Here is a 107,500-nt window from a genome sequence, read left to right on the forward strand (position 1 = left end):
GATTTTTGAGGGGGAAATGGGGGATCCAGGAACCCTGCTTGACATCATCTTAACATTCATTATAAAGGAAAGGAATAGAACCAAATGCGATTGCTGGTTGGGTGGATAAGTACGCATAACTGAACAGGGCCCTCTAAGGAAATGGCCTCTGTTTGGTTCATGATAAAAAGCAATTTAGGGGAGAAAGAGGTTAATTTAAGCTCACAACCCCAGGGCATAGGTCATCATTATGTAGAAATCATGGTAGAAACTTGAGACAGCTAGTCATAACACATCCATGGCCAAGAGCAGAGAGAAGCGAATACACTTATGCTGGCTTGCCTGATCGTGTGTCCTCAGCTTTACTTCCCCACCTTGATACAGTTCCGACCCTCCTGTCTAGGTAATGGTGCCATCTACAGTGGCCTGGGCCTTTCTACATTAATTAACTTAATTAAGTCAATGTTCCATAGACATGCACAGTCCATCCCCACGGATACCCTTTCCAGGTGATTCGAGATTGTCGGTTAAAGATCGCCATTGCAGCTCCGTGTGCGTTCCTGAAAGACTGAGTAGCCACCACTGGGTCAAGGCAAGTGGAAGCATAGGACAAGGAAGACTAGCTTTCTGAGCCATCAACCTGTTTTGTCCCCATCCTTGGATTTCTGGGCTGTGTCTGTCGTCATGGAAACCTAGCCTCAGCTCTACCTATTTCAGGGATGAGGACAGTTTGAGATAGCTGGTGGCTTTTCTTTCTGTGCCTGAATTGCATCAACTTCACCTCGGTGACCTTTGCCATCTAAGGTTCATGACCCTAGCTTTGAAAATTTGCAACTCAGCCCCCGATGGCTAAGGTCAGTTCATCCTTCCTGGCTCCACCGTGGCCCTCCTGTGCACTGCCCTGAAGCTAGAGAAATTCTCAGAGAATATTCACCTCTTTCCTCAGGATGCCCCATTTCTCTCTGATAAAGACAGCTCCTTATCACAGCCAGGAGAGCTGTTTGGCCCGCCACTGCTCTCCTCCCACCTTATCTGGGCTCACATGCCTTACTATGCCTTCAGTGTTGGAGGCTGGGGCTTCATTCTGATTATTATTTCAATGTCCATCATCTGTCCCATCACACGGTTTTGGTACACACGGCAATCCTTATGTTTTGCTTTTGGCTTTCTGTAATATTCCCAACTAGGCCAACTGCCTATGTGTCTTAGTTAGGGTTTCTATTGCTGGGATGAAACATCATATAAGGCAGCTTGTAAATGAAAGAGTTTAATTTGGCTTATAACTCCAGAAGGCTAGAGTCCATGACAGTGGATTGAAAGTGTGATGAAAGGGGCTGGAGATGCGGTTGAACGCTCACATCTTCATCCACAAGCAGGGGCCAGAGAGAGATCACACAGGGCATGGCATGAGTATTTCAAACTCCAGAGCCCCAAGTGACACACGTCCTCCAGCAAGATCACAAAACTCCAGAGCCCCAAGTGACACACGTCCTCCAACAAGATCACAGCTCCTAATCCTTCCCAAACAGTTCCACCAACTGGGGAACAAACGCTCAAACATGTGTGCCTATGGGACCATTCTCATTCACACCACCACATCAAAAATAATGTCACCCACACACATGTCTTTGCCTGTGTATTATAACCACACAGCTGTTTCTGTGACTGAGTACCACATGACTCAACTCCAAGGCCCATTGAGTCAGGCTAGGGCTGTGGTTGCTACTCACTGGATCTCATTGCCTAACACTGGGGCAGCAGCCTTCTTCTGTAACGGCAAAATGAGGAATAGCTTAGGTGGTGTGGGTCAGATGTCTCTGCTTAGGTGGTGTGGGTCAGATGTCTCTGCTGCAATTATTCGACTCTGTATTTTAACAAATCAGCTACAAGTGATGACCCTATTGATGCAAGTGTGGAGGCTGGGATTGGCTCATGGGATGCAGATTCCCAGTCCCTGGTCTAGCACAGTGCCTGGTCTAGCACAGATGAATAACAAATGTTGACAAATGTCACCAAATGCTGAGCACTTAGCACGTGTGGAATGAGTGGTTGTGGTGTTTGAAAGCTATGCCATCCTAATTCTTGTGTGGCCCAGCAGCCATAGGTGGATCTGAGGGTGATTCCAGTGAGGCCTTTTGCTGTGGTGATCACCATAGTTGTTATTTATACTGTTTATATTTTTTCAGTGTATACAAAAGTAACATATGCTCATTATCAAATTTTATTTTGAGATTTGTTTTATTTTGAGTATTCAAAAGAAATGGTTCCCATTTCTCAGAGATAACCAATCATAGATTGTGCATGTGTAGATAAGTGTAGGTAAACAGTCCAGAAATTTCTATCCCATTTAAAGATGCATGCACCGTTTCATACTCTCCATTTTAGCAAACAAAGTTCTCACAAACATGTCTCACAAACATGCCTGCCACACGGTCATCACAAACATGCCTGTCACATGGTCATCACAAACAAGCTTCTTACACGGTCATCACAAACATGCCTCTCACCCGGGGACAAGAAATAGCTCCACCCTCTTTCCCTTCCCCATGCTTCTGCAAATAGATGTATTGCCGGTTGACTTATAGAAGAGGAGAGAGAGTCACCATTGCTCAAAGTTGCTCAGCCTGTAAGGTAGATGTCCGTGTTTCTTCTCGGTTTCTGTTTCCGTCCCATGCTCCTTTCCTTTGTTTCTGTGCTAGGGTGGAAGCCAGAGCTTCATATATGTTAGGCAAGGTCTTACTGGTTTGGGCTCTGCATCGTCATCATCATAATAATAATCTATGGAGATGCCTTCCATATAAACTTTCCCAGTTTGTGATATGAGTGGCTTGTGACCGAATTGACAGCAGCATCCCTCAGGTGTGGTTCTATTGGCCCGGCTCCTTGCTGCTGTCCCCAGAGCTGCCGCTCTGATCTCCCGGCTGCAAGGACTAATGCAACATATCTCTAAACTTTTCCCAGTTTCAGTCCTGGCATCTGGAAGCTTACATTGTCTACAAGGTCCCTGTCCTTTATCGGTCCTGGGCTACTGGGTTCTCACAGTGAGAGGAACCCCAATATTTAGCCCGACTGATGTAAGAGCTGTAGACTTATCTACTTTGGGTCAGATGTGGGTGTGTGGGTGTGGCATGAGAACACACTAGAAGACTCACAGACACCGGGAAAGAGACAAACTACTCAAGTTTCAAAGGAACCAGGGCCAGGAAACTTCTGGAAATCAGATGACTGCAATCCTTAACCTTGTTTTCACCTTCCTTCTGTGTGTGTTTGTGTGTATGTTTGGTGGGTGTGGGTGTTGGCGTGTACCTGCCACGGTGTGCATGTCACAATATGCATGTGGCAGTTAGAGGAACTTTGGGATATCAGGTTCTCTTCTTCCACAGAGGGCTCTGTGGATTAAACACAGAAATCTGCCTTTTAGCAAGGACCAATGGGTTTGTGATATAAACTGAATTTGAGGAACTAATGACTTAAGGAGGCGTCACTGGTTTCCTTTGGTGGCTGTGGAGGCAGGGCTTAATTCCGCCAGAGACTTGCTTGATAGCGACCCAGTGTGGAACTGCACTGGAATCAGCTGGCCAGCTAAAGGCATCCAAAGGAGGGTTTCTCTGCCCTCCCTCCGTCATCCTGCATAGCAGGCCTGGGCAAGGCTCAAGGAACCGTCTTTGCGTCTGGTATTTTGATGTGCAGTCCGTCCTGAGATTTCAGTGTCTGAATTCAGAAGGTGGGAAATTAGAAATGGGGATCTTCCCTTTAGCTGATACTCTGAGTTCGGTGCCACATGTGAATGCCAAACGCAGCCGCTCTGCAAAAGAAAACAGTGCCCAGTGGAAAAGAGACCGTCATGGGGAAGGAAACCCTAGACAACTGGGTTTGTAACCTGACAGGGTTCCACAACCTGGAAAGGCCTGAGAAGAATCCAGGAGGTCGAATGGGGACCTCAGTAAGAGCAGGGGCAGCCAGAGTAGTCCCCGAAAGCTGGCTTGCCCAGTCTCCTCTTGGGGCTTCCTTTTCAACACTTCCTGACAACTTGGAATTGGTGTCTTCTGTTTTAATTTCTTTTTTTACTTTGATTTCTTTTTAAAGAAAAAGTCAGAAGTGGAAGGGACTGCTTCCCCCACCTAGTTCTAACTCAGTGGATGAGACGGAGAACCTTGCACGCCTGCAGGTCAGGCAGCACTTACTCGTGGGTGTGCCCAGCCTGGCTGGGTGTTGGAAGCCAGAGCAGGAAGGTGCGTGTGGGGCCTGGGAGGCTAGAGGAAGGTGATTCACTAGAAGGCAAGCCAGGGGCCCTTCAGCCAGACACCACTCAGAACAGGAAATGGAGACCTCTGCATTTTTTTTTTAGACCCAAAGGTCTAAAAAAAGCCAAAGAAAGAACGTTAGCATCCTTCTAATTCCTCTGCAGCTGCTTCTATCCTCAGGGGGATATGGAACTGCAGATGCCTAATAGGGAGTTAGGCTCGTGTCTTTATGGGTGGGTCAGTAATTTCTTTTCTTCTGAGAGCTAGACAGTTCCTGTCTATCCCACCCCCAGTGTCCTAAAACTGCTGTTTTGTCTCCCTGGATCTCCTTTGTTGGTGGTTTTAGGTTTTGTTGTTGTTTTGTTATTGTTGTAAGGCGGCTCCTTGTTGTCCATGGTGAGACGTTTTGAGGGACACTTAATTCTAGTGTGTGATCACAAGGGACCTTTCTGCTCCAGACCACCCTGATAAGATCATCTGACTGGTCTAGCTCAAGGTTCTTACCTTTTCTGATAAAAGAGGGACTTCATCCCAGTGGCAATGGGTCTCTCTCTCTCTCTCTCTCTCTCTGTCTGTATACATCATACATCATCCTCACTCTGCAGAAGCAAATTCAGAACACATACCATTCAGCCTGTTCTATTATTTAAATCTTCTAAAAAAATAAAAAATAAAACAAGTCGTAGAAAGACTCTGGCTCCAGTTCAACTGATGCTCACTGGGCCATCTCCCAGCTGACTGACTCATCCCCGTGAGTGGTTATCTAGTTGTGGCTTAAAATTCTCCAGGGGAAGGAAACCCCACCCTGGCCATGGCAACCCCTGCCAAGTTTAATAACCGCTTTGATGGCTCTTCATCATCACTGTGTTTTCCTTGTGGAAGTCTGTGAGGCTGCAATAAGAAAGGACAGTCTGTTCTTTCTCCAGCATCTTTTACACATCGTGAGGAGTCCTGGATGTATCCTACGGGCAGGCTGCTGTGCCAGGTGTGGAGCAGAGGCAGGCACAAGCCTGGACCCTTCAGTTCAGCAGGACAGACAGATTCAGCCCAGCGGCTGGCGTCATTGCAAGAACCACAGTGCTCTCTCTCTCACACCCTCTCTATATTTTTTATGGATTTTCGAGACAGGGTTTCTCTGTGTAGTTCTGGCTATCCTGGAACTCTCTCTGTAGACCTGGCTGGCTTTGAATTCAGAGATCCGCCTGCCTCTGCCTCCCAAGTGCTAGAACTAAAGGCATGCACCACCATGCCTGGCTCACAGCTCTCATCTTAAAGGGAATAAGAGTTAGTTTATTCTAGAGCCGTTCTGAGTGACCATGGCCTGAGAACACAGATTTTAGGTTACTCAAAATTCCGTGTTCCAACCTAGAGCATTCTCACAGGGTTTACAGTTCCAGAGGACAAAAAAAGTCATGAATCAAGGCAAGTTTAAAATAATTGCTGGGTCCACCGAAGAGGCAGGCGCATCAAGATGAAGGAAGCTTTTCTCCAGACCCAAGATGCTGTCTGACGACATGTTTAGTTCTTTGATTGGTGGAAGCTAGTGTTCTGCTATTATAATATCTTCTAAGAGGTTTTTATTTCTTATCATGAGATGTTAGTTCAGATACAGAGCGGGACAAGGAATGGCTGTTTTAGGAGGCTAGCACAAGTCCAAGATAAAGTAATTGGCCTCTGAACCTAAAAAAATCCAATCTTTACACAGAAAAGAAACTACAATTTGTCTATCAGTCTCTCCAGACACAGAAACTCTTTCCAGAAGGTTGTTTCTCTTGTTTGTTGTTTTTTGTGCTTATTTTTTTTGTTGTTCTTCATCGCCAGACACAGCTTCTTTTCATTTACAGTAAATGAATGCTAAAGCTGCCCAGCCTTGTATTGTGTGCCCCTGATATCGGCCGTCACGCATGCCAGCTTCCATCACAGTGGACCGTGCTTGCCTCTGCCACCTGAGACGGGTACAGCCTTTCTCCCCCAGGCCAATGACCTGAAGTTCTCCTCATGCTCTGTCCTGGGTGTGGCGGTGCTGATGCTGACACCCCCCATGGGCCATCCACCTCCTCCCTCCTCTCAGGAGAGCTTTCCCTCAGCCTGGGCTGGCTCCTCATACCACCCACTTGGTTCTTCATTCCTTTTGTTGCCTCAATACCACATGATCTCCTGCTCCCCTGGACCTGCTATACAGAAAGACTCTTCATGAAGACGTCGACAGACAAAAGTTAGAGAGTAGACCAAGCAACCAGCGTGTAAAAATGCCAGGCCCAACGCCCAGGAGCCAACTCTCAGCTCCCCTCTCTGACTTTCTTCTTGACTTTCAAATGCCCTGGTGTGCATGTATGTGCATGTACCCATGTGTACGGGGCAGAGGAATGTGCACACCTGTGTGTGTACATGTGTGTGTAGCGTGAGTGTGTACATATGCATGTGTATGCACTGCCCATGCTCTTTGAAGCTGATCCTAGTAACACATTAAAAGCTGTCGCCCTTCCCTCTCTCAGCGACCCCTAGCACTCTGCACAGCTCATTTGGGTACAGAATGTCACCCTCTTCTGACTGTAAGGACTGCTCTCATTTCTTTGTCTTCAGGTACAGTCCCTTGGCTGGTTTGGGAAGGCTTAGCTGGGCACCTGGCTCCATGGAGACCTTTGTGCCTGCTTCATGTCTGAGCCATGCAAGGCATCATGGGCCCATCTGTAAGATGAGCAGGAGAATACAGGAGTGGAGCTGGCTGGAGAGCACTGTCACCGATTCGAGCCCCACGGCTCTGCCATCTGCTCCTAAGGCTCACCCTACCAGAGGGCAGCTCCCTTCCCTGACCCCCTGAGTGACCCTCTGTGTGCTAACTCTACATGGCTCCGACCCTAGAGGTTTGCATGGATTTTGAAGCCTACTGATTCTTAGCGTCTAAGCTATATAAACTCAACGTTCCTTGCTCGTTGCTCTCTGGCTGTTCGGGACCAGCCCTAAGATGGGACCCAAGTGGCTCTAACCTCCCAATTTCGCTTGTCCTGGGGCAGAAGTCCACCTTCGCCTGCCCCTTTAGGAAACCCTCATCCTACCATTTGATGACACCCTTCTAGCCTTGACTTACAGGGTCCTCAGACTGAAGTCAGCGTCCGTAGTCCCTCTCACCTGTATTCTCCCCCCCCCCCCCGTCCTCATTCCTGAGCCCTCAGGACTGATCTCCAGTCACTGTGGCCCTTCCCCCCCCCATATCTTCCTGCTTTCACACTGGTTCTCACCCAGGCCTAGCTTCCCCTTTCTTTGCTTTGGACATGACACTTGGTAACTGATTCTCCTTACAGCTCTGTCTCTGCCTTCCAAGTGAATCTTGCCCCTTCTTGTCTTCACAGAGGTTGCACTGTGGCTCTCAGAATTTCCTTCCTTGCCTGAAAGGTTTGGAGCCGCTCCTGGCATGCCATTGGGAGCATTGGAGCTGGGTAAACTGGGCTTGGTCCTTGGCTTGTCCACATTCCGATTGAATGACTTTGTACCTGCCACTCTCGGGGTTTCAGTTTTCCCAGCTATCACCGTGCCTACCTCAGAGTGCTGGGGAGAGAATGGCAGCATCCGTGTTCCCCAGATTCTTCTGATTCCCGTTCCCTCCTTCTAATAAGCTTTGTACTTTTTCCTCCTCAGAATTCGGTTCCCAGGCTGCTTGTTTTTGCCCCAAACTCTTAGTAAGGAAATTGTACCAAGTCTTTGTTGACCTTTGGTTTCACTGGTTTGTGGTCCTGTGTCTCCAACTCCTACTTTATATTTTGTTTCTGCTAAAAAAACAAAACAAAACAAAAAACAGTCTTCCTGCTTTCAGGCCTTGCCTCCTTGATTACTCTCTGTCTGTCTCCCTCTTGTCTAGCATCTGTTACAAACTGTGCGGCTCTGTTTTCTCTGGACTCTCTTAAGGCTGCAAGCATCTGTATCTCCTCTCCTTAAATAGATCTGACATCCCTCTGGGAGGACTATTGGGAGGCCTAGAAAGTAGAGAGTGGGAACTTGGGCTCTGGGGCGGGACTTCCCAAGGTCACACCCTGATCCCCCGCCTCACCCCACCCCCACACATACCAACTGTACTATCAATCTTGGACAATCTTCTCTCTCACCAACACCTCAGATGTTTCCATCAAAAGATGATAAAAGTTAACACGTAGCTGTGATTTAGGTGAGGGACTTATCGATTTACTACATGAAAGCTCTTAGAATAGTCTAAAACACTCTTACAGGTCAGTGAGTCATGACTATAATCATTATCCCCAGTGGCAATGTCCCTTCTACAGTGGCTTACACACAGTGCAGCCCTGATAAGCCCTGATTATTTAACAGACAGGTGCCATCCTCCCCCACCCTTTGTTTTTCTAACATGAATATATCACAAATTGGTATACTATTTAATCCTGAAACAAAGAAGACATACCACAGGTTTAAATAGCTTTTACTATCTGTTAAGGGAAGACTTCTGCTTGCTGAGAGAAGTGTTCTTTTCTCTTGTACTAAATTTGATAAAAAATGGACAATGGCACGGGGTTTTGTTCCTACTTCATGTTCTGGCTTTGTGGGAGCCTAGCCAGTTTGGATGTTCACCTTCCTAGACATGGACGGAGGGGGACGGACCTTGGACTTTCCACAGGGCAGGGAACCCTGACTGCTCTATGGACTGGAGAGGGAGGGGGAGAGGAGTTTGGGGGAGGGGGAGAAGGGTGGGAGGAGGGGGAGGGAAATGGGAGGCTGGGAGGAGGGGGATACTTTTTTTTCCTTTTCTCAATAAAAAAATGTATTATACGGTTATGAGGCAGAGACTAGTAAAATGGAGACAGCTTCTTCTTCTAAAACCTATTTAATATGTCTATCTTAGGGAAAAACATTCCATTAAATACAGGCACAGCATCAAATTACATCAGCAGTCCAGAGGGGTAAGGTCAGTTGGGAGGCAGATTAGCCAGGGAGGTTTTTATGTTCCGCTCCCTACAGAGATGCCCCCAGGGAACCAGAGTGAACCTGGGGTGAGTCAGGCGGTGGGTGTAACCTGGAAACCAGCCCTAATCCGAAACTGCCTCTTACGTCATAGGTCTAGCCTTGTCTTCAGGGAGCTATGTTGTCATCCATTTCCTGCACTTGCAGTAAGCAGATCATTAAACTCTCCGTAGAGGTGGAAAATACGTCTGCCCTTCGGGTGACAGCAGGCCAGAGAATTTATTAAGAATGTTTGAATCAGTCTGAACTATTTTTAATTTTGAGTAATAGCTAATGCAAAAGAATTAGTAGAAAAACAAACACGTGTTTCCAAAACTGCCCAGTGTGACTTGGGAAAGATCTGGAGTTCCCATACCCCTCTGTTGGTGATGGTGTCCTCCTTCGCCCCAGTCATCAGAGAGGAGAAACCTCAGCTGAGGAACTGCCTGAATAGGTTGGCCTAGGCATGTCTGTGGGGTTGTCTTGACAGGAGGGCCCAGCCCACTGTAGGTGGCGCCATCCCTGGACTATTCAGGAATCCTGAGTAGTCTGGAGCTGGAATTAGTAAGCAGCCTTCCTCCCTGGCTTCCGTCTCAACTCCTGCCTCATATTCCTGTCCTGACTTTCGTCCAGGACAAGCTGAGACTTGGCAGTGTTGGATTAAATCAGCCTTTTCTTCCCCCAAGTTGCTTTAGGCCACAGTGTTTGTGACAGCAACAGAAAGCAAATTAGAACCAGTGGGTTTCCACCTGTGTCCCTCCACACCTTCAGAGAAGGAGCTCATACTCCTTCCAGACTGCCAAGGAGTCTGGTGTGAGATTAGAGCTTTAAGCCAAACAGTTACTTCTCACTGCTTTTATACAGCGTCTCCTTAGGTAGCTCTGACTTGGAAATCATTTTGCAGACTAGACTAGCCTTGGACTTAGAGATCTGCCTGCCTCTGCCTCTGAGTGCTGGGATTAAAGGTGTGACCCTCCACACCCAGCTCAGATACATTTGGGGATGTTGGAAGCCCAGCAAAATAGGAAGAGACAAAGGCCAGCATGGATTTCTCCTACTGAAAACACATATAAACTTTGCATAAGATGCATAATTTAAAAAATTTAAATTCATATTTTAGCCAAAAAAAAAATGAAGTTCTTAGGTGTCAAAAATACGTTAAAGGTGGAGAAAGTGACGCACAGGAAGCCACTGGTGCCACTGGGGACAGGAGAGGAAGGCCTATGTGCTGGAGACCTGGAAGCAGAACAGGGCTCTCCGGGGACAACGGGGAGCTGAGAGGGAGCTGCTGTCCTGCTAAGTCCAGCAAGACTGGAGGTGCCAAGGGGAGGCTGTGCGAGGAATGGCCCAGGAGGTTGGGAGAGGCCCAGAGAGGAGCAGACTCCTGAGGGAGCAGCCTAGAGCCAACACCCTTCCTTTCCAGCAACTTCGTTGTTCTCCTTTCTTCATGAGACACCCAGAACTGAGGAAATCATCACAAAGCTAGTCCAGGGTCAGTGAAGTCTGTAGGGTCCTGGCAAAGGCGACTAGGTGTTGATTTTACTGCTTACCATAAACCCACTGGGCCCGTAGACCCATCCACCCGTCGATGCTACAAAGCACTTGGGTTTACCTACCATCTAAAGTCAATTAGCAGAAACGAACGACTAGGGGCTGCGGGAATCGCTCAGTGGTAAGCATGTAGCCTGTCAGCACAAGGACCTGTACCTCTCTACTCTTCATCCTCCTCTCCCCTCTCTTTAACCTCTTTCTTCTTCATCATCTAAGAAGCCCACTTCTCTGGGCATGTCCTAGGCCTGAGGTCTATCCCTGGCTGGCTCTTGCATTGACGACACCAGCATGCTGTCTGTGGTCTGCCAACGGGTAACCAGGAGTCATCTCCAGACTTCCCCTTACGCTAAAGATACGGCAGAACGTCAGTGCGGATGGGACGTCCCAGAGAATGAGTACAGGAAGGCATCTTAAAGTCTGTGGCCTTCCACCCAGCCCCAGAGAGCCTGGCTTGGCTGTGCCTTGATCTCCTGATTCAGCAGCGAAGCTACTGTTTCCTGGGGTATATCTTTCAGCTGTAAGAAAATGGAGACAAAGGCCTTGCAAAATGAATGAGTTCCTTATCTTCTTCCTACCAGGGATGGGGTGGGGGGTGAGCATCTAGACGCATTGCTTCTTAGGCTAGGGGAGGATGGAGTGACATGGTAGGGTCAGCATACAGAGAGCTGCAGGAGGCTCCATCAGATCTACCTGCTTCTTGCCAGCCTGATTGGTCCTCACCATCAGTTGCCCCGTGCGAACACACACATCTGAAGGCCACGCTGTGAAAGGCCACAGCAGAGCTGGCCAAACACACATCAGCTTGACCTAGATGGGAGGGAAACCAAGGTCCCTGGCCTTGACTGTACTAGAGGTTTGAGGGTGGTTTAGGAGGTCGACTCCAATATTAGGGTGTCAGTTAGCAAGGAAAAATTTGTTTTGATTTGTGGGTAGGGGTGATAGAAGGAGCTGTCAACTCTCCAGGAACCAAAGAACTGGGGCTGAGGACACATACTTTGTTCCAAAATGTTTTGGATATGTTTTGGAGTGGGTAGTTTTGTGCTTTTAAGCAAAATTATGACTTTTTAAATTTTATTTATTCTTTTTTTGTGTATGTAAGAGTGTTTTTCTGCATGTATCTATGTGTACCACGTGCATGCCTGGTGCACTCAGAGTTCAGAAGAAGGCATGGGATCCCCTGGAGTTACGGATGGACTGAGCCAACACGTGGGTGCCGGGAGCTAAGTGTCTGCAGAGGAGCCTTTGCTGCACGCTCAGCCGTCTCTCTAGCCTGACCTTTGCCTTTGCTTTCACTACCACAGCACGTGCTTCCACACCACAAACTCCAAGAGCTGCAAGCTCTTTTCAAAGGGTTTGAGATGTTTAAGGGATATATTATCATTTACTTTACATTTTCAATTTTTGTTCAAGCTCCCATTGTTATAAGCACTGTCACTATGATATTCTCTGGGCCTAAAGGTAAGCAAAAAGTCCACAAGACCTTGGGCTGGGTCTTCCAACAAAAGCACAGTCTACTTTGGGCAAGAAAAATGTATTCCTTAACCCAGCATTCTTTTGTCCTTTGGATTAGCAAAGTGACTATTGTCTGTCTATCTATGTATCTATCTATCTATCTATCTATCTATCTATCTATCTATCTATCTATCATCTTTGTATCTGTCATCTATCTGTATGTATATGTGTTCACTATGTGTGTATATATTATCCTGTTGAACTACAAAAGCATTTTGTATAAGAAGAAAAGATACAACTATATATTGTAATTGATCACATATATTGATTGGCTTGTTAATCATAGTAAGCTTTGTGGAACAGTTACTTCAAAGATCAGTTAACCTGAAAGTGGAAGGAATTAAAAAAGAATAACACAGGATAGGAGTTGAAAGGACCCATGGTTGATCTTTTGGGCTCAATCTCGGCAAATGTAAAACAGAAAGAAAAGTCAGGTCTGGGGAGATGACCGAGCTAGAACTGTGCAGAATGAGTACAAGGACCCGAATTTGATCCCCAAGCCCATATAAAAGATACCAGGTGTGACAGCTTGGCCTGAGGGTCACAGAGCAAGGGAGATGGGGACAAGCAAAGTCCCGCAGCTCAATGGCCAGTCAGCCTAGCGTGAAGTGAACTCCAGGTTAACGAGTAGCCATGACTCAAAAAAACCAAGGTTTACTGGAGGGGTCACTCAGTGGTTAGAGCACTTGCTTCTTTTCCCGAGAGCCCTCTAATGGGCACAGAACAGCTCCCTGGAAATTCGGCTCCAGGAGTCTGAAGGGAGATCTGATGCCTTCCTCTGGCCTTTGTTCATCTGCACACACCTGCACACACCTGCACACAGCTTCCCACAAAACACACACCATGCAATCAATTGTTTTGTTTAAGTTTTTAAAAACCAAACCAACCAACCAATAAAACCCAGGCCTGGAAGAGGAACAGCAAAACCAAATTTTGTTTGAAAAATGCCACAATGAAACCGAATTCTTTGTAAGTGAATAACTTTTCTTTAAAGGCAGATGGCTCTTTAGGAAGGTTGTTCTCTGATGTCACATGCACGTGAATGCATGCATGTGAATGCTTGTGCATACCTCCCCATGTGTGCCTGCATGCATTGAGAGAAGCCATCACGACTGTGTAAGGAGCAAGGGTAGAACATGAGCAGGACGTATCCTATTTGAGGATGCCTTCAAATACCAGCATGGAGGGATCTGAGAACGAAGTGTGTGTGTGTGTGTGTGTGTGTGTGTGTGTGTGTGTGTGTGTGTGTGTGTGAAGAACCATGTCATAAGTGAGAACTCAAGGGCTGGACACGGCAGAGGGTAGGATCTCCCTGGAGCTTCGGCAAGTGGCTCAGGTACTGTGAGCAGGGACCCATCTCAGCACTGTTGTCTTCTTCTTTCAGATTGATGACCCCGACAGCTCCCTTGAGGAGGTCATTGAAGAGGCTGATGCTGTCACCTCCGTGAACAATCTGGGAAGCAAGCAAGCCTTGAATGCAGACTATCTTGACTCTGACTATGAAATCGGACAGCTGTACCCATTCTTCCTTAGCAGTGACCTCAAGATGTCCACATTCCCACTCACAAATTCAGTCCCAATGACCCAGTCTTTCCGGGAACGGTGGCACATGAATCTTGACAGCCTCATGGACCGAGCCTTGATCCCACACTGTGGTGATGGCAAAGACCTGTACATCATCACAGGTGCTGTCCCCTCAGACTACAGAGTTAAGGGCAGAGTGACTATCCCAGAATTCGTCTGGCTGGCAGCCTGCTGTGACAACCCTGGAGGAGGCTGGGCCATGGGCTTCACCAAGCACACCCAGGCTAGTAATATCATAGAAGATATTATGGTGAGAGACCTTGAGAAGCTGCTTCCTCAAAAACCTCAGCTGTTCCGGGACAACTGTGGGGAGATGGAGCAAGACACAGAGAAGATGAAGAAGATTCTGGAAGTGGTCAACCAAGTCCAAGATGAGGAGCGGTCTCTGCAGTCTCAAGAGAGCACGAGTCCCCTCGCCAGTGCCCGAAGCCAGAGGTCTGCCCTGCCGTCCCCAGAAGCACCAGAGGGAGGAGGCAGCTTTCTGGGGAAAGTTCTTGGTTTCCTTTTGACCCCATTCATCAAACTTTTCCAGTTAATTTATTACCTCGTGATGACAGTCTTAAGGAATGTACTCCATCTCCTTTGGTTTGTGGCCAAGCAGGTGATCAATGGCATTGAGAGTTGTCTGTACCGTCTGGGCTCAGCCACCGCGTCCTATCTTGTGACCATTGGACAAGAGTTGGTGGGCATTCCCTGGAAAGTGCTCAAGGTGGTGGCCAAAGTCATCAGGGCCCTTCTGCGGATCCTCTGCTGTCTGCTGAAGACTGTCTGCCGAGCTCTGAGCATCCCTCTCCGAGTGCTCGTGGATGTGGCCACTTTCCCTGTGTACACTGTGGGGGCCATTCCTGTCGTGTGCAGAGACATTGCTGTGGGCCTGGGTGGCATTCTCTCCCTCCTCTTTGGCACTGCTTTTGGCACCATGGGTGGCCTGTTCCAGGTTGTTTTTAGTATCTTCAAGCGGGTTGGCTACAAGGTTACTTTTGACAGTTCTGGGGAGTTTTATAATCCAAACACAGCCTAGTGTCCCTTGTGGTGAATTTCATTATTTTTCCATAGGGAGCTAGACTGCTCTGTTTTACAGCGGGTTTCCCTTCTGTCAGCTATGGTGTTATGTTCACCTGGGGGGATGGGTTGTCTTTTTCTGCAAAGGAGTTTGGCACAATTTAATTTTGATCTAAGGGCAGGTTCGGGGTCATGGTCCACTGCACACTGCAATTATTCATGCAAGCGTTCCCTGAACATGCTAACTTCAGCCCTGTGCTCTGACTCAGTTCAACACCTGGGCTCACCCAGGCTTGTTAGGAAACTAAACACAAGCGGGGAAAAGTTATGAGAAGTGGGGAAAGAATCTTGTGCCTCCAAATGCTCTTAGAGATTTAAGGCAAATGATCCGAACATTGTTGTCCAGTCTCTTTGCATTTCCTTCTCTTCCTCCCCGACCCAACCAACCCCGGCCATGCGCCGGTGACTGCTCTGCTGAAACCCCTCCCTACAGACGCAGCCTCTGCTGCGAGTTTGACCTTTACTTGATCTCGAGGGCTTGTTTGATTTTCATTTTCTCCCAAAGTTGAGTTCTGCTAAATCACAATTCTTATGCCTAATATGGCATAATAAAATTTGAATACAACCCTGATTAGGCTAAGTCAGGTCTCTCCAGGTGTAGAATGGAAAGGAGACAGCAGTAAGTAGGCGCTGTGTCCAAGGGCATTCTTAGGGAGGCTTCATCGACTTACATTAAATTTCTGGTTCACAATGTTAAACACAAAGATTTGCATGTTAATCTAATAATATGAAACTTCATATTTTGTGACATCTAATGCATCAAATGAGTACTCGATACCATAAAGCACTCTAAAATGATTGTTACAGCTATCTAGGTAATAGGCAAGATGAAAAATATTCTGGCCACCTCGGGCAGAACTATATTGTATGTACATATTTAAAAATCATTGTCTCTTAGACCACTATTTTTATAGTGTATTTGAGGCTAAAAAAATATAAAAATTAATGCTAGCTAAATTTGAGAGCTTATTCCCGATTTGATCAATCACTTGTAATTTTAAATCTTGGCTAAAAATTATAACAAAGGGAACTAAACCGGCTTTGTGGGAATTCCATGGTGGGAATGAATTGTCTAGTATTTTCCTGAGTGTTCCAGAGAGTTGTTGTGAAGAAGAAAAGGGCCGAGTGTGGACTTAACTGGGGGATGTACCGGTTGGCCGGAAGTTAGATGTAAGGGCTAGGAGTCTAGAAAGAAAGCAAAAGGGAACAGTAGTACATCAGCTGTCCCCAGCAAGCAGTGGCATATGAGAACCTGGGTGTAGCAAGAACCAAGTTTTGCAGATGATTTGAGTCGTGCCAGAGAGGACTAGCAGCCTGCAAACTTCATGCGACCGTAATTTGGAGTCTGGACCACGGACCTCGCTTGGGTAGATGCCCACTGTTGAAAGACTCAGAGCAGCATTTGCCAGGAGTTTTCTCTGTGTAAATGGGAGTGTGAGGGCTTGTGTTGGCACTGGTGGGGGTCAAAAAAGGGACTCTCAGAAGTTGCCAGAGAAGCAATCTGGATAAACCCTCATTGGTTTTTTTTTTTTTTTTTTTTAGTTCTCAGAGGCACAAGGAGACTGTAGGCTTGGTTTTGTTAGCAGGGTCAGCTGGAAGCAGGTTGTGATGAGCTAAGACGCCCCATCACACAGGTGTGCCCCCTGAGTGTAAGTAGGATTTCATCACCTGCCAAAGACTCCAGGCTCTGTATCATCAGTCGAATTTGGCAGGTTAATGGAATGCCAGGAATCCACACGAGACTGCATCTCATGTGGCCCTCTTTCCCTTTTAGTGAATATTTGCATTCTGAGAGGCGCTAGCAGGGCACCCATGGCATCTGAGCCCCTTTCAGGGAACCAATGGAACTGCCCCCTCCCAGTATTCAGATGTCTGGTTATTTATTTTTGTGTGGCTTTTTTTTTTTTTAATATGGGAAAGGATAAGAAGACAAACATATATCTTTCAGGTTAGAGGACTGAGACTCTTCATTCTGCAGTTTCTTGTTGGTAGGGCCTGGGAGTTACTGGAACAAGCTGCACGTGGCTCTGAAGTCCTCCAAGTCACTGGGCTTCTGGTTCATTCCCAGGAGGTTACGTGGGGCTCTGGGGTGGGAGTTTAGGAGGCTGAGCCCTGCCTTCAGTTTGGAGCTTTGGCTGTGGCTTCATTCTGTTCTCAGGCCCTTGGGGGATGGTGGCTGACTCTCGCTCACGGAGCTGTACTTCTGTCTGTGCCGGCCGTGTTCTCGGATGCACCCTCTGCCTTTGTGCCTTCTCCACCCAGTGCAAACTTGGGAGTAGAAGGATCCTTGGTCTTCATTCACCCAGCCACCTAGCAAACGTGCATTTGGTCATCAAGGTTGCAGGGGTGGAAAAAGCTCCATCCACAAGCAGTTTCCAGGATGGTGGGGACAACAGGTGGTACAGCCCATGCTGTGACCTATCACAACAAGCACCATGCTGAGGATATTTGCCCTGATCCCTGGAGCACAGGAAGAAAACCTGCAGGATGGGGAATGAAGGACGCTGTTGCAGAGGGTTTGGCCACATCAAGCTATGTACAATGCTCTGCGCCCTGTAGATGCTCAATAAAGTCATTGTTGACAGCGCAGTGGTTCCGTGGGGTTCATGGAGGGCATCTGAATGCTCGGGATGAGGTTTGGGGTTCTCTGGGATTACCTCTTTCACTCCCTTTTCCTCTGTGAGGCCAGAGAGTAAACCAAGCTCATGCGAGGAGAGTGCCCTGCTACTGAGTTACACCCCGTGCTCATTTCCTTCTCTGTATCTGGTGTGTACACGCGTGTACATGTGTGGAGGCCTGAGGTTGAGGCCAGGTGCCTTCCTCTTGCTCTCCGCCTTGTTTTATTGAGTCGGTGAGTTCAGTCTCTCACGGAACCTGGAGCTCACTGGCAAGTCTAGCTCTGGTGTTACAGGTGTGTGGGGTGCTGGGGATCTGAACTCAAGTCCTCCAGCTTTTGCAGCAGGCACTCTGCCATCTTCCTGGGCCCTTTATTTTCTTCTCCTTCATATCAACTCAAGCGATTTTCCGTTTGCTTTTGTTCATTAAAAATTTTGAGTTGTGTGTGAGAAATCAGAAGCTCGGCTGAGTGAAACGGTGTCCAGCCACCGCTTATCTCCCTCATCAGTGCACACCGAAGGCCTGTTTGCCTCCAGAATCTGAGTCACACAGAAAATTATAGAAATGATCCCATTTGTTTATTCATCAGGAAACTCACACAGTTCAGAACAGACAGTCTGGAGAGAGAGTGGTGGGCCTCGGTGGCGCCCCCTACAGTGAGAGGGCAGAACTTCATGTGTGCCCTGTGCTGAGTGTCTTGTCACTTTGGCATACCTCACACGTTTTACACAAGGCTGCACTCTGAGCGTGGAGTGGGGCTGTTGGCCTCTAGTGTGAGTTCTCTGAGTTCTCATTGGCTGTCTGTGTTGGCGTCCCCCAAGATCATCATTTGATGTCTAAGGGACACAATGCAAACCAAGGAAGCGCTCATGACCCCTGTGTCAGTCCCCTGGAGGTGAGGAGGTGGCTCCTGGAGGCCAGTATTGCTCTTTAGTCCAGATGACAAAGTCCAAGTGCCTAACTTACCTCTACTTCTCTCTGGAAGACGGGGCTAACTGAGGATTCACCTGGCCAGGCTACCACAGACACCTTAGAGAAAGTAGGTAATGAACAAAGTATCTATCACTACGCTCGCTGTGCAGCAAATGCCAGCTGTGCAGCTGTTGTTGGCACCGTGCCCACACATTCTGGGTGAACTTGACTTTCTATAAAGATCATGATGTTTCCAGATCAAAGCCGAAAGATCCAAAGTCAAAGTATAGGACAGCAGTCAGTGTCATGAATAAAATCAAAAAGTTAAAGGGCGATATAGGTGTCAGTGTCATGAATGAAAGCCAAAGTCAAAGGACAGTATAGGCGTCAGTGTCAGAATAAAAGTCAAAAGACAGGATAGGCGTCAGTGTCAGAATAAAAGTCAAAGGAGAGTATAGGCATCAGTGTCAGAATAAAAGTCAAAGGACAGTATAGGCGTCAGTGTCAGAATAAAAGTCAAAGGAGAGTATAGGCATCAGTGTCAGAATAAAAGTCAAAGGACAGTATAGGCGTCAGTGTCAGAATAAAAGTCAAAGGACAGGGCTGGAGAGATGGCTCAGTGGTTAAGAGCATTGCCTGCTCTTCCAAAGGTCCTGAGTTCAATTCCCGGCAACCACATGGTGGCTCACAACCATCTGTAATGAGGTCTGGTGCCCTCTTCTGGCCTGCAGGCATATATACAGACAGAATATTGTATACATAATAAATCAGTAAATAAAAAAAAAAAAGTCAAAGGACAGTATAGGCGTCAGTGTCAGAATAAAAGTCAAAAGACAGTATAGGCGTCAGTGTCAGAATAAAAGTCAAAAGACAGGATAGGCATCATGGTCAGAATAAAAGTCAAAAGACAGTATAGGTGTCAGTGTCATGGATGAAAACCAAGAAAACCAGAGGGCCTCCTTGGTGTCCATGAATCTGAAAGACAGGGCAGGAGTCTGTAAAAGCATGAGATAAAACCGGACTCTCTGAACATAGCGGACAATGAGGACTACTGAGAACTCAAGAACAATGGCACTGGGTTTTTGATCCTATTTCACGTACTGGCTTTGGGGGAGCCTAGGCAGTTTGGATGCTCACCTTACTAGACCTGAATGGAGGTGGGTGGTCCTTGGGCTTCCCACAGGTCAGGGAACCCTGATTGCTCTTCGAGCTGATGAGGGAGGGGGACTTGATGGGGGAGGGGGAGGGAAATGGGAAGCGGTGGCGGGGAGGAGGCAGAAATCCTTAATAAATAAATTTTTAAAAAAAGAAAGAAAATAATAAAAAAATGTTTAAGGAAACAGAAACCTGTTTAGGAGGGGACACATGAAGCTTTCTGGTCTCTGACTTAGACAGATATTTTCCCTCAAGCCTCTGTCTCATGGGGTCCGTATTTTGACAGATGTGGCTTCTCCGAATTTTACTTAGGTGAGAGGGAACCATGCAGATGGCAGCATCTTTGCTTCCAGAAAGTGGTGGTCCTCACTGTACATAGACACTCTGTATTTGTCAGCCTCTTAGATAAGATACTATGAACAGGCTGCTTGGCCTGGGGAAACAATGAGGTAGACTTTCCGAACCTCCACAGCCGAACTCTGGAGGCAAGTGTCTTTCTCCCTCTGAGCCACCTCTCTGGCCCTATGTCCTTATTTCATGAAACCCAATGCATTTTGCCTCTGGAGTAGAATATCTCACACACTCAGGACCCATTTGCTTTCTGGGTAAGTCAGCTGAATCCCTGGGATAACAGAAATGGACGTAAAGATATCGTGAATCATCTAACAGGAAGAGGTGCATGGGAAGCAAGTGCCCGAGCCTGAGGAGCCACAGGGGAGAAGAGAGAAGGGGCCTCATGCCTGGCAGCAGTCAAACCCTGGACCAGCCGGGGCAGTTCTGAGCACTAGACAGTAGCTCCTGGTGGCGTTGCTGGAGGACCCCAGAACGCGTTGTCAGATTGTAGATCCCCAGGTGTCAACTGTCATTGCATCCAGAAGAGAAGCAGAGTTGGGAGCATGCTACCGGGCCCCCAGCTTGAGTTTCCTAGTGAGTAACTGCCTTCTGCAGGGATTGCTGCTGCTGTGTCTGCAAACCAGAAGACAGGGTTAAGCAGCAGAGCTCCGCAGCCACACGGTTGCCATTTTCTCTGCAGATTTGTGGAGTAAAGGTTAGCCTGAAGGTGTGTCAGAAACTGCTCATGCTCTTGTTCCCAGATAACACGCTGGCAGTTTGCAGCATTTTGGGAAATCTCACTACTTGGCTCTTCCTCTAAGTTACAAAAGCAAACAGTCCAAGGAGAGCTAAACGGCGTGTCCATACCAACAGAAACCTTGTGAAATCTTCCCCCAAGCTGAAAACAGTTTCCCCACACAAGGAGATGTCTGTTCAGTGGGTAAAAGGTTTTCGGGGATGTGTTCCTGAGAGTTGGGAGGCACCTACCTTAAGCCAGCATCCTATGAACCCAGAGCCTTTCTGACTCAAGGAAAAACCCTTGGTTATGAGAGCTGGACAAAGTGAGAGGCCTTCTAAGACCAGGAAATCTGTCTCTAAGTGTGAGTATAAGAACATTCCATGCTGGGTACACCGGAGAGAAACCAGGTTGGCGGATAGAGTGCTGTCACACCCAGCGGTGCTAATACACGCTGCACACCTGGCCTCCTGGGGCCAGGGAAGAGTTCCTTGACTTGATGTTTGCTGATTTCTAAGGGTTTTCACTGCTAGTGTGATCCTCTGAAAGCAGCTTTGGGCAGAAGTAGTCACACCCTCAACTTACTTCACCCCAGCCTGCTCTGTGCTTCCAAGCGGATGTGTTGTTACTGGGACGGAGAGCTGGCTCCCCACACCACTCTGCTATATTCTATGTGGGCATAAGATACACAACCAAGATCTATAGCAGAAAAGGGAGCTGAAATGCCACAGGGAGGCCAGGGCATGCTGTGCAGGACCAAGGAAGTCTGGGGAATTTGCTTGACTATTTACAGATCTGCATGTAGTTATCTTAGCCCAGAGCCACCAAATCGTGATTTATCCCCTGTCCCTTACCTAGTCTGTATCAACTATCCTCCCAGTCTCCATCTGGCTTCCTCTACTACTCTGTCTCTGGGAACTGAGAAGTTTCCAAACCTCCTTGAGGATGCTCTCCTGGGGTGGAACGGAAGGAAGTAATTGCAATAATTTCTGCTTTCTCCATGACGAGAGGGCACAAGGTACTCAGATGCGGATGCTGTCTTGGTCTGTGGGCAGTTCTGATTCTCGATTTAAAAGACGGAAATAGCATCCGGTGAACCTTTTCTGTGTTCAGTGTGAACCTTCCTCTGATCAGTCCCCCTTTCTCCCAGGATCTCGCTAGGGCCCACAGTTGGTTTCTCAGATCTGGAGAAAGCTGTGTCAAAATCAACATAGAGCACCACACAGTCACGCTCACTCTCTCTGAGACACCCTCCTCTGAGTTAGGGCTCAGTTTCCAGTAACATCTGTCTGGGACTCAGAAGCCATGCTGGGTGAGGATGAAGTTATGCTCTCTGAAGATGCCAAAATGCAGTCTCTAGAGAGGGGTTTGTTGTCTCCACACCTAGGCAGTCCCATAAGGTTACTGATGAGATGAGCAGCAGCCAGTGGTCACCGAGCTCTGGGGAGTAAGGTGTGTTCCTGTTGGACTCTGCTTTTATGAAGGAGGACACTGGGATTGTGTTCCCTTTAGTGAGATCATAAACCCTACCCAAGGCCACACAGGAAGTAAACGGACTGGGTTCTTGATGTCCAGCCCCTCTCCAGCACTCACGCTGAAAGCCGCCCAAGTGTTCTCTCGCCGATCTCACCCCAGGTAGGAAGCCACTAAGGAGCCAAGTTCGCCTTGGTGAACCGATGAGTTTATTGGAATGCTTGCAGGGGTGTTGGAGAGGGGATACTCACAGGAGCGGAATGGCTCAAATGTATCTGTACCACTGAAAAGATTCCGCATTTGATAAACAACCGCGTGAGTTCATAGCAAATGCAAGCTCATAAGAAGGAAGGAAAAGCCCCCAAACCATGTTGTTCCAAAGATAAGCTATTGGATCCTTGGCAAAGTCAAGATGAAGACAAAAACTACATGCAAAACCTGGTCCTTGGGTCCTAGGGCAATGATGCAAAGAAATCTGGAGATGCCCTGCAGAGCCCGTCTCTCCTACGTGGTCCACCGGAAATGGATAAGGTCACCATGTATGCTATTGTCTTGTTTATGCTGAGGTTGAGAGAGTCGAAACCCTAGCTAGGCCTTCAAGGAGCTGAGTAGAGGCTTAGGGGAGCTGGAGTCACAGTATAAGGGTTCCCTCACTACTGTTTAAGAAGGAGGAGCCCCTTGCAGACACGCAGAATTCATGCTCACCAAGGCATGGCTTTCCCCTCTGGGTAGTGCCTTCATAAACTTTCCACCACTCCTCCAGGTGATTCTTACATCCTGAGCCTCCTGGCCAGCTCCGCTGCTCCTGCCGCCCCTGGCATCTAAAGTCTCCTCTACCTAGGATCTACTTTTACCCTCTGAGGATAATGTCCTGGATATTCCCATCCACACACGTGCTCAGCTCTGCATTCACCGACTGCTCGCTGCCCAGACTACAAAAGTCCCTCTCTTCTGGGGTTTTCTGTACCTCATCCTTCCTGCCCCAAAGCACACACTGATTCCTATTTCTGCAAGAGTTGTGGGTATTTCTAAGGCAAATATTCACCTCTAAATTCTTAGCCCCTCCCCTACATTCCCAAGGAAATGCTCTGTGCTCTCCCCACAGTTGTCTTCCTAATTCTACCTTTCCTGCCCCTCCCTGCCTAGAAAAGCTTTGGTGGTATTTATTATAAAGGGCAAAGTATCTTTGAAGACAATTAAAAAGACTGAGTTCCCCTCACAATACAAACAGACTGTTAATTGTAAGCAGATTGCATTTTGTTGTTGTTGTTTTTGTTTTGTTTTTTGAGACAGGGTTTTTCTGTATAACAGTCCTGGCTATCCTGAACTAGCTCTTGTAGACCAGGCTGGCCTGGAACTCAAAGAGATCCACCTGCCTCTGCCTCCAGAGTGCTGGGATTAAAGGTGTGCGCTGCCACCGCCAGGTGCAGAATGCTTTTTAAAGGTTAGTAATTGCTCACAGAGCCCTTTGTTAATCCATTGCACAAATCATCTCATTTAAATTTCAGGCTGGGTCTTATGGAATTGCAGTATTGCAGTCTAGTGGCAGCTGGCACTGTAGTCATCTGAAGGCATCAGGAAGCAGTAAGATGGTCCACTTGCTTGGCTGGCATCTGCCACCAGCTGCCCACTGGCACTATTAACCATGGCACCCCACACAGCATCTCTGAGAGCAACAGTTTCTCACAGTTTGGTGCCTGGGTTACCAGAGAGAACATTCTGAAAGATCCAAGGTGACTTACCTTGTTTTGGATATCCCAGAAGAATATTCTACAGAGTGCAATCAGTCTCTGGCGATGGATCCTTTCTGAGGAGCCGCTGGGATGAAGGAGATCCATGGAGAAGCGGTCAGTCCCAGGCAGTCACTACTGATGTCTCATTGGGCAGGGAAGGGAACTTCAGGATGATGTTGATGACATGTTTGTCTAAAGTCAACTAAGTCAGAGCTCTGGTCTTTATGAAGGGCAGAGGCCCCAAACCCTAGGAACAAAGAAGGCATTCTTTTCAGGGATATTCATGAACATGAGAAGAAATGTATGTGGAAAAAGAAACCTTTCAGGGCTGGAGAGATGGCTCAGAGGTTAAGAGCATTGCCTGCTCTTCCAAAGGTCCTGAGTTCAATTCCCAGCAACCACATGGTGGCTCACAACCATCTGTAATGTGGTCTGGTGCCCTCTTCTGGCCTGTAGGCATACACACAGATAGAATATTGTATACATAATAAATATTTAAATAAATAAATATTTTTTAAAAAGAAACCTTTCTAAAGTAGAAATCTGAATGGAGTAGGATTTGTGGTGTGTTCAGGAGCATCACAGAAGGAGGGGCTGGGCGCTCACTTGCTCAGGGCTTTGGATGTTTGCCCACCATACAGAAATGCACCCTCAGAAGCCCTCGCCCGTTGGTGGCAAAGGAAATTTAGAAGGGTTGATGGTGGGCACTTGCTGCTTTGTGTGTAAGCTTCCCATTTAGAAGTGGGAAATGAATAATAGAAGACACTAGAAGGAAGCTTTCAGAGCGCTCAGGAGAGGGAACCAATCAGCCCCGAACACTGGGAGAACAACAAGACCAAACAGAGTTCTCGGGGCCAAAGCCTTGGAAAGGGGAAGCCGCAGGCAGACATGAGGCATTTTGCAGACCCAGGGGCTCTGAAGCTGGGACAGCCCTTCTGAGTTGTCTCGGCAGTATCAGGGGCCTGCACTGTTAGCACCCACGTTCCAGGATAGGAAACAGGCCAAATGGCCCCGGTGTAGATAGTGCAGCCAAGGAAGGTGGGACATTCTGGGAGGGGATTGCAGCTGAGGTGTCTGGGCAGCCAGTCCCAGCCTGTGACATGTGAACAGCAGTATTCATGACCCTGATTCCCAGACTGTACTCAAAGGGGAAGGCAAGGTCTCCTTGTTCAAACAGAGCACAAAGGAATGTTGTAAGTGGTCCCTTATGACCTGTGTGTGGGCCCGTCAGGGCGGGCAGGAGCTTTTTGAATTTGTTGACTCTAGGGCTCCAAATTCTTAGCTTCTATAAGAATTTGAGAAGCGAAAGCTCTAAACCACTGGTTCTCAACCTGTGCGTCACGCAGGGTCCTCGAAGACCATCGGAAAAGTAGACATTTACCTCATAATTCATAACCGTAGCAAACTTACAATTATGAAGTAGCAACAAAAGCAATTTTATGATTGTCACCACAACACGTGGAACAGTACTAAAAGGTTATAGCATTAGGAAGATTGAGAAGAAAAGAGTGGACAGGAGGAGAGGAGGGAAGACATCACAAAAGAGTGTCAAGCTCCAAAGCGTGGCCAGAACACACTGCCCCCCCTCTGCACTCAGACTCCCTGACTCCTCTGCCCTTCGGTCCCCAGTCTACCTTCCTGTCTCCTCGGGGGATTCTGATGTTGTCACTGGTAGTCATGAGAATTCCAGGCCAAGTGTTTCTGGGCCTCTTATGCAAAGAGTTGAAGTTCAGCACCACACAGGTTTCTAAGAGGAACTAGGGAGTTTTATCTGGGGTGAGGCCTTAGCAAGGAAACCCGGCATATCGACAGTGGCATGGGGAGTGGGGAGATGCCATTTCTGTGGCACATAGAAGGAGCGCCTGTCGGGGCTTTCGGAGGACTGGGGTGGAAAGGGGACAGTATCCTCTACTCTGGGTATGGAGGACGATGCATGCACCTATATATCTCCATAGTTCTCTAGTTATAACGATAGATTATCTGCATACTTGTCTCATCTCTGTCTACATGGCTGCACATCTATTTCACCATTAGCTGTATTTATCTAAACCGTTGTCATCCCTAGTTAATTTCCTCAAGCCAGACAGCACTGTGTTTGTGACTCCTCTGTCATGCATTGGCAGCAGGCTTTGCCCAAAGTCTGGAGCCTGCCTGGGGGCCACCGTCAGCAAGGAGTCAGAGTCAAAGGCTGGCGAGTGCTCACTGCGCAGGTGCAGCCCCATCCCCATCCAGAGCCTGCCTGGGGGCCACCGTCAGCAAGGAGTCAGAGTCGACAAAGGCTGGCGAGTGCTCACTGCGCAGGCGCAGCCCCATCCTCATCCAGAGCCTGCCTGGGGGCCACTGTCAGCAAGGAGTCAGAGTCGTCAAAGGCTGGCGAGTGCTCACTGCGCAGGCACAGCCCCATCCCCATCCAGAGCCTGCCTGGGGCCCATTGTCAGCAAGGAGTCAGAGTCAAAGGCTGGCTAGTGCTCACTGGCAGGCGCATCCCACCTTCCCTGGTGTGATAGGAAGGCCTGTTTACTCTCCAGGCAGAAACCTCCCAAAGAGCAGGGCTTGTACTTTCTTTGGCATCCTAGAAGAGATGGGAGTCCGGGGTGCGTGGATCAAGCCCAGCCAGCTGAATGTGGCCACAAAAGAACATTATTTTCCTTGAAGGCAGAGATGGCAACACCAGGCTGCCTGAGAGACACCCTTCATCCTAACTCACAACGGCTGCCGGCAAATAATACCTTTGTCAAATTCTGCAAGGGGGGGGGGGGGAGGAGTCAGCAACAGTTTGTTTTCCCAGGCATAGGATCTGACTTGGCTGGCGACCTTAACATACAGTGGAGATGTGGATACCTTCGAATTCAGAAACCAGAGATGAGAACGAGTGAAACTCTGACGGCCTGTCTGCCTGCCTGCCTGGCAGATGCAAGCGCACCCTTGGGTGGGTGACTGCACCCTTGCAGGGCCTAACAGTGAACTGTGTTTGGACCTAAAAGCCTGCAGTGGCAAACGATACACACAGACTGCATTGCGCTCACACCACGTCTACATGGGGACTCATGTAGATGTAGGTGACTCTGGAACAGCATCTCTCTGGGTCCCCAGGAGGTCTTGGAGCAGAGAGCAGCCCTGATGGGACATGCACAGTATACCTGGGTCTCCCTGGGTTGTTCCCTACTCTTGGGAAACAAGAGGGACACCCACAGGCCACTGCAGATCCAGGCAATGTGTGTGTTCCCGGCTGTGACTGATGGGCCATGCCTGGCTCCCGCCTTGTCCTAGGAGGGCAGAGCTATGAAGTCCCAGTGTCCCTTCCCCTCTCCTTTCCAGCTCTGGAGTGTGAGATGGAAAGAGATAAGAAGGGCCAGTGGGAGAGTTGGCCTAGGTCCTCTCACATCTGAGCCTTGGAGAGTAGGGGAGGGAACTGCGGCTCTAGCTCTTCAGGATCCCCTGGCCTCCCAGAGTCCACCCTGGGGAGAGCTACTGGTCTGGGTCTCAGGGTGCCCTCCAGCCTCGCCCGGTGCGTGCTGGCCCACCTCGAGGGTCCTCGCCTTGGTAGCCTGACTGGGATGAGAAGGCTGGTGGTGAAACCAAGCCAAGGGCCTCTTGCTAATTTGCACCTAGAAAGTGCCACCGGGGGTCCACAGGTGTGCCTGACAGAAAGGGGGTGGGGCAAGAGCAGAAGCTGCTGGAAGGCGGTGCTCTCAGACCCGGAGTTAGGTGCAGCAAAGGTGGAGTTACACCCGGCTCTGACAGCCTGATAATGTCTCTCAGGGCAGCCAGATGGCACACTGAATGCCACAGTGCCCGCTTTCCTGTGGAGCCTCTGAGCAATCCCACCCCACTCGGGAGCAGCCCGGATTTACGTAGTTGTTCTCTCCACGCTTGCACTTCCCAGTTTTACCGGCAGAGGGCATGCTTATTCCAGGTTTCTGAGCGTGCCCCTAGGCACTGGGGCCTCCTTCAGTGGTTCTAACCAGCTAGGCTCTTCAAGAGGAAGTTTCTGGCCTTGTCACTAGAAACGCCCACGTAAATTGGCAGTGTGGAGGGGACTGTTCTTTCATTCCTCCTTCCTTTGGAGAGCTGTTTACATTTTAAGTAGCTGAGAAGTCTCCAACATGAGGCAAGAGGGACAGATAAAGGGTGTGTGTGTGTGTGTGTGTGTGTGTGCGTGTGCGTGTGTGTGTCAGTGTGGGTACGTGTGTGTGTGTGTGTGTGTCTGAGTGTGTGTCTGGGTGTGAGTGGCCTCCTGTGTGTACAGGCCTTTGCTGTGTGCTGCGGTAATAGCAGCGGCTGTGGGCAGGAGACCTGGATGGCTTCTGTGCACATGAGTCCTCTTAGAGTGCTTCTTCTGGACAATTAAAGGCCCATAGGATTGTTTCATCATTCGACACATATTTATGGAGTACCTACTATGTGCCATTGAGGAGGCCTTGCTGGGCCTGTGGTCAGATCCTGAGTGTCAAGCTCTCCTGGAAAGTGGCAGTTGAATAAAGCTCCACAGGCGTGGCAGGTGAATAGGAAAGAGAAAAAGACAAGATCTCCTGAGTAAATTGGGAGCATGGGGGTCATGGGAGAAGGCAGAAAAGGAGAGGGGAAGGAGAAAAGGGAGTGGAGAAAAATATATAACTCAATAAAAACTGTAACACCCGATTTGGTGTTACACCCTCGGTACAATTTGCGCGCCACTGTACCGAATGCGAGTCGGGCAAGGGCCTGGAGATTAAAAAGAAGACACAGAGAGACCAGGGTCATTCGAAAGGAGATCAGCTCAATGCCACTTTATTCAGCATTGGGGGAGTTTTTATCTACCTGACTGCAGCACAAGGATCTCCGCCCAGGCAGGTGGGAAATTACCATATTATCAATGGAGTGAATGCCCTGCAGCTGACCACCAGGTGGGGCAGGCAGGCATAGTACAGAAACACACAGGAAGCTTAGTTAGTTGATCATAAACTGTCCCCGCGAATGCACCACAGGAATAAGGGAGACCAGGGCCCTACAGGTCCCCCTTTTGTATAAATTATGACTAGGCCTGTCTTGGGTGGCATTGGACGTCAGGCAATACCCCTTACCCGTCATGGGAAAGCATCCAGATCAAAAAGAAGAAAGAAAACTGACAGGAACTTTGGGGGGGAAGGAGAGCAGGTCACAAAATGCCTTGTGTTTGGGTAGAAAAGCTGGGTAGTCTGGGTAGTAGAGAAAGTGGGGTTGTACAAGTCCAAGCAATGCAGGCCAAGGGGTGGGAGTGGCAAAGCTGGCATTCTATCACCCTCTGGTTAAAACCCCAGGTGGGCAGTACAGAGTCACGGCTTCCCCAGCAGGGGTGGCAGGTGGTGTGGCCTGGGATCACTGGTACACTCACAAGCCACGGGTTAAAGACTTGTCCACCATGCAGTCCTGGGGAACAGGAGTTGCCTCTCGGTGTCTAGGGCTACTTCTTCGTCACACAAGCCTGGTCAGCTGCCTGCTCTACGTGCTCATCCTTGAGAACCTCTCACAGCGCCCACCGGCCTACTCCGTGGAAAACGGCGCTCACAGCGCCCACCCGCCTACTCCGTGGAAAACGGCAGTGCTGTCCTCATGGCTGAGTGGCTGCTCGCGGTCTGCACTGATGCCGTTCTCCATATCGTCCCTTTTGTTTGTCATAGCCCACACGGGAGAGTTCATCAGAATTAGCAAAGAGGGAAATAGGTGCTCCTTTTAATTAAAACTTTGGCAAAAAAAAAAACCCATATTGTGTGGTCCATACTTACTTACGCTTTAAAAATTGTTCAAATGGAATTCCGCTGTCCCTGGGTGTCCTGCAGTTTTACTTGGGAGCCTCCTCTGGAAATAACGGTTCTAAAACTCTCTTCCAGCATTCTAAATCGGTCCAGTGGTTCCTCTTGTCTCTCTGGCTGGGGTCAGAAACTCAGACTCGTAAGTAGCTACAACCAAGATGAGAGTGGGTAAGAGGAGGTGAAGTGTGTTTGCAGGGAAGGGAGGCAGAGCAAATGCTTTCCCCATCCCAGAGAGTCACATGTGGATTTAAAACCTATATAATGACTCTCCACTAAAGCAGACACACACACACACACACACACACACACACACCTAGCCTCTTCCCACACACACTCAACTCCGCATCCAACCTGCACACCTACAGTTTGTCAGAGTGTCAAGTTTTCAATTGGAAGCTTGAACTTGACAGCCCTTGTTTGGGCTCTTTGCTCCTTTCTCTCGCTACTGTCCAGCTCGGACCCGGCTCTGACTTTTCTCTCCCGGCTGACCAGGTTCAGCCCTCACAGCCATCTTCCACCCATGCCACGGAGGACAACCATGCCCCTCTTCATGCTCCCCTTACATGACCAAAGTGCCCTGTCTGTTTAGGGGCAGTTCCGGTGGTCATCGAGTCTTTCTTTCCGGCAGACCTAAAAGCAGACAGTGCCACAGGGATCTGACCATGTCCCATGCTCTTTATGTCTATTATGTCCCCAGTAACAGAGTTACTTAAGATTAGCAGTGTCCCTGTCTTCTGCGCTTCCAGATGCCACAGCGAGCATTGTTGCAAACACATGCTTAGTAAAAATTTACCCTGGGTCTGAACACTCATGCATGCATGCATCATCTGCAGACTGCTGGCAGAGCTGACGACCAGGGCTGCCTCCAGCCCCAACACTTCTGGGTCACACCTGTCCCCTCCCTACTCTAGTTTCCAGGTCAGAGCTTTCAGCATGTTGTTTAAGTGCTGGCTTAAATGATGTTTCATGTAGAGCCCAATCTTGAAAGACGGTTCTTTCTATGGCTTCGTTCCTCTTGGGTTCATGTTGCTGTATGCTAGACCTGGAGCTTTGAAAAGAATTCCACGTTAAAGTCTGCCTTCTGGTTCTGAGGAGGGACAGTACCCAAGGAGCATCAGTGTCTCCAAGACTGTTCATATTTATTAGAATCCTGGGAAAATGAAAATTAGACACGAGACTTGGCAAAAGAGACAGGCATAGGCCAGGTAACTTCCTGTTTTGCTAACTGAAGGCTTTAAATGTATCACGTTCTCGGATCTGTTGGTCTGCTCAGTGATATTCTGGCTGGTCTAGAAGGAGCTCCTTATGCTCCTCCAACTTCCAAGAGACCGTATCGGGCATCGTGGACAGGACTGCAGTGGAGGGACTGGCAGTCATGGTCAGAAAGGAGACTAGCATGTGGCCGGGGAGGGGTTCTACTGGGTTAAGGGTTTTCTTTCAGTCATCCCGTGTTAGTGTCTGAGGGGCAGAAATTGGCATACACCTGTGTGCCAGGGGCTAGGAGAGGAGCTACAGAAAACAAGTAAAATATGGAAGTGGCTAAAGTATAGTCCCTGGACGTCTCACCCAACGGAGGAGATGGGCACGAGTGTCAGGGGCATTGAAGGTAGCAGCACAGTGCAGTGGCTCAGTGGTTCAGAGTACTCGCCTGGGTCAGGGGCCCAGCTTGTGTGCCATTGAGCTGGTCTCTCTGTTTCCCTGTGTCTTCTGTCCTGTATTCTAAGACTGCGCTCCCTTCCAAGCCTGTTTTTCATGCTTTGGCAGGGCCCTGGAGCCTGGTAGTGTATCGTGCATCTGTAGGAGGTGGAGGAAGGATGTAGGTATTGAGAAAGGAGCAGCTCCTGGATAAGGTGGGGTGCAGGGGCTTCAAAGAGGAGGTGACATTTGCTTTGCACCCTGAAAGACGAGTGGGAGTTCAGTAGACTTGGGAGGTTCGGGGGAAGCCGGGGTACGGGTTGTGTGGTCAGAGAGATGGCAGCTGCGGGCAAGGATGCAAAGGTGCAGGGTGGAGGGGTGCAGGGTGGAGGGGTGCAGGGTGGAGGGGTGCAGGGTGGAGGAGTACAGGGTGGAGGGGTACAGGGTGGAGGGGTGCAGGGTGGAGGGGTGCAGGGTGGAGGGGTGCAGGGTGGAGGAGTGCAGGGTAGAGGGGTGCAGGGTGGAGGGGTGCAGGGTGGAGGAATGGGAGCCTGTACTGGGTCTGCATAGGCCAGGGCCCTCCTTTTCATCGCCCCTATAAAGGTGAAGAAGGAAGACAAAGCATTTTAAGGAATTAAAAAATAAACCTAATTTGCCAAGGATCACTGAGCCAGCTGGTAGAGCAGGAGCTCGAGGTGGGGTCTGTGCCTTGCCTGCTCCCTCAGCCCTGCCTCCCACGGACCCCGTTTAGACTGGGTTGAGTCATCATCAGGTACCCTTCTCAGGAATAAAAGAAATCTAGAATGCAGGTGACATGCACCTTGCTGAATCAACATTAACATTTAGCCTGGGATGTGTTTCAGACAACAAACCTGTTAGGCTGGGCCCCAGTAAGTGTGACCTTCTGACTGCCTAGTGTTCTGAGCATAGAAATCACCATGGCAACCACTGTTATCTTTGATTTGGTGTTGGCTTGGCATGGCTGAGAGAGACCCCATACTGACTGGGTAATTTTGCTTTAACCAAGGGCTTTGTTCCCTTAGGGGCCAAATCATGGACCACTTTGTGTTGGCTCCAGGTCTGGGGAAGTATCCAGCTGCTAGCAATCAGCAGGCTGAGAGTTCTGCTCTACCTGGGTGAAATTCACAGTGAGCAAGATGGTTGTTCAATGCTGGTCTGATAGCAGTGAGCGGTGGCAGCCAGTGGGAGGGCATTGGCAGGTGACCGTCCATTATTATAATCTCTGTGTCTGCTTGGATATTAGGACCTTTAGTCCTATGAACAACGTGGCCTCGTTGTAGGCCTCAGTATCAGAGCCTTGGGCTCCTGGCAGTGGCCAGCGTTACAGTGCCCGGCTCTTCCTGGTAGGCAGAGCCTGCATGGTCTGCTCTCTTGCGCCTCAGTCTGTTTTCAGTGCTCTGTTCTCTCAGCGCCTCCACTGCTCTTCTTTTCCCATTCTGGCTGCTCTGGAATTGCTATCATCAAGGCTGCCCAAGCCTCTGTATCTTCTACCTGGATTAGCTGAGGTGCTTGAGAGCTGGGCACCTGCTGCCCCCTAGGAACTGGAACAGCCAGCTGACTGCTCAGGACCTGGGCTCCAGTGTTAGCACCAGTGGGACTGTTGGCCACGAGGTGGGACTCAGGCAAGCAGACAGGGTCACCAGTGGACAGGCAGGGTGCACAGCAGGATGACCACCTACTGCAGGAAGGTCAGCTGTCAAGCGGTGTTACTATTGGATGTAAGCTAGGCTGGTTAGGAGCTCCAGCAGCTGAGTCTGCCTCTTTCATGAGCTCTCAAGTCCACTGCTGCCGCCCCATCTATGGTGCCTCGCCTCTGCTACCAGCCCACTAAGTCTGCACAAGGTGTGAGTGGGGGTGGGGGGAGAGCAAGAGAGAGCCCATCCTTTTCTAGGCCTCACGCTGTAACACCTAAGCAGGTAGCACAGGAAAATGTCTCAGTGCCACTTGTTTGGGTCAACCATAGCCTTGCCTCTTAGCACCAAGCGGTCATTAATGCTGTGGTTTTGGGCCATCACAGCCTCACTCCTTGGCACCGATCATCTTTGTCCCTTCACCCTCTCCCAGGAAGAAAATGTCTCAGCTAGGCTTGCAATTATAGAAATGTGGATACAAACTGTTTCAACCTGGCCTGGCAGGAGCTGCTTTCAGGAGCCAGGTGACCTACTGGAATCCTTGTGATCATTTGAGAAAGTCATGGAGAGTTCTGGCTGCTGGTATTGGTATAAAAATAGTCCCACTGATGGTTAGACATTATGGTAGTGCTTTTCTTAAGACAGCACAGGAAAGAAGTGAGAATCCAATAGCTGGTGATCATAGTCAAATTGCCCCTTCCCCAACACCACTGCTTATTCACAGGCACATGAGCAGAAGGAGCTTACACCAGAAACATAAGAACTACCAATAACAGTTGATTTTAATCATGCTTAACATCTCACCTGCTGCCCAGGAAATGAAAGTCCTCTCACCTGTCTCACAACTGGGCCAGGGTCTGTGATGACTCCTTCACCCATCATATTGGTAGACCCCCCCCTTTTGTTGTTTCTAGTGGATTCTTCATCTGTTTTGATATTTTTGAGAGATGCTCACTGGTCAAGGCACTTAGGCATTCTGAACTGGGGAGGGAAGATCTTGCAGTGGGCGAGTAGGCAACATGAAAAAGGGCTTCCCATCTCCATCACTTTTTAATGCTAGGAGCTGAGACACTACACAGAACCTATAGTAGAACTGAGACACTACACAGAACCTATAGCAGAGCTGAGACACTACACAGAACTTATAGCACAGCCAAGGCACTACACAGAACCTATAGCACAGCCAAGACACTACATAGAACCTATAGCAGAGCTGAGACACTACACAGAACCTATAGCAGAGCTGAGACACTACACAGAACTTATAGCAGAGCTGAGATTCTACACAGAACCTATAGTGGAACTGAGACACTATACAGAACTGATAGCAGAGTTGAGACACTACCACAGAACCTATAGCAGAGCTGAAACACTACCACAGAACCTATAGCAGATCTGAGACACTACACAGAACCTATAGCAGAGCTGAGATACTACACAGAACCTATAGTGGAACTGAGACACTATACAGAGCCTACAGCAGAGCTGAGACACTACCACAGAACCTATATAAGAGCTGAGACGCTACACAGAACCTATAGCAGAGCTGAGACACTACACAGAGCCTACAGCAGAGCTGAGACACTACACAGAACCTATAGCAGGGCTGAGATACTACCACAGAACCGATAGCAGAGCTGAGACACTACCAGAGAACCTATAGCACACCCGAGACAATACCACAGAACTTATAGTAGAACTGAGACACTACCACAGAACCTATAGCAGAGCTGAGACACTACCACAGAACCTATAGCACACCCGAGACAATACCACAGAACTTATAGTAGAACTGAGACACTACCACAGAACCTATAGCAGAGCTGAGACACTACACAGAACCTATAGCAGAGCTGAGACACTACACAGAGCCTACAGCAGAGCTGAGACACTACACAGAACCTATAGCAGGGCTGAGATACTACCACAGAACCGATAGCAGAGTTGAGACACTACCAGAGAACCTATAGCACACCCGAGACAATACCACAGAACTTATAGCACAGTAAGGCACTACTACAGAACCTATAGCACTACCACGGGCACCTGGCACTCACTCGTCCTGGTATGCCTTAACATTTACTCTTATTTTTTGTCTTTTCCTTTGTTCCAACATGTAGTTAGGTAACTTGGTGGCCTTTTTGCTTTTTGTCCTCCATTTCTGTTCCCTCCACCATAGGTTAGATGTGAGGACCACATGTGCTCCATTCCCTGTTGCAAGCAGCATGAGGACAGGTATGGTAAGCAGCCCTTTTCCCTGCTTCCATTCCTCGGTTCTTTCTACTTGTCCTGGCCCTCAACCATCCTGCATCTCTTACTGTTTCCCTAAGCCCCATACACAAAGCCTTGACTAGTCTACTTGATATCTTTGCCCAAGTGCCTTAAAGTCATCTTAGATTCCAAGATATCAATATAAGTGGTGTTTTATGGAATCCCCATAGTTTGAGCCACATCAAATGTGAGAAATTCTGGGAAAAGAGACATGTTCTGAGATGGGCTTTCTCCCTACAGAAAGAGAACCTTACATTAGAAGTTACAGCTTGATTTATAACTTTAATATATAGAAGAAAAGCCACCACCAGCAAAATGCAGAAGTTTAAGAATTTCCTGAGTCTTGCTGTCTATATCCCTAGGTGAAAATGGATCAATGAACCTCACCTCTTAGGGACTACCTATTAAATAATATAGCCCATTTATGACTAGAAAAAAATTTTTAAATTAAAAATATCAAGTTAACCAGAGAAGAAAGTTATGTGTTTAGAGTATATATTATCCTTTTACATCTAAGTAAAATGTCATATAGATAGCATATGGCAATAGTCATTTATGCCTCTGATCAAGAAGCCTGGGCTGAATGAAGGTGGTGAACTTCAGTATAAAAATGTCAGAAAGTGTCTAGGTCCAGTGGTCCTATGGCAGCCAGGGTCTTTGTTTATTGGTTCCTGCTACCATTGAAGGCCACGAGGATGCCTGAGGTCTGGGATTCCACCTGGAGCCACGTTTGTGTCCGAGGGCCACACTGCCACTGGGACCACGCCTTTTTGACTGGCCTACATGGCTACCTGTAGCAGTAGTGACATTCAGACTTAGCTGTTGTGGAGGACCATGTCTGAAGCCCAGGGTATGGGCCACATCCTGTGGCCTTGTGTCCAGGGACTGTGCTGCCACCGGAGCCATGCTGATCTCGTTACCTGTGCTGCCACCCACAGCCATGGTGTCATCTGGGTCAAGTTGCTGAGGGCCATGTCTGTGTCTGTGGTCCTGCTGCAGCTGGGGTCTGTGTTGATATCTGCGGCCCGTGTTACCTCAGGGGGCCTTAGAAACCATTTATGATGACATCAGAGGGCCATGCTGAGCCGGTCCCACCCTTGGACATACAGCAAGAGAATTGCCCTGACCCACATGGGAGAGCTGGCTCCACCCCTCACCTGGCTCAACCTCTCACCTGAGGTGAGACCCCAGTTCCCTGAACCACCTTGGTTCACATCCAGGACCTTGGGTTGGCCCACTCTAACATCTACCCCATCTAGGACCTGCCAGAGCTCGTGGAGGAACTGGTCCTGTGGAACAATAGAGGCAGCATCTCCGCGACTTGGGGTGGCTGAAGGATATCCGAGAGTTTTGGTGAGGGTCCAGTGATGACGGGGTACCAGAGACTAGAGGCCTTGAACCAGACCAGTGACTTAGCAAGGCTGATTGGAGAAAAGGATCTACTGTGTAACACACTCCAGTTCCCGCTGTCACTAAGACAGGCAGAAAGACAGAAGTGAAAAGGGCTTTTTGTTTGTTTTTAGTTTTATTTTAGCGGGGAACTCTGCAAGGGTGGGAGACAGATATGGGGAAATGTGGGAGATGAGCAGAACTGGGGTGCATAAAGTTGTTTGTAACCTTATAAAATTCTTGAGAGAGTATGAACTTTGAGGTAGGGACACTCTGTTTCAGAAGGGCTGGTCTCAGTTGCCTGCCCTTTCTTTCCCTGGAAAGAAGATTCCAACCAGCAAGGAGCTGGGTCTGTTGATCCCCTCTTAGAATTGGAATATGTGGCAACGAGGCGTTTTGTCTTTGGGATGGGTTCCTAGGACTGTCATTGGAAAGCCTGCCCATGCCCTCCCCCATTTTCCTGCGTGCCAGGATCCTCATCACCACTCAGCATTACAGGCACCAATTCCTTCCATCCATTCTCCTTCCTACTTGACCTCAGTTAATAAAAACCCTTCTCTGGACTTTCTGACTATATGTTCAAGTTCACTTCTGAGCTGGATATGCAAAGAAACCAGTGCATACCACTTGATTCACCAAAAAATGTTTCAGATAGGTACTTCTCTCATGCTGTGTGTGAAAATCAGAACCCATAGAAATTAGATTACTCCCGATACCCCAAAGATACCAGAATATGACAACTTAGGTTTTAACTAGTTCTGGCCCCGTGTTCAGCACTGCTTCCCCATTCTAACGATACTGGCAATAGGACACACTAGGTAACACTGACTTGCCCTTTCTGAGTCCACCCTTTAAAAGTAACAGTAGTTCTACGTTCTGAACAACTTATGCTCCCGATCAAGAGATAAAAAAAGCAAGACTCGAGACTGCTGAGGAGGACAGTGATTCCCAACAACCTCACAATTCCCAGAGCACATGCTTCAGTCACCAGGCAGATGCAAATTGAGGCGAGAATATTCTTCACTGTAAGTAATGAAAGAAGGCGGGATCAGTTTTGCCAATTTTATTGAACCAATAAAATTCCTACTAATAACAATGAAATAAATTCTGCAGGTATAAACGTGATACAGTTTAACAAAACCCATTGTTCTGTACCTATAAATAGATTTTCAAAATGTCATAAAAAGTGCAGTTATGAATTGTTAACAGGTTAATACACAGTTCCTTTATTTCAGATGTGTTTGTCTTGATTCACTAACCGTTCCTTCTTTATCTGTTCAAATAATATTACCCATCTCTCAAAAAACAAAACCAACAACAGCAGAACGAGAAGAGAAGCGTTAAAGCACAAAGGTATCACACACAAGCTGGCCCATTTGGGTCAGCTCTAGTCAGAACTGTCAAGTCAGCAACATAAGAACAAACATCAAGCCTACTTATACATAGAAGCTCTCCTGGGTTCTGTCATCGCCAGAACTGTCTATGCATGTGGAGGGCATTATCAGTAACCACCATCGTCTGCATCCACGCAGGGTCTGTTCTGCAGGAAAAAAGGGTGAAGTGGCCGTTGAGAAAGCTTGCTATTTTCAGAGCTGAAACTATAAAGAGGATGCTGCCACTTGACAGTGAACTTGTAGACCCTAAACTGCAAACTGCATCAATAAAAAATTAGAGAGAAGCTTATCCTAACTTAAAACCATGTAGAGTAAGAGACCGATGTGTGTGTGTGTATATGTGTGTGTGTAGCAGTCTTCAAGATCATGTTCATCCACCTTACATGAGTCCAAAGTCAAGTGCTTCATAAGGAAAATTACAGCAACAAAGCACAGGACTACGAAGGTGAAACATCACAGCTTCTGATTACATCGAATATAAAGTACCAAGGGACGCAAGGGTAACTCTGTATTAATACTGATGAATTATGAACTAGAACAGGTGCTTCACAGCATGCTACATACATCACTCACACCTTAAGGAGAAGATGTCTACGTGGAAAGTCATGAACTTGGCACCTGACTCATGCATTCAGCCACAGTCTTCATGTATACATTCATTATGCAGCTGGCCTGCACAATCAGGACTCAGAAGAATTTTCAAGTTCAACTTCTATTTCATAGTTAAAAGCTACATCCAATTCTTCCACGAGAGGAACACTTCTTTCAGGTTTGAAGGAGGTAAGCCAAGTGGCGAGGCCATGTTTCCAGGGTGGCCCGACAGGGTTCGGGTGTCCCTGGTCAATGAGTAAGGAGATGCCAAGTGGCCTGGCACTTGTTTTCCCATCCATCTTGTTTTGGGTTGAAAGAGTAAATGTGACGAGACAGAGGAAGAAAATAAATGCTAATTTCTCTCTCTGCAGAGACATCCAATATAAAAGCAATGTCTGCACTGGCTGTGACATACGGATCACTTTCCTTGGTGGACAGGGTACCATTTAACTCGGCTTTTATTGTGGGAAACCAGGGAGATTCAGGAAAGAGATGCCTCTGCTTTGAAAAGGCAAATCTTTGGCCACTCATCTGATACATTTCCTTCATCCTACCTTTTGTTCTTCTATCAGACTCAGGAGAGCCCAGTTAAGGTTTGTAAAGATCAATTAAGAAATCAGGTTTCTTCTGGATATAATGTGTACATTTAACTCAGCGATACCCATGAGCAACATTTTAACACTAAAGACCACAGACTCTAACATTCTTTCCATAGAAACGATACATTCATTTTAAGAGATTACTTGGAGTAAGAAATACACAGCTTTAGCAAAATTTTACATACCAAAATTATATTTATGATATTTCAATTTTTAATGTTTGGGGTCCTGTGAACTATAAAGTGGGGTGCTCGTTCTATGGGCTACTTTGTGGCACAGGCTGGATCACCTCAACGGTTTCCACATGCATTCAGAAGCAGACACTTCCTTACCCTTCCAGTTCTGTACTAATGGCAGTGCAGTCCTAATTTAGTTAAAGCTAAATGAACACATCTTGACATATCATTTTAAGTCACCAGGTCATTGCCTAACTAAGAGCAAACTTTACTCTTGGATCCTTAAACACATTAATCGGGTCTTGCATGTGGGTGCTCACGCCTGGGATGGGAACACTTGAAGATTACCAGAGATCTGATCTACACCCCAAACAGGGTAGTTCACCTTTGGGTCAGACAGTCGTCTATGTGTGAACATGTGTCTCCTCTTAGGAGCCTGGCTGTGGGTGAAGCAGCAGCAATACCACCTCTGCTCCTTAATGATGCTATCTGGACTCACACAAAGAGCAGCGGCAGGAACAAGCCTCAAGCCAACACACTTCCTTCTTCTCTCACCCAGGGAAGAATGGGGCTAGAAGCTTAGTTAATTGAGTGAAATGCACATGTACTCAGTTTTGTGGGATTTGTTTTTTGTTTTTTAATCTACATTACACAGCAAATAGGCTAATATGATCCAAATTTGTCTGCCAGGGATTTCCTGTCCCATTGAAGACTTACAGGTTACTCTGGACTGTTGGAGAATTTAACTCTGCATTTAAGCAACGGGGACTATTACCAGTATTCACCCTCTAATACAGACCAAGTTAGGCTAGTAATTCAGTCACTTTGAATTCTTGCTAAATGTTAAATTCTGCATGGTAGAAATAGATTAATTTCTTTATCATGTATAAATATAAATGTTCCTACTTTGATAGAAGGCAAACGTTTTGTGATTTATTTAAAATATGGAGTAGTATTATTGAACAACAGAAAATGAACCCATGAGAAGGCTGGGCGCTCTGAATTTATAGGCTCTTTGGGGCTGAGGTAGAGGAGAGCAAGGTATCTTGGCAGCGGGGAAGAGGGTATGAACAGCGTGGGTAGACAGAACACACTGGATGCTGTATATATCTGCCAAGGTGTCCAAGGCAAAAATATAGATGGATGGTGGAGAGGGTGGGAGGGGGTTGGGGAAAAGCCATATTCTTCATGATGGGGGAAGACATACTCAGAAAGACGCAGTGGTGAAGCTCAGCAGGTGGCTGGTGACTGGGAAAGGCATTAAGACCCAGACAGGCTTGGGGATGGTGAATGAGGCACTTGGAGGAAGAGAAAAGCAGGAAAGGGTGGATGGAGGCTGGTGAGTTTTTACCTATATAGCAGGTGCCTGTGCCAAGGACAGCCAGAATCTCAGCTCTGTGTTCCAACTGTTCCTGTAAAATGTTTTCTTCCTCACAGGGCTCAGCCTTGGTGCACACTTGCACTCCAGACCCACTTCATACCGGCCTTTTCCGGTCTTGGCCTTCCCTAAGCAGGTGCTGTTGGTGGCCAAATTAGCAGGACGTAAGATGCAGATGTGTGGGGTTCACACTGTGGACTGACAGGATACACTTACATTATGGCCTGCTTTGGGGAAAGACTGAGTCTGCATCTGAGTCTCCAGAGGCACAGGGACAGTCGGGACCAGTGCAGGGTGATGGCCACCTCGAACTGGTTCCATCCGCACCCCCTCCAGACCTTTCTGCTTGCTGGTGAGGTACCACTAAGAAAGTGTATGCACTGCATATGTGGATCATCTTGCATGCCTTTTATCCCATGCAAAACGGTCTGTTTCACAGAGAATGAGACAACGCAAAGTTAAAAACCTCATTTGCCCGTTGCAGCACATACCATCTGTACGGTCCACTGGATTTGTTCTTTGTTCTTGTCCTACAGTTTAAAGGAGCCTTGCCATCATACAGGCACATACTTGCCACTGGAAATGTTGACTATTTTAAGAAGTAATCTATAACTGTTTGCTGGTAAATTCACTTTGGTGAGGCATAAAATTCTATGATTTTGGATTAGCAAAGCTTTCTGAGGTGGGAAAGAAAGTAATTCCCTGGATGATATCTGTTAGATCTTAGAATTATGTAAATTTTTAATAGATACAACACAAACAAAATAGGGCTCTGGTTCAAATTTTATATGACTTTTATATAAATCTTGAGTTTTCTCTTTTAAAAATAGCCCTGTACAGCTGTGCTATAATTGGGTTTAAAACTGGTTCAAAAGCCCAAGGCTACACCCTGGATTCCATGTTAGCTACCCCTGATTTACAGAGCACCCTAAGGCGGGGTGGGGACAACAAATAACTCATTGGACTGAGACAAGGAACTTGTTTTAAAAAGTAGTCCATCTCCAAAAGCCATTTTCCATCAGAGTAGCAGGAATGTGCCCGAGGAAGCCACGTGAGAGGCTGCCCCAGGGCACCTGGGCCATTCCCACAGTCCCGTGGGTTAAAGAGCAGGCCCACTTTCATGTGTGAGGGTATGTACATATTTCTATCTTCTTTTTAATTTTTGAGACAAGGTGTCACAATATAGCCCAGGCTGATCCCCAAAACCACCACCCCCTTGTACATTTTCCATGTACTGGGATTACAGGTCTGTGCCACCAAGCCTGATTTCCTTGATGTTTCTGACAGTGATCTGAGAAACTGAAAATTAGCAGCTGCTGGCAAATGTGAGATTCCGAACTGAATGCCCATCATGGTTGTCAGGCTGATTTTAATACAAGGAGCAAGGAGTTGAGGACTTCACAACCAGACGTGTTCTCCACACACACGCGCACGCTTGTTTGGCACAATGTGAGCCCCGGGTGTAGCTCAGCTTATCACAGGCTCTGTTATTACACCAATTGAGTCAGATGGCTCCTTTGAAAAATATCACATTTCAGTATAAAAAGCTATACTATAAATTACTACATTGTAAATTCAATACTCTGAAAAAAATGCCACCCTGGAAAACCGCATCGGAATTTCAAGTTTGCGCTAGATAAAGCGGTTGACAGCCCACTCTCACTGCAGCATCTTCACCAGGAATGTGGGGTGCATGCTGTAGCATGGAGGTGGGGCCACCTTCACAAACCAACTTTTTGAGGCTGGTTCACTGAGGCTCATAAATACATTGCTGTGTTTTTATTCACGGTTCCAACTCAACTTATTTTCCTGATTGTTGATTGGTCTGTTGAACTAAAAGGAAGTTTTACTAGACGAGAAATCTATTAAAGGCACTAATATTTCCATAGTCCAATCTCTACTTACATTTCTGGGGCAACACAAAACCAAAAGCAAAAAGTAAGTGGCCACTTTACTTAACCCTTTTCTTCCCTTTTGGTCTAAAGCTTATTCAGGGTTCTGTGAGAATTCGTCCTCTTAGTAAATACAGGAAAACTATTTTCATCCTGTCATTCAGTTCATCTGAACAAAAGAATGAGGCTATGAAGTGAAACTGTTTTCTAACATGCGAAAAAACGCAATAATAAACTCTATCCTAAATGTGAAAGCCTTGAAGCTGGAAAAGCTCATGGGCATTGATGCCACTGCCTGCGTCTGCCATTCTTCTGTGTACTGTTCTAGTGGTTCATACACATCTAAAGAAGGAATGAACACAGTCCACACAACAAACACAATACAGAACCCTGGCACAAGCTCTCTGAGTAATCTCTAAAGGAACCACACTGTCTTCAAATCTTAGTGACTTTTTCCTCACATGGAGGATGTTAAGCAAGATCCTGGAGTCTAAAAATGAAGAACTACCTGTGCTACAGGTCTACAGCCATCATTGCTCTCCTCCCCAGGACAGAACACTAAGTAAAGGAGCTAACATCCCAGAAAAGGACAGCAGGCAGAGGACAGCCTACGGAACGTCGGCCCACAGTTCTGTCATAAGAGGAAAAGTACACCCACACAACAGGGAAAGCCTTAGTGAGCGCTCTGTGGGAGTTCATGGATGACTCACTAGAGACAGCTATGTTTTAGGTTAGCATGTATGTGTAAAATGCAGTCACCTTTCACCAAGCGAAGGCGCTAACCGTGCAGGTGTGTCCTCTGGTGCTATAGCAGCTCTCTAGGCACTTCACTGGTCAGGAACACAATACAAATTAAAGCTAGAAACACACAGGGCTGTGCTCTCTGAAGACAGTCTAATCAAAGAACACAAACTGACGCAAAAATGTGACATTTTGGCTGCCTCTTTTCTCCCCTATGACAGTGTGTGTGTATGTGTGTGCGTGTGTGTGTGTGTGTGTGTGTGTGTGTGTGTGTGTGTGTGTGTGTGTGTAGCCAGTTGTCCAAACACATTTTTCTCAGGGAATGAACGAATGCTTTGGCTCAGTGAAATCACAGTTCAACCTCAGCAAGGTAAAACTGGAAAACACCTGGCACAATAAAGACATCTGAAGGTCATTTCTTTATGGCTCTGTTTAAAAGGACACTTCTGTAGTGACATGATAGGGGAAGCTGAGTTGATTTTTTAAAAACATTGCACTGTTTTGTTGTTGCTCAATCACATTAAAGCACAGAAACACATTTTTTCCTTTGAATAACAAATTACTTAATGTATTATAAGACGAAAATCATGTAAAATAGTTTCCAAAGCTGTAGCAGGGAAAAATAGGGGTGTATTAACTAACCTTCCTTAACTCTCAGCAAAGGAGCATGTGCAAAGAAACATTTGGTCAGTGTTGTGTGCTGGGATTTGTGTGCGAGCTGTAAGCAGCACTGCAGGCACCAGCTACTAGAGGTGACGGAGGACCATGGTGCAGGACTCAAGGAACTGTGCCTAAGTCCACTGCCACACAGACAGCCATGTGGGAAAATGAGGCCTCTGCTTTAGAAGACAAAGAAAGTAGCTGAATTTGGCATTTCAGTAGCATGCTATAGAATTCATCATAATTAATTTCACATTAAATTATGGACAATGTCTGTATCACATTTCACGTTATTGTCAATAGCAGTGTAAGAAAAAAAAATCAGATAAACCAAAACAGAACAGTGCCTGATCATCTCCTGGGGCACAGGTTGTGTTCCAGGAGCAGCTTGGTTCAATAGCACAAGCCTTCCCAGACTGAGGACACACGTGGGCAGTTTCCGGTAGAGGATGTTGATAGCAGACTGCAAGCACTTTTCCTTATGCTCTTTAAGTAGACAAGTGATACACATACACACGAACTCCAGAGCACTGAGTGAAGCCGTAACAAACCAGGTCATGATTTATGTCAGATCCCAAATCCAGCTCTAAGCAATGTGAAGTAGTGCTCGTCAGGGTTACTTTTGCAACTGTTAGCAATGTTAAGCATAGAGAAATATAAAACACACCATTGCACATTACAGCCAGAAAAAAATAAAAACAAACAAACAAAACAAACAACTCCCCCCCAAAATCAAACCCTAACAACAATAACAAAACAAAAACAGAAACAATAAACCTCGACAGCTAAACTTTGACACTAGGAAACTGAATAACTGCTGAGGCTGCGTCACAAAAAGTTCTGATACGAGTCCTGTGTGAGAGGCCCTGACACATGCTGACGCCTTCCCGGTGGGGCTTCAGGTCAGGTGCCGAGTTATGGCACGCAGAGCGTAAAGCAGCTCAGCTTGCATCCGGGCTTCCATCAGCAGTAGATTCACATGGACCTGGAAACCAAACGGCACTGGCTCAGTGACTATACAACACAGGAGAAGAATGCGGAGAGGTTTTCAGGTACCACATTTGCATAGGTTCTATGTATTTGGATACCACACACAGGCCTGGGTATGCACGTGTATATGATGAACACTCAAACTTGCTTTTGTGGATAGTAAATGTAAATTTAAAATAAAATTAAAAACACATTCCTAGAATTTAAAATTTTAAATTAAGAATTAAGGTTAAAAATATACTTCCAGGTTTAACTTTAAGCCCTACAGTGAAGCTGAAGCTCACCTTGGTTTGTGTGACTATCTGATCTCACCAGATGCCTACCACTTGCAAACATTCTGGTAAAATCTCAGGGCTCCTCTCTGGGGAAAACCTCTCAGCTGAAAGGCTGACGTAAAACCTCTACACTTTCTAAATTGATTACAAGGAAATGCTCTAATGTTGAGTTACTCCACACCTTCCTATCTTCTGAGCATGGCTGCTCTAGAGCTGAGTTACTCCACATCTTCCTATCACTTAAACATGACGTTGGGCATACTCTCGTGATGACAATATGCGATTTCTAGAAAGGGAGAAAATCTATTGCAAATATAAAAACAGCATAAGGATGTATCAAGGCTGAAGATAAAGTGGGTAATATGACTAACCTTAGGACTTCAAAAATTATTAAAAGTGGAGCCATAACACACTTTGCCAAGGCCATACAGATCACTGGGGAGCGTTAGGATCCCAGAATGAGTTTTTCACATTCAGCTTGAACACAGTAGTATAAAGGAGACAGATTCAATGTTTTAAAGGCTTAGGACCTAAAGTCAGATCTGATGCTATACTGTTGGTAAAGATTCTTAATTCTTACTAGGTTCTAATCTAAATAATAATTCATATTACTCCCTCCACAGATATTCTTATGTAAAAATATATTTGGCTCACATGTCCTTCACTATAATGGCAAAATACTAAATTACAATGAGGATCTTTGGTTCGAATAGTAACCTGGTGGCTACTAAGAGTTTCTAAATGGCAGTGCCTTCCAGGCTGGGTACAATTCTACCCAGTACTGCTTCTTAGTGGTTTTTTTTAATAGAATGGTAGATTTATTGGTATTTAGATCCAATCTTTCAAAGGCTGATGCTAAAATGTTGGCTACTTTTTTATGTCAACTTGACAGAAGTTAGGTTCATCTGGGAAGAAGGAATCTTGAGAAAATGCCTTCACAGGATTGGCCTGTGGGTAAGTCTGTAGGGCATCTTGGTTGATAATAGATGTGGGATGGTCCAGCTCACTGTGGGTGGTGCCACCCTTGGGCAGGTCCTGCTCTGACCTGTGTGACCTCAGAGCTGTAAAGCTAAGATAAACCTTCTTCCCAAAGATGCTTTCCATCGTGTGTTATCACAGCAATAGAACACTGACTCAGATGTACACCTTCCCAGATAAGAGCACACATCTAAAATGTAGTCAACAGTCAACATATTTTAGATTAATAAAATATGAAAAAAATAGCTAGCTCAATTCACCACCCTTCTTGTTTCGTGATTGAAACTGTCATGCTGAACATAATGTCCTTGAGGTCTGCTTGGTGATGACACTGACCTTCTCTGAGTGTGTGAACTGCCGCCAGTAGCTGTCATACATGCGCTTTGTGGTTCTCTCAGGGTAACAGGTCACCGTCTTGATGTAAACCTTCAGGCTCCGTTCAAGTAACTGGTTAACTTCCCCATAATCATAGTCATCATACCTGTGAGTGACAGTGCTGTGATGTGAAACCCAAGCTCACTGCTTAGGCCTTGCTATTCAATGATGTCATAAGCAAAGTCCATTAAGTAAGTCATAGGGAGTATTTACTGAATGTCTGCTTGTCACACACCCTTCTCATCACTGAGATTCTGTAGTAAACAAGAGGGAAAAACATCCACCCCTAGTGTCACAGAGCTTAAACTCTATTAAGATGTAAAAGAAAACACTACAAAGCAAACATACAGTTTTGAGGTGGTGGTAACTACATAGAAAAACAAATGGGCAGGATTGTGGTGGCGCACACAATTAATTCCAGCACTCCAGAGGCAGAGCCAGGTAGATCTCTGAGTTCATGGTCAGCCTGGCCTACAGAGTGAGTTCAAGGACATCAGAGTTCAAGGACTACAGAGAGAAACCCTGTCTTGAAACACTAAAGAGGCAAAAAAGGAAAGAAAAATGGATATACAGCACTGGAGTATTGGACTGTAATTTTCAGCGGGGCAGGCAGGTTAGAAAATTGTAGAAGGTATTGAATGAGCAAGAGTAAGGCCAGCCAGTAAAAGCTGGTCAGTGTTCTCAGTCAGAGGGTGAGACCCTGAGTCAGGCAACACTTTAGACCAATGGAGCAGAAAAGTCTTAAAACCAAAATTCTAAATAGTCCGAAATCCAAAGTTATGTGAGCAAGAGATCATGTTTAGGGTTGGGCATTTTTTTAACTTTCTCTTTTGCAAGGATGGAGATCAAAGCCAGGCCTTGTACAGGCAGAGCAGTTTAGGAATACTGACCTGGTAGTGCTCTTTATTAGTTGATTTGTTGGGAATTTTGTGGTGTTTTGGTTAAAACTACAGAAAAGACTGCTTAACAAACTGAAACTGAATCCCAGTTTCAATCTGTAATGCTCTTTTTTCGGGGGGTGGGGATGTGCTCGCTCATGACTGCCTAACTTCTCTTGGCAAATCAATGTCATAAGGACATCTACAGAGCCCAGCTCAAGCAGCTTTCCCGAGTAGACCGCTCCATCTCCTTCCCTCCAGGTCTTACCATCCTCTCCAGCTACTTCTTCAGCTTAAAGGCTGTTAATTAACTTGTGACCCCTCCACCTCACCTTGGTGCTTTTGGGAGCAGCCCAGCATTGAAATTACAGAGTGCCCTAATTCCTTCATAAGGCAAGTCACAGCAACCATATAGACCTGAATTTGTTATTGCTATCTGAGTAGACACTTTTTCTCCTCACACTGACCTATCAGGAAGGATTCTCAAACCTGCATCTCATTCTGTTTACTCCCCTGCCTTAGTAAATAAAGTCTTACTGCTCTGCTTGCACCATTATCAAGATTCACAACACACTTTTTATTTATCTGTAATTTACTCATGTGTTCATGTACATGTGAAGCACATATGTGGAAGCCAGAGGCCAAGCCTTAGTCTTCAGATGCTGTCTACCGTAGTTTTTGAGACAGGATCTCTTACTAGGACCTGGAGCTTGCCAATTAGGCAAGGCTGGCTAATCAGTGAGGCCTCGGGACCTGTCCCCACCTTCCAAGGGCTGGGGTTCAAGTGGGCATTTAAGTAAGTGCTGGGGATTGAATCCAGGTCTTAATGCTCATATTTATGGCAAGTTTTACCAACCAAGTCATCTCGCTAAGTTCCAAACACTTTAAATGAAGAAAATAATCTCTGAGATGAAATTAATTTTTAAATCAAGTAGCATTCCCCACCCCAGAAAGATGTACTCCCAAACAGGCTAAAAATAAAACAAATGCCTGAATTTCCACTCAGAAATGTGTAAGACTGTCTGCACAGTGAACATACCTGATTCCAAACATACAGTGAACATAGTTGAACAATGCTCTGCGTAGCGTGGTTGTGTCCACATCCTCATGAGTGGCCATTGTGTTGTAGGTGAGATTGTAGACCATTCGAAACTTCTCATCCAGGAGGTGCCCGATGTCAGAGTAAAGCCTGTTCACCAGCGAGAAGCCGTGATTTTCCCAGGTGTAGTCCTGGATGCAGAAAAAGTGTCCACTTACAAAATGGGCATTCTCTGTTAATTTTTAAAATGAATAAAACTATTGAAGAAAGCTAGCGTGGGGTATTTCTGACTGAGTTCTAGGATGGCAACTTTACCAAGCATGCTTCTGTTCAGGCTGTGAAGCACAGAGACAGGGTATTGTTTCACAGGGTCTAGGGCTTGGAATGTTTGTGATGAACTCTGGCCACCTCCTCTGGACAGGCACTCTGAAAGGACCCAGAAGTTCTTGGCTATTGCTATGCCATCAAATTTACTCAGGCATAAAGGAGTCTGAATTTATCTCCTGTCCCCACAGAGTCCCATTATACTGTGGGAGGACTGGTGTGGTCAAATTTCAAAATGCCTTATTATAAATGTCATCAATTGTTTGGTTTCTTCCCTGCCCCTCCAAGAATGACACACAGATACGTAACTATCCTGCATAACGCAGGCAACTAAACTAAGCAAACTGTTTCCTAGTGACTTCCTAAGGCGAATATGTTGAAATAATTACCTTCCTATGGGAACATCAGATAGACTGGGTGGAAGATCCTATCAAAAGGCCTATTGGCTACTTTAGAAGACGCTTTATTTATATTTCAACAGTTACCCCTTGGAAGGGCAGAACTCTCTAGTTTCTCTACGTTAAAAGCTCTGTGTACCTGGGCTCTGAATGTTGGCAAATGCTCTTCTCCTCGCCTGGCGAAGTCCTCATACCCAAAACCTGGGTCTTCAATGTATCGCGAAACATCAGCTGTTATGATCATGTCGTCTTCGAAATCTAAGGGGCAATAACGGCATTCAGGATACTTACACAGCTAAGATAATGAGCCTGAACCCCAGTTCCCTCCATTTTTTAGGTTTTCAAAAGTGACAGTGTTGACTACTTGGCATATAGCACATAAAATACTGGTTAGTGAAGTTCTAAGTACAATTTCCTTACCAAATATTGGGTGATAGGATTTAATTATAGTATGCAGGAAGAAAACCAACTAAATTGAAATATTTAAGCAACTACAGCAAAAGATCACTATGTCATATTTACTAATTTAGAAATAAAAGATAAGGCTTATGAATCTAAGATTTAAAGCTTGTTTGATCTCTTCAAGGGGATAACATGGGATATGGGGAAAGAGAAGAGACAAGAGAAACAATGACTGAGTTTGAAGACAGATCTTTAAAATTATATCTGATTATATTTAACAGCAAAAATCCCTTCACTCTAGTTCGCTGTTAGCTTCCAGGAGGCAAAGCCAGTCAAGACATGAGGCATGGAGTCCCAAGAGAAGTGGCCTCTGGGTGTCTGGCTAGCTTCTCTGTGCAGTTGGTGAATACCCTCTCCCAAGCCTGAGCATGCACATGGGAGCAGAACACTCCCATGGTGCTGAGGCTGTGTCAGGGCCATGTCCCAGAGTGCAGGGAGGCCAGGGAGGCAACACTGCCACCCACAATAGGCTCAGCATGCTCGCTGTGGTCAGGGCACTGCCCCAGAGCGCAGGGACGTCAGGGAGGCAACATTACTATCTACAATAGATTCAGCATGCTCACTGGTGAAAACCCACTACTGAGAAACTATAAATGCTTAGTGCATATTATTTTAAGCTGAAAACAATTTTCTTCCAACTCACTGTGTTTTAGATTAGTTAGTGTCTTTGTAATTACTCCACCCTCTTCATGATTTCAACTATTTAATAGGGAATAAACAAACTTTTTTTTTTATTCCATAAATGAACACATCGTTCTCAAAATAAAAAAAGTAGTTTCTATGTGATGATTGAGTTCTTTGTAACTAATTTGTGTTAAATTAGTTTGGTCTTTAATAAAAAAATAATTCTCATCTGGGTAAATTTTTAGGAGTTTGAGAAACAATCATACAAATTCTTCTGAAAGACTATACATAAAAATTCTAATAAGAAAAAGTCTCCTTTTTATCTTTAAGTTGTGGCCATTGGCTCATTTCAGGATGCATGAGAACAGCAGAGAAGATCAGATTCCCAGACTCCATAACGTTGAACACATGGCACTGAATTCTCACCCTTGCTCAGGCCAAGAGGAAACTGACACCTGCTGAGCACTTCTTGCATGGCAGGTGATGCCACAACCCCAGCAGCCACAGTTTTCCTTAATTCGTTATATTACAAAGAAAAATCCACTTAAGAAATAACTATTAGTCTGTTCTGATCTGTAGCTTTCCTTTCTTATCTTTTCTTTTCTCCACTTTCTCTAGCACTAGGCCTTGTGTATACGGGGTGGGGATGGGGCAAATACTCCACCCAGGAGCTCTGTCCCAGTGCCATCTAAAGCTTTTAAGTAGTTTTCCTCTACGATGAAAACCCTGTAAGATGACCTTTATTTATAATATGAACTCATAACCTCTGATTTGCCTACCGTCCAGGCTCCATTCAAAGAATGTTAGTACAGCAATGGTTTTCAAAGCACCAGCTCTTGACTCAAAGAAGTCATGCTTCTCTTTCATCCACCCATCACACCATAAACAAATGACAAAATCCAACCAAGAATATCTGTGGCACTGAACTGTCAGCTTCCATAGCCCCTGGGCCACTGGATTCATTTGCAAAGGCTAACACTCAACTTGTCTGTCACAGGACTCCCTTTGTCTTTGATACTAGTCATTGTTTTGCTCATTTTAAACATTCTAATTTTAAATTACAATTTTAAACATTCTAATTTCAAAATAGTTAACTAACCATATCAAAGTGGGCCCCCAAAAAAACCTTATAACTTAGAATTAGCAGCAGACAAGAGCTGTTTTCTCAGCAATCTGTCCATATAAAAGGATGTACGAAGGTACCTTGACTGTTTACAGTTTTCTCCACTTGGGTCTTAAGTGTTCTTCCAATGTCCACATGGGACAGGCTGGACCTGTAGGAGGTGGAGCCTCCTGTGAGGTGTTTAGGTGGTTAGGGTTCCCTCAAAAGTGACTGTAGGACCTTGGTGTCTTCCTGGATTTGTGTTACCACAGATCCAAAGCAATGGGGCCAGCCAATCACAGGCTGATGTCTAATAGGCCAGGCAATCACAGGCTGATGTCTAATAGTCCAGCCAATCACAGGCTGATGTCTAATAGTCCAGCCAATCACAGGCTGATGTCTAATAGCCCATCCAATCACAGGCTGATGTCTAATAGGTCAGCCAATCATAGGCTGATGTCTAATAGTCCAGCCAATCACAGGCTGATGTCTAATAGTCCATCCAATCACAGGCTGATGTCTAATAGCCCATCCAATCACAGGCTGATGTCTAATAGCCCATCCAATCACAGGCTGATGTCTAATAAGCCAGGCAATCACAGGCTGATGTCTAATGGTCCAGCCAATCACAGGCTGATGCCTAATCCAGCAGCTCTGCACTAGCTGGACTGACCATTTTTGTGTGTGTAAGAGTCACAAAGAACTGACTGACACTATTCTTTCTAGATTTACCTTGAAGGATTAAAAATACTACTCTAGTGATCAACAGCCTGAAATTATTTCGGATTTTATCTAAACAAATATTTAAGTGTGTTCTAAAAGGAAACAGCATTTTATATACATACACACATACACACACATAATTTTCTTGGGTTTTTTGTTTGTTTGTTTTGCTTTTATTTTAGTTAAAAATGCTAATAGGTTCAATATTTTTTAGTTAAAAATTATTTTCAAGTAGTCTGTGTAAGGGTTCAAGAAGTCTACTTGGAGCCAGGTGTGGTGGCATACACTTTTAACCCCAGCACTCCAAATGCAGGTTTCTGAGTTCAAGGTTAGCTTGGTCTATAGAGCAAATTCAGGGTCATGCAGAGAAAGCCTGTCTTGAAAAGAAAAAAAAAAGGACAAGTCTACTTGCAACCTAAAAGATATTTCTATTATTTCAAAACAACATAAAGAAGTAAAGTATTTATATCTTACAAGCTCCGGTGATCATAAAGAAATAGAAATATTAGAGTACATAGATATTAACTCTAATAGCACTGTCTGTCTTTTCAAACAGTGCTCTACCAGCAAGGTTCCCTACTGCAGCATTTACACACCATAAACATTCTCCCGCTGCAGTATTAACACACCAGCAGGCTCCCCCACTGTAGTATTACAACAGACCAACAAACTCCCCACTGCAGTATTAACACACCAGGAATGTTCTCCCGCTGCAGTATTAACACACCAGCAAACTCCCCACTGCAGTATTAACACACCAACAAGGCTCCCCCCACTGCAGTATTAACACACCAACAAGGCTCCCCACCGCAGTATTAACACACCAGCAAGGCTCCCCACTACAGTATTAACACACCAGCAAGGCTCCCCCGCTGCAGTATTAACACACCAGCAAACTCCCCACTACAGTATTAACACACCAGCAAGGCTCCCCACCGCAGTATTAACACACCAGGAATGTTCTCCCGCTGCAGTATTAACACACCAGCAAGGCTCCCCCGCTGCAGTATTAACACACCAACAAGGCTCCCCACCGCAGTATTAACACACCAGCAAGGCTCCCCACTACAGTATTAACACACCAGCAAGGCTCCCCCGCTGCAGTATTAACACACCAGCAAGGCTCCCCACTACAGTATTAACACACCAGCAAACTCCCCACTACAGTATTAACACACCAGCAAGGCTCCCCACCGCAGTATTAACACACCAGGAATGTTCTCCCGCTGCAGTATTAACACACCAGCAAGGCTCCCCCGCTGCAGTATTAACACACCAGCAAACTCCCCACTGCAGTATTAACACACCAACAAGGCTCCCCCCACTGCAGTATTAACACACCAACAAGGCTCCCCACCGCAGTATTAACACACCAGCAAGGCTCCCCACTACACTATTAACACACCAGCAAGGCTCCCCACTACAGTATTAACACACCAGCAAGGCTCCCCACTACAGTATTAACACACCAGCAAGGCTCCCCCGCTGCAGTATTAACACACCAGCAAGGCTCCCCACTACAGTATTAACACACCAGCAAACTCCCCACTACAGTATTAACACACCAGCAAACTCCCCACCGCAGTATTAACACACCAGCAAGGCTCCCCACTGCGGTATTAACACACCAGCAAGGCTCCCACTGCAGTATTAACACACCAGCAAGGCTCCCACTACAGTATTAACACACCACCAAGGCTCCCACTGCAGTATTAACACACCAGCAAGGCTCCCACTACAGTATTAACACACCAGCAAGGCTCCCACTACAGTATTAACACACCACCAAGGCTCCCACTACAGTATTAACACACCAGCAAGGCTCCCACTGCAGTATTAACACACCAGCAAGGCTCCCCACTGCAGTATTAACACACCAGCAAAGCTCCCCACTGCAGTATTAGCACACGGTCAACGTTCCCCCGCTGCAGTATTAGCACAGGGTCAACGTTCCCCCGCTGCAGTATTAGCACACCCACTGCATTACTCTCCTTTTCCTCCCACTTCTTTTCTTTGCATTTTTCATTTCTTTGTTAATGTCTGGAATTTAGTTAACTGCAGTGCACCCAATTCATTTCTTAGTTTCTGACTCAAGCTCCCTGTGAGACACTGATAATGTCACACCCTGTGCTCAAGCTTAAGGCTCCCTCCTGGTCTCTTCTCTGCTCTTGCATGCTGTGCAAAGGTGTTTGGTCTGCGGGCATGGCTGAGGGTGGACAGGATCAGGGGACTGAAAGGTGGCTCTCATTTAAGAACACTAGCTACTCTTGAGGAGGAGCTTGGCTTGAACCCCAGCACTGACATGTGGGTCACAACCATTCACTACTCCAGTCCCAGGGGATCAGCGACCTTCATGGGCACCAGGCACACATGTGACATACATATATACATGTGGGGAAAACACACACGTCACAGCAGCACAATTCTCAGAGCTTAGACGACACCTGTGAGGGCTCCCATGTGTGTCTATCGTCTATGCTGCTGAGGTCATAGTTACTATACACTGCTCTATACCTTTAAAGATGCAATTGGAAAGTTGCCTTAGTATTCCAAAATTCCTTAAGAAAAAGTCAGTTTTACATTTATTTGTATAACTGTGTATGTGTGTAGGTGTTTGCAGGCCATGGAGCATGTGTGGAAGTTAGAGGAGAGCCTGCAGGAGTAAGTTCCAGTCTTTCACCATGAGGTCTCAGAGTCAAACTCAGACTGTCGGGTTTGGTGGCAAGTACTGCTGATCTCAGCAACTGACCTGCTTTGAATATGTCCAGGACAGAATCAGGACAATAGCCCTACATATCTGTCTCAGGATTAGTGATAGCCATGTGCTGTGTAACAACACTTTATTTAGTCAAAGACTGAATGCATATATGAAGGTGGTTCCTCAAGATGACGCTGGATCTAGAAAATTCCTACGACCTATGACACTACAGATAACACACTGCAGTCTCAGGCATTTCACATTGAGGTGACAACGCTATGAACAGACCTGGTGCCCTGCCAGTCACATAGCAGATACCATGATATAACACAAAATAGAGCCACAGATTTATGTATTTGTTATCTGTGCTTCTCATGTTATTGTTGAACACATCTTATCAAACATGTACTGTTGAATATCATGCCATGTTCTGCTGGCAATAGCTACACACTCTTCATGTTTAGAAGGAGTACCATCTAAGTGTGTGAAAGTGCACTCCATAGTGTCTGCATAACTGCAGGTTTCTCAGAATGCACCCCACTGTTGCTGAAGCAGGCGTTCATGGAGTGACTCCTCCTTATGTAGTTGTATGGAAAATACTAAAGGCTGGTGGCTAATAGTCTCTGAACAACTAGCCAAGAGCAAGAACACACCTGAGTGAGGAAATGAATGGAAAGTCTCTCCAGGGACCACAAAGAGACTTTCTTTCGTTTCTTTCTCAAAACGCGTGGTCATTTCTTCCTGAGTCGTCTCTCCATCTTCCCTGTCTTCCTGAAGCCTTTTCATCCTTTCCATTAAGGCTTCTAGCTCACCCAGTGAGTCCACAATCTGGAAAAACAAGACAATGTTGGTGCTATGGCACTACAAACTGCTCCAGGAAGCCCCTCCTTCTCCAACTCTACTACAGCATGCACACAGGACAGTTACTTAGGCTGCAGCAGAGATGCTAGCCAAATGATATGAACTTTTAATTGACAGGAATGTTTTAAATATGGCTAGGGTAGGCAAGTATATAGAGATAGAAGGCAGATGAGTGACTGCCATGGGCTACGCATGGGAGAAGAGGATGTGTGTGTGATGCTACTGGCTACGGAGTTGCTTTTTATACTGCAGTAACATCCTAAAATTTACTGTTGCCAAACTCCGTGATCATCCTTACAACTATTTGGTTGTACCCTTTTAATGGACAAATTGGGTGATATATAATCGACATTTCATTGAAGCTGAGTTTTTCACTAACTCCACAGCAATTATATGTCATACTCAAATATTTTCAGATGTATGAGTCTGCTTCAGTTATAAATATAAAAAATTATAGGTGTGTGTATGTGTATGTGTGTGTGTGTGTGTGTATTGAAATACAGAATTCTAGTGTTTGGTATATGTAGTCTCAAAATTTCTCCTTTCTGCCTTCTAAGATCTATTTTCCTTTGTTTTCCAGCATCTTACAGACAGATGTTGTACATGGGTCTGACTTTAAAGGCCTGTGATACTGACTGTATCAATGCTCAGTTTTTGTTATTCTAACAACATCACTTTCCTTAAGGTGCCAAGAAAGGTGTAGGAAATCCAAAGAAGGGTACAGATATCATGTATTGCAAGAAATTGAGGCCAAGAAGTCACCTGGGCAGTGAAGACATTCAGAAGGACATTTAAGAAGAGAAAAATAGTTTAATGATAAATTTCAGTATGGTTTTCCACTGAAAGGTGAACTCTGTAAACAAGGGTATATGTTTAAAGAAAAAAGCTTAGAGTCTTCTTGGTTACAGTGTCTTCAGAGTAATAACAGCTTAAAAGTTCAGGTGTGGGTGGGCAAAGGTATTATATAATAAAGACTTAAAGTTAAAAATAATAGTCAAAACTTTAGGTACTGATGAAACTTTTACAATGCTAACAGCATCTTTCAAGTAGGTAATATCCTCTCTGGTCACAGTGAACTCTCTCTGGATAATATCAGCAAGAAGTTTCTAAGAGAAGTGATGTGGGACTCCCCTGCCCCTGGTTGATGGGGAGGCTGCTTCAGCCTATGGCAGGGCAGATTGGAGCTAGGTGGGAGGATCAGAGATGTGGAGGGAAGTGGGCACAGTCAGGGAGAAGCCATGTAGCTGCCAAAGAAGAAAGATGTCGCTGTCAGAAACTTTCCAATAAGCCACAGCTTCGTAGAGATATACAGATTAATAGAAATGGGTTCATTTAACATGTAGGAGTTAGTTAATGAGAAGCCTGAGCTAATATGCCAGAGTTGTAACAAATATAGTTTCTGTGTGATTACTCAGGTCTGGGTGTCTGGAAAATGAACAAGCAGGTTCCAGCTACAGAGAAGCAGTTGAGTACAAACCCCAAAATTGTTGCCCGCCAGGGATGCGTTCTCGATGCTGTTGTCATTAGCCAGATCACACACGCAGAAGCTGTTCACTGAGATTAGTCTGAAATTGTTGGAGATTCCCGGCTCTCTCTCTGGGTTGATGCCACTACCAAAAACAAAGCTGGCCAGAGCATGATAGTGAGCCAGAAGGACCACGGCATGCACTAGCTCAGGCAGGGACCAATTGTTTTCTCCAGTTTTGACAAGTTTCTGAAATGAGAATGTGGGTCAACATGAAAACCAGAGGAAGCGACAGTCTCACACGCTCACTTGTAGCCGTGTTAACTAAAACTCCTTTTAGAATGTCTCACATATTAGATAGGCCTTTGGTCACACGGTGTCATGTGCAAACTACCAAAGCCTCGCAACATGTGGTGGCATTGCCTTTAATAAATACTGTACTGCAGCACTTTGAAAACATTAATAAGATGTTAAGATAATCAAGAAACATTAAAGCTGGGAGGGACTTTGACATTTTCTACCAAAGCTATTAATTTTCAGGCATTTTAGATACTCTGTCCCAAAGTCATGTGAAAATCCGGTTGAACAGGATAGCTGTTGATTTCCCTCTAGACAGCATTTGGTAGAGACGTCCACCTCCCCATTCCATAGGACAGAAAGTGACTGTTCACTGAAGTAAGAACCTTATGACATGTCAGCACACTTGTTCATATGCTAGTTCATTTGGCCTCTATTTACAGCCACAATTAAACCCATTAAAATCAACAATACCAAGTAATGTCCAATATTGGCTACCAACCTGACTGTGTCTGCAGACAACTACAAGCCAGTCACTAACACTGAGTAATTTTCCTGATTATATTTCTTGAAGATCCACTATAAAAGTGGACCAGGTCCCAAAGTAGATAAAAGTAGAGGAAAGCTGGCTGAGCAGTTCAAATGCATGCATACATTCTCTCTCTGTTCCTGACATGTGGATGTGCATGCTGCTTCAAGCTCCTGTCTTCACTTCCCTGCAGTGATTAATGGACTGCAATTTGGAATTGTAATTTACAATAAATCTTTTCTCTCATAGGTTGCTTTTTGCAGGATTAACTCCCAAGGGTGAATTTCACCAATACTTCCCGGAGACTCCTTTCCATCAGTTCAATATTCATTCACACAGGTAATGTTGTTCTTTTCTCTATTAAAAAAAAATCATCTTTATATGACTACAGCTTTAGACATATATTTTTCTGCTTTTCAAATCTGACATTTTGACATGTTCATTTTTCCCGAGGCTACACTGTTACACTATTTTTAAAACACAGGTACAATGTAATGCACCTAAGGATTTCATTTCTGAATTGATGTCAGGTTATTCTTTTGTTTTTTCTTCAGTTACCTGCTACAATGAATAGCTCCTTTATGCTCCAGCTCCTGTCAAGCCTTGAAGTGGTCCTCGCCGTCCACTTGTCCTGCCTGTGCCCAGTCCTCTTTCTTTAGGCCTTCACCTCGACTGTCACTTATGTCCTCCCATCTAATCTCCATCCTATCAATTCTCTGATGTACTAACACACTGTGAGATCAGAACAGACCTAGAACCGTGCTATGCTCCACAGAGTTCAAAAGTTGCCAAAATCTAATATTAAATAATAGAAACAGAGTGCTCGCTTTAAAAACCGGACAGTGGTTTAAAAGGCATTTCTATGCATTAGCACATTACACGTGTATTTGTAAGCAAGTGTCTGAGACGAAGGTAAGGCTTCTCCTGCACTGAACTCTGCTGGACAGCACTGTGTCTGAGGAAGTAACTAAGTGTCTTGATGGAGATGTCTATTTCTTATCTGGTCAGTAAATTCCACACCAGCTGGAAGTCACTTTTGATTTATAAAAACCATTTCTTTATGGGTCTTAAATTATGAAATGTTAAAACTACTGAAGGACTTAGAATTCAGAGATCTTCCAACTTTATGGAATTTACTAACTAAAGGCACATATCACTGACAATACAGTCAGAAGCAGGACATCCTTGACACTAGTGGATTTGAATCTATTATCTCCTGGACAATGGAAGCCAACTTTTCTCAGTCAGACACCGAAGCACAAGTTCAGGCCAATGAGCAATGCTTATGGAGGATCAATTTTCATTTGCACTTAAATGAAACCCACTGAATTTCTGATTCTTTTCTGTAAGTGTATAATACAGCATCTCTTGTTTCTCAAGTTATTAATATATAGGTGTTTAGAATTAAGTCCTTATACACACACACATGTATAATGAAAAAGAGGCTATGAATAAACTCTCAAACTTCAAGAGTAACTCAGAACCTGTATAGAAACACCCAATACCTGAATGTGCTCTTTCGTGATCAGCCAGGGCCGGTGTGCCAGCAACTTGTTAATTTCATTAAGATTTCTCAGTCGTTGTGGTACATATTCTAAGCCATTCAGCCACTCAGCAATCCCTCCAGTCTTTAAAAATTCATCCACATGCATGTTTATCAGGTAGGAACACTGGTGTCTGGCTGCAGCCTAAAGCACAGAAACAAGCTTCCTGAGAACAGTTGTGAGCAGGTCTTTCCACAGTGAGTAATTCATATGGAGCCAAAACAGTTTTTACTCAGTAGCTCTTTTCTCACAAAATCTTCCCTCAGAACTGTTTACCACACTGTTGTTGCAGATTCTTGAATCGATACATGAGGCGGATATGCAGTTTTCAAAGCAAATACTTGTCACATGAAATCAACGACTTCCTCCTGAGTTTGGTGGACACAGAGCAGCAGCTACACTAGCTATTTTCAGGAAACGCACAGGCACGGGGCAAGTCTGCTATGGGGAAGACCCAGTACGCTCCATCTAAAGTTCAGGAGCTTCTACGAATGTGTATCCTAATCAGGAATCTGGCTTATATGAGGACTTCCCTCGTCTCCCGTAGGATGAATGAAGCAATCACATCTGACCTCAGGGACGGGCCTAGACACCGCCATCATGGATCCTCTCTTTATGTAGTCAGTGTCAGCTGAGTGCTGTCAATGGGACACTCATGTGAAGGACGGCCGCTGCTCGTAAAAACTATTTTATTCTTTCCAGTCTCTGTATCTCAGCTCTGTCTTAGAGAGTGAGCATTCTCAGTCTGCGTTCAGCCTTGCTGTCATCGAAAGCTTGTATTAAAGTCACAGTTCATCAAGTTCATGTCAGAAAGCACAGAATGCTGTTTTTGTTCAGCTCGGTGACTCTCACCTGGGCAGGGCAGCTCTGCTGGCTGCTGCCTTTGTCTTTCCACGCACAGCAGCATGGGCTCATGCCCCCACTCTCTTCCCCACTGGCTGGCTAGGTAGAGCACAGCTCTCCTCCTACTGCTCTAGGACCACCATCACAGCTCCCTGCCCCAGCCCTCGACTTGCAGATAACATTGACTACTTAGAAGCGCTGCGATCCACTCAGTAAGTCTTCTCTTATACAGATCTGTCACTAGTGGCAACTAGAACTTTTCTCCTACCCCACACCAACGATCATCTTCATGTATAAGATAACTAAGGAAAATGCCTGCAATCAGCTTATGCAGAAAACAACCCCAAGAATAACAGCAAAACTGGACCCCAAATCCATCTTTAATCACAAGAAACTAAACATCAAAGTAATTCCACTGAAGGTTAAGCAAGAAACACTCAACATATTAAGTGACTTAAAGCAACTCTGAATGTATCCAAGGGATATGGTATTCAAAAAGCCAGAGGCTTCTTCAGTTATGCCCCATGTAACTATACTCAGCTTCACACTCATGCACATATAAACATACATATATGCACACTCACATACACACACACATACATACACACCCCTCAATGGATACACACACAACCATATATGTATACATATATGCACACTCACACATCCCATACATACATACAGTCCTCACACACACTCATATACACATTAACCCACACACCCCCAAACATTCACACGCGCGCACACACACATTCCACACATTCACATACAGTCTGTAAACAGGCACACTCACTCACACCTCTCCCCCAAACACATACCTTAGAATGGACACAGAGTATGTGGAACCTAGTTAATGACAGTAGGGAGTAGCGGGAAGTAAGCACCTACCATGATGGCAATGTAGTGCCTGTCTGGAAGGGGAAGGGGGCCATCCATGCGCAGCATGTAGAACTGGCTCCGCAGGAAAGATTCCAGGTACTGAGTGTGCAAGCTCATCACCTGTGTGATGTTGTCCAGGCGACCAGACGTAGAGTACTCTTCCACGAGGAAGTTTGTCCGTTCGTCCACCGTGTTTGCTTGGACAACCTATTAATAAGCAGAGACTGCAGTTGACTACTGTGACAGAGAGAGCTTTGCTTTCTGAGGACCCTGCCTCTACTGGGAAAATACATATTCATTTGATGCTAACAGACCCTGAAATTATGCAGCTGCTCATACTAGAAACAGAAATTTAAAAAGAGAAAGCACCATTCAGTTTTGGCTTTGGTGCCACAATTTATTAAACAACAAATGGTAAGTTATCAAACATTAAACACACAGCTATAAAGCTGAGGGAAGAAGCCTCCATCTGTCTTTGCAGGCAAGCAGACAGACTCCAGAGCCCATTGCCTGGCCATTGTCACACAAATGTAGCAAGGCAAATCCAGGAGCATTTGGTCACATGTATTTGCAGCCTACTCTCATCAACTGACAAAGAAAATTACTTGCATTATTTTGGACAAATATCTGATCCTTTGTTGTTTTTGCTGGTCAACATTTTTAACATCTTTATGAACTTTTTTAGAGATACAGGAACATATAATGACTTGTGGAAAAATATTAGTTGAAAATTAATACGGACACTAGATTCCATCATTGCTAGTCTAAGCCTGATGTAGTAATTGCTAAAAACAAGGCATGAAAATAGAACTTACGTCCTCCACCGCGGGACCAAAGAACTTCCACAAAATAGATGATAACATACAGCCATATACTCCATGCCAGGTTGGTGTCACACACCCAAGTGGGTGTGGCAGTGTGAAGAGCTTGTTAATCTTGTGAAAAGATGCAGCTCTGTGAGACTGGATGGACACCAGGTGACCCCACCACTGGCTAAGTTCCCATTTGTATTTTTGAGCTATACTTTTAGATGTAAGATGAACATACTTCTCAGTTTTAGAGATAAGGAAGCAGATTCTGGATGTAACTCAATGTTGTACATCTAGTTCATAGCAAAGGGTTTGACTAGGTCTGTGAAGTCCAAAGTGATGGCCCTTAAAGACTCACTGCTCTCTTCAGAGCTGGCTTCACAGCTCCTTTTACCCCTGGGGGAGTGCACATTATACAAAGGAAGTGTTTGTGGATAAATACTTAAATGGAGTATATCTAAAAGTGAAGCTATGAAGAAATGCTAGTTACACTGGCATAAATACAAAAGGCAACTTCACCTCAGCTCGTTATGGAACCCCGGGTACTCTCATTTGCTGTTTCCCTGTTGGGTCAACTAGAGGGACTGAGCTAATAGTTAAGAAATAATAGCCTCCAAACCCAAATATAAATAGGGCTAGAATATTCTATTTTTGATTTGCTTTCTCTATAAGTTTCTGAGTTCTCACAGGGTGTTTACAATATATCACTAGATTCATATGCTGCTCCACATCCTAAGGATGCTCCAGAAGGTAGTGCACATGCATCAGGCCACCATCTCACAGTGCAGCCCTGAGCTGTGCACGCAGGCACATGCACAGCAGCGCTTCTCAGAGCTGCCACCTCTGAGAGCTAGAGATGCAGCACGGTGACTTTACTTTTTGACTCAATGAGAAGGTCGTTGAAGTGAAGTGAAGACACCACCCTAGACATCCACAGACAAAGACAGCTGTGCACACCAGACAACAGCAGCGAGGAGACGACTGCATCCATGTGCACTGGGCACCCACAAGCAGACAAGTAAGTCCTTACACCTTACAGTGGTTCTCAGCCTGATGACAGCCAAGAGGCATCACCAAGACCCCGACCTCACTGTCATCATCCACAAAGATGCCTACCAACAAAACAAGTGCAAACCTTACTCTGCACCACTGTTAATCTCTCTGCCTTGCACTTACCATCTTGTCACCAAACCCTACCAAAGACACACAGTTGTTAGAGCATTTGTGGCATCCTGTCAATCAATCTTATAAATGAGAAAAAAAAAAGAGTAACTACCAGTAATGAAGTCATTGTCTATCTTTTAAAGGTAGATTTCATTTCAAAGTATCTTTCTATTCCAATTACATGATAAAAGTACTGTGAAATGCTGGTCTCTTTAAACATGAAAACTTTAAGATTTTCTTAGTGAATCTAAAAAAAACAACACATTTTTCTGACATGAATAACACATTAAAGAGCAAAACACATCTACTTTTGCATGAAAATATGGATGCAGTTTTAGTGAGTTTCAGACTAGATAATGTATTAAGCACAAAAGGACTTACTTCCTTCTCTGGAATAAAGGCACTTGGTCCTCTTGTTAGGGGTTGAGACACTCTGATTCTTTTATCCTGTTTGTAAAAGAAAAGTTCAATGTGTTATGATAACTTTCCCAGAAATTTTGGTAGACAATGACAGCCAATGCACTACAATAAATGAGTAAGTCAACAGAATTACATAACCCCGAAGAAGTTTGGGGTCAGGTCAAAGAAAATCCAGAGCAGCACTGGTTGTGCAGATGTGAGATAAAAGGACAGACTTCTACCAACCACAGTGCTGGGGGAGACTCAGTCATCAGAGATCATTTACAATTGAAAGCTATTAACCCCTACATTAAATTCATACCTGTCCTTACACTGCTACAGTACGACATTGCTCAGGAATATTACTATTTTTGTCCCACTTAAGTCTCTTTATGATTTATCATGAAGACTCTGATGAGTTTGCTCCCTTCTCCACGAGCAAGCCTGGGTGCAGAGAACAAAGAGGTCTCTTGAATTCCTTATCTACAACACTTGGGGAAATGGCTACGTGATTGTCTACGATAGAGGTAACACTCTGAGTTAAGAAGCAGCCCTCTGAAGTCACCACATAAAACTATGGGTGACAGCATAAAGGTTACAAAGACTGAGCAGGAATAATAAAGAATACAGGCCTTGTGCCTACTAGAAAAGTTTATTGAGCTTTCAATGCCACGAACCCTCCTGAGGAAACTTGATGCTAAGAAAGTAACTCAGGTGGCTCCTTCCCTGAAAGTAACAGAACCTCTTCTAAATGAGCCTACAGTAAGAGCCAGACAAATGGAAACTGACTGGTAGTCCATGGGTAGATACCTGGGTATGAGTGCTCTGTCCAAACCCAAGTAAGGCTAATTAGCATACATTAACAACTTCTCAGGACTATACTGTAGAGTTACATGAACATGATGCAATCAGAGATCCAGGAGAAACTAAATGTCACTCAAATGCAGATGCAAGAGGAAAGAAAAGGGAAGCCCTGGGTGAGTATCAACAGAGAAACCAGTGGTGTTGCTATGAATTTCTGGAAAAAGTAAAGCTTAAACAAGGTCATTTATATTCATTCTCTCCCTTCCTCCCTCCCCTTGTTAGGGGGTAACTTTAGTCTTTTTTGTTCCTTACAAATAAAAGAGCTTACCAAACACAAATAGTTATTTAAATCCTTTAATCTTTTACTTCATTAAGAAGCAGTTTTAAAACAAATTGGCAAAAGTAGGCAGTTGGATATTCAACAGTGATTTCTTTGAGAGCCTAATTGGATATTGTGATAGGCCGAGGAGAGGAGTAAGAAAACAGACTTAGCCCCAACCCTTCTGAGTGTTGCACACACTCTCCATCAACTGTCAGTGTTCTAGCAAAATGTATACGTCACATGACAACTGTAAGCTGCTTAAGTTTCCAAACAAGCTACACATCTAGATCACAAAGCAATGCCGTAATTCCCAGGCAATTGTTCAAGGACATGGAGGATGGCACATGAACTGGATTAACTCAAAATTTCTCATACTGTTATTTCTGTCTACACTGACTACAATCTAATTTGTCTAAAAAAAAAAAACAGAATACAAAATAGAAGATCTATGTTCCCCTAGCTCCCCTCTGCAAATGATGACGGATAAAATGTCAAGACATTGTGGTAGTGACACCTGTTTGAGACTAGCCTAGGTTATATAGCCATCTTGTCTCTAGAAACACAAAACCTAATGCAGCCCACTGTCTGTAGACCTTCATGAACTATAATGGGGAAAGCAACTTCCTGGATAACTAGCCATTTCCAATAAACAAAGCACCTAAGAAGCTGATATAAGGGAGAAAATCAAGTTTGAAGAGAAAAAAATGTAAGTATGGTGATAAATGAACACTGTAAAATAAGAAAATACACAAAATTCAGAGAAAGAGGGTATAAAAAATACGCATAACCTTACATGGAAGTATCTAAGGGGTTTCTGGAGACAGCATGAGGTACTGCGGTTATAATGTATTTATAAAAATTATGAGTTAGTACATTAATAAAACTAATTCACCTTTAAATTTTTAAAATTTTTACTTTGTTTACAAAAGTACTTTCTGCAACAGATAACATTTAAATATAACCTGTGTTTTTATTGTAAGGTAACTACAGGATCCTGCATGAAACTCAATACAGTATCATTTTTAAACTACTACTAAGAAGGCAGACATACATGCAGCTACACACACCATTTGCCTCGCACTGGCAGGCGCACACGGCGGCTGAGACGAGAGTGTTAGCAGCCATCATCTACCTCACTGTTCCAGCTACATGCAGGATACGCACTTCACTCCTGAGTAATGCTGGCACGAACATCCTTAGAGCAAGAGACCTGTGGCATAGGCCGTAAGATCTGGCATAGTTTCTGCTGCAAGATGAACTCCTGGGGTTTCGACTAGAATTAACCTTAAAAGAGTTACATACTGCTACAGAAAACAAAGATGCCCGTTTTTATCCCCTGAGAAATGTCCACTTAACACACTCATTTCAAAAGTAGAAATGTTCTTGGTTGTTTTATTGTATGCTTATTTGAGTACCAAGTTCATAAACAAAGATGAGGATCAGATCTGTGTTTGCAATGTCACTCTGGGGGTGACACTGCATCTGGGCCATAGAGAGGAAGTTAGTAGAGGTCTGGAGACAGCCCATGAGAGAGGTGGCGTAGTCTTACCTGAAGGCACTGTCTTTTCAATAAATTGAATGGAGAGCTAACAGCATTTTCTTTTTTCTTTTCTCAGAAATACACATACATAAGTACATACATAAATATGCATGTGTGTAGCTATTACACATATATAGTATGTAACAATGTATACATATGTAAATATACCTATAGGTACATGTGTACTTTGTATATATGCATGGTTTTGCTTGAGACAGTTCTTGCTATGTACCTCTAGCTGACCTGGAACTCCACAGTGCGGACCAGGTTGAACCTGCAGCAATCTGCCAGCCTCTGCCTCCTCTTAGACTACAGTCACAAGTGTGAGTCATGGCCCTCCCTCAGCTGCGCTCTCTAACTGGTACGGCTTTTGAAGTCACCACTCCGTCCAGCTTCTGCATGGGACAGCCTTCCTGGGGTTTCTCTGCTGCAGCAAATGGTTGCTGTACACATTTCTAAAAGGCTGAAAACCAATTAGAAAAATGGCCAAGGCAGATCCTCAATTTCACTCTGAGCTCATTTTACTCTCAAAAAAAAAAAATTCTACCAGTCCATTTTTATCACTGTATGCTTTAAGGTAAGATCAAATATAAGAGAAATAAAAAACCAAAATGGCCAAGAGATCTGCTTTCAACTATACACTAGAGTTCTAGTCAACGTTTCACCTTTCCTCGGCTTTTTCTTGGGTATCCGAAATACCAAAAAACAGCTTTCTACTTTATTCTTTAGGCTAGTCATTCTAAAAGCCCAGCCTTGGTGCTCATATGATAGGCACTGGCCACATTTAGTTAAATTTAAAATAAGTTTAAAGCAATTTCCATCTACACTGGTCACAGCCACATCTCACCAAGCTGCCAGGCTAGCCAGTTTTGGAGTCACTGCACAGGAATGGCCAGTCCTGCTCTCCCTTCTGCCCTCGGCTCTGAGAGTGTGCTGAACACTACTGCCCCTCTTTAAAATCAACACCACACGGGATCTACCTGTCACTGGCAGGTGCTATCAAACTGTGAGTGAGCAGCAGTGCAATGGCAGCCCTGTGAGCTAAGTCCTGAGAAACTGAAACTCTAAGCCTCCAACACAGCCAAGCTACCATCTACTACCAGACTCTCTTACAAGCAAACTCCCCCTGAGGCCTTCTCATAGCCTGTTCAGTTCACACTAGCTCTCAGCTCTCCTCTCACTCAGCTTCCACATGAACTCCACGGCCCACAAGGACACCTTTTCTAGATGCCCCTCACACCACAAAGAATTCTTCTCTCAAGTGAACATTCTCTTCCATGGCTTTCACTATCACACAAACAAATGCGACCATAACTTTAACACTGGAGGATTGGGGGAGCTCAATGACAGGGGCTTTAAATGAAAAAGAACAAAAGACGTGACTCTGTATCTTCTCTAAGTGAGGAGTAAGTTCTCTGAAGTCCTTAAGTTGGCACTGGGGCATCCTGGGACATTGTCATATACGTTCAGTCTTTCATACTACAAAATGTCATTTAGTAAGTCCATTATGAAACTGCATGACTGAGTGACAAAGAAAAAACTAATGTTTTATCTGAGTTTACAATTTTCTGTTTCGTAGCTGTCTTTAATCACATGAGGCCCTAAGCTGCAGGCTAGACACATGTAAAAACTCACATATTGAAAGTCATTTTATTCCAAAGACTTAATACTGGCAGGTCTTCAGGGCACCACAGCAGCAGTGACCCTGCTCACTCAGAGGGTTGTACTTCATGCAGACAGTGTCAATCCTCTAAATGTCTCTCAGTCATCGGTTTTTGCTCATGCTAAGGAAGATGTCAGCTCTCGGCTGTAGCTCTTGCCCTTGTGGAGAGGCCCTGGCATCACTTCCAGCTGACATACAAAGCTTGGTAGAAAACGAGGCACCATAGTTTCCTTCTGCCCATTTTCTCCCATGAGAGAAAAAGAAAGCTACATGAAAACCTGGGTTATCCTATATCAAAGGGAAAAATAACCTGTGGCTGTCCTAAATTCAAACTTTTATTACATTTTTCTATTTATTCATATGTGTGAAAGAGGTACGCACATCATGGTATATATGCAGAGATCAGAGGATAACACTCGGGGGTCAGTTCTCTCCCACTATGTGAGCTCCTGGACGAGACTCAGGTTGTTGGACTTGGTAGCAAGAACTTCACCAGCTGAGCCATCTCATGGGCCCAGTTACATTAATTTTGAGGACAAAATTGTCCTGAGTCCTTTTCTTTAACTATCTGTGATTAAGGTAATGATTTATTCTTGGACTTAAAAGCCTTTTATCATACTAGTGAATTGGACCATGACACTTACATCAAGAATCTCGTTTAGCTTTTGTGACAGTCACAGGAAGCAAACAGCCTAGAACTTTTCTTAGCTGCTGTCCATCATGGTGACCATTAGCTTCATGGGCTGATGGATTTTAAGTTGATTGATATTAAGTGGTAGATTTAAAGCCTCAACTGCCTACCTACATGCTCAAGATTCAAGAGCAACATGGCAAGTGGGTTCCAAGCATGTGATTCTAGACCATTGCATCAGTATCAAAGGTTCTGTGGTGCAGTAGGCAGTACTTCCCAGCATTGCCCTGATTTGGGGGCAATAGAAAGGTGGAAAATGGCTGTTTTCATAGGACTGAACCTAGCACAACATGTACTAGTAGAGGGGGAAAAACAAGATGTAACTGGGAAAAAATGTAAAACCAAGAAATTAACTAGCTAGAAAAGCTGGAAGATACCATTTCTCAGTCCTCATTCGTTAATAACTTTGAAACCACTAAAAATAAAGAGAAATTATCTATAATGCTGATTCTGGTGCTAGAAAACAAAAGGGAGTATAAAGGTATATAAAGTGCTTAAAACAGAAGGAATCTAACTTGTGGCTTGTTTTCAAATATTCTAGACAACAGTCAAAATGTTCTTATTTAATCTATTAGATTCAACCATTTCAATCAAGAAAGCATTGGCCATAAAATGGGAGCTATACTTTATGTCTGCTCTATACTTTATACTGCATGCTTTGAGGGGCATTACCAGGGCTGTCATCTCAAAAGTGCTGCTAGCAGGTATGGTCCCTTCTGGACAGTGCAAGCAGAGAGGATCTACTAGACAGAAATCAGCTGAAATTATGTCTATTAAGCAATTACCTGTTGGCAAACAAAACCTTGAAAGGATGAAGTTGAGATATATTTAGAAAATTAGCTATTTTGACACTTAAGAGCTAAGCACTTTACTAGATCACCTTTTATAAATTAATCCCAATAGAAAATTAAGACACCTGCAAGTTTGGGACTCTTAAAATTATGAGTCTTTAAAATTAATCAGCAAACTACTTGCTTATAGGTGGATAGACTTGTTTATTTCCTGCTCACCCAGATGCAAATAATCACATAGAAACTATATTAATTACCACATTGTTTAGCCAATAGCTTGGTCATGTTTCTAACTCTTAAATCTTAAATTAACCAATTCCTATTATTTTATATTTTACCATGAGGCTCATAGTTTACCAGGTAAGGTTCAGGGGCATCTATCTCCTTTGCCAGCTACATGGTGTTTCCCCGACTCTGCCTTCTTTCTCCCAGCATTCAGTTTAGTTTTCCTCACATAGTTCTACTCTACCCTATCACAGGCCAAGATAGAGTGTTTATTCATTAACCAATAAAAGCAACACATATACAGAAGGACTTCCCACACCATTTTCCCTTTTCTGTTCAAATAAAAAAAAAGGTTTTAACTTTAACATAGCAAGATTGCATACAACAAAACAGTTACCAAGCAAGAATTATACTTATAATATTTAGTCAATTTACATTTGGCAAATTAAGGAAAATATCATTTATCCTATCTTTGTGAGCCGAAAGTTTTATATCCAGTCTATCTTTTATCATAAGTAAGGAAAAGTATAACTATAACTATCTGTTCTTCAACTCCAACAATGACTCCAGAATATAACATTACCTAAGTAAACAGGAAGTGCATTGTAAGCAACTTGCAAAACTCTAGAATTGACAGAGACATCTTGCTGCCTGAACAGTCACCCAAAGTTCTTCTGTAACATTGACCACCCATCTTCAGTTCACAGGCCCATAGTATCTGGCAGACTTTTCCATGAAGCAAGAAATCTGAAGATCTCTCATGTCTTGTACTGGCAAAGTTCATCGGTCACTTTCTTCTGTGTACTGCAGAATGTCTGGCAGTGACTTTTATAAAGCAGGAACCCTGAAGGACCATCTCACCTTTAAGCAAGTTCAGCAGTCATTTTTCTGTGGTTCCTGCATATCCAGTTCATACAGCATCTCATCAAGCGTTCAAGCAAGAACAGTTTCTTGCCCAAATTGCTAACAAACTCCATAAGGAGACTCTTCAATGTCCATCTTCCTCTTGAAATAATTGGTGCTACTAGGAGCAGAGGTGTCTCATTGTCATGAAAAGTCCTAAGTTCTTAAAATATTTTGAATGCCATATACTGTTAGTCTTTTTTTAATTTTTTTCCTGTTAGTCTCTGAAAGGTTTGAAGAATACCTATCCATCCGAAATATATCTCTAGATATATCATCTAGAAAAATCTAACTAACATGACTACAAGCTTGACTATTATAATTTATCTATTAACCTCTATTTATTAATTATACATTTTTAATGAGCTGCACAAACACAATACCTTAATCATGAGCAGAAATATACATATAACAAAATTGACCTTAAATTTGTATCAATAAACCAAGATCCATACCAATGCAAAGTATTCATCTATATGGCATATCCCCTTTAAATGTAAATAAACATCTCAGCCAGCAGTCTTGAAGCTGTCATGGATGTTGGACCATCTGGTACACTGCTTCAGGGGTCTTGTTTGGTCAAACCATAATAGCTGGTAAGGAATCCACAGCTTTCTAACCTCTGTAGAAACCAAAACAGAACCTTTTTTCCAAAGCAACATATCTTTAGACTCAAATTTTGAAGTCAAGATACCTTCAAAATATATATGTTGGTTTAGCTTAGCAGCCCATACAATGAAATGTCTCTCTGCACTTAGCTCATTTACAGTCAAAAATTTAAAGAAAACACAATAATATACATAATCCAGATTCTCTGTGTATTTTCCATCTTTACATTGTTATTTTTTTTACTCCTCTAATCTATGACTGTCTGTACTCTTTTATATAGTACTTTTACTGTCTCTTTAAAGATGTTTACTTCCTTTTTTATAACTGTCTATACTCTTTTTTCTTTCTCTCCCAAGTCTATGTACATTTATAAACACATTGTGACCGGTTCAGAGGTTTATTTCTGTCTGAGTTTGTCTTTATTGCATATCTGTAATTATTTTCTAACCAAGAGTGCTTTTAAATGAGTAAACAGCTTGGTTTCAGTGGCACTGGATGCTGGCTCTGCCTCTCTCAGCCTTTTGGTATGGTAGAGTATGTTTACCACAAGCTCTGGGACCGCCGAGTGGGAGCTGCATTCACCACCTCAGCTCTGGTAAGCAGTTGGTCCATGCTGCCACCAAATAACTTGCAGCACACTGTCCACAAATCCCATTCAAGTACTCAGCCTCCTGAATGAACCAGAGCTGTTTGTGTAGCTAGTATAAACCGCGAAGCCTTCTTAAAGGAACCATGCAGTTTTTGCTGTTACCGCTGAGTCAGGAAGCCTTCTCTTAAAGGAATGTGCCTCTGCTTGCTTCTGGCAAACAGAGCCCACCTAAGAAAATGGTGTTACCATGAAGCTGTGCTTAACTCTCTCTCTCTCTCTCTCTCTCTCTCTCTCTCTCTCTCTCTCTCTATCTCTCTCTCTCTCTTCTTTCTTCCTTTCTTTTTTCTTTTTTCTTTTTCTTTTTCTTTTTTTTTTTTTTTTGGTGTGTGTGTCTAGAATTCCTTTCCAAGCTCTCTCAGGTTTTATGTGGATGTAGTCAACCCACACTGGTGTGCCATTTTGTAGGTGAGGGCTGCTTGTTCGTTTTCTGGCCACCCAGACCAGAAATAATCACACAGAAACTATATTAATTACAATGCTGTTTGGCCTACTAGCTCAAGCTTCTTATTAACTAACTCTTACATCTTGAATTAGCCCATTTATTACTTTGCATTTTACCACTATGTTCATGGTTTACTGATAAGGTTCCTGGGCACCTGTCTCCTTTGGCAGATACATGATGTCTCCCTAACTCCACCTTCTTTCCTCCTCTATCTTCTTAGAATTCCCATCTTAGTCTATTCTGCCCTGCTGCAGGCCAAAGCAGCTTAATTAATTAACCAATAAAAGGAATACATATACAAATGGACACACCTCTTGCCCTAAAAAACTGACTGCCAAGGAGAAAATTGATTGCTACATTCTAAGATGCTAATATATTTAAATGATTAAATTTAATGTTTTTATTTATTTTTTCTTCAGTTTGTGCCATTAGAAAATGCAAAACTATGCACATACACCTACTCATGTAAAGCTGTTCCTGCAATTACTCCATAAAGATTATGAATAGCACATATATGATTAATTTTATAAAGACTCTATATCTCTTTATAAGTGCCATCTGCTTAATGTGTAAAACTATTCTGGAAAAGTGAAATCTAACCCCACAGCTTTCAAAGATAGCCTCAGATGACAGTTTAACAGTTTCAACATTTTTAATGTACAACAACAACAAAAACATCTTAATGACTACACGCACCCTAAACAATCTTTTCTGTGAATACAGGAAATCTGGTTGTTGCTGAAGATGCAAGCAGTGCATTTCAGTTGTTTTCTGTCCTCACACTAATCATAGGTGCTCCGTTTTAGCAGGATCACTGAAGAAAGACCAGGGCTAGATCACAGTCACAATGATGCAGGAAACGATGTAGATGCTTCTGTTTGAAAACCTTGGTAGGAGATTGCAGCTATATGACATCTGCACAGATACTAATGACATTGTATATTTCAAAAGGAATGGTCATGGAGAAAGAAACACAGAGAAACTGCTTTAGATGACTTAGTGGTTAAAGCACTTGGCACAAAAGTGTCATTCCCTACTTTGAGTATGCTCCTACTATTTTGAGAAAAAAATATTTAGACTTTTAAAAAGTCACACCCCTCCCAGGCTTCATTAAAATATATATTTGCATTTACAATACTAGAATGTCTAAGATCTATAGCCACTTAGTGAGAAAGATCTGGAATTAGGACAGCAACAGCACAGGATCTTTTTTATACATGCCCCCACTCTTCTTATTCTGCGCTAGTATTTCAGGGACGTGCAGAGCATCAGGAGCTGGCCTGCACACTGTACTGTGTGGAAGTTCGCAAACACCATAAAGAGCACCCAAGCTCCCCTCACAGTGGGAATTCATCTTGTTCTAGAAAACCTTGTAAGAGTACCACTTGCATTTTCTAGTTTTGTGGCATACAAATACATCCTCTAGATCATTTGGCTAATTGGCTTTAAGAAAGTTAATTTTTTTAAAGGCAATTAGCCTCCTTTCTTATCATGCTTGACTTCTTGAAGATCCAAGCACTATACTTGGCATATATAAATTTTTAATAAGCTTCTGTGCAATGAATGAGAATCTTTAACTGATTTTCCCTCTTTAAATGGTACTCATTTATATGATAAATAAACTCCATGAGGTTAAATCATACACACACAAAAAAGAGTACCACTTGCAATTGAGCTACAGAAGTGTGGTGGTTTGAATAAGAATGGCCCTCAAAGGCTCATACATTTGAATGAGCAATAGAATATTAACCAAGACAGAAATTGGTACCAGGGAGCAGGGAATTGCTGTGGCAAGCCTGACCACATTCTTGTTGGCAGAATGTAGTCTTTGGGAATCTGGATTACGAAAGCAGCTGAATGCTTTAAGCAGGGATTAATGGGCATACTAGTAGGAGCATGGAAGACAGCACTGAGGACAATTTGAACTGTGGGGGTCCAGCTGAAGAAGTTACAGAATAGGGACTGGAGAGATAGTTTAGAGGTTAAAGGCACTGGCTGCTCTCTCAGAGGTCATAAGTTCAAGTCCCAGAAACCACATGGTAGCTTACAATATCTACAATAAGATCTTAGTCATCAGGAAATGGCACTACTTACAGAGTCTGGCATACAGGCATACATGCAGGCAGAACACTATATACATAATATAAATAATTTTTTAAAAAAAAAGAAGTTACAGAGTAAAAGAATAGTAATAAGTGTCCTAGAGACAATGTGGAATTTTGAAGAATGTGGCTATTTTCTGATCTTGTCCAAAATGTCTGCCTGAAGTTAAGTTGAAGAGTGTTGGATTAATATTGGCACTGACAAAGATTTCAAGACAGCCTGGTACTGACTCTGTCATGCAGGTCTATAATGAAAAAGAAGCAGGATGAGCAAGGTAAAATAGAAAATGTAAAGTGTGAGGAGAAAAGGAGCACCAGAAACTAGAATGGAGCTAAATGTTATATTCAAGGAGCTAAAAAAAAAAAAAAAAGTTTAAAGAAAAGCCTAATGTTAATGGAATAAAGGGACTGATGGCCTCAGGGCAAGTCCCTATCCAGCTAAGCTTTCAACTTGTGAAAAGAATTAAAGTTTAAGCAGTGAAGGAAACTATTGAAAACAGAAAGCTGATAAATAATGTATTTAAATGAGGGGTCCAATTTCAGCCCTAGCAAGGTGCATGATTCTGGCTTAAAGTCAAGGATACAAGAAAGGGGTTGTGGAATGTCCCCCAACAGCTAAGGAAAGCACTGAGGGCAGGTATGCCTCAGGGGAGTCCCTGCATGGACGCCCAGGGAGGCCACTGAGGGAAGTTGTGAAGGTGAAACCAGGATTTTGTTGGAAGTTCCAAGATGTTGGAGATGCCATAGTCATGGGATACCCACCAATGAGAGCTACTAACAGGGTGTAGAACCAGCTCAAGAGAAAGAAGAGTGCTACATATAACAGAGCTGAAAGCTGTTGAGATCCGAAGAGTGCTTTGACATCAGACACGAGAGGTGGAGTCTGGAGTTTGCAGAGCTGGTTTCCAGTTTTGTTTTGGTCCAGTATTTCCTCACTACTCCTGTGTGGAATGGTAATGTACATTCTGTGCCTCTGCATGTTTGACGTTTGTGATATATTTTTGATTCTGGTTTTACAGGAGTTACAATTCAGAGATTGTCAGAGTCTCAGGACAGACTTTGGATGTTTAAACACTGTTAAGACTGTTATAGACTATGGGGACTTTTATAATTGGACTGAATGCATTTTTGCATTATGATATGGCTACAAGCCTATGGGGCCAGGGAGTAGAATGGAGTGGTTTGAAGAAGAATGGCCCCCATAGGCTTATATTTGAATGCTTAGTCATCAGGGAGTGGCACTAATTAGAATTAGGAGAGCTAGCCTTGTTAGAGAAAGTGTGTGACTGGGTTAGGCTTTGAGGCTTTAGAAACCCAAGCCAGACACAGTAGCTCTCTCTCTCTTCCTGCTTCCTGGAGATTTGGACGTAGAGTTCTTGGTTCCTGCTCCAGCAACATGTTTGCCTGGGTGCTACCACCCTCCACCATGCTAATGGACGAATCCTCTGAAACTGTAAGCCAGCCCCAATTAAATGCTTTCCTTTATAAGAGCTGCCTTGGTTATGCTCTCTCTTCACACAAAAGAACACTGACTAAGATAGAAGCCAAGACTTTCAAGTCTTCTCTGGCCATGTTTCAAATTCCAGGGCTATGAAAGCAATATCACAAAGATCCTGTTACAGGAAAAAATTGAGCCTGTTTTTAACAGTGTATACAGATTTCCATTCTTAAGTAGAAATCTTAAAACATCTGTACTCAAAAACCCTGCATTCACCAACCGTACCACAATTTCTTTACCTTCCCCTTCCCTAAGCCACCAGTCCCCTTGCAGGCTGCAACAGTACTCTGCTTATCTCTGAGCACTGGCACATGACAGAAATTAGTGGAACTCTTTGTAATAAATTAGCTCAAATTCACTAGCAGTCTTCATGTCAGGACTGAAGAATCAAAACACAGACACAGAGCAAAGTGAGGCTAATAATAAACTATGCACACTGAGGTGAGCTGCAGCTAAACGAGTTCTCCCCAACCTAGCAACACCAGCCCTTACATTTCACTCACTAGATATGCAGAACTTGGAGTGTGGTGATACATACCTGGAATCCCACCTCTCACAGACTGAGCAAAAGGACTCCAAGTTCAAGGCCAACTTGGCCTACACAATGAGTCCCAAAGTCAGTAATAGGATGACCCTTAACTGACCAATGTTTCTGCTTAAAAATGAAATGCAGTTAGTAGATACTGTACTTGAATTTAACTAACAATATTCATTAATTTTATTAAGAACTATTCTGGGTTCTACCTTTAGCATTTCATACAGTATTTACTAAATGATACAAGATATTTGGCACTTTTTAAAAATATAGACTCTATATAACAGAAGACTTTGCCCAACTGGAGGCTAACATTAAGTATCTGAGCAGTGGGGGAGGGGGCAGTGCTGGGAGGAGAGAAGAGAGGGGAAACCACAGGTGGGATGTAAAATAAATAAATAAATTTATATAAAAATGCATCTGTGCATATTTAAGGTAAGTAAGGTGAGGCTAAGTAGGGTGTGTATTCAACATACTTCTGATGTAAAAAATTTGCAACTTACAAGTGCAGCTTATTAAAAGTCAAGAAATGCCTAGATATGGACTGTCTTAGGGTTTCTACTGCTGTGAAATGACACCCTGACCATGACAAACATTTAAAGGAAAACATTTATAAAGGAAAACATTTAATTGGGGCTGGCTTACAGTTTCAGAGGTTTAGACCATTATTATGATGGTAGGAAGCATGGCTGCGTGCAAGCAGATGGTGCTGGAGAAGGAGCTGAGAGTTCTGTATCTGAACTGGCAGACAGCAGAAAGAGAGCCACATTTGGGCCTGGTTTGAGCATCTGAGACCTCAACACCTGTCCCCTGTGACACACTTCCTCCAACAAGGTCACTCACACCTACTTCAGCAAGGCCACACCTCCTAATAGTGCCCTTCCCTATAGGTCTATGGGGGCCATTTTCTTTCAAACCACCACCTTGACTATGGATCATAAGCTTCTGAACAGACTTTTTGAAGTATCTAAATCCTGTACTTCCAGAGTGATAAAAAAAAAATTCCGTGGTAAAAATATGAGCATTGCACTACTTAGTTACTGAGAGCAGAGGTAACCCCAGAAACCCACTCAAGGCGAGGAGTGGGACTTCCTTCACTTCACGGGAGAGGTGACTTCCTTCATACCTTCTGTGAGAGGTCACAGGGTAGCACCATGAAAACCACATGTTCCGTACACTAGAGAGATGTTGAGCGGATTTCAGTCCGAGGGGTGCTGCTGACAGTCTCTCTCCCCTTACTCCACTCTTTACTGTCTACCCTTCTTAAACACCTAGAGTAGGTCTTGCTCCCTACTCTTGCTAACTTTCAAGCTTATCTATAAATTCAAATATATTCTGAAGATTCACAGTTGTACTGTTTCCCTTCCTCAGAGATACTAAGGCAACCACACTCTTGTCACTTCTTTACAACTCTATAGGACTCACATCAGCAACTCCAGTATCACAGCACAATGAAGGAAGTAAAAGGTCCTCACAGATTTACTGGGTTTGAATTAAGGAGTGGATGGTGGCCAGCCAGAGGCTCTTCCAGCCTCCTTCTCTTCCTTGCACCTTGTAAGAGCATGTCATTATCTGAGGAAGCTGACATTCTAGAAACATCAGTTGCTTAAACTAATAAATTAAGTGCAGGGCTGTGCATCAATCCACTAGTCTCCATGTATCATTTGGATCCTCATTCACTTGTTTTCTTACATTAAAACAAACAAGATCTACAATTTGTCATAAATTGCCCTAAGTTCTTAGAGACCAGTAATAAATAGTTTGCATGCTGTGACACCAATTTGGGCAGAAAAACCTCCTTTTAAGAGATGAAAGGTACAAAGATACTTGTTGAACATACTATTAAAATTTTTGGCTACAGTCCAAGGAAATAAGGAGCAAACTACAGGTCTTTGTACCTGAGATAATATAAGCCCAGAACAGCCACCTAACTCAATGTTTCCCTACTTACAGACAATGCACATCCCTACCCCTAATTATAAGGTCCAGTTCCACAGAAGTATTAGGAAGGCCCGAATTTCTATAAAAAACATTTAGGCTGTTAGACTATATAACAAGAACCTCACCTTAAATCCTAGAAAGATTTCCCTATTAAAATCACATCCTAATTAGATTAAGAGGATTTAAAATTGGGAGTTCTAGAAAGTAAAAATTCCCATAATCAAAGATTATAGCAATGGGGCATGCCAGTATTCAGGACCTAACTAGTCCTTCTAGAGAAACATAGGAACAAGAGCAGTAGTAGTGTTGGCACCAGGGAGATGGAGCTACGTTTATACAGCAGTTTGTCAAGACAAAGTCAAAGAGCTTTCACTACTCTAGTGGGAACAGGACAATTTCCAGGTCTTTTTTTAATGACACAGACCACTTGCTTGGCTTAAAAAAATCAAGGTACTAAACTAGGCACATTTGATCCCCCCCCACCCCAGATTCACAAAATGTATAAGCATTTAGCTAACGAAAACCGTAGTTCTTTATACGTAGAGTCCTCAGAGAAGCAGCAGGGACTCATCTTCACTTAAACTGAAAAAATGACTTTCACACAGTGTCCCAGGAACACAACTACAACAAGCTAAAATTTTGACTTTACATCAAATTCTGTTAAGCTTTGGTTTTAAGAAAAAAATTGAAAGAACAGAAAATTCTACTCCTAGTTTGAAGGAAACATCTCTTAATTTTTACCTGGAATAGAAATAGAACTGGTCTATATAGTAAAACCCCATGGGCTTCACCTCTGTTCAAGTTTGTCAGTCCCACTGATTGTGAACTACAAGATTATGCCTTAATATGTGTGAGTAAACTTACAATGCATTGTAACCTGAATTAAACCCATACCTGGACCCAGGGAGATGACTTAGCAGAAGGCACTTGCTGCCGAACCTGATGGCCTGAGTTCAAGTTTGAGCCCAGATAGCACAATCACAGGAGAACTGACTTCTGCAAGTTGTCCTCTGACCTCCACACATGCACTGTGCCATGCACGCAAGCATGTACGCAAGCATGTATGCAAGCACAAGCGTGCGCACGCGCACGCGCGCGCGCGCGCACACACACACACACACACACACACACTAAAATAAGTACCTTTTTAAAAAATTGCTCAGAGACAATGGGGACGCTCTACCGGGAACTCACCAAGGCCAGCTGGACTGGGTCTGAAAAAACATGGGACAAAACCGAACTCGCTGAACATAGTGAACAATGAGGACTACTGAGAAGTCAAGAACAATGGTACTGGGTTTTGATCCTACTGCACGTACTGGCTTTGTGGGAGCCTAGGCAGTTTGGATGCTCACCTGACTAGACCTGGAAAGAGGTGGGAGGTCCTTGGACTTCCCACAAGGCAGGGAACCCTCCTGACTGCTCTTTGGGCTGATGAGGGAGGGGGAGTTGACAGGGGGAGGGGGAAGGAAATGGGAGGCGGTGGCGGGGAGGAGGCAGAAATCTTTAATAAATTAATTAATTAATTAATTTAAAAAATTTCTCAGAACCTTTTAGATATCAGCACCTCTTTATTCTTTTAAAAATATGAATCTCAAACCTTTTTTCTTAGTTATCATATCAATAACTATATTAGAAACCAAATCGAAGAAAACTTGAAAAGCATCTAATTCATTAATTCACTGAAAAATAAAAATAGAGGCTAATGGCACAGCTCTGTGGGAGAGGATGTAGTTAGAATCTTCCAGGCTCTGGATTCAAGTTCTAGCAACCCTCACTCAGCTAAAAAAGAAACAGTAAAAATAAGAAAAACAGACCCATTACATAGCAACAAAAGGAATTGTTTGAAAACTATAATATAGAAAAAATTGAAGTGTTTGTCTTATATTTCTGCAAATATTTGACTTAATTAAGCACAGCTGGATTCCCATGTATATGCCAGCATTTCATCTGTTGCTATAGGTTGTGGTGAAGGAAAAACACAAAGAGAATCTGGGCTCAGAAATATGTGCCTGGGAGGCAGAACAATCTTACATTTATATTTATTTACATGCATGGGGGTGTGCATGAGCATGTGTGTGTGTGGAGGCCAAAGGTTAACCTTGGATGCCATTCCCTGGTGTGGTTCACCTTGTTTTTGGAGGCAGGGTCTGTCACTGTCCTGGAACTGGCCAAGTGTGCCCCAGGCTTCCCCTGCCTCCCCAGTGCTGAGACTACTAGTGTACACGCATCATGCCCAGGCTTTCAGGTGGGTTCTGGGGACTAAACTCTGCACCATTCTAAGTTATCTCTCCAGCCCAGAATATCTTAGTGGCCCTCTAAACATAGCATTAGTCATTCTTTTATCATACTCTCAGGCTTCACGACAGAGCTTTTAGACAAGCATATTACCATGTAAAATCTGAAATTGTATCAAACTTCTTACGCAGTTACATTAAAATCCACTGGTTCACTAGGTAGTTTTGACTCGTTTTACCCATGCTTGATTTTATAATACTAATCTCTCATCATGTATAAAATATTGGTTCAGAGCATTGTAAGTTGCAGATGTTGATACATTTAATACAGTATTAAAAATAAAATTTGCTACCATAATATCATATCTGGTGAGTCTTTAAGTGTCAAGGTAGTCAAGCTCATGGCAAGATATGCATTTTCCAAAATGCTTTTCTTCCCAAGGCTTTGTTATCAGCAGGAAATCCTGCTAGATGTTTTCCTTCAAGTGAGAGTCTGACTTTGTTCAGTTTCTGTGAAGCTGTATGCCAAAATACCCAACTTCAAATGGCCACAATGATGGTGCCCAGCAGTTTACAGAAGTGGCTCACACTCCATCATAGGACTGCTTTTGAAACACAAATTATTAAACCATTCACCAATGAAGACTTGACTGAACACAGCGTGTTTTCTGTTACACCAAGGACTTTCCTAAGTAAACCGCATCTTGTGAGCACGGAGCGTTAAGGAACACAGTAGTTATGGCAGGGGTGATGCATTCCAGTCTATCATCCATTGGAGACTTGGCCGTGCCCTTTCCTGGGCTCTCCTCCCACATGTATCCTGTAGTTGGTCTTTTCATAGTGTCCCACATTTCCCAAATGCCTATTTCCTGCAGTCTTAGAATTTTTCATACTCTTTGCTTATTTTCTCTAGAGCCTCTACTGAATCTTTGAGACCCAATAGTCTACTTTTTGTTTAATTCATTCTTCTTGTATGGCTTTCTCTTGAGTTTTCTTGTGATTATTGGGTTTTTCAATTCCATTTCAATTTCAGCTTGAGTCATCTTTTATGCTTATCTCTTTACTGAATTTGTTTCCAAATCCTGTATTGTTTTTGTTGTTCCCAGCAGCCTTATGTCTGTATTTTCTGGATTGTTTTGTTTTTCCCAGCAGCCTTATGTCTGTATTTTCTGGATTGTTTTGTTTTTCCCAGCAGCCTTATGTCTGTATTTTCTGGATTGTTTTGTTGTTCCCAGCAGCCTTATGTCTGTATTTTCTGGATTGTTTTGTTTTTCCCAGCAGCCTTATGTCTGTATTTTCTGGATTGTTTTGTTTTTCCCAGAAGCCTTATGTCTGTATTTACTGGATTGTTTTGTTTTTCCCAGCAGCCTTATGTCTGTATTTTCTGGATTGTTTTGTTTTTCCCAGCAGCCTTATGTCTGTATTTTCTGGATTGTTTTGTTTTTCCCAGAAGCCTTATGTCTGTATTTTCTGGGTTGTTTTGTTGTTCCCATCAGCTTTACGTCTGTATTTTCCAGTACATCACTCAGAAATGTATTCTATTTATGTTCATTTTCTTTAAATTTGCTGTCTTGTTTCTTTGTGTCTTTTTTAAACTTTTATTTGAATCCTTTGATGAAATTCATGATTGTTCTTTTAAATTCTGTGTTCTGGGGTTCATCTAAGTCATTCTCACTGGCGAACAAGTCCATAACGTGGAGGATTAGGAGGGGAGGTACTGCCTCGATCTTTTGTGATGAGATCTGGACACGTGGACCTCTTTTGTTAGTTCTGTGTCTGATATGGACAGAGTAGGTTGACACAGCAAAAGACAGGATGTTGCCAGCTGGGTTCCAGCTGAAGGTTAGATATGGAATTAAGTCAAATGAACATAGGGGATGGGGCTGTCATGGGGGATGTACATCCTAGCCTCAGCCTGGGTTCGGAGATCTTGGGGTGTGTGGGGGTGCAGTTTTAGAAGGGAGGATGAGGTAAACTCACCCACACAGACTTTGGTGCAAGATATACGGAACCTGGCTGGACAGAGATTTAAATATGGCACCTGAGGGACCTGCAGATTGGAGGTGGGTGGGGTAAATCCTGGAAAATTGGGAGCCGCACAGGCAGGAGTGGCCAGACTAGACCAAGTTATTGGATGTGGAACCTGGGCCAGATCTTTGGGGTTGGTGAGGGTGCACAGAAGGGACTATCAGGTAAACTCACTGGGTTAGAGCCTGGGAAAGGATTTCACATGATGCACTCTGATTTGTGCATAAGGTGCCAGACAAGGTCCATAGAACACATTTTGACAACCACTGACTGAAATGAACACTGCCAATACAGCTCATTTTCTTTCCTGCAGTATACATTTGTCAAAACTCCTTAAGCCACGTGGAAAAAAAAACAAACAAATTAATAAATGAAAAACTACCCACAACAAACCATCCAAAACTATTTTGAACATTCATATTAAAACCAAGTACTAAGAAACTTAAGAGCAATGAATATTTATTGCTTTTATATCAAAGTCTTAGATTTCCTAATGAAGTATTAATTTCCTTTTGTAAAATTAAACTTTAAAACAATTTAAAAACATGAGTGACAAGAAAACACTGTAAAAAGTTCAACAAAGAAGGGGTATCTGGCCCTGCCATACAGTCTCTCTCCATTCAACATACTGTTGGTATGCAGCCTTTATTATTTGGAAGTATGTTTCATCAATTCCTAAAGTCTCCAGGCCTTTTCTCATGAAGGCATACTGAATTTTGTCAAATGCCTTTCCAGCATCAATCTAGATGATTGTGCTGGCAAATTTTTTGTCAACTTGACACAAGCTGGAGTCATCTGACAGTAGAAAGCCTCAATAGAAAAAATGCCTCCATAAGATTGAGCAGTAGACGTCTGTCAGGCATTTTCTTAAGTAGTGATTGATGGGAGTGGGTTTTGGGGGGTGTGCAGGTGATTGTGGGTAGAGTCATCCCTGGGTAGGTGGTCCTGGGTTCTGTAAGAAAGCAGGCTGAGTAAGACATGGAGAGCAATCCAGTAAGCAGCTCCTATCCATGGCCTCTGCATCAGCTTTACCCTCCACGTTCCTGTCCTGACTTTCTTCAATGACCTACGGCGATGCTGAGGTGTAAGCCAAATAAACCCTTGCCTCCACATCATAGTGCTTCATCTCAGCAAACCCTATGGTTATGTTGTTTCTGTCTTAAAGCTTTTTCCATAATGGTCTCTTACGTTTATTGATTTATATATGTGAACCAACTTTGCCTTTCTGGGTTCCTATCTTGACTTCCTCACAATGAACTGTAACCCGGAACTGTGAGCTTAGATCAAGCCTTTCTACCCTAAATGTTTCTGTCGGGTGTTTTATCTCAGCAACAGGAACATGAATCAAAACGACAGCTTAAAGGAGAACAGGTTTGTTTTGGCCCATGGTTCTGATGGTTCAGTCCTTCATGGTGGAGAATGTGTTTTAGAGCATTTGTATCGTGGTGGCAGAAGGCAGATCAAAGGGAATACAGGAAGGGGCCAGGACAAGATATCGCCCAGAGGAATACTCCCAGAACTGCAAGGCCTGAGCTCTTGACCCCTTTAATCACTAAAAGACCTGGTTGCTGGAGGAGACATGGGTCTTCCCTTGTAGAAACGAGAAACAATCATAAAAGCCCATTTGCATTTATGTGGCATGGTTATGCTGTGATATGGTTTGAATGATGGTAGAACATTTTCAGAAACAAAATAAGCAGACCACTATAAATGTTTTTCCTGTTATTCTTGTTAATTTTAAATAAGTTTTGGTGCTTATAATAAATATTTGGGGTAGCTAGATGGCTCAGTAGGTAAAGGTGCTTGCCGCTAGGGTTGATCACCTGAGTTTGATCCCTAAGAACCACTTGGTAGAGGCGAGAACCGACTCCCCAAAGCTGTCCTCTGATTCCCACGTGATATCCACCATAAACAAATGTAACAGCAATAAATTGACAAATAATGATTTTCCTTAATTAATATGCTGATAAGCTATTAGGCTTTGGATTCTTTTGATAAAATGTTATAAAGCCAAGGCTATAAACAAAACTATGTGCTATATAACTTGCATTTTTAGTTTAGAATGACTTTAAATACGCTGAAAGTTCTTTTCAGTGTTCTACATTCTTTGTTCTCTATGAGTGACCCAGCCAGAAAAACATTTCGTATTCAAGCCAGACAGTGGATCAAGTGAACTATAGCACATCCACCTGCTCTCACCTGCACACCCACAGAAACACATGCATGCACATGCACACACACATCAAACCATACGTTAAGAAAATTAAGTCCATGTGTTGTTATAGTACTTAATGATTTTCTTCTCTATATTTTTCTTTTCTTTACGAATCAAGAGATAATAAAGTTATATAAATGAGTTTTTAAAAATAATCCTTTAAAAAAGACTTTACTCATTATGTATACCGTGTTCTTCCTACATGCCAGAAGAGGGCATCAGATCTCATTATAGATGGTTGTGAGCCACAATGTGAGTGCTGGGAATTGAACTCAAGACCTCTGGAAAAGCAGTGCTCTTAACCACTGAACCACCTTTCCAGCCCCTTTTTAATAATCTTTATGATCTATTATTATGAATGATTTTAAAAGTTCTCACAAAACAATATATAGATTTTCTGTCCTCAGATATTTCCATTAAAAACACAGTATGGAATTTTAGCTTCAGCAGTAAGGATTACTTGATCTGGATATACCGTAGGTTTGTGTGGGATATGTGTGTGCATATGGGTAAACTCTGGGTGTCATTCCTCAGGAGCTATCCTCTTGAAGATTTATTTATTTTTATGTGTATGAATGTTTGCCTGCAAGTAGGCATGTGCACATGTGTATGCCTGGTGCCCATAGAGGTCAAAGAAAACATTAGACTCCCAGGAACTAGAGTTGCAGGTGGCTGTGCTATGCTGGATGGGAGCTGGGAATCAGACCTAGTTCTTCTGCAAGAGCAACAAGTGTTTTTACCCAGTGGGTCATCTCTCCATCATGTCCACTTTGTTGTTGAGACAGAGTCTCTCTGGATCAGAGCTCGGCAAATAGCAAGGTGGCTGGGTATTGAGCTCGAGAGGTGTTCCTGTCTATGTCCTCAGTACTGACATGTGTGCCACCATCTTGGCTTTTTACCTGGTTGTGGAGCTCAAACTCAGGTCCTCATGCTCACAGAGAGTACTTTTCCAACTGAACCATCTCAGTGCTGTATTTTAACTTTTCATAACTTTTGTTAGCGAGTTCCCAGGATACTGACAGACTTTCAAGTATAGCTGTTCCTGCCCAAGAAACACATCTCCCCAGACTACGACACTGTCTGATAAAAGATGAACTATGTGATCACCAATGTGCCAAGCTCATTTATCACTGTCACAGCACATGGGTGGGCTGACAGGTCAGGATGTCATAAGCTAATGGACTACTGCTGGTTCAATATCCTGGTTTTCACTCTTAGGGACTGCTCCCACATTCTCTAGCCATGGTTAGTCCCCAGAGAAGCATCCAAATAGGCAAAGGCCGAGGCTGCAGGGCATCCTGGCAGTTCCTGTTGGCTTCTCAGACTAATTTTACTTTCTAAGGCAAAGCATTTGAGTTCCCAGGTACCCCAAACTATCATTTCCCTACAATGTACACTGATGGAGGAAGGTCATTGGTTAAATAAAAAGAAACTGCTTGGTCCTCATTGGTTAGAAGATAGGTGGGAGGAGTAAACAGAACAGAACGCTGGGAGGAAGAGGAAGTGAGCTCAGGCTCCACAGCTCTCCTCTCCGGAGCAGACGCCTCAGAGAGACGCCATGCCCCAGCTCTGACCCAGGACGGACTTAGGCTAGAATCTTCCCGGTAAGACCGGTGCTCACAGATTATTAGAGATGGGTTGATCAGGATATCAGAATTAGCCAGTAAGGGCTAGAGCTAATGGGCCAAGCCGTGATTAAAAGAATACCGTGTCCGTGTAATTATTTCGGGGCAAAAGCTAGCCGAGCAGGCGGCTGGGGTGTTGGGGACGCAGCCCCACCGCTCTTATTACTACAGTACACATCACTGTGGGAGTAGCTTTGAGACTTTTCAGCAGTTACCTACGTGGAAACAAGACCTTGGAGGTCAGTTCCACATGACAGTGCACTTCCAGATCAATCAACATAGAATTTACTGATCACTCCAATGGTGACTTTACCTTGTGAAGGAGAACAGAAGTCAAATTACCACGGCATACCTACCCGTAACATGAGGAAAATCATTTTAAGTTGTAGTTTGGATAGACACATATATTTAATAAATAGAGTTAGTTAGCAAATATTTTCAAAGAATTAACACACCAAGATACTTATATTTCAAAGTGCACATGTAAATACGGACCTCTTATATTTGACCGCTATTTGATTTCCTAGGAAAGACATGCAGGAGTTACATGAGAATGCTGTAGGTACAAGGGATCACTCAGTTCCATCAGCTCTGAATTAATTCTCTACTGGACAAATCATGAAATATCAATTTTCAAGGCTATATGGCAATGAAACCCTTCTGTACAAAAGCTGGCAAGTATTTTTCCTAGAAAAGATATGCCTTTTCTAATTTAGAAAACAAGATAGCTGTATTTTTTATTATAAATAATAACTTTAAAATAAAACTGTTCCCTTATCTACATTTTCCTCGGAAGGGAACTTGCATGTTACCATAGTACCGGTGCAGTGTTGGGCCAGTAGGAAAACATTCTCTCATGAACTGGGCAAGGCATCTCAGCTTCATAAAGTACTTACACAGAACAAATGAGATAGGATGTGAAGATAGCTCTAATGCTGCCTCAAGAAACTGGGACCTCAGAATGGTACATTCAAATTTCAGTCAGACCATTTCTAACAAGAAATAATAATTTCCCTCATTCTAGAAGACAATGCTTTTCCGGAGAAATACACTTAGGAAGTCCACAAGAATTCCATATTTAACCACTCTTCTGTTCCACACAGTAATATGTTTGAACATTTGGAGTTTCATCTGTTCTGTGGCCACTGTTAATAGTAATAAGCAAATAACCTGATCACCTATAAACCCAAGTGGGGGGTGTTGGGAATAGATTCAGTAGAGTGTTTGCCTCACATGTGCACTAACAGCTTTAACATTTTTATCAATTCATGCTTAGTAATAAAAACAAACTATGAAACAAGAATAAGCATTGTTAAAATAATCTTTAATCTCAGTATCTTGAATTAATCTTGTCAGTTTAGACATTCCTTCTTCTGTGTCTGGTGTGGGACAATTCTGTATTCTGTAGATTATGTTTTAAATAAACTCTGATTGATCCGTAGCCAGGCAGAAAGTATAGTCGGGACAATCAGAAAGGAAGTAGAGGTTGGGCAATGAGAGCAGGAGAATTCTGGGAAGGAAGCGTTCTCCACAGTCCTATTCAGACACTGAAGAAGCAGAATGTGACTTGCCCTGCTGAAAAAGGTACCGAGCCATGTAGCTAACATAGATAAGAATAATGGGTTAATATAAGTTATAAGAGCTAATACAAAGCCTGAGCTAATAGGCCAATCAATTTATAATCTTATGGAGACCTCTGTGTGATTTTCTCTGGGACTTGCCGGCTGTTGGAATTGGGTAAGACAGAAACCCCAACAAGCCCGCTCGCTCTTGTTACATGTGTCTGTCTTCTTAAAAACAAAAACTTCACATACTTAGAAGAAGCTAGCCTTTTCCATCCTAGACTCTACTGTGGGTGCATCTTTACTGGCCTTCAATTACAGTGAGGAGGCCTAGCAGCTAGTCAAATGATGCTGTCTCTTCTATGGGTGTGGGAAGAAGCAGGAACTGGAGGGCCAGGTTGCCAGCTGTCTTTTAAACAAGAAAACTGATCTGAGATCACAAATTGTAGTGACTAGAAATACATTTTTATTAAACTTTAAATATTCTCATTGCTTCCACTATTTTAGAGATAATTCTGTTTAAGTATAATCAAGAATAACCCATCACTGGGTCAGTATTTCTTTCTTTGCAAGAATACAATCAGAGATAAATAATACCTTTTTCCCAGGCCCTGGTCCCAGTCCTAAGCTTGTAAAAGATTCCAGAGTTTGCTGTCAATTTGAAGATCAGTACTGTTACCCCTTAATTAAGAGGAGTTTTACAGACTAAAAATGCTAAGATCAAGGGCAACTCAAAGAAAGGCACCTTCTTCTGGTGGAGTCAATGGTGCAGTGCAGTGGCTGACGGGAAGCACTCCCATGCTTTACTGATGCCATATTGCTATTTCAGACCATGAAAATATGCTTTTAAATTTCCTTTTTTATGAGACTCCAAGTCAAAAGCTGAGTGCCCATTGCCATGGAGACAGTTCTATTTAAGGCACTCTATTAGTCCTTTCCTCACAGAATACAGAAAATGGTTAACAGAAAAAGCAACTCTCCCCACGGTTTTGAATTAAGTAACTGCAATTGTTTCTTCAGCAGTCAACACCTGGACATCTGGGGGTGTGGCAGGGAACCATGTAATGAGCCTCCTCTTGCTTAAAATCAACAACAGGCTCAAGTTTAGCACTAGAGACAACACAAGGAAAACACCCATCACCACAAAATTAGAATCAACCAAACAGAATAAAATTAGTTGTGATTGCTGCTGTAGATAAGACTGTAACTGACTGAAGCAATCTGTGCTTTGCAAAGAACTAGTTTCCACTTAGTGGCATGTGCATGCACGTGTATATGAGAATTTGTATGTATGTATGTATATATGTGTGTACACATGCATGTAACATATAGGTTTGTATCCTGGATCTGTTCTTCATTTACAGCCTTCCTAATGTCACCGTCTGATATTTACACAAGGCAGGTAAGCAACCATAAATGAAAACATACCTATAATTTATATAAAAGTTTAACTCTTCTCTTAAGGACTCAAAACAATAAAACAAATACATCAATCCTTGGTCTTTTTAAAGGATATGTGTCCTAGTTCTCTTTAAGGGAAAAATTATTTTCATTGTGAAAATTTAAATATCAGTCTTCGGACTTAGCATTTAAGAACATTTGCTGCTCTTTCAGAGGAACCAGGATCGATTCCAAGCACCCACATGGTGGCTCACAACTCTAGTTCTAGGAGATCTGACTCCCCTCTGGACTTCTCCAGCAGGGCACTGCCCACACATGATGAACATGTATACATGCAGGCAAAACACTCATACACTGGTCTAGATTAATGACCATGCGTTTCTATAACTAGGATCAGTTTAGAACCACCTCATCTTAATTTCTTCAGTCTTTCCAAAATGAACTTTTAAAAAGAAAAGCAAGTTTCAGTGTGTGGGGCAGGGGGAGTCAATCACAGTAATTTAGAAAGGGCATTTGTTTTTGTCAAGACCCAGTCACTTCGGAACTTGTTATTAGTTCTACAGATACGTAGAACCCAGACCTTGAGTGGTGCTAGAGAACTTGCATCCTATGCATTCACCGATTTCAAGAAACAAGTCCTATTGCTAGGGACTGAGAGGAACTTACTACCTGTATGTAAATTTCTCTTAGAAATGACTGAAAGCCTATTATGCATTATTTGTATTCCAGAAAAAGGCAAGCATCTGCCTCCTGTGAGCCTTACATCTTTATCTTAGAACTCCACCTTGGACTGACTGATCTCCAATGGACCGCACAGTATACCTTTGTTTATAGTCAATCATCCATGAATGCTAAGTGCATGAAATGACTATGAGGAAGAAGAGTGACGTGGGCTCCAGGCCTCTGTGAAGGATGAGTAATGCACACCTATCACAGGGAGGCATTCTGCAATACCTCTCGTGAAGACAATAGTTAGTAAAGAAAGGAAAATAGAACCACCGTATTAGTGAATAATCAGTAAAGGAAGCAAGGTACAAAACACAAATGTCATGTGTGTGCTTGCCTTTAAAAGTTCAATGCCAGTCAGAAGTAAAGTATTTTCCATCACATGTGGCTGCTTATGTATCAACAAGTTGTTTTCTTTTTAAAACTTACACATTAGTTAGTGAATATTTCAGAATATAAATATCAGTAAAATTTCTTATTCTATTTACTGACGTATGGGTTGTGTGTATTGAAGTTCTACATGGGCATCATGGCAAGAGCTTGTCAAAGTACTTCCTCTAGACCTAAGTGCAGGATTGTCAACTCAGCATTCAGTGAGAATTCTCATCAAATAGGCTTGAAATGTGCATGCTGAGTGGCTGTGTCAGTGCTCTGAGTGGCTGTGTCAGTGCTCTGAGTGGCTGTCAGTGCTCTGAGTGGCTGTCAGTGCTCAGAGTGGCTGTCAGCGCTCTGAGTGGCTGTCAGTGCTCTGAGTGGCTGTGTCAGTGCTCTGAGTGGCTGTCAGTGCTCTGAGTGGCTGTGTCAGTGCTCTGAGTGGCAGTAGATTTCTCCCATCACATCCAGATGCACTTACACATCGGTGACCCAGATACACAGCACCATATAATAGTTACTGATTAAATGCTTAGTGCCTCATTTTAAAAGCTCATCCTCATCAGGAATACTTGGAACACTCTAGTGAATATCCTCCTTCACTACATCCCCCAAGCCAACACTCACGCAGCCTGCATCAGGTGCTACCCTTGCCAGCTCTGATGGATGCAGGCATTTCACTTACAAGACTCATTACATGGGTGCTTTTGTCAGTGTTGGTTAAGGAAGGTAGGCAGTGAGCCAAGTCAAGGACAGAAAAAGACAAACATTTCACACTATTTATTGTGGCTAAAGACATTATGTTTCTGAGTATGAAATGAATCCTAAAATATTGCCCAAATCATTACAAAAAGCATGCAAACCTTCTTTGTACTATACATGAGGAACATAACCCCAACTATGAAGACCTTCCCAAGACCCAAAGGCACACTGTCAATCACCCACCGCTTAGGTACAAGTGATGGTCTTCTCATTTCCTGATCTTTTGGCACCTACCAGGTAGAAGGATTTAATGTGTGAAGAAATAAATAAATTAATGGAAGATACATAGTACTGAATGGTTTATAGATATCAACAGACAACATTACTTTTCTGAGAATGTGAAGACCATTTAAAAGAAAAAGTATTTGACACAGAAACATACTGTTACTAAAAAATCTACAGTTTTTATTTACCTAAACATACATCTCTCTCATTTTAAAGAGAGCCAACTACTAAATAGGTTTCCAACATAATTAAATGAAATTCATAGTTTACAGTGATTTCTTTTAAGTATTATTGGTGAATAAATCCAGAGCTTTAAACATGCTTGACAAGTAATCTACTACTGACTCATACCTGGCCAAGCTAAAATAATTTCCAAGTATCAACAACTTAGCCTAAATAATCTTAAAACCTATATCTTATAGCAACATTTAATATCTATATTATTATATAGTACTAACATAACGTATTTAAAAATATATACCAAACATAACGTATTTAAATAACAACACCACAATATAAATAGGTAGGCTACAATACAACTGAGATTTCACAAGTTTCGACTAAATTATAGAAAAGTTCGGATGAGAAATTATTTTCCTTGCGTGTATGCCCAAATCAGTACTCTTCTAAAATGTCAGTTAGGAAAGACATTTGTAAAGAAGGTGTTACTTTGATCTCAGGACTTCCTTTCTCCTGGAAATAATACCTAGTGGCCAGATTTGCAGGCTCGTCAGTTAGCACCTCTACAGACCTACAATATCCACAGCAATCTACCACAGAGGCATCTCAGGTATTTCTGTGGGGAACTCTTTGTTGTGGGATATTTGTACACTGTGTGAAGATGTATTGCTGTGATTGGTGTAATAAAAAGTTTAATAGCCAATAGCTAGGCAGGAGGTAGAGGTAGGACTTCAGGGCAGAGAGAGAACTCTGGGGAGAAGTCACCAGCAAGACGCTGAGGAAGCAGCATGACCAGGATGGAGAGGTAAGGTAATGAGCCATGTGACAGAATATAGATTAAAAGAAACTGGTTAATTTAAGTTATAAGAGCTAGTGGAACAAGCCTAAGTTAAGGTCGATCTTTCATAATTAATAATGAGTCTCGGTGTTATTATTTGGGAGTTCTGATCTATTACAGCAGACTTACCCTTTCCAGGAATCCCTCTCTCCAAACAAACCTAGGTAAAGGATGAAACCGTGCTGAGGACAGCACAGCAGCAGATGCAGGGAACTGGGGACACCAGCAGTGCAGGCTTCTTACCACCTTCAACTAATGCTCAATGTGAACGCTGACCTGAACGGTAGAAATGAGCACTCACATCACTTCTTAGCTTCAGAAAGAATGGCAAAGAATTTACCAAAAAGTGAGGATATTTCTTGGGAGTCCAATTCAAGAAACACAATAACTGAAATAGTCCTAGACAATCCTTTTTCAAAAAATACTGTACTAGTCCTGGGTGATACCGTGAGATTAAGTCATGATTGGCTCGTTGGCAGGAAGAGGGGTCAAGTGTGCTGGGCAGTTTGAAAAAGGCATTCTGAGATCAGGAAAGACTGGCCACATAATTGGGGGTTTGAAAAGATAAAAGTAAAAACTAATAGATGAAAACTGTAATGAGCACTTCAACTCTGTCTCTCTCCCATGTGCACAATCCTAATTTTAGGTGCAACTGTAGTAGCTTCAAGAGAAAGAAAAAACAACCTACATCTGTCTGAATCAATCTTGTGATTAATCACATTAACAGGAATGACTCAGATTATTAATAACTTCATTTAAAATCATTAAGAAGGAAAAGAGTAGAAAACATCTAACTTTGCGATCACACCTGTTAATCTCTGGAGGCTTTAGGTTCCTATTCAATACAGTCAGTTTTACGTCAGAAGACTTGAGGAGTTCTTCACATTAAGAAAATGTTAAAATATACAGTCACGCAATGTTTATAGCTGTATACTGTGCCATACTTTGGATCTCAAACTAGTTTCAAATCCTGTTAGTTTGTTGGTACTATGACCCACAACTAATTCCCAAAGCCCTCTGAGTCCCAGCTTCTTCACTGTTAAAAAATAAAGTGCTTGCTGTATAAGTATTAGGTTCTGAGTCTGTGTCCCTAGCACCTATGTAGAAAGCTGGTCAAGAAGACCTGTAACCCAGTGCTAAAAGGGGGAGGGGAGCTAGGAGGATCCAGGAGCCACGCCGGCCAGCTACTCTATCTGCATTGGTGAGCTTCTGGGTCAGTGAGAGACAAAAAATAAGGTGGAGAGCAACTGAGAAGATATTCTATGTCCTCCACACACATGCACAGATGAGTATACCACACATATATGTACATATAAAAACATGCGAGTGTATGAGAGAGACAGAGAGAGACAGAGACAGAGAGAGAGAGAGAGAGAGAGAGAGAGAGAGAGAGAGAGAGAGAGAGAGAGAGAGAGATTCTTCATGGGTTTACTGTGCCAATGTGAACATACATAGAACTCAATACCTAGTGGGGACTGGCAACACAGAGAGCAAATAACGAAAGATGCCTTGTTACTGATATTATAAAATAAACTTGAAATTGTGTCACAGTCTCAGATAATTATAATGATCTAAAAATCCATTTTTACTTACCCTGTTGGGAGCTTTCTAAATATTGTACACACATCTGTAATTACAATAATGAAATTCATTTCTTCAACTGCCCTGCTTTAGCTGTTGTACAAGAAAAGGCAAAAATGAAATATGATATTCAGATGCATTCCTCTATTATAACTTGTTGATTTGTAGAAAATAAGGTGAAAATATGTATCTTATTCTGGCTAAGAAGTACCTGGTATAAGAAATAATCCAGTCCGAAGCTAGGCTTTTTTAAATGCTGGTCATGCTTGTTCATATATGAGCTTTATTCTTTAAGATGAATAAGGTAAAGTACCTGTCACAGCTTATCAGAAGTTTCAGGGTAGAATGTGAGTGTTTTCAACCCATGATTGAGTTCCAAATAAGGACAAAATATCCTGCAATTTTCTTATCTGTAATATCTATGTCTTCTCTTTGGTGGCAACCAATATTCTGGCTTACAGAGCAATGAATGAGTCATTCTTGGGTGGATCTTAAAGGTAAAGGCTAGTTATGGGGTAGTCAGAAGCTACAAAACATTCTGTTCCATGGTTACTATAAGAGTGCTTGATGACCAACGTGCCTGCAACTAGCGTGGGAGCCTTGTAAAGGAAAGGGCTGGGAGCAGAAAAAGGAAAGGTCAAGCAAACCCTTTACCGAATGGGAACCTTCAGAGATACCCACAAAACATTTTGGAAATTGAAGATATGCCCTTAACTACTCGTCTAAAACAATCATTCCTTGCAGAATACTGGCAAATTCTAAGAAGTCTAAGAGCAAATTCTAAGAGTTCACACCAAAGCAACAGCTATTATATATTTCTAAGCATGACTAGCAGCTGAGGCCGGTGTCGGCACACTCTCTCAGTAAACATTCTTACTCTACGACAACACTGTCCAAAGACTAGTAGGATAGTAAGTTGAAACAGTCTTGTGGCCACAAAAACAATAAAATAGCAAAACAGTAAAACAACCAGTACACTTTATTTTTCAAATAATCTTCATTGCTGTATTTCTGACAGTGTTCCTTATAATGACAGCAGAATCAAGTTGGAAAGGACTCAATACATTTCAGAATGGTGTGACTGTATTGTACTACATTGATTCTACTGCACTGCATCCAATATGAATACACTGCCAATACCTATGTGTTTAAATAGAAGTCTCATCATTTGAGAAAAAACAAAACCAAAACAAAAAACCTCATGAACCAGATTCCAAATAAGAGTCATCTGGTAAGACAAAAATCCATATAACTTTGTGCTAATGAAGAATAGGAAGGGCAACTGACGCAATAGCTGCACAGCCTGAAGTCCAGGCAACAGAAAAGGAAAAGGGTGGGAAGATTAATAGCAAATTATACTTTCCTTCTCACACTTATCACAATTATATCTAAGATAGGCCAGACGCTGCTTGCTACTTTCAGGTCTTAGTTAACCACAGAAAGTAAATAGATCCCTAGATCCTGGTCCTGTACCCTAGAGATCATAGGCTGGCAGCTGAAAGTTACCGAGCTTCCATGCACTCAACACACTGCCTCTGCATCCTTTCCCTGACACACACATAGACAACTCTCCTGTGAAGAAAACAGCCAGGAGCTGTCTATTTCCCATCCACACCAGTGTCCTTGTTTCCTTTGTCATAGAATGCTATGAGCAGAGCCTCAGCTTGACACTTCTCTTTGGTCTGATACTCCCTTTGCCCTCTATTGCTTCCAAGCCATGCAAGCTAACCCTGTTACTCAGGGTCTTCCTCTCCTTTTCAGCCAAACGCCTGTCAATTAGAGTGCAATGGATATAGCCTTGGACCAGACCTTTCTTCAGTTGCTTCACACAGCAGAGAGAATACTCCTTCAGAACCAAAATTTTGCCCTTTTACCTAATTTTTACCACCTAAAGGGATGCCCATGAAAACCACAAAATGATCATCTGCAGTTGATCAAAGTCTTACCATGCTAAGAGAAATGCTTCTGGAGCATCAACAAAGAGATGCCAGGCAGTATCTATAAGCATCCCCACACAGCACAGATGACTGGGTGGCCTTATATGTATCTTCTGCCAATGCTATCAGGACTTGCTTTTTATTTTCTCCATTGAACTCCTTCTGCTTGTACCATACTTTACAGTCCGTAACTCCAACATAACAGTTTTTAGATGTCCTCTCATAGAAGCTCTTCACACTCAGAAAACATTGCAAACACCACAGCAGTTTGTTCATATGCAGATTATAACTGTCAATAGTTACTGTAATAGAAATTAAAGCTAGGAAGAGTTTAAAGGTTTAATTCACCTAAAATAAAAGTCTACTACATGGTTGGGTGAAGGTGGTGCTCACCTTTAATTCCAGCACCTGGGAGGAAGAGGCAGGCAGATCTCTGTGAGTTCAATACTAGCCTGCTCTACAGAGTTCTAGGATAGCCAGGACTATTTCACAGAAAAACCCTGTTTCGAAAAACCAGCCCTCAAAATCTATTACATGTTATCATAAATCATATATCTTTATGGAACTTTATTTTCCACAAAAAAACAGTGAGGTTCATTTACATTTTTGCAAATCTCTTCAATGTCTATCATAAGATAGCTGGGCTTTTTGCATCCATAACCTGTGATGTTTTGACTGAAGAATATTTAAAGAAAATCAGATATGTGGTTAAAAAAGGAGACAATTATGAATACTTTTCTTAGACATCACATCAAAACCTTTAAATATCCTTTCTGAAACCATATACATGAACTTAACATTTTATATTATATTAAAGCCTACCTATCCATCTTACATTTTGAACAGATATTTTATCTCTATGTGATCTTGATAAACACCTCAAAAATGAGTAACACAATCCTGAAAATTCAAAGAAAACAACTGACAATATTCATTGCCAGTGTTAAGACAATCATTAGCCAAACCCACTGTAATGATTTGGTTCTTGGCTGAAAGGCAGTGGGTTGGGGGAGGGGGCAGAGGAAGCAGGGTATAACAACTTGCAGCTTCCACAAACTGGTTTACTGGGTTCTGTGTATCTTCCAAATGTTGGTGCACATATGTGGTATCAAAAATCACATCCATTAATATAATCTTTCACTTGATGAGGAGAGAGTTTAAAAGGTGAGAAGCTTGCACCAGGTATGATGGTGTAAGCCTTCAATCCCAGGTCTAGGGAAGTAGAAGCAGGCAAATCTCTGGGGCTCCAAGCCAGCCTGGTATACATACTGAATTCCATGCCAGCCAGGGCTATATACTGAGCCCGTCTCAATAACAGAACATAGATACAAGAAACAATTTAATAGAACAAATATAATTTTACAAAAATTTGTTTAATCTGTGTTTACATAAATACTCAAATCTGAGGAAGCAAATGTCTGTCAGTGCTCTTCTGAGTAAAATGGGTTATATAAAAAACTGTCCGATTGAGCGTGCTACTAAAACTATTGCACAGGTTTACACAGGCGAGGCAGCTTGCTGCGCAGAGTGCTGTGCACCTTCCAACTGCCTCACACGTGTGAAAGGACGGGTCCTCGAGTGTGAAAGGACGGGTCCTCGGGGGTGACGATTCAAAGAGTAAGGTTTACTGCTTCTCCAACAGCATTCCTAAATGAGACTGATCTCACTCCCCCATGTTGAGTGGGACCATTTCCTTGATTTATGCTAAAGGATCAGCACAATTATGCCCACACTGCTTTTATACACACTAAAGAAAGAAAAATAAGAACAGTTTCTTGAGATTAGAGCCTCAAAAAAGTTCAAAAACACAGTTTTTGATTATGTCTAGTGTGTCCTAGACATACTCCCCAAGCCCAGTGCCAGGGTGAGGAGTGAGGGGCCTGCAAGCATTCAAGAGCTGGGAGGTGTAGCTGACTCCCTGTGCAGTTTCCCCTTGAGCTGCTGCACCCTGTCTAAGAAGGCTAACTTTCGAATCCCAGTTCTAGGATCCTTGGAGCATTGCACAGAGGCTGCGTGTGAAATGGAGATATTCCCTGGCAGTTTCAGCACTGCAGGGAAGAATGAAAAAGTTCATCACAGCAACAGAGCCCAACTTAAGGGTACTTCTTATTAGCTGTATGTTAGACTTTGCCACCTAAACCTTCTCAGTTTGGGGAGAGACCCAAGAAGATGCAAAGGCACTCTATAAACTATCAAGGTCACTGTCTTCAAAGGAAAAAGTGGAAAACTCAGGTGCTCATATTAGGAGACTACTGCTTTATAACTCTTCTCCTAAACTGAGTAACTGATGCCCTTGCTTTATCCTAGGTCTTCTCTGTTAACCCATGCTCTCTTCAAGCAAATACCCATTTCCCTTGTCGAGGGGATTTAATTAATTACTAGAAAATCCAAAAGCAATATATCACATTATTCTTTAAAGGAGGTTATGTACAAAGAGAGGAGGATACAAATGAAAAAGTGAAACCAAAAATATGCATAAGGGTTATTCTCAATAAAAATATTATCATGGCCTCTCTTATACTAGCAATCATTAAAATTCCTATGGAAAATGACTACAAACCAAATTACTTAGGGTGTATTAGTAGCTATAATCCTAACACACAAAGGAAAACATGCAGACTGGGCTTTGCATTCTTGTATAATGACATTTGAGGGTTTGCATAGTGCTTACACACACTCTCTTTAAGCCACAAAGCCACCACGAGACAGGTAGAAACAATGTATAGTCTACAGGAAAAAAAACTGGGTTTCAAGGAAGTTAGTTAACTTACCCAAAGATCAAACTGTAATCATCTTATAAATTATGGGAAGCAGCAGAAATCATTTTACCAATTAAATCTTACATTGATCTTGAACTATGAAGCATTAAATATACAAAGCAATAATTTAAATTAGTATTTTGTTACAAATTAATAATTATTTATATTACTAAGTTTGTGGTCCCAGAAACAAATATGTAAAACACATGAAAAAAAGATTTTATAAAGTCTACTACCTTCACAAACAATGACAATCTTCCTAATCAATAGTGTAATAAAAAGTTCAATGTATAATATAACCACCACTATCATCACCACCATTATAGCCATCATGATCATTAGCAACATCTTGTAACAAGATAATTATGATAGATTCAAATGTGTTAAAATTATGGGTACATTTTATAAGTATTTATATTTTTAATTACATTAAAAATAATTGAATACATAGATAAATATTTAATCCAACTCAAGTGTTTTAATACCCTAAAGCATCTTAGCACTCCACAGAGAGAAGATTGAAGAGAACTGCATCTAGGTTTGCTATCATAAACTTACTGTTTGATCTAAGACAGCATTAATTAAAAAACCACCTCACAATCAAAAATATAAAACCCAAGAAAGCTCACTTAGGCAAAGGTAGAAGGTAGCTCCCTGTCCATCATGTAAGCAAATCTGTTCCATTGGGTGAACTAGATAAAATTTCTAATACTGACTATTTTGATTATATTAAATGAGGATCATATGGGTCAAATTAACATTTTTCATTTTATTTGATATTCTCTTTGCTTATAAAAACATCAAGAAGTTGTAAGAATATCAAACTGCATAAGTGAAAAAATACTATAGCCACAATAAGATGTATCACTAAAACTACTTAGAATCATGTTAAGGAATTGAAACTTCTCAGCATAGTGTTGCATACTTGTCATCTCAGCACTTGGGGGACTAAAGCAGGAGAATCAAGATTTCAACGCTAGCCTGAACTACACTGAGGATAGCCCAGGCTACACAGTGAGAGGCTGTTTTGTTAAAAAGGAAAGAAATAAACATGTAAATCCTTTAATTTATATAAGAAATTCTATTTATCTAATAGTAGTAATAGTTCAACACACAAAGTATGTGTAGTACACCACCTTAATTCTAAGGTGGCAGGTGAATGGGCTGACACCTTCCTTAATGGGCTTCACCACTTCATGCTTGAAATTAAAGATCAGATCCTGCTGTTGTCACTCAAACTTCTTAAAGTAGAAATGCTTTACAATTCAGGTCTTGCTATGTTCCCAAAAGTAAATAGTTCTCTTCTCACTACAAAGTGCGCTCAGTTATGTATGGTGACAGAGCAGGTGCTGTGTATGGTGACAGAGCAGGTGTGCTCACTGGGTATGGTGACAGAGCAGGTGTGCTCACTGTGTATGGTGACAGAGCAGGTGTGCTCACTGTGTATGGTGACAGAGCAGGTGCGCTCACTGTGTATGGTGACAGAGCAGGTACGCTCACTGTGTATGGTGACAGAGCAGGTGCTGTGTATGGTGACAGAGCAGGTGTGCTCACTGTGTATGGTGACAAAGCAGGTGTGCTCACTGTGTATGGTGACAGAGCAGGTGCTGTGTATGGTGACAGAGCAGGTGTGCTCACTGGGTATGGTGACAGAGCAGGTGTGCTCACTGTGTATGGTGACAGAGCAGGTGCTGTGTATGGTGACAGAGCAGGTGCTGTGTATGGTGACAGGGCAGGTGTGCTCACTGTGTATGGTGACAGAGCAGGTGTGCTCACTGGGTATGGTGACAGAGCAGGTGTGCTCACTGGGTATGGTGACAGAGCAGGTGTGCTCACTGTGTATGGTGACAGAGCAGGTGTGCTCACTGGGTATGGTGACAGAGCAGGTGTGCTCACTGTGTATGGTGACAGAGCAGGTGCTGTGTATGGTGACAGAGCAGGTGTGCTCACTGGGTATGGTGACAGAGCAGGTGCTGTGTATGGTGACAGAGCAGGTGTGCTCACTGTGTATGGTGACAGAGCAGGTGTGCTCACTGTGTATGGTGACAGAGCAGGTAGCTCACTGTGTATGGTGACAGAGCAGGTGTGCTCACTGTGTATGGTGACAGAGCAGGTGCTGTGTATGGTGACAGAGCAGGTGCTGTGTATGGTGACAGAGCAGGTGCACTCACTGTGTATGGTGACAGAGCAGGTGCTGTGTATGGTGACAGAGCAGGCGCGCTCACTGTGTATGGTGACAGAGCAGGTGCTGTGTATGGTGACAGAGCAGGTGTGCTCACTGGGTATGGTGACAGGGCAGGTGCTGTGTATGGTGACAGAGCAGGTGTGCTCACTGTGTATGGTGACAGAGCAGGTGTGCTCACTGTGTATGGTGACAGAGCAGGTGTGCTCACTGTGTATGGTGACAGAGCAGGTGCTGTGTATGGTGACAGAGCAGGTGCTGTGTATGGTGACAGGGCAGGTGTGCTCACTGTGTATGGTGACAGAGCAGATGTGCTCACTGTGTATGGTGACAGAGCAGATGTGCTCACTGTGTATGGTGATAGAGCAGGTGTGCTCACTGTGTATGGTGACAGAGCAGGTGTGCTCACTGGGTATGGTGACAGAGCAGGTGTGCTCACTGGGTATGGTGACAGAGCAGGTGTGCTCACTGTGTATGGTGACAGAGCAGGTGTGCTCACTGTGTATGGTGACAGAGCAGGTGCGCTCACTGTGTATGGTGACAGAGCAGGTGTGCTCACTGTGTATGGTGACAGAGCAGGTGTGCTCACTGTGTATGGTGATAGAGCAGGTGCTGTGTATGGTGACAGAGCAGGTGCGCTCACTGTGTATGGTGACAGAGCAGGTGCTGTGTATGGTGACAGAGCAGGTGTGCTCACTGTGTATGGTGACAGAGCAGGTGCGCTCACTGTGTATGGTGACAGAGCAGGTGCGCTCACTGTGTATGGTGACAGAGCAGGTGCGCTCACTGTGTATGGTGACAGAGCAGGTGCTGTGTATGGTGACAGAGCAGGTGCTGTGTATGGTGACAGAGCAGGTGCTGTGTATGGTGACAGAGCAGGTACGCTCACTGTGTATGGTGACAGAGCAGGTGTGCTCACTGTGTATGGTGACAGAGCAGGTGTGCTCACTGTGTATGGTGACAGAGCAGGTGCGCTCACTGTGTATGGTGACAGAGCAGGTGCTGTGTATGGTGACAGAGCAGGTGCTGTGTATGGTGACAGAGCAGGTGTGCTCACTGTGTATGGTGACAGAGCAGGTGTGCTCACTGGGTATGGTGACAGAGCAGGTGTGCTCACTGGGTATGGTGACAGAGCAGGTGTGCTCACTGTGTATGGTGACAGAGCAGGTGTGCTCACTGTGTATGGTGACAGAGCAGGTGCGCTCACTGTGTATGGTGACAGAGCAGGTGTGCTCACTGTGTATGGTGACAGAGCAGGTGTGCTCACTGTGTATGGTGATAGAGCAGGTGCTGTGTATGGTGACAGAGCAGGTGCGCTCACTGTGTATGGTGACAGAGCAGGTGCTGTGTATGGTGACAGAGCAGGTGTGCTCACTGTGTATGGTGACAGAGCAGGTGCGCTCACTGTGTATGGTGACAGAGCAGGTGCGCTCACTGTGTATGGTGACAGAGCAGGTGCGCTCACTGTGTATGGTGACAGAGCAGGTGCTGTGTATGGTGACAGAGCAGGTGCTGTGTATGGTGACAGAGCAGGTGCTGTGTATGGTGACAGAGCAGGTGTGCTCACTGTGTATGGTGACAGAGCAGGTGCGCTCACTGTGTATGGTGACAGAGCAGGTGCGCTCACTGTGTATGGTGACAGAGCAGGTGCGCTCACTGTGTATGGTGACAGAGCAGGTGTGCTCACTGTGTATGGTGACAGAGCAGGTGCGCTCACTGTGTATAGTGACAGAGCAGGTGCGCTCACTGTGTATGGTGACAGAGCAGGTGTGCTCACTGTGTATGGTGACAGAGCAGGTGCGCTCACTGTGTATGGTGACAGAGCAGGTGCTGTGTATGGTGACAGAGCAGGTGCGCTCACTGTGTATGGTGACAGAGCAGGTGTGCTCACTGTGTATGGTGACAGAGCAGGTGTGCTCACTGTGTATGGTGACAGAGCAGGTGTGCTCACTGTGTATGGTGATAGAGCAGGTGCTGTGTATGGTGACAGAGCAGATGCGCTCACTGTGTATGGTGACAGAGCAGGTGTGCTCACTGTGTATGGTGACAGAGCAGGTGTGCTCACTGTGTATGGTGACAGAGCAGGTGCGCTCACTGTGTATGGTGACAGAGCAGGTGTGCTCACTGTGTATGGTGACAGAGCAGGTGTGCTCACTGTGTATGGTGATAGAGCAGGTGCTGTGTATGGTGACAGAGCAGGTGCGCTCACTGTGTATGGTGACAGAGCAGGTGCTGTGTATGGTGACAGAGCAGGTGTGCTCACTGTGTATGGTGACAGAGCAGGTGTGCTCACTGTGTATGGTGACAGAGCAGGTGCGCTCACTGTGTATGGTGACAGAGCAGGTGCGCTCACTGTGTATGGTGACAGAGCAGGTGCTGTGTATGGTGACAGAGCAGGTGCTGTGTATGGTGACAGAGCAGGTGCGCTCACTGTGTATGGTGACAGAGCAGGTGCGCTCACTGTGTATGGTGACAGAGCAGGTGCGCTCACTGTGTATGGTGACAGAGCAGGTGCGCTCACTGTGTATGGTGACAGAGCAGGTGTGCTCACTGTGTATGGTGACAGAGCAGGTGCGCTCACTGTGTATGGTGACAGAGCAGGTGTGCTCACTGTGTATGGTGACAGAGCAGGTGTGCTCACTGTGTATGGTGACAGAGCAGGTGCTGTGTATGGTGACAGAGCAGGTGTGCTCACTGTGTATGGTGACAGAGCAGGTGCGCTCAGCTGTGTTGGTGACAGAGCAGGTGCTGTGTATGTTGACAGATCAGGCCAATCTAGACCTATGGATCTGATGCTCTTGCTCTCCCCTCTGGTCTTCTCTGACTCAAGTTACCAAATCAGATACATCAACAACTCTCTTTATTTTGCAAAACGGTGAACATAAACTGTGAGGATTCTTCTAAGAATGAGATCTCATACAATACACAACTCACTGTTCAGACACTGAACTAAAACAAATTCTATCCTTTGACAGCTAATTCAGTTCCTCTTGAAGTTTCCTCAGAATCCATCACACATATCGCATAAATTAGGCTGCCTGAAGACAGAAAAAAGTCTTCTGCCATATATACAGGTAAAGCCTTGTCCCATCCTTAATGTCGGTTCTAATAGCAAAGGGTCACTCAGTTACAACCCATAGGGCTGTCACTCACTTGTTTATTACTGTACACTATTAAATGGACACAAGAAAATGTAAAGCATCAGGCTGTGAGAGCTGTAGATTAACTTTGCAAAATCATATACTCTATCAAAAATAAAATCAACTCATTATCAGAATGTGGCATTTTTAGAATGATGAAGCATTTAGTGCTAGATACTGATTTCTTTCTAGAATCCATAAGAACAGCAATCTTAAAAAGCTTCAAACATTGCCAGGTCATGTCTTAACTGGCAAAAACAATTCTTTTCCCATCTAAACTCATTTCGTGCTACTACATGAGTCAAAATTAAACACCTTGTAGTTACTGAAAACTGAGTACTGGCTAAGGTGGGCACCACAATTTTAAAATGTGAAAATGTGTGTGCCCAGTTTGCACATGCTTCTCTTTTCTTCTAGTTATGACTAGAAGTGGGGGTGACCTTCCTAGGTAAACAGAAATACTAGTGCCTTAATAACTAGAAGATAATCATAAACATGTCCTTAGTGCTAGTCTTATGGATCCATAATCAAAGCTTTTTCAAAAGAAAAATTAAAAAAGTATGAAGCCAAATATCTATTCCAAGTATCCTATTAGTCAAACAATTTGCTATTAACTATTTAAAAATTTATTAAAATGTTAATGTGCTTTGATTGAAACAGAATTATATCATTTAAGCAAGTCAATTATAGCACCTTTCCCCACACTCAGTTAAAAATATATAATTTCCTCTCATTTTAACTGAGAGTAAACTGAATTAAAAGGTCTCACTGGCATTGTTTTTATTGACAAAGGCAGTTTCTGTTTAAAAATTAAGAAACAATATTTTTTAAAAGCTAAATTCATATGCCATCTGGTCCAGCAATGAAGGAGTTAACATCCAACTGCACTGAACCGAGCTTCTGATCCATTACATTTCTCACAAGCTGCCCCACAATGAGCTGAGCAAGTATCAACTGTAATTTGATCCAGGAGTTTATGGGGAAAAAAATAACTGCACATACTCAACATGCACATTTAATAAAAATCTGTTTTAAGAGAAACATATCCAATAAACACAATTTAAGGCGTATTTAATTGTTTGATTAACTTCAAACCTGCAATCCCTTTGCTTTCCTGATGCTCTCAAATAAAATAGGAGAAAGGAGGGAAGAAAAAAAAACCCGCTTGACTGCAGGGAAAAGAGGCTTGAAAAACAACTTTGATTGGCACTTGGCCTGACCCACAGAGGAAGAAAAACAGTTTTTGGACAAAGAGCGCAAATATTTGAGCTTGCTTATTTATGTGCTTGCTCGCTTGTTTTTCTTAATACATAAAGAACAATCCTAAAGTGACTTTAGACAAGGAAATTGACGAAAACGGCACTGTATTCATTTTAGCTCTCAGATATGCACAGCTCAGCAATTTTAATTCATTGGTGCTGGACAAACAGAGCCACCTCACCTAATGATCTCACTTCATGCAATGTAAAAATAGAGTGTGGAGGAGAAACGGGATATATTATTCAAGGAGGCTGCTCAGATCTGTTAAAAACTCTACTGCGCCTACAGGGACATTTTGTCATCCTTTCTCTCTCTGCATCCCCATCCCCCACGGAGCGATTAAGCCAAGTAAGCTAAACAATACTGGAGAAAACTTTCTATCAGTCAGCCTGGAAAGCAGTAAGCCGATTCTGGGTCGGATTTTCTGGATCCACACCGCGGTGGGGGATGTTACGGAGGGCGACACCACGACTACTTCAGCCTCCACCTCCACCAACCCCAGCAGAAGGCACTGGAAGATCCAACAGCGTTTCCCATGGGCATAAAGTTCAAGATGCCGACACGGGGCCTTTCGGGACCCACCAAGAAAATACCAAGAGTGGGTGCCGGGGCACGATTGGCCTGGCAGCAGCGAGCCAGTCAAAGAAATAACCCCAGAGGCAGCCTCGGCGGAGAGGCTCCTGCAGACCAGACAGGCTGCAGTGATTTCAGGCCAGCCTCCATCCCTAGCCGAGCCGGTCCCTCCCAGCATCCCAGCATCCCTTCAGCCTCGGGGCAGGCCGGGCGCGGGGACCCCGTGGGGGGACCCTTCGCGTCTCGCCCCCCTGGAGCTCCGGCCGGACCCCAGCCCCGGGGAGCGCCCCACCGCCGCCGGACGCAGACGCGCCGTACCTTCCGCAGCACTTTCCGGCAGTTGGTGCAGAGCAGGTAGTTGGCCGAGGCCGACGCGCTGCCGCCACCGCGGTTCATCGCGCCGACGCCGGGCTGTCACCTCGGCTGCTAGCGGAGGGCCGCCTCAACGTCCTCTCCTCAGGGGGTCGGGCGGCGGCTAAGGCGCAGCGGCTGCCCGCGCGAGCTCGGCGGGGACTGCGGCCGCGGCACTCACCGGCCCGTTGTTCCTCCCGCCCCCATCGCCAGACCCCCGCCCCGCCGGCCAGGACGAGCAGCCACGGCCGTCTCAGCGCCTCAGTGCAACCCCGCCCCCGCGGCCGGCCGCCTTCAGGGCTGCCGCGCCGGGAGCCGCCCCCTCCCGCCAATCAGACCGCGCCGGCCACGCCCCCTCCCGCACCCGCCGCCAATGAGTGGCGTCGGCCAATCGCGGAAGGCGAGAGCACCTCGAATCTCCGGGCAAGTTAAGTTTATCTCCGAGGCTCGGCGCTGAAGGGTGACCGCTGGTTAGTTAGGCAGCGGGGTGGGAGGGGCTCCAGACCGCCAGTGAGAAGCGGAGGGTGTGGTGTATGCAAATGAGTCCGGGACTCTAGCGCCGCCCTCAGGACAAGCCACTCCCCTCCACCCCCCACCCCCAGCGAGGTCGGGGCAGAATGGAGTGAGATTAAATAGCTGGAAGCTAGAGCTCGCTAGAGGATCTGAGACCGAGCTAAACGTTTCCTGCTCTCTCGGTGGTGGACTGGAACGCTAGCTAGAACGTTCCTTCCTCCGGGGCAGTGGTTTGGCTTTCTCTCGGTCGAAATCTAAGAATAACTGTGAGGAAGACTGCGGTCTTGCAACACTTTGCACCCAGAGATCTCAAAGAACTTCATGCTTCACTCTGAGTCTTGTGCGAAAGACCATCCAGCTACCTGAGGCTGTAGGGATAGAGGTCTGAGTTCTCTACAGCTAAGGGAGTTGGGGACCGAGAGACACATCTTTGGTTTAGAGGGTTTTCCCTCTCTCCTGACGATTATTCTCACAGCAAAGAAAGTTCTTTTATCTATCATGAACAGGTCAGAGGCACACACACACACACACACACACACACACACACACACACACTAAAATTCTAGTTAAAGGCTTGCAGACAACAATCCCTGCTTGGGAAGGTAGGTTCTGAGTACGAATTGCCATTTCAAACGACTGGACCTTCCGTCTCCCAACGCTGACAACGATGGCCAGGGTT

The 107,500-nt window shown here is 44.1% G+C and overlaps 2 protein-coding genes across 2 annotated transcripts in view; one reads left to right on the forward strand and one right to left on the reverse strand.

Moving 5' to 3' along the window:
- Positions 1 to 17,468, forward strand: part of Endod1 (endonuclease domain containing 1) — a 28,396-nt gene extending 10,928 nt beyond the window's left edge. The window contains exon 2 of the mRNA XM_075966810.1: positions 13,618 to 17,468. Coding sequence (XP_075822925.1) covers positions 13,618 to 14,838 — 1,221 coding nt within the window. The 3' untranslated portion in view covers positions 14,839 to 17,468. The remainder of the gene's footprint in view (positions 1 to 13,617) is intronic.
- Positions 17,469 to 37,603: 20,135 nt separating this feature from the next.
- On the reverse strand, positions 37,604 to 106,496 carry Sesn3 (sestrin 3). Its single transcript, XM_075966811.1, has 10 exons — positions 106,276 to 106,496; positions 63,622 to 63,687; positions 61,277 to 61,474; positions 59,510 to 59,692; positions 57,191 to 57,427; positions 55,506 to 55,680; positions 49,383 to 49,501; positions 48,522 to 48,712; positions 46,566 to 46,710; positions 37,604 to 44,971 (listed from the first exon to the last, which is right to left on the reverse strand). Exons 1-10 carry the CDS (start codon positions 106,351 to 106,353, stop codon positions 44,885 to 44,887), a joined length of 1,479 nt encoding a protein of 492 aa, XP_075822926.1. The 5' UTR covers positions 106,354 to 106,496; the 3' UTR covers positions 37,604 to 44,884.
- Positions 106,497 to 107,500: the final 1,004 nt, after the last annotated feature.

This window comes from Microtus pennsylvanicus, chromosome 3 (genome assembly GCF_037038515.1).
Source record: "Microtus pennsylvanicus isolate mMicPen1 chromosome 3, mMicPen1.hap1, whole genome shotgun sequence".
NCBI lineage: Eukaryota > Metazoa > Chordata > Mammalia > Rodentia > Cricetidae > Microtus > Microtus pennsylvanicus.

What these genes read in the sequence shown, in the direction of transcription:
- Sesn3 (XM_075966811.1), bottom strand. Translation starts at nt 106,353, where the DNA reads ATGAACCGCGGTGGCGGCAGCGCGTCGGCCTCGGCCAACTACCTGCTC. An exon ending in CCTTTATTCCAGAGAAGGAA is followed by an intron (nt 61,475 to 63,621) that starts GTAAGTCCTTTT and finishes GCTTATTAATAG; the next exon opens with GTTGTCCAAGCAAACACGGT. An exon ending in TCACGAAAGAGCACATTCAG is followed by an intron (nt 57,428 to 59,509) that starts GTATTGGGTGTT and finishes TTCTCATTTCAG; the next exon opens with AAACTTGTCAAAACTGGAGA.